The sequence below is a fragment of the Oncorhynchus kisutch genome, linkage group LG19 (assembly GCF_002021735.2).
Source record: "Oncorhynchus kisutch isolate 150728-3 linkage group LG19, Okis_V2, whole genome shotgun sequence".
In the NCBI taxonomy this organism is placed as follows: Eukaryota; Metazoa; Chordata; class Actinopteri; order Salmoniformes; family Salmonidae; genus Oncorhynchus; species Oncorhynchus kisutch.
The window spans coordinates 5,367,286-5,484,821 of record NC_034192.2 but is presented as its reverse complement, the minus strand read 5'-3'; the positions used below and the strand labels follow the sequence as shown (position 1 = coordinate 5,484,821).

General features: G+C 41.9%; 2 protein-coding genes across 3 annotated transcripts; both read left to right on the top strand.

Annotated features, from left to right (window-relative positions):
• Positions 1-10,290: 10,290 nt before the first annotated feature.
• Positions 10,291-26,426, top strand: LOC109864524 (putative ferric-chelate reductase 1). Its single transcript, XM_020452367.2, has 15 exons — positions 10,291-10,657; positions 10,859-10,992; positions 19,359-19,456; positions 20,148-20,277; positions 21,426-21,620; positions 21,925-22,026; positions 22,206-22,350; positions 22,686-22,793; positions 22,946-23,061; positions 23,483-23,569; positions 23,753-23,844; positions 23,961-24,019; positions 24,167-24,304; positions 24,601-24,626; positions 24,754-26,426. The coding sequence occupies exons 1-15, from the start codon at positions 10,465-10,467 to the stop codon at positions 24,841-24,843; spliced, it is 1,713 nt and encodes a 570-aa protein (XP_020307956.1). The 5' UTR covers positions 10,291-10,464; the 3' UTR covers positions 24,844-26,426.
• A 12,717-nt stretch (positions 26,427-39,143) lies between these two features.
• LOC109910296 (PRKC apoptosis WT1 regulator protein) lies at positions 39,144-113,849 on the top strand. 2 transcript variants are annotated; one of them, XM_020509442.2, is made up of 7 exons: positions 39,144-39,300; positions 39,621-40,346; positions 90,584-90,715; positions 101,257-101,291; positions 104,082-104,199; positions 106,432-106,536; positions 110,659-113,849. In XM_020509442.2, exons 2-7 carry the CDS (start codon positions 39,786-39,788, stop codon positions 110,743-110,745), a joined length of 1,038 nt encoding a protein of 345 aa, XP_020365031.1. In that variant the 5' UTR covers positions 39,144-39,300; positions 39,621-39,785; the 3' UTR covers positions 110,746-113,849. The 2 variants fall into 2 exon arrangements, with proteins under 2 accessions (XP_020365031.1, XP_020365032.1); XM_020509443.2 differs by having other exon boundaries at positions 39,147-39,300; positions 104,085-104,199.
• Positions 113,850-117,536: the final 3,687 nt, after the last annotated feature.

Below are 117,536 nucleotides of genomic sequence, written 5' to 3'. Positions count from 1 at the left end.
ACAGCTGCACCATCGAGAGCAACCTGACTGGTTGATCACTGCCTGGTATGGCAACTGCTCGGCCTCCAACTGCAAAACACTGCAGAGGGTAGTGTGTACGGCCCAGTACATCACTGTGGCCAAGCTTACTGCCATCCAGGACCTCTATATCAGGTGATGTCAGAAGAAGGCCCTAAAAATTGTCTAATTCTCCAGCCACCTAGTCATAGACTGTTCTCACTGCTATCGGGCGGCAAGTGGTACCGGAGCGCCAAGTCTAGGTCCAAGAGACTTCCCAAGCCTTAAGATTCATGAACATCTAATCAAAAGGCTACCCAGACAATTTGCATATTCGTTGTGCTTTCAGGCCTATGTAATGAATGGTGAGACTACTTTCTCATTAGATGACAAATTATACTGTTTTGAGAAATATATTCTCAGTTGCACACGATGCAACTGCCATACCTGGCCTGAAGCACCAACCTTAATGTCATGTTAGGCCTACAGCGTGTTCACGACCAAGATAAACCAATAACATCTGTACTTAGGGATGATAAATATACAGACTTCGCTGCGGATTCAGGTAGGCAACACGCTGTAGGCCTAACATCACTGTCATGTGAGGTCTACAGCGCGTTGTATGCAAAGCTATTGAAAATAACCGTTTTGAAGGTGTTAGTCAATTTGGCTAAATAAGTCTTCTCATTAATGACAAATGATACTGTTTTGATGGAGTGATTTTAATCTTGAGACTGGTATATGAAGCTTTCATGGTGTTAGTGCATTTTGCAAGATAATTGTTTTGGCAACCCCACTTCAGTTAAGGGGGCTGCGTTACAGTTTGTCTCGATTCATTGAATACTGAAGGAAACGTATAACCAGTTAGCCTAGCAATTTCTGATTGTTATCACACTAAATGCAAATGCTAAACAGTTTTTTTTAATAGTGGATGTACCTCTCTATCACAAGACAGTTCTTGCAAAACAGGCGAACAACTCTCTACATGAGACTCAAATAGCAATTGTCCAAAGCATGTACATTTTTCCCCTGGGAATGAAGACGTTGGATCCAGAGTGAGAGACTGTGTAAGAAATAGCATCCTATTACATACAGTTTAAGTCGGAAGTTAACATACACTTAGGATGGAGTCATTAAAACTCGTTTTTCAACCACTCCACAAATGTCTTGTTAACAAAGTATAGTTTTGGCAAGTCGGTTAGGACATCTACTTTGTGCATGACACAAGTCATTTTTCCAACAATTGTTTACAGATAGATTATTTCACTTATACTTCACTGTATCACAATTCCAGTGGGTCAAAAGTTCACATACACTAAGTTGACTGTGCCTTTAAACAGCTTGGGAAATTCCAGAAAATAATGTCATGGCTTTAGAAGGTTCTGATAGGCTAATTGATAGGCCATAAAAAGCCAGACTACGGTTTGCAACTGCACATGGGGACAAAGATCATACTTTTTGGAGAAATGTCCTCTAGTCTGATGAAACAAAAATAGAACTGCCTTAATGACGATCGTTATGTTTGGAGAAAAAAGGGGGATGCTTGCAAGCCAAAGAACAACATTCCAACCGTGAAGCACAGGGGTGGCAGCATCATGAGGAAAGAAAATTATGTGGATTTATTGAAGCAACAACTCAAGACATCAGTCAGGAAGTTAAAGCTTGGTCACAAATGTGTCTTCCAAATGGACAATGACCCCAAGCATATTTCCAAATGTGTGCAAAAAACAACAAAGGCAAGGTATTGGAGTGGCAATCACAAAGCCCTGACCTCAATCCCATAGAAACTTTGTGGGCAGAACTGAAAAAGTGTGTGCGAGCAAGGAGGCCTACCACCCTGACTCAGTTACACCAGCTCTGTCAGGAGGAATGGGCCACAATTCACCCAGCTTATTGTGGGAAGCTTGTGGAAGGCTACCCGAAATGTTTGACCTAAGTTAAACAATTTAAAGGCAATGCTACCGAAAACGAATTGGGTGTATGTAAACTTCTGACCCACTGGGAATGTGATGAAAGAAATAAAAGCTGAAATAAATAATTTTCTCTACTATTATTCTGACTTTTCACATTCTTAAAATAAAGTGGTGATCCAAACTGACTTAAATGTCAGGAATTCTGAAAAACTGAGTTTAAATGTATTTGGCTAAGGTGTATGTAAACTTCCGACTTCAACTGTATACAGGGCACTACTTTTTTACAAGGACCCATAAGGAATAGAGTATAATTTCAGACACAACCACTGACATGTTTCGTCCACACATTCACATACAGTACATCATTCTTCTTGTGTTGTTGCTTTATTTAGACACATCAGAACAGAAAGGTGAAAGATGGAGGGTAAATAGTTAAGAAATTGGCAGCGTACCATAGATTCGCTCCCCAGCAATACTCAGAAAACGTCTGTGTTACTCACTAGACTAGACCAATCTCTTGCACCACAGTTAACATGTCATCTATTTTCGTGGTGTCTATGATAATGCTCTGGATAGCGAGAATTTCAATGTCGCTAAGGGCTTCCAATACCCCAAGGATCCGTTAATACATTTACAGCCCACATAAACATTTCTGAGCAGATATGAACTGTACTTTGCCAAGAAGATGGGAGATCTACGAAAAGACTGTTAACCTAGTGAAGAATTTCCTCTCTAGGCATAACATTCACTTGGAGAGGTAAGACACAAGGCCAAGAACAGAAGTGACTGCAAAATACTACACAGTTCACAATTGTTTAAACAATAAGTGACCAAAATGGTTTTGAAAATGCTCTCAGGATAAAATAATGTTTTTTCGAGTCAGAAGTACATTCGATTTTTCCGTTGTTTCACTCAAATTATATTATTGATTATATTTGTCACATAATCAATATTTTCTCTTATCACCCACCAGATTGTCTTGGAAGGGTCTACATGAGCTGACGAATGAGAATGGCCAGTACTGTCCCTTCAGCTGTGAGACCCAGGCCTGGTCCATCACCACCATACTGGAGGTCCTGCAAGATCTGTAGGTTGAGAATATATTCTCCCCCTTTTCTTTTGTTCTTTTCTCTTGTCCAATCAAATCGTATTGGTCACATACACAGGTTTAGCATATGGGGGCTGCAGGTAGCCTAGTGGTTAGAGCGTTGGGCCAGTAACCGAATGGTCGAACTGACAATGTAAAAATCTGTCGTTCTGTCCCTGAACAAGCTAGTTAACCCACTGTTCCTCATAGTAAATAAGAATTTGTTTTAACTGACTTTCCTAGTTAAATAAAGGTTACATTTAAATATATATATATGTAATTAAGGAATATATAAACAATAGGATGAGCAATGTCGGAGTGGCATAGACCCATTACAGTTTCAGCCTCCTAGTCTATCAGTTTTCAAAAATATTTCAACTTTGACAGTATTTTCAGTGAAGCCATTTTAAACAGTATCTCATACTCCTTAGCTGGAACCCTGTGTCTACCTCTAAAAACGGCCTTTAACAACATAAGAAACCTCCCTCAACCTCTTTGTTACATCTGGATATTATGCCAATGTGTGTTTTCATAAATGTGGCTTGCATGGTCAATGTAGGCCTTGTCAATACATCTTGAATTGCTTTGAAATCTTGTAGACTTAAATCTTTTAGTACTTTTTTCTTAATTGTGCACTCTCATCCCTGCAAGGGTGAATTACCTGACTTCCAGTTCTAAATGCTGTCTCATACAATAGCCCATATATTTTTGCCCTTGTGACTCATGATGAGGCATCAGAAATGTCAAAAATAGTGTGAAAATCTTGTCTGTAAATCCACATGCTACATCACCGACCACCATAATAAAAAATACAAAAATACAATTTTTGTTTTAGTTTAAACTTGTATGAATTATACCAGTAGAAATAAATAATTTTAAGTAATCGTCTCTTGCTGTTTCCTGCATAGTCATGATGATTCAGCCCCTTTTCTGCAAAGTCATTGTTTATTCATCCTCTTTCTGGAAGCCATCATCTCCTACAGATTGTTATTACATGCTGGTAGTGTCATTGCCCAATGTGTTGATGTTTCTCATCGCCCATTTAGCTGTCTGGAAACAAAGGACACGCACATCGTCTTAGTCATACACATACAACATGTCTTAACCCCACACACACCACTGAGAAGAACATGGGAAAAACACCAAGTCTGACGTATAGGACGCCTCACAGGCCTCATAAACAGCTGCCCAAACATGCCTCCCCACACATAGAACCAGTCTTTAAAATAAATAAATAAAACACGCTCACAGACACCTGCATCTCTCGTTCAACATCAATCAACACACATTCCTGAGTGAACAAAATCCACCAAACCACGCCCCAGAAACACATCGGAAAACCTAACCTACTTGACATACATATACAATACCAGTCAATAGTTTGGACACACATACTCAAAGGGTTTTTCTTTGTTTGTACTATTTTCTACATTGTAGAATAATAGTGAAGTCATCAAAACTATGAAATAACACATATGGAATCATGTAGTAACAAAAAAAGTGTTAAACAAATCAAAATATTGTTTAGATGATAGATTCTTCAAAGTAGCCACCCTTTGCCTTGATGACAACTTGTACACTCTTGGCATTCTCTCAACCAGCTTCACCTGAAATGCTGAACTCCAACAGTCTTGAAGGAGTTCCCACAAGCTGAGCACTTCATGGCTGCTTTTCCTACACTCTGCGGTCCAACTCATCCCAAACCATTTCATTTGGGTTGAGGTCGGTTGATTGTGGAAGCCAGGTCTGGTTAAGCTGGTTAAGTGTGCCTTGAACTCTAAATAAATCACAAACAGTGTCACCAGCAAAGCACCATCACAGCTGGTCCTCCATGCTTTATGGTGGGAACTACACATGCGGAGATCATCCGTTCACCTACTGTACTCTGCGTCTCACAAAGGCGGTTGGAACCAAACACGGCAGTTCGAACCAAAAATCTCAAATTTGGACTCATCAGACCAAAGGACAGATTTCCACCTATCTAATGTCCATTGCGCGTGTTTCTTGGCCCAAGCAAGTCTCTTCTTCCTATTGGACACCAATTTGCAGCAATTCGACCATGAATGCCTGATTCACGCAGTCTCCTCTGAACAGTTGATGTTGAGATGTGTCTGTTACTTGAACTCAGTAAAACATTTACTTTGTCATTTCTTAGGTTGGTAACTGTAATGAACATATCTTCTGCAGCAGAGGTAACTCTGGGACACCCTTTCCTGTGACGGTCCTCGTGAGAGCCAGTTTCATCATAGCGCTTGATGGTTTTTGCAGCTGCACTTGAAGAAACGTTCAAAGTTCTAGAGATTTTCCAGATTGACTGACCTTCATGTCGTTTCTCTTTGCTTATTTGAGCTGTTTTTGCCATAATACGGACGTAGTCTTTTACCAAATAGGGCTATCTTCTTTATACCACCCCTACCTTGTCACAACACAATGATTGCCTAAAACACAATAAGAAGGAAAGAAATTCCACAAGTTAACTTTTAAAAAGGCACACCTGAAATGCATTACCGGTGACTACCTCATGAAGCTAGTGGAGAGAATGCCAAGAGTGTGCAAAGCTGTCATCAAGGCGCTGAAGGGGGGGTTCACCCAGGGCTAGAACCGACACTGACTGAGATGCAGTGCCTTAGACCGCTTGCGCCACTCGGGACCCCATTCATATCCGTCTCTGGTCGTATTCCCCTGCTCAGACATTGCATGCATCAATCTATGTTTGCGTGCTACGTCATCGACTGTGCCGCAGTCTATTTATAGATTGCTATAAATAATATGTGTAAAAGCTGATACATAAAATACCTGTCCATTGTAAGATCTGTGCAGAGGAATGCCCCTTTGTCTTCACCTAGGGCTAGATTCCATCCACATCGCCGAAGTTCATTATAGCTATATTTTTTTCAAATCCTTTGGTACATTTCACAACACTTAGTACAAAACTCTAAACAGATAATCAAGAAGGCAGTTGTTTCAAAACTCTAAGCACTCCAATTGACTAAGTACAACACACCAATTTATGTTATTTTATTTTAAATGTAAATGTAAATGTTCACAACTGTTTTCATGTAGAAGTACATGTTTCACATTGCAATAAATGTTCAGATAAAATAATTGCTTTTCACAATGCAATGTTCACATATTTTCTTATATGACTGTCTTCTCATTCGTTAAAATACATTTTACTATCCGTCTGCTTTTAATTGTTAACCACTTAACCTTTTGGTAAAACTATAGATTCTAAGCATTTTTTTCTACTCCAGATTTTGAGAACAACATAATGAAAATGTATGCTTGTAAACATATGAAGTATGATAAAATGTATACTGTAACGTACTATTATATTGATGACAATTGGAATTTTACTTCACAGTAAGTTTTAAGCTATCTGATATTGACAAGATCAGAGATAATTCTGCCGGACAATTAAGACCGAAATCAGGCTTTGTGATATCTGTTTTATCTTATGACAGAGTGTCCTGGTTGAATTATCTTCAGTTTTAGAGAAAATTGAGTGTAAAATTTGCAGTAACCACAAAATCCAAGGAACAACCAAGGAAAACAGCAGTAAATGAAGTTAATGCACTCTGGCTTTGTTCCATCGTGTTTTGACTACAGTTACTACGGTTTGCCTTGGTATTCTATCGGGCTCCGAGTTCAGGCCATCACGGTCATGACACACACACACCATGACAGCCAAGAAAGTTGGGATAAACACATTTATATTTGAGATAGTACACTTTGCTTTTGCATTACCCATATAGTTTTAAGGTCATACAAAGGTAGAGTGCACTGTCAACAGTCCGCCTCCTGTCCGTCCTATTGCCATAGGTACACCTTCCTGAAAATAATGGCACTATACTGTGCTTAAAGCTGATCTGCCTTGAAGATTAGATGCCTTTAAAGATAAAAATGTTCCATTGTGGTTAGCCACATTCATCTTCCAGGGTTACTGTCAGAGATACAGTTGAAGTCAGAAGTTTACATAAACCTTAGCCAAATACATTTAAACTCAGTTTTTCACAATTCCTGACATTTAATCCAAGTAAAAATTCCCTGTCTTAGGTCAGTTAGGATCACCACTTTATTTTAAGTGAAATGTCAGAATAATAGCAGAGAGAATAATTTATTTCAGCTTTTATTTCGTTCATCACATTCCCAGTGGGTCAGACGTTTACATACACTCAATTTGTATTTGGTAGCATAGCTTTTAAATTGTTTAACTTGGGTCAAACGTGTCAGGTAGCCTTCCACAAGCTTTAGCCCATTTTAGCCCATTCCTTCTGACAGAGCTGGTGTAACTGAGTCAGGTTTGTAGGCCTCCTTGCTCGCATACGCTTTTTCAGTGCTGCCCACAAATTGTCTATGGGATTGAGGTCTGGGCTCAATGTGCAGTTGCAAACCATAGTCTGGCTTTTTATGGCGGTTTTGGAGCAGTGGCTTCTTCCTTGCTGAGCGGCCTTTCAGGTTATGTCGATATAGGACTCGTTTTACTGTAGATATAGATACTTTTGTACCCGTTTCCTCCAGCATCTTCACAACGTCCTTTGCTGTTGTTCTGGGATTGGTTTGCACTTTTCGCACCAAAGTACGTTCATATCTAGGAGACAGAACGCATCTCCGTCCTGAGCGGTATGACGGCTGCATGGTCCCATGGTGTTTATACTTCCGTACTATTGTTTGTACAGATGAACGTGGTACCTTCAGGCGTTTGGAAATTACTCCCAAGGATGAGCCAGACTTGTGGAGGTCTGCAATTTTTTTCTGATGTCTTGGCTTATTTCTTTTGATTATCCCATGATGTCAAGCAAAGAGGCACTGGGTTTGAAAGTAGGCCTTGAAATACATCCATAGGTACACCTCCAACTGACTCAAATGATGTCAATTAGCCTATCAGAAGCTTCTAAGGCCATGACATAATTTTCTGGAATTGTCCAAGCTGTTTAAAGGCATAGTCAACTTAGTGTATGTAAACTTCTGACCCACTGGAATTGTGCTGCAGTGAATTATAAGTGAAATAGTCTGTCTGTAAACAATTGTTGGAAAAATGACTTGTGTCATTCACAAAGTAGATGTCCTAACCGACTTGCTAAAACTATAGTTTGTTAAGAAGAAATTTGTGGAGTGGTTGAAAAATGAGTTTTAATGACTCCAACCTAAGTGCATGTAAACTTAACTTTTTTCCTAATTGTAGCAGGTGATGTTTACACGGAATCTTTCTCTATTACTACATGATTTCACGAGAAAGGTTTTCTGCAGGGTGTGTAATTGATAAAGGAATGTATATGTTTAAAGTAATGACTAAAGGATTCCACCCTGAAATCATATAATTATATGAAATGTGTTAGAGTCATAATTCCATAATGTGTGTGACTAGACCATTGTGTTACTATTTCGAGATATGAGCTGGGTAGAGTTGAAACATTCAAGGCCAGCTGAACTGTCGACAACTTAGATAAGGGAGAGTAACTGTTAGGAATGGCTAGGCTTGTGTTCTCATTTTTTACTTCAGAGTACTCTCTGAATAAACAATTAACCTCTAGCAGAATCGGAGACTTTGCCTAATTATTATTAAACCCAGGGTCTTACAAACCTCTGGGAATTGGTCAAAGTTATAAAATAGTTGGGATTGAAAATTCATTGAAAATTCTCGTGACAGTAATGCAAGACAAGGTGACCTTGGATGAATGTCAACCAGCTGTATAAACAGCATTGTTAAAGGGCAACTGCGCCACTTTTCAAAGTATTCATTATCTCCAGCACCAAACCAGGGCCTACATTTAAGAAAAACAGTGATTTTCAAAACCAGCAGTGAGTTTCTAGCCAGATGGAGGGTATTTTTTAAAATATCAAATCAAATTGTATTGGTCACATACACATGGTTAGCAGATGTTAATGTGAGTGTAGCGAAATACTTGTGCTTCGAGTTCCGACCGTGCAGTAATATCTAACAAGTAATCTATCTAGCTCCTCATGTCACTCCGAATCTCATAGTGTTTGTAAATCACTGTTTTTAAATAGTTGTAACCTTTGATGTCATTGATTCAAATTTTTTAAGGTTATATTTTTTTAAACAAAATTAAGAAATCGGCCATTTCCACATACTGTATGTAGACACTGATTTGGTGCTGGAGATTATGAATGTGAGGTTGAAAAGTGGCAGATGTCCCTTAAAATAACTGCTTTAATCTAACTGCATTGGGTGCAATATCGTAGTATGTGCCATTTACGTTTTCATTCAATTCCTTTGTTTCATTTGATTACAGTTGTCAGTTTGGAATTTTGTACTAAAAGTTTAGAAAATTCACCACATACTTGTGAAAATAGCACCAAAGCTCATTATAAAAAAGGTAAGCCGGAAGGAACATTGTTAGGGTATTGTGGGAAGCAACCATAGACATGTATACAGCCCCACAGTGGAGGTGTCCTAATACCCATAAAACCTAACAGTCAAACAGGAAATATTGATAAATGTCACCTTGTCCAAGAGATTTACATGGTTATCAAAACGTCATGCCAGGGTAAGCCTACACCAAACAGCCCTTATTTTAAATGCTTCTAAAATCTCCTATGGAAAAAATGAATGGTGGAAAAACAATTGGAACATTTTTCCTGTTAGACCGCTAAGTTTTATCGGTGTTATGACTCATACTGTGGTACTCTATAGAGGCCTCTAGTGCCCAAAAGCCAGTTTTAGCATGGGCAGCACCATTGTGGACTTTCACCATTTTAAAGTAGTCTACTGGGCAGGAACTAGTTTCAGCCGTGGGCTGATTTATTTTCTTCTTGAGCAGATGGTCTGGGGGCCGGAACATAATTACAAATCATTTGTAGATGGCAAATTTACCACAAGAAGCCCAAAGTTTCGATCTCTATACATCTCTATGGAAGCAACCTGTCATACCCTGCATTCATAACCCAGTGGGAAGGTGGTATTTACCACATACGACTGAAAATCCACTTGAATGCCCCTCTAACTGGTAATTACTAGAGGGAAACTCATCTATCATACCTGAGCTCCGACTTCTCCTACATGCTGACCTCTGACGTCAAGGAAATTACCTCGATAACAGCATTTTCGGCAGTTAAATGCAACAACAAGACACTATTTCTTAAAAACAATCTATTAATATGGTTTTTGAACACTATCATTTGTTTTCAAGCATAATATGTGTAATTTTAGTTTATGGTTGATGGAGCTTGTTGGCCAACTTGGCCATTAGCCAATCAGCATTCTATCAAGGAGTAAACGCATTGAACTAGTTTTACGACGTCACACTTGGTCATTTCCACCATCCCACCTGGTTATGAACGCAGCATAACCTGTCGAGACTTGTCTACTCTCCACCCACAAGGCACATCAATACAAATTCTGCCCCTCACCTAAACTTCACTATTTGCCCGAATCGGTAGGCTACTATCTCCAACAGTAGTCTATTTTTACAGTTACTTTTCATTTTTAATCATTTAATCTCAATGGATCGATACATATTTATCATTGTGTTATTAGCGTGTGTTCTGCGGGCCGTGAGGTGCTACAGCTCCGGAAAGGTGACTGGGGCGTGTGACAATATGACACCGCAACACAAAAAAGGCGCACAGCAAAGCCCCGCTCCATTCTCTGTCACCACTGACCGGTTCAGCTTTAAGGAGGGCGATGAAATCATAGGTGAGACATCATGTAGTTTTCTCTATTACTGTAGATATATTGTAGATATATTGAACACTCGCCGCTAGGCCTATATGTTTTATTAATATATCTATGGTTTGGCTGTTATGGGTAGATATCTCTGGAAAGTAGATATTCAATTAATAACGGTCTCCATTTTCTGTGGTGGTGTTTAAATCAACTAAACACCTTTGTTTACAGTCAAGCTCCTGGCAGCTTCCACTCCATTCACTGGGTTTATGTTACAAGCCAGAGAGGTTGGAGGAAGCAGTCCTCTGGGATCCTTCACTGTAACAAGTGGAGAGGCCCAGCCACTCACCTGCAACGGACTACCTGTGAGTCTATAACCATAGACTGTATAAATCCATTTAATTCTGTTTATTCCCACCTATCTATTACTACCTGACCTATAGCCTGCTTTTCTGTTATGTTATGAGAGCTACAGTATTACATATAACCCGAGGTGCAAATTTGATTTTAGAAGTGGGGGGGGAACATCATTTAAAAAATATATATTATTATGTTTATCCAGTTGGATAAACACTCCAAACAAACCGCTCAGAGGCGTCCACATGGTCCTAAAGCACACCGTTGCCTCATTTTGTATCACATTTCAATGATAAAACTGTGTGTGTGTGTGGGGGGGGGCAAAAATGTGTGGGGGGGGGGAGAGACACATGTCCCCAGTGAAAGCTGCACCCCTGCATATAACATTGAAACAGTAATGGTTGTTTAGATCTTATACATGTGTTTATGAGACAGAAGAAAACACTCTACAAAAACAGATCAATTATTCCCTGTTCCTGCATGGGTCCTCCTGCTACCCTGTTGGGTAGAGTAGGTCATAAGGCTCTACTGAAAACTTTTAAAAGGTTCACAGATAATCATATAATTAATTATCATAAATGTACATTTCCAATCAGCTTCTCTAAGATCAACACAACAATTATTATATCATTTTTACCGAACACCATTACTCAAATTGTGTGTTCCAAAATGCGCCTTCACATGCTCGCACATTCCGAGACGCACTACAAGTCAACCCGATTGACGTGGTTCGGCCAAAAAGGGTGGCTAAATGAGGATAGTTCAGTCAAGCTGTTTACCATTGTAAAAAAACAAAATGTCCTGTCTGTGTAAGTGGGTGATCCCCATCTCCCGTGAGCATGCTATCCTGTGAGAGCTTAGGGTTCCTCGATAATATCTAGCGTGCTCACATAAGAGGGAACAGCTGGCTCTGGTCTACTTATTGTCCCTGCCTCACCTGACCAGAAATACATTGCCAATGAGATGTCTTGCACTTCGTAGGGCCGGGGCAATAAAGTCTTCTTCACATTGGCAGTTCGAAGTGACTCAAATAAAAAAAAGTGGCATATCCGATTTGAATCTGTTCGTTTCCTTCAGTCTGAACAGCCAAAAAGCACATGGAACAGGATGTTTCAAGCCACATTTCAAACCACTTTCGTAGGTCAGATACAAATCTGATTCTTGGCCATGCGATTTATGTTTGAATGGTCAAATCTGATTAATTTGCCCTCAGGTGGTTTTTAGACTTATTTAGCACACCTTGTGGCTTGCAAGCTACATATGTTGACTGTTATGCCAAGAATACGTGGTAGCTAACTAGCTTGTTAATTGTTTTCAAACAAATGAGTGAATGTGCTAGCTACCTGGCTAGCTACCTGGCTAGCTACCTGGCTAGCTACCTGGCTAGCTACCTGGCTAGCTACCAGGCTAGCTAGTTGACTACTTGTTTTGAAAGTTGGAGGATTTTATCATTTGAGGCTTTCAAAGTGTTCTTTACACTATGGTTTTGAATATTCAAAGCAACTGGGAAATGCCCATTGCAGGCATTGTTGTCACCTTAGCTTACTACACAACTTCTGAGTGATGAGCACCACCACCCTATCATCCTTCACCACTGCACACACACCTGTCATTACTATGACAAATAGCATAGCCATGTCAGCAAATGACTGCTGTCTGAACACACACAAATACGATTTCAATCAATCACATGTATTTATAAAGCCCTTTTTAAAGCCGATGTCACAACGTGCTATACAGAAATACAACCTAAAACCCCAAACTGCAAGCATTGCAGATGTAGATTTGGTCACTTGTAACTTGCTGTTTGGGACTCAGTATTTCTAAATGAAAAAAATGTATTGAAAAGATTTGAGGATTAAGACCTGCAGTGTGAACAAGGCTTTCGTAGGCCAGAGTGGCCCTGCTCCGATCAGAAAAAAATGAGGGAGTGGGATGTATCGCGTTTTCTACCGTGTCTGGTTTGGGTCCCTTTCTTAGCATACCTGGAAACTACAGAGAATGGAGACAAAATAGAAACAACAGACAGAGCGCTTATCCAAAACATAGATAAGTACAATAAAAGGCACTCGCTTGTCTGAGCCTTATTTAAACCATACAAACAGTGACTGAATGGACCCACATTGCTGCTAACGTAGCTGAAAACAGAGCAGGGTAGGTGGGATTAGTTTGTCTGTGTGGATTAGCAGGGCCATTCGTAGCATTTTGCAGCCAAAACATTTTAGTGCTTGTATAAGTAACACAAAAACATGAAATAAACCTCCATGGACTGTTCAAAACTATTTTTGTCCCGCAGATGATTTGGTAGCGGCCATCATTTCTGCTTTGAATGCGTTAGCCTAGGTCTACCTTCTGTATTAAAGCTGCTACACAGGATTTTTTGTTGAACTTTTGCATTGTCATTTCAGAAAATGTCCATAATATATCTGCAGTAATAGTGGAATGATAGTGTTTCACAGTATTACCCACCCACCAGTGTTATAATTGGCTGTGATATTCATCTATTGATACAGTGCCTTGCGAAAGTATTCGGCCCCCTTGAACTTTGCGACCTTTTGCCACATTTCAGGTTTCAAACATAAAGATATAAAACTGTATTTTTTTGTGAAGAATCAACAACAAGTGGGACACAATCATGAAGTGGAACGACATTTATTGGATATTTCAAACTTTTTTAACAAATCAAAAACTGAAAAATTGGGCGTGCAAAATTATTCAGCCCCCTTAAGTTAATACTTTGTAGCGCCACCTTTTGCTGCGATTACAGCTGTAAGTCGCTTGGGGTATGTCTCTATCAGTTTTGCACATCGAGAGACTGACATTTTTTCCCATTCCTCCTTGCAAAACAGTTCGAGCTCAGTGAGGTTGGATGGAGAGCATTTGTGAACAGCAGTTTTCAGTTCTTTCCACAGATTCTCGATTGGATTCAGGTCTGGACTTTGACTTGGCCATTCTAACACCTGGATATGTTTATTTTTGAACCATTCCATTGTAGATTTTGCTTTATGTTTTGGATCATTGTCTTGTTGGAAGACAAATCTCCGTCCCAGTCTCAGGTCTTTTGCAGACTCCATCAGGTTTTCTTCCAGAATGGTCCTGTATTTAGCTCCATCCATCTTCCCATCAATTTTAACCATCTTCCCTGTCTCTGCTGAAGAAAAGCAGGCCCAAACAATGATGCTGCCACCACCATGTTTGACAGTGGGGATGGTGTGTTCATGGTGATGAGCTGTGTTGCTTTTACGCCAAACATAACGTTTTGCATTGTTGCCAAAAAGTTCAATTTTGGTTTCATCTGACCAGAGCACCTTCTTCCACATGTTTGGTGTGTCTCCCAGGTGGCTTGTGGCAAACTTTAAACGACACTTTTTATGGATATCTTTAAGAAATGGCTTTCTTCTTGCCACTCTTCCATAAAGGCCAGATTTGTGCAATATACGACTGATTGTTGTCCTATGGACAAAGTCTCCCACCTCAGCTGTAGATCTCTGCAGTTCATCCAGAGTGATCATGGGCCTCTTGGCTGCATCTCTGATCAGTCTTCTCCTTGTATGAGCTGAAATTTTAGAGGGACGGCCAGGTCTTGGTAGATTTGCAGTGTTCTGATACTCCTTCCATTTCAATATTATCGCTTGCACAGTGCTCCTTGGGATGTTTAAAGCTTGGGAAATCTTTTTGTATCCAAATCCGGCTTTAAACTTCTTCACAACAGTATCTCGGACCTGCCTGGTGTGTTCCTGGTTCTTCATGATGCTCTCTGCGCTTTTAACGGACCTCTGAGACTATCACAGTGCAGGTGCATTTATACGGAGACTTGATTACACACAGGTGGATTGTATTTATCATCATTAGTCATTTAGGTCAACATTGGATCATTCAGAGATCCTCACTGAACTTCTGGAGAGAGTTTGCTGCACTGAAAGTAAAGGGGCTGAATAATTTTGCACGCCCAATTTTTCAGTTTTTGATTTGTTAAAAAAGTTTGAAATATCCAATAAATGTCGTTCCACTTCATGATTGTGTCCCACTTGTTGTTGATTCTTCACAAAAAATACAGTTTTATATCTTTATGTTTGAAGCCTGAAATGTGGCAAAAGGTCGCAAAGTTCAAGGGGGCCGAATACTTTCGCAAGGCACTGTATCTCCCTCCAGAGCGGCATCTGTTAAAATGGGAAAGCTGTTTTGACTTTGTGGCTGTGATATTCATCTATTGATATCTCCCTCCAGAGCGGCATCTGTTAAAATGGGAAAGCTGTTTGACTTTGTGGCTGTGATATTCATCTATTGATATCTCCCTCCAGAGCGGCATCTGTTAAAATGGGAAAGCTGTTTTGACTTTGTGGCTGTGATATTCATCTATTGATATCTCCCTCCAGAGCGGCATCTGTTAATATGGGAAAGCTGTTATCAAGAGGAAATCGGATCAAGCGGCGAATGTTAGAAATCCCTCTGTTGTTTCCTGGTCGCTAAAATTCTACACTGTTCACTCAATTTCAGTTTATGTGAATCGTTGTACCATCTATATATAGTTTTACAGCTGTTAGAAGCTGGTGGACCAAAACCGAAAATAAAGGCTCAAGAGCAAGGCTCCGCCATGTTATGGGGAAATGGGATGAGGGTGAGGGCGGAAATTTGTTTTGAATGCAGTTTATTGCTGTTGAAATTCACCTAGCTTCCACATAGGGGAGACATTCTGTGGAATTCTATGTGTAGCACCTTTAAAAGCAGCTCTGTCGCATTATTCACACACTCAGAATTCGCTGCTTCAAGTTTCAGTAGCCTACCTCTCCTCTCGTAATTGGACATTTGAGATCAAGTGTGCCTACAGTAGGCTATATGTGTGGTCTCAATTAAATAGAGTATGCTGTCTTTGCATTGGCTGAGAATCATGTGGCAAATATCTTTCCAAGGGAAATAACTTAAATTTGATTACGCTATAGTTTACTAGTGTCTGAAAAGGAATATTGATAATGGAAAGAAGTGGATAGCGCTCAACCAACGTGAGTAGAGGTGCAAAAAAATATATAGCTGCAAGCAGAATTGAATGGGGTTCACAGGATTACACAATGACAAGGGTAATATTTGAATGTGGTTACAATTTTTTCTCAAATCCTAGAAGGATTAGAAGGCCAGCATCCTGGAGTCGCCTCTTCACTGTTGATGTTGAGACTGGTGTTTTGCGGGTACTAGTTATTTATTTCATTTATTTCACCTTTATTTAACCAGGTAAGTTCTCATTTACAACTGCGACCTGGCCAAGATAAAGCAAAGCAGTGAGACACAAACAACAACACAGAGTTACACATGGAATAAACAAGCATACAGTCAATAACGCAATAATTAAAAAAAAGTCTATATACATTGGGTGCAAATGCTGTGGGGAGGTAAGGCAATAAATGGGCCAGAGTAGCAAGTAATTACAATTTAGCAAATTAACACTGGAGTGATAGATGTGCAGATGATGTGCAAGTAGAAATATTGGTGTGCAAAACAGCAGAAAGTAAATAAAAACAATATGGGGATGAGGTATGTAGATTGGATGGGCTATTTACAGATGGGCTATGTACAGCTGCAGCGAACGGTTAGCTGCTCGGATAGCTGATGTTTAACGTTCGTGAGGGAAATATAAGTCTGGAAGGAAACGCGGCCAAAGGAGGTGTTGGCTTTGGGGATGACCAGTGAAATATACCTACTGGAGCGCGTGCTATGGGTGGGTGTTGTTATCGTGACCAGTGAGCTGAGATGAGGCGGAGCTTTACCTAGCAAAGACTTACAGATGACCTGGAGCCAGTTGGTCTGGTGACGAATATGTAGCGAGGGCCAGACGATTAGAGCATATAGGTCGAAGTGGTGGGTAGTATATGGGGCTATGGTGACAAAACGGATGGCACTGTGGTAGACTGCATCCAGTTTGCTGAGTAGAGTGTTGGAGGCTATTTTGTAAATGACATCGCTGAAGTTGAGGATTGGAAGTCGAGGTCAGTTTTACTAGGGTATGTTTGGCGGCGTGAGTGAAGGAGGCTTTGTTGCGGAATAGAAAGCCGATTCTAGATTTAATTTTGGATTGGAGATGTTTAATATGAGTGTGGAAGGAGAGTTTACAGTCTAGCCAGACACCTAGGTATTTGTAGTTGTCCAGATATTCTAAGTCAGAACCGTCCAGAGTAGTGATGCTAATCGGGCGGGTGGGTGCGGGCAGCGAACAGTTGAAAAGCATGCATTTAGTTTTACTAGCGTTTAAGAGCAGTTAGAGACCACAGAAGGAGTGTTGTATGTCATTGAAGCTCGTTTGGAGGTTTGTTAACACAGTGTCCAAAGAAGGGCCAGATGTATACAGAATGGTGTCGTCTGCATAGAGGTGGATCAGGGAATCACCCACAGGAAGAGCAACATCGTTGATATATACAGAGAAAAGAGTCGGCCAGAAAATTGATCCCTGTGGTACCCCCATAGAGACTGCCAGAGGTCCGGACAACAGGCCCTCCGATTTGACACACTGAACTCTGTCTGAGAAGTAGTTGGTGAACCAGACGAGGCAGTCATTTGAGAAACCAAGGCTGTTGAGTCTGCCGATAAGAATACGGTGATTGACAGAGTCGAAAGCCTTGGCCAGATCGATGAAGACTGCTGCACAGTACAATCTTTTATCGATGGCGGTTATGATATCATTTAGTACCTTGAGCGTGGCTGAAGTGCACCCATGACCAGCTGGGAAACCGGATTGCACAGCGGAGAAGGTACGGTGGGATTCGAAATGGTCAGTGATCTGTTTATTAACTTGGCTTTCAAAGACTTTAGAAAGGCAGGGCAGGATGGAAATAGGTCTATAACAGTTTGGAGTGTCACCCCCTTTGAAGAGGGGGATGACCCCGTTAGCTTTCCAATCTTTAGGGATCATGGACGATACGAAAGAGAGGTTGAACAGACTGGTAATAGGGGTTGCAACAATGGCGGCGGATAATTTTAGAAAGAGAGGGTCCAGATTGTCTAGCCCAGCTGATTTGTACGGGTCCAGGTTTTGCAGCTCTTTCAGAACATCTGCTATATGGATTTGGGTGAAGGAGAACTGGGGAGGCTTGGGCAAGTAGCTGCGGAGGGTGTGGAGCTGTTGGCCGGGGTTGGTGTAGCCAGGAGAAAAGCATGGCCAGCCGTAGAGAAATGCTTATTGAAATTCTCGATTATCCTGGATTTTATCAGTTGTGACAGTGTTATCTAGCCTCAGTGCAGTGGGCAGCTGTGAGGAGATGCTATTGTTCTCCATGGACTTTAGAGCTACAGGATGCAAATTTCTGTTTGAAAAAGCTATTTAATGAAGCTGCCAGTTGAGGACTTGTGAGGCATCTGTTTCTCAAACTAGACATTCTAATGTACTTGTCCTCTTGCTCAGTTGTGCACTGGGGCCTCCTACTCCTCTTTCCATTCTGGTTAGAGCTAGTTTACGCTGTTCTGTGAAGGGAGCAGTACACATCGTTGTATGAGATCTTCAGTTTCTTGGCAATTTCTCGCATGGAATAGCCTTCATTTCTCAGAACAAGAATAGACTGACGAGTTTCAGAAGAAAGTTATTTGTTTCTGGCCATTTTGAGCCTGTAATCGAACCCACAAATGCTGATGCTCCAGATACTCAACTAGTCTAAAGAAGGCCAGTTTTATTGCTTCTTTAATCAGAACAACAGTTTTCAGCTGTGCTAACATTTTTTTTTTTTCTTCCTGATGGCAACCAGGTAAAACTCAGAAACCTGGTTTGTTGTAGTGACCTTAAGGGTTCCCCTATTTCCTGGGGCAAGTAAACTGAGAAGTCAGGCAAGCAGTTTTTTTTACTGAAAACAACAAAACTGTAAATAATTCCATATTTATGGATCATTCCCATGGTTTAACTTGCCAATTTATGGCATGTATGGCAACCAGGGAAGTTGAGCCTGCTATGTGATTGCCTCTTGGAAAGTGAGAGCGTGCTCTGCTGTCTTTGTAGACGTGTGTCTTTTGTGATATTCATATGAATATTTTTAATGTTGAATACATTTATGTTAATTTTTGTATTTCAGAATCTAGACATACTCCATATTTTACAGCACACTATAAGGAGTATCATGACATGGTTCACAGATCATAGGGTCTTACAGGAGGCATGTATACAGTGCATTCAGAAAGTATTCAGCCCCCTTGACTTTTTCCACATTTTGTTACGTTACATACTTATTCTAAAATAGATAAAATAGTTTTTTTCCACATCAATCTAAACAATCCAAACATCCCTCCTCCCAATGAAGTTTCTATGCGAGAATTGCCAGATCATTTTTGGGAATTCCTGGCATGGAATCACCCTGCTGCATCTGAATAAATCTTCATGGATCCTTTTTTTTTCTATTCTCAGAATTCTGCAATTTCTCACACATCAAATTCACCTAAATCCTCCATCCAGGGAATATGGAGGGCCCCCACATCAGGAAACCTCAACTCCATCCAATTCAGGTGATTCACCCATCCAGTATCTGACTAGCTCCTGAACCAGAATTTTCACTTCTGTTAGCAGTTGTTGTTATTCTTCGATAACACAGACCCCAAAGCAAATCAGGGGGAGAAAAATATATTTATTGAAAGAGAACAAATCCTAGTTGTTATGCTCGAAAGTAGATGGCAGATGTTTATTCTTCCCTGTCCTCAATGTTTCTCCGCTGAACAACGAGACAGGATGTAGTTTATACCCAAGCCTAGCCTGTGGTTGACCAATTAGAATTCCTTGCAGTAAAACTGGGCCAAAGGCCAAAATCCAAGTATCCTGTTTCAGGCTCAATGTATAGACAATTTGGACCAATGAGACCTTGCCACATGTAGCTATGAGTCCCAGACTGAAATTCCTCCTGTATCCCTGACCCATTTATCTTCAGTTCCCCTTTACAAAGAAACAACTATTTCCATTGATCATTAATTCCCTAATACAGAAAAACAACAATTTCCATTGATTGTTAATTCCCTCTTGACCTCTATTCCTCTGCATTGTATATTTATCTTAGAATATTCTTACACTTCTTATACCATGGGGCCCAGTTTCCTGGACACAGATTAAGCCTAGTTCTTGACTAAAACGCACTTTAAATGGAAATTCTGTCCCTTAATGTTATTACATTGTTTTATTATTTGTTCTGCCGTGCCATTTTTACAGTGCCTCCTTTGTAAAAGATTACTCCACCTTCTGGGTTGGAGTGAGAAGTTCTCCAGTCACATACAACATCACTGCTGCACCCCCAGCTAGCAGCACATCCGTTACCTCTACTGCCTCCTCATCCTCAGAAGTGAGTATGATTACATGCACACAATAATATGATTATTGTGAATATTCAGATTAATATAATAGTTTGATTAAAACAATAATAATAATAATAACAGTAATAATCTTGTTTACATGCACACGAAATCTAAGGCTACTGATGGGACTTTGATAAATGCAGAACATTGCCAATCAAAATAAACGTTCTACCACAGCTACCATGTTATTTTTGGGAAGTCTACTTGATTCTGAGTTCTGACATTTTTAACTCCCTTCACTCATGCAAAAGAGGGAGGCTTGCACTGCTGGTTTTAGTACATGCACAGATCAAATACACCGCTGGAACTACGATTAAGGTGTTTACATTTTCCACAGAGGGTTCTACATAGAACGCAAAAGAGTTCTACCTGGAACTAAAAAGGGTTCTACCTGGAACCTAAAAGGTTACTCCTACGGGGACAGCCGCAGAACCCTTTTGGAACCCTTTTTTCTAAGAGTGTACCAAATATTTAGAAAGGTTGCTCAGAAAACCAGATGTTTTACTCGGCATATGCTTACTTAGAATGAACGCCGATTTAAGATAAGCAGAATAATGTGGTTTCATGACTAATGCCATACTCGGCCTACTGATCAGTTTAATATCAAATTATTAGTGTGCATGTAGACGCACCTAGTATTTCCATTGAAATCCTTAGTACTTATGGTAATAGATAATAGTACAAATGTGTTTTATTTAAAACATAAACTTGTCTTAACAATGTATCACAAGTGTAAGTGATAGTCTCTCAAAAGGTCAAATAGGGGGTGCTTATATTTGTCCTGTTTCGCTGTATGTACAAGTACGAGTGGGTAACCTGTACGAGTGTGAGGTGTGAAATGGAAATGTGTTTTTTGCTTATCCCAACTCCCCCTGAGAGTGGGATCATTGATTGCGACCCTGGAGAAATTAGGGTTAAGTGCCTTGCTCAAAGGCAGATCAACAGATTTTTCACCTTGTCGGGGATTCGAACTGGCAACCTTTCAGTTACTGGCCCAACACTCTTAACCGCTAGGCTACCTGCCACTCACTCTCTGACAATATTATCATATTACATTTTCAATCAGACAATAACATTTATTTTCACACACAATTACATAAGTGCTTTACAATAACATTGAATATGTTTGTAATAGGTTTCCAACTCCAGCACTGGATGCGACAGCACTAAGGTCTGTTTCAGCCAACCTCTGAACTGTGACCCTGGGGTCAGCCCCGACTGTTACTTCCTGTCTGCTATGACCTCTCTCGGTGACACAGCCATCCAGTTGGAGATGACCGGCCCTTCAGATGGTTACATCGCCATTGGCTTCTCAGATGACCAGAGGATGGTAATGTAGCCTTTTCAGAAGTAGTGCATGCACATCCTGCATTTCAATATGCTTATTCAAATTTTGAGGCACTCGTCCAGATACTTTCACTTCAAATGAAGACGGTGAACAAGTTTATTTTTAAAGCGATGAAGAAGGTTTGCATGAGGGCAGGTGGAAGGCAGCCAATCAACTGCAGGAGCATTCAACAGTGTGCTATTTTTCTTTCATGCATTTTTGTTTATTGTACCCTGCACATTCAAGTGGCCTATGGCAGGGTTGATTGTGTTCCTCTCATAATCTGTTTTCCTCTGCATCACATCAGGGAAATGATGACATCTATATTTGTGGACGGGACAGTGGCGGACTCATCCAATTGCAACACGCCTTTTCAACAGGAAGGAAGACACCAGAGATACTTCCTCTGGTACTTGCTATTATTATGACGCATTAAAAGCTAAAAGGATGATCGCCATTGGAATATGGACTGGAATTAAAGTTTTGATATGACTGATTTGAAATGGAATGTACCCCCAACCCTGATGCTATAATGAATCACAAAACAATCGGTAATGACTCAAATGTCTCTTGTTTGTCCTTTTCTAGGGAAATGTTTCTGATGTTAAATCCTCAGTGAATAATAGTATCATTAGCTGTTCCTTCACGACTAGGAACCCCATTTCAACTCAGCGATCCGGAGGATCCAGTTCCCTCTACTATCTCATGATAGTTCACGGGCCCTCCAATAATGGTATAGTATGAGCCAAAAGTTTACAGCATAGTAGCACCAGTACTGGTACAGAGGAAGTGGTTGTATCCCTCTGTCATTTTATTTACATAGTGCTATGAGATCTTTAGATAATAATGAGTGACATTACATGGACATGGAAGACGGGATCTTAAATCAGCACTGCTACTCTGAGATATTGTATGAATACGGGCCCTGTTATCGAATAAGGATTCTAATGTTGTGGGCCTGGTACCGATGAAGAAAGCAGTCTGCTTTAGTCTAGCAGTAATATGTTTCATAATATCAGTTTATTCTATTTCTCTTATTGTATTTCACTTTTCGGTTAACTTTGACAGGGATAATCGGCACTCATACTGGCACCTTCATCAGTGACACTAAAGTGGACATTTCAAGTCCTCAAGTTGTTACAAGTGGAAAAGAGCCACCTATTATTAAAGCACATGGTAAGGTTGCCGTTTCCTTAGTGAGATGAGTTTGCATGCATTGCCTCAATCAAATTGTTATAGGGTAATACACTGATTGTAACTACATATACAAGCTTAAAGATGTGTGTATTGATTATGGATGATTGATTTATTATCCTGTTGTGCTTCAGGTTCCCTGATGTTGATAGCGTGGATGACCACGGGTAGTTTGGGAATGATCATAGCCAGGTATCTGAAAGGTGTGGCCAAGGGGAAACATTATTTTGGGAAAGATGTTTGGTTTCTGGTGAGTTTCTATAATACTGTCCCTAATATGTTAGTGTAGCAACATTTGATTGTACTTGAAATGTTTTCACTGCTATCGAATTGGTGCCTTTTCTACATATAGATAGACTGGGAGAGTGTGTCAAGCAGGCGGTCACTTGTGTTTGCGAGGAAGCTATGCTGTTAATTAAGCAAGCAGACTGATGTCCGTCACGTTTCTAGTTTCAAGTTTTATTAGTCGTATGTACGGGATACACATGGTATACACTGTCCAACAAAATGCTGACTTACAGGTTCCTTCTCGACAATGCAACCACAAAGAAACAAATATAAGAATATGAACATAAACATTAGCACGTCTAGATGACTTTATTAGGTGGAATGTTTTTAGTACTAAATAATAATGCCACATAATCTGTACTCTTGGCTTGCATGTTCCTCAGGTGCACGTGTTTCTTATGACACTCACTGTTGCCGCCACCATCATTGCCTTCATTTTGGCCTTCTCAGAAGTTGGAGGCTGGAGTGGGGTATGTATCATAAACCTTTACTGCGCGCCGATTGTTATTTGAAACAAACCTATCTGACAAATGCTGTGCCGTCTACAGTTTTATAAAACCTACTCCATTATGAAAGGCTCAGATAATTGAAATAGTTACGAGAGACAGTTTATGAGCCCAGTGTGTTTATAGGGAGCCCATCTGTGTTTATAGGGAGTCCATCCTGTGTTGGGCTGCATCGTTATGATCCTGGCCTTCTTCCAGCCAATCGGTGCCATGTTCCGATGTGGACCTCATCATCATTTGTAAGGGATCCAGACTCATACCTAGTGTATGTCAGTTTGCTCAAGTGTATGTAAATCCAAAAGTGGCTTGTTTTCTCAAGTTAATGTATTATATTTGTGTTGTTGTTTTTTCACAGGCGATTCTTATTCAATTGGTCGCATGCTTTGAATGCAGTGGCAATAAAAGGTTTAGCTGGTAAGGAACTGTGATTATGACATTGTTTTTTTGTTGGATTTTATTAGCATAGTACAAAGTACCGTAATCTTCTCAGCCAATATCTGTCAAACATGTTTGCTGTTGCACTACTACCATGTTAGTAATTGTGTTGACATTATCTTCCAGTGGCAGCCATCTTCACTGGGCTGTCGTATTTTAGCACCTCTGAGGATAGTTGGCTTCTGAAGGTGATGGGTGGGTTTGTTGGATGGGAGGCAACGATGTACATCCTGCTAGAATTCCACATGCGCTGGAAGCGCAATGGTGAGATCAAATACATAATGATATCGAATAAATGCAGGTTGATGATATATAGCCCCCCTATAATATTGTTAAATGCAGGTTGATGATATATAGCCCCCCTATATTATTGAATAACCTCATATTGTGGATCTGCCATATATAACTTTTGTCGGCCTCTTGGACTACGTCAAACGCTCTGACGAAGGACAAGAGGCCGACACGTAAGCTTGAATAAACAAAGTGATACAAGCAAGAGAAGTGTGCAGGTTTCTACTTTCTTTTCAAATACTTCAATATAACTTTGGTTGTTCTTCTAGATCATACAGAGAGTGCTTCTGAATCGGTACGCTGAATCCTACCATTTAATCCCACACATTTAAATGTACTTGTTGTCTCTGTGAATTAGTGACTCATTCTTAACAACTATTTTGTCTGCCATGGCTGTACTTGACTTTTCATTTCTCCCCCAGACAAGCTTGGAGTTGGTACTGCTGGTCTTGTTTTTCCTTGGAAATATAGCCTTTTTGGTGGCACTACTTGTTGGAATTGGCTCATCATGAAGATCTGCTGAGCAATGGACTGAGATTGGAATGTTGTGATACAGTAAATCTTTAATATAGCTCAATGTACAGTATATTTTAAATAATTGTATATTTGTTTGTTGTCAAATGTTTTAAAGTAACTGTCCATTGATTGAGGATCGAATGTGATCAGATTGTCAATTTATACAGTATCCCTCCATATAACTATGACAGACTTTCCACGAGGACGGGCATATTGGAAATGTAACCAGGGTTTATTGACTGACACTACTTTCTTAACAAAATGTAAGGAATTCTTAACAGACTTTCTTGCACAATACAGGTTCAGGGGACACAATTATTGTACTGGATGCTTTTAAATGTACCTTTAGGGGCCATTGAATTCAATTGTCATCCCAAAAATGGTATCGGTCAACAGAGAAGAGAATTCCAACAGAAATAGAACATTTAACATGACACAATGGTGTTGAATGTACTTCATAATCACTGAATAATCTAGACACTTAACAAAAGGAGGAATTTATTCATGAAAGACCGGGTTAAAAAATTAAATTACCAGAGCAAATTCAATATAGAAACCCGACCAAAAAGAACCTACAGAAAAAGTTACAAACGATGGAGAAATCCTTCACACCAAAGGAGATTCTGAATGAGGAAGGTTCTCCAACCTCATTTGATGAGTTTTGTGATATACAGTACCAGTCAAAAGTTTGGACACACCTACTCTTTATTTCTACTATTTTGTACCTTGTATAATAATAGTGAAGACATCAAAACTATGAAATAACACATGTTGAACTATGTAGTAACCAAAAAAGGGTTATTTTATATTTGAGATTATTCAAAGTAGCCACCCTTTGCCTTGATGACAAATGCTCAGCATATGCCTTCAAGACTGTTGGAAAAGCATTCCTCATGAAGTTGGTTGAGAGAAAGCCAAGAGTGTGCAAAGCTGTCATCAAGGCAAAGAATGGCTACTTTCAAGAATCTTAAATATAACATTTATTTTGATTGGTTTAGCAGTTTTTTGGTTACTACATGATTCCAGAATGTGTTATTTCATTGTTTTGATGTCTTCACTATTCTATAATGTAGAAAAAAGTAAAAATAAAGAAAAACCCTTGAATGAGTAGGTGTGTCCAAACTCTTGACTGGTACTGTACGTTTCCCCCAAAATCATGTTAAACTATCTGCTATACAAAATGATCATGTGAAGGCCTAATTACACAGGACTAACTATTGATTACTTTCAGATGCGGAAAACGCCTTGCCTCGACGGCATTCCAATTGAGATGGGCTTTTTATGAACTACTGACAGATCAATTACTGTCATGTTTTAATTACTCATATATAAATGGCAAACTATCAGACACACAAAATCTCTCCTACTGAAGCAGGAGCCATGGGGGCAATACAAAGAGCCAGTCTCTTTAAAAAAAAATGGGAGTCACCCCACTGTGCTAAAATATTGGCAAAATGTATTGCTCATAGAATTAAAAAGGTCCTACCGGGAAATTAAGTCAACATTATTTGGGTGTTAGCCAACAGACTATGAGCTTTAAAAATGTGATAATAAAAAATAAAACAAGATTTTCACTGGACAGTTACTTTAAAGAATTTTGCTGTGAGAATCATGACACAAAAACACTGGATGGCAAAGTTGTGTTTTTATACTCTGTCACACCATTATCATTATATTGCATGACATTTAAAATAAAGTGATTGCACAAAATATGTACAACAAAATCCGTACAAATTATGAATTTATTTACATTGCTATTATAATCTTACAGTGATTATTGGCACCCTTGCACTTTTCTTCAAATAAATTGAAATTAAATATATATATACATTTGTCTCGACAATTTATTGGATTGTCAACGTTGCATTTTTTAAAGCTTAAGTTTACCATTTAATTTAGTAAAATAAAATGGTACAACATTTTTGACACCCAAACTTGGTTGCACAGACAAGTGAACTGCAAAACAAGCAACTTATTTTAAAAGAAATAGAGAATTATTTAAGAAAAGTGCAAGGCTGTCAATCATAGAGATTGAAAGAGGCCTTATCTTTGGGTGGGCTGCTGTGCTTTTTGAGGCTATCTTCATTCATAAGTAGTACATTTTCTTCTTTTTTTATGTTTGAAAAAAGTGTCAAACTAATATCAAACACAGGTCAGTATGAAGATAGGCAGAAACTGCTTCTCCAATAGAAAGACTAGATCACACTTGTAGTCGATGTCATGGCGACGTTGGCTAGCTAAGCTCATGCGCAGAAACACGCCATCGGGTCTAACGGTCTTCTTGTGCGAACTGTGCATGTGCAGACTGACAAATCAAAGGCACTCCTTCGATATAAAGTTGTTTTTGATGAACATTTTTAAAATTAGTTTGTCACTTTCAGAGGTTGGAGTCATAACATGTCCATCTACTTAAGACATTGGCTCGACTCTAGGTTGTGCCTTTATATTTCGAGATAATTAACAACTAAGGAAGAATTTCTCACTTCTCTCATTGACTCATACCAAATGCCTTTTATAAAAAAATATTTAACACTCAAGAAGTGGGATACATCGCCGAAAATTAGAAAAGTCAATTGAACTAGCCTACTCCTTCAGCCTTGATAGCATTCCGGAGCGTGCCTGTTCGAACTGAGTACTTACAGTATGTTAAGAAGCCATTAGTTACAGGACGCTTTTGTTTACTGACTGTTGCCAGACAATACTTTTAGAAAATGCCCCCCCAAAAAGTGGGGAAAGTGAGATATACATCTGGTGAGAGTTATAGTTCTAATGAAACGGTGGTAACTTTTCAGCTTCGTGCTTCTTCTTGGCCGTCCACTTGATTGACATTTGTCATAAAGTAATGATGGACTGTCGTTTCTCTTTGCATATTTTAGCTGTTCTTGCCATAATATGGACTTGGTCTTTTACCAAATAGGCTATCTTCTGTATACCAACCCTACCTTGTTACAAGAGACTAGAGGTCGACTGATTACAGTTTTTCAACTCTGATACCGATTATTGGAGGACCAAAAAAGCCGATACCGATTATTTATTTATTTATTACAACAATACTGAATGAACACGTATTTTAACTTAATATAATACATCAATAAAATCAATTTAGCCTCAAGTAAATAATGAAACATTTAAATGATGCAAAAACAAAGTGCTGGGAGAAGAAAGTAAAAGTGCAATATGTGCCATGTAAGAAAGCTAACGTTTCAGTTCCTTGCTCAGAACATGAGAACATGTGAAAGCTGGTGGTTCCTTTTAACACGAGTCTTCAATATTCCCAGGTAAGAAGTTTTAGGTTGTAGTTATTATAGGAATTATAGGACTATTTCCCTCTATACCATTTGTATTTCATTAACCTTTGACTCTTGGATGTTTTATAGGCACTTTAGTATTGCCAGTGTAACAGTATAGTTTCCATCCCTCTCCTCGCTCCTCCCTGGGCTCGAACCAGGAACACATTGACAACAGCCACAATCGAAGCAGCGTTACCCATGCAGAGCAAGGGGAACAACTACTAGAAGGCTCAGAGCAAGTGATGTTTGAAACGCTATTAGTGCGCGCTAACTAGCTAGCCATTTCACTTCGGTTACACCAGCCTCATCTCGGGAGTTGATAGGCTTGAAGTCATAAACAGCTGAAGAGCTGCTGGAAAAACGCACGAAAGTGCTGTTTGAATGAATGTTTACGCGCCTGCTTCTGCCTACCACCGCTCAGTCAGATACTTAGATACTTGTATGCTTGTATGCTCAGTCAGATAATATGCAACGCAGGACACGCTAGATAATATCTAGTAATATCATCAACCATGTGTAGTTAACGAGTGATTATGATTGATTGTTTTTTATAAGATAAGTTTAATGCTAGCTAGCAACTTACCTTGGTTTACTGCATTCAAGTAACAGGCAGTCAGTCTCCTTGTGGAGTGCAACGAGAGAGAGGCAGGTCGTTATTGCGTTTGTACGGTTGCAGGATTGTATCCCCCGAGCTGACAAGGTGAAAATCTGTTGTTCTGCCCCTGAACAAGGCAGTTAACCCACCGTTCCTAGGCCGTCATTGAAAATAAGAATGTGTTCTTAACTGACTTGCCTAGTTAAATAAAGGTATAAAAAAAAAAACGCCTTTTTAAAATCTTTTTTTTTAAATCGGCAAATCGGTGCCCAAAAATACCGATTACCGATTGTTATGAAAACCTAATTAATCGGTAGACCTCTACAAGAGACTGTAGAGACAGCATCCAAGATGGACGTTCGTATACACTGTTTCGTGGGGCTTGCCATCTTTCTAGATCCAGTTTTACTGGGATTACTACGCATGCGCACTAGCACTCAATGCAAACAAGGAGCAGTGAAGATGTCATCACGTTTTCCAAAAACATAAGAGAGCAGTTGTTTAGGTACTGTATCTCTACCTGACAGATAATAACAAAACGATCAGTATAACTGACTGATAGTTGTTATTCAGCAGTCTTAAAAGTATGCCTTATCTATTTTTAAGAACTATTGAAATAGTGATTTTGGCAGACAGCAGGCAGTTTGTTGTTTACTTGTCTCATGATTATACTGTATGTTCCATGTATTGGGCCTGATTACTCTATTTAAACTGAGCTTTAGTATTTCATTTTCTTCTGTTTGTTTTTTTTTTTAAATGTTTTTTTTCTTTATTGTAATTGTTGTTTGATCATTTTGTTGTCCTTTAATGTGGAAGAAAACTGAAATTCCAATAAAAACATTATTACAAAATGTGGTTGATGGCACCCCCTGGTGGATACAGTGTGTTATTGCTGCTCGCGTAAAGTAAGTCATTGGTGATACCTTTAACTACCCTCTACAATTATGATATTGACAAACATAGAGGGCTATGTCAGCAATGTTAGTGTCTGTCAAAACTACTTCCTGAATTTGGTTTATAACCAACAAGAGTACATGTTTTAAGAAATGACAACGTCTAATCATTCCTATTCATGTGGTACCAAGTAAAAATTCTAGTTTATTGTCACCCACATAGAATGGAAACACCCAGCTCAGCTGGGGAGAGCCCAACAACCATGTTCCTTCAGGCCTACATCCACCACCTCAGGTCAGTTTGTTTCACCTGCAATAATAATGATGTGATTTAGATCCATGTCAACCATGGATTAGTTTCTCCTGGCCCATAGATTTTTTTAAATGGTTATTTAATCTTTATTTAACTAGGCAAATCAGTTAAGAACGGATTCTTATTTACAATGACAGCCTAGGAACAGTGGGCTAACTGCTCTTTCAGGGGCAGAACAACAGATCTTTACCTTGTCAGCTCAGGGATTCAATCTAGCAAACTTTCGGTTACTGACCCAATGCTCTAACCACTAGCCTACCTGCTGATAGATTACTTGCAGGTTAGTGTTTTTCGTCATGAATCTTGTTCTGGAGGCAGCTCTGCAGAGTTGTTACTAGCTGGAACAGCCACAAAGACATCAAATCTGATTTTAAACCTAACATTAACCACACTGCCATCCCTAATGGCTAACCTTAGATGAAGACCAAAAAAGTAATTTTTGTTTTCATAAGTGTTTTCAATATAGGCAATTTTGACTTTGAAACTGGCCTATCTAAGGGGAAATTGCTCAGTTCTGCCTCCAGGACAAGACTCATGGCAATAAATGTCAACCTACTTCAGGGTTCGGAACTGTCTAACATCAACTTAACTAGGCTGGTGGCGCTCCCTGGGGGATGCAGTGTGTTATGGACACTTACAAGAAGCAAGTCATTGGCTATACCTACCCCTCTACAATTCTGATATCTATGAACATAGAGGGCTATGGGTGTTTTTTTGGGTGGTCTGGTAGACACAATTAAATGTTCAAATATTACAGTAACATCTGTGTTTTTATGCGTGCCATCATGTGTTTAATTGTATAGTTGATGGAAACTGGGGCGAGTGAGAGATGGACCAGTCCTAGAGAAGTAAGCCAGCAGAGGGGCTGAGCATAGCCCTGAGTCCCTTCTTAAAATGAAGATGCTCTTCCTCAAGGTTGGATTGCTGTTAAACACTTTGTGACAAATACTGCTATCTCACTATGCTGTGGTTGAGGACGAATACACAGGACTAAAGCTTAAAGTTTAAAGAAGGGAAGGTCACGTCGATAATACAATGCTTTGTACTCAAATGCATGGAACGGTATAGAGGCCATTGCAACTCATACCATGCTAAACTATGGACTCTATGGAATATCCAGTGGTGTAAAGTACTTAAGTAAAAATAGTTTTAAGTACTACTTAAGTAGTTTTTTGGGGTATCTATACTTTATTTATATTTTAAATATTTTCTTTAGGAATGTAGTGAAGTAAAAGTAATGTACTTTTTACTCCCATACATTTCCCCTGATTTTTCCCTGTACTCGTTACATTTTGAATGCTCAGCAGGACAGGAAAATGGTCCAATTCACACACTTATCAAGAGAACATCCCTGTTCATCCCTACTAACTCTGATCTGGCGGACTCACTAAACACAAGTATTACAAGTAAAAGTATAAATAATTTCAAATGTCTTAAATGTATTAAGCATTTATTAAGTATTTTATTTTTTATTGACGGATAGCCAGGGGCACGCTCCAACACTCAGACATAACTCAGACATAACTCAGACATAATTTACAAAGGAATATTCTAAGTTTAAAACCAAATACTTTTAGACTTTTGCTCAAGTAGTATTTTACTTGGTGACGTTCACTTTTACTTGAGTCATTTTCTATTAAGTTATCTTTACTTTTACTCAAGTATGACAATTGGGTACTTTTGCCACCACTGGGAATATCCCATCAAATGTGACATCTATTGTTTTAAACTTTCTTATCTGCTCCTCTTCTTTTTCTCTCCCAAATCAAATCCGAGTTGATTTGTCACATGCACAGGATACAGCCAGTGCAAACAGTGTAGTGAAATGCTTGCTGCTTGCAAGCTCCTTCTCAACAATGCAGTGATAGTAACTTACATAAAATAAATACACACAATAATATACACTGCAAGGTCAATATCAGTGGCAAACAATGTCATGGATACTGGTGACAGTTATTTAATCAGGGTTAAAGTGACCCAGTGATCAGATGGGGAACAAAGGCGCTGACATCCACCTTAGAGGATCAGACCTCAAGCCAGAGTTTCAACAGTTCACTGCTGTGGTCAGTACATATCTCTAATAAAACCGATGGAGTTGCTTATTAATAAAGAGTATTTCATCATTTACATTGACTGCTCTTGGCAGAGAGAATGCCCTGCTCCAATGGTGCTCTTCAAAGAACCAACTCGATTTCCGATTGAGTTGGTTCGGCAGCGTAGCCTAGTGGTTAGAGCGTTGGACTAGTAACCGGAAGGTTGCGAGTTCAAACCCCCGAGCTGACAAGGTACAAATCTGTCGTTCTGCCCCTGAACAGGCAGTTAACCCACTGTTCCCAGGCCGTCATTGAAAATAAGAATGTGTTCTTAACTGACTTGCCTGGTTAAATAAAAGTAAAAAAAAAAATAACTCCAAGCTTAGATAATACTTTGGGGATAAGCATGCAAAATACTTGTATTTTTTTTGTGTTTTTTTTTTGCACAATGATAGTGGGACTGAGCCTGGTCTGTGTCTGGTGTCAATATGGACATTCCTCCATAGCTACCTCAAACACATTGTCTTCTTCAGGACCTTGAGCAAAGCTAATGGGAAAAGTATCAGTTGGACAGCTTCCCAGGTTTAGAAAATGACCAGAGATAGTTATAGAAACAAATGGATTTAATTAGTATAGTCGATTCATTGCTTTCCCAGCATCCCAAAGGGAGAGGGTACAATGGTACTGTAGACCAGAAATTGTCATAAGCTTGTATTTTGAGTGTTTGTGAAACATAGTCAGGACAATGCGTATGTGGACTTCTTATTAGTATCTGATATCATTATGATCAAACCAAAAACATCTAGAGGACGGTTGTGGTGGTCTCTGTGTGTTTAATGACACACACACACACACACACACACACACACACACACACACACACACACACACACACACACACACACACACACACACACACACACACACACACACACACACACACACACACACACACACACACACACACACACACACACACACACACACACACACACACACACAGAGAGGGGCTGGAATCACTCTTCTCACTGCAAAGGAAGAATGTGTTCTGTTTTGCCTGATCTCCACTGTGAACCTGTGGACCAGACAGAAAACATTTAGATGACAACCTATCTGTTTTTGTAAGACTTCAGTAGGTAAATAGAATGAATCATAAATATTTCATCAGAGGCAGACTTCATCTGTTATATTTGATAGGGTAGAATTTTCCCTCACTAAGGCTCAAAGCAAATCACTGGGGGCTTAGCCCCAAAAGCAGCTCATGATTGGTAGCGAGGCCTGATTCTTTGATTCCTGACAACTGTTCTGCCATAAGATTATGTGCTTTCCTGGGTTTGAAATCACCCAGAGAGTGGAATTAGATCTCCACAGCAGCTCCTGTCATACACCGCGTTCTGATCCCTTCCCTCTCTCCTCATTTTTTCCACTGCTGTCTGTGCCTCATTCATCTCCCTTTCCTCTGTCCTGCACTTTGCTGAAGTAGCAGAGTGTGAGCTAACTAACAGAGGCAGAACAGAACAGCTGACGAGCACAAAGCTCTCTGCCGCCCGTATCAGACACGCTGGGTGAACAAAGCCCCTCTGCTCCACAGACAGACAATAGTAACAATAGCTGACCGGGCTGTTACAACATGTGCCATACTCGCATTATGGATGCACAGATCTGGTAGAATGGACTATTCAAATGAGTTGGATGCATGATTAATGAAAACGCAGTGTTAATTGGAGCAATTAGAAGAACATTGTGCTTTGGAAGTGTTCAAATTGCCTCTGTGTCCGCTGTCATTCCCCACGTACAGTAGGGCGGTTGGGAACGGTGTTACATAACATTGGGAGTTGCCATTCCCAACCTCATACTCTCCGCTCCCTCTCACTGAGGTGTCAAACAGGGAGTCATAAACATAGCCTTACTGCAGCAGACAAACCACATATTATTCAGACCAAAGCAAGTTCAGACAAGACAACACTACTTTTATGCAGCTAACCATATGAGCCTATTCTAGCCCTGTTTATACCTGGTTCAAACATGCAGCCTTTGTCCTGATCTTGTCCACATTCTGATTGTGCCCACATTTTTAGTGTACAGTAGATGATTAAAAGACGCATTGTGATCTGACTGTGATCTAATCTTATACGTGTAAATAGACTAAATCAGGTCAAGATCAGGTGGACGAAGGATACATGTTAACGGCAGACATAAACAGGGCTATCGATTCATGCACACCGCCTACGATGGAATGATACATCTACTGATGCAACATCTGTAGCTGACATCCTGTTGGCTAAACCACAGTAGAAGCCAATCAGCAGAGGGATGTGCTGACTCAGTGGTACAGAACATGGAACATGTTGGCTAACTGTCCCACTTAGTCACCCACCACATCACACTCACCAGATGGCACCCCGCAGATGGCATGAGCAGCCGTTGGAGGGCACAGGAGGGGTAACGGACCTACACATACTGGACAGAGAGAGAGACGAATGGATCCATAGAGTCAGAGTCCACATCACCAGAGGAGTACAGGCAGGGAACAAACACTAAACCTGACTGGGGCCTTTGGTTCAGTAGAGAATGATCTGGTTCTGATGTGGCTAGTCGACTTCTTTACATGTAATTTGGGGTAGTCTCTCCTTTCTCTCTCTCTTTCTTCCTTCCCTCACTCCCTCTCTCTGTGAGTGAAGAAGTCTCACTCAGGGCTCTGTTGTCCGTCTATGCCTCACTTCCTTCCTGCCTCTGGCCAATCTTCTTCCAGAGGGCCAGTCAGCCATGCTGTACATGCTACTGAGAGGCATATGCCTTCTCCTCAGCTCTTTTGGTATGTCAAACACACTCACAAGACTTGTAAGGCATATGGTGCAGTCTGTGTTGTGCGTCTGATTGTCCAGTCACTAACAGAAAGGAGACAATGACTCAGACCATAACATTAAGCATTATGATCCAAAATGGGTAAATAAGGGAAGGTTATGTAGTGTGAGGGATGATGCCGTTTGGTGAGAGTATCCCTTCAGAATGTGAATGTTTTCATAGAGTTAGTACAATATACACAGAGTGTACAAAACAATAAGAACACCTTCCTAAGACTGAGTTGCACAACCCAATAAGGGATCATAGCTTTAACTGGGTCAGTCTATGTCATGTTTTGTCCACTCGGTCCAAGTTTATATCCACAAAAACGCTCCAGTTGAAACTGAACAAGGGGAAATCTTTTCATTTTATAGGCCACCTCGTGACTTTTAACGGAATACATAACTGTGGGATGGATAAAAAACTGGGAACATTATGTTATGTTTTGAGAATAAATTTGGGCTACTGGATATGAAGATTTTACTGTTTGTCTGCTATCTGTATTTTTCTACAACTCCACCACAAATGTGCAGTCTAGGCTATGTGTAACATGGAGGAAAAAGTTATCTTGGCATTTATTTAAAATGACTGCTTTTACAGAAGGTCTTTAACCCACCAGAGATAAGATGTAACACTGTGAGATGTTCAGAAAGGGAGTTCACACACTTATCTTTCCCAGTGGAAATTCATTATTGGAATGCTAAGTGGGGTTTAGTTGAAAGAGGAGCACAGTTTGTGTTGGCATGGAGCGAGCTGCTGTGAGCGACAACAACTGCCCTCTCGTATTTCAGCTTCCCAAAAAGCAGACAGAAAAATGCTAAATATGCAGGAGTGTGACCTCAACCCTTAGATCAGCCACTATTTTTCGACAAAGGTGTCTAATTCCTTTCACCTAGGTACTTTTCTCCTTTATCTCCAATCAATCATGTCGGCACACGTACAATACTGTCTAATATATGTAGTTTACAAACAGTAGATTATTATATAGGCTATGTACAGGTGAGTTAAATTGCTAATGGATGACCTAGTTGTTGAGGAGTGTGTTTTGCTTCTTAAATTGCTAGTAGTATGTTCTTATTAAGTTGTATGTTTGAATGTTGCACATTTTATCAATTGTGTTCATCCAGGGCTCCCTTGGAAAAGAGGCCTTGGTCTCCATGCTAAAGGTTTTTAAAAAAATCCTTCAGCAGTAACCAACCCAGCGCAGCAGCACAGCTAAGCTATGAATGGTAATGACCACAGACTGAATAGCTAGGAATGTCAACCAGAGTTATTGCACTGGAGCTCTTCGTCCATCGCTACACCGCAACAGATGCAGCAGTATATTTCCTTAAACAGAGATCCATAAACATGAGGACAGAATAAAATGTACATACAGTGGGGCAAAAAAGTATTTAGTCAGCCACCAATTGTGCAAGTTCTCCCACTTAAAAATTCAGAAAATCACATTGTAGGATTTTTAATGCATTTATTTGCAAATTATGGTGGAAAATAAGTATTTGGTCACCTACAAACAAGCAATATTTCTGGCTCTCGCAGACCTGTAACTTCTTCTTTAAGAGGCTCCTCTGTCCTCCACTCGTTACCTGTATTAATGGCACCTGTTTGAACTTGTTGTCAGTATAAAAGACACCTGTCCACAACCTCAAACAGTCACACTCCAAACTCCACTATGGCCAAGACCAAAGAGCTGTCAAAGGACACCAGAAACAAAATTGTAGACCTGCACCAGGCTGGGAAGACTGAATCTGCAATAGGTAAGCAGCTTGGTTTGAAGAAATCAACTGTGGGAGCAATTATTAGGAAATGGAAGACATACAAGACCACTGATAATCTCCCTCGATCTGGGGCTCCACGCAAGATCTCACCCCGTGGGGTCAAAATGATCACAAAAACGGTGAGCAAAAATCCCAGAACCACACAGGGGGACCTAGTGAATGACCTGCAGAGAGCTGGGACCAAAGTAACAAAGCCTACCATCAGTAACACACTACGCCGCCAGGGACTCAAATCCTGCAGGGCCAGACGTGTCCCCCTGCTTAAGCCAGTACATGTCCAGGCCCGTCTGAAGTTTGCTAGAGAGCATTTGGATGATCCAGAAGAAGATTGGGAGAATGTCATATGGTCAGATGAAACCAAAATATAACTTTTTGGTAAAAACTCAACTCGTCGTGTTTGGAGGACAAAGAATGCTGAGTTGCATCCAAACCTACTGTGAAGAATGGGGGTGGAAACATCATGCTTTGGGGCTGTTTTTCTGCAAAGGGACCAGGACGACTGATCCGTGTAAAGGAAAGAATGAATGGGGCCATGTATCGTGAGATTTTGAGTCAAAACCTCCTTCCATCAGCAAGGGCATTGAAGATGAAACGTGGCTGGGTCTTTCAGCATGACAATGATCCCAAACACACCACCCGGGCAACAAAGGAGTGGCTTCTTAAGAAGCATTTCAAGGTCCTGGAGTGGCCTAGCCAGTCTCCAGATCTCAACCCCATAGAAAATCTTTGGAGGGAGTTGAAAGTCCGTGTTGCCCAGCAACAGCCCCAAAACATCACTGCTCTAGAGGAGATCTGCATGGAGGAATGGGCCAAAATACCAGCAACAGTGTGTGAAAACCTTGTGAAGACTTACAGAAAACGTTTGACCTCTGTCTTTGCCAACAAAGGGTATATAACAAAGTATTGAGATAAACTTTTGTTATTGACCAAATACTTATTTTCCACAATAATCTGCAAATAAATTCATTAAAAATCCTACAATGTGATTTTCTGGATTTCTTTTTCTAATTTTGTCTGTCATAGTTGAAGTGTACTTATGATGAAAATTACAGGCCTCTCTCATCTTTTTAAGTGGGAGAACTTGCACAATTGGTGGCTGACTAAATACTTTTTTTGCCCCACTGTAACTCCAGGAGATATGGCAGCTTCCAAAGCATGTTGCAAGAGAGCTGAAAATAAGCACCGACCGTATTCACATAATCACAGCTTGTTATGCGAATACAGTGGGTTCTTAGGTTCTGTTTGGTAATGATTGTAAAATATCTCAAACCTAACAACCTAATCAACCCAAAGAGAACCTACACTGTAAGCATCCACTGCCTTCACATAATTCATCCGGTGTGGTATGAATGGTAAAGATGCTATTGGCTGCATACTGGCTGTTCGGTCAAGGTCACTGTCTTGTTTGAACCCGGCTAGGATATCAAATCAAATTTTATTTGTCACATACACATGGTTAGCAGATGTTAGTGCGAGTGTAGCGAAATGCTTGTGCTTCTAGTTCCGACAATGCAGTAATAACCAACAAGTAATCTAGCTAACAATTCCAAAACTACTACCTTATAGACACAAGTGTAAGGGGATAAAGAATATGTACATAAAGATATATGAATGAGTGATGGTACAGAGCGGCATAGGCAGGAAACAGTAGATGGTATTGAGTGCAGTATATACATATGAGATGAGTGTGTAAACAAAGTGGCATAGTTAAAGTGGCTAGTGATACATGTATTACATAAGGATGCAGTAGATGATATAGAGTACAGTATATACGTATACATATGAGATTAATAATGTAGGGTATGTAAACATTATATTAGGTAGCATTGATATCTCTGAGTGAGTCTTCTCCCATTCATCCATATGGTTGTATTACAATCACTATGAATCAGCTTGGCACCCTCACTCAACCTGTGTCCATTTGGGTTATTTTCAACCAGCTCTTATGGGAAGTGTGGAAACAACTATGCACTTACATCATGACCCTCACACATAGCCATATAGTGTTGTTGTGGGTTGGTATGCCTGTTTTGTTATTGAGAGATGAATAATGTTCACCTCTGAAGCGCTCTGGGGCTGGGTGACTCATCCAACGCCTTAGGGAGGTTTTCTGTGGGATCTGCGTGGTAGCATCAACAACAAACTGTCCATAGCAGAGGAAGCTGGTGGGAGGAGCTATAGGAGGATGGGCTCTTTGTAATGGCTGGAATGGAATTAATGGAAAGGTATCAAACCACATGTTTGACTCTTTTCCATTAATTCCATCCAACCATTACAGTGAACCCATCCTCCTATAGCTCCTCCCACCAGCCTCCACTAATACAGCCTATAGGTTAAGAAGAATATAAACTATATAGTCTATGATTAGGCTGAGACATTTTTATTTTTGTTTATTTCCACCCTGTAGCCTAGATGCTGTAAAACAAAAAATAAACATTCAGTTGGAAAATAGGGATCAAAGAAAGGTGTTTAGACACAGCAAGTACAACCCAAACATTTTTAATAACAGAACAGGCTACAACCGTTTTATTTCGTATGCATTCGTGAGTCTTCGTATGGGTTCGGAGAAGCCCAGGAGAGGGGGCTAAGTCCGAGCCGCACTGATAACTAGGTTGCATGTGACTAATCGAGTTTGCCAGGGAAGTAGGCTACAATTCATTCCTACAGAATGTTCACCTGAGAGAGCGAAAGCACTGCAAAATAACAGGTGAGTCTTCTTAGAAACGCATGTCACTGTTGCAATTGTTCACTAAATGAGTAATGTTATTTCCAATAAGTTACTTTAACATTTTTTGCGGATAAAATAACTTTTAAGAATTATCGTGTCTATCTACTGTAGCACAAACTTTGCTATGAGTTATTTATAGTTCAAACCCCTGTTTGTTTATGGGAAGGCTAGTTTGTGAAAACAACTTGATACACGTCCAATGTGATGAACTTTACACACGGATAGTAATTTTGAAGTGAGGTCGTTTCATTGAAGTTTGGACCAAGTAACACTAACCGTGATTCTCCATTACCTTTTAGACCGAATCGTTTTGAGAAATGTCGTGTCATTAGAAGCGAAGGACGATTGCACGGTAACCTGACTTAAAAACGGAAATTCCAAATTCCCTGCTGAAGGAGCGTAGTTTACAAACGTAGTAAAGCCACTGGTGAAAACCCCACACATACAAAACGAACAAAAGGAACATGGCAACGGGTGGATTTAAACCAAATGCACAGACAGACTTTCTGGAGGAATGGAAGGCTAAACGGGAGAAAATGAGGGCAAAAATGCTCGGGGACATCGCTGCGGCCACCGGCGCGTGCACTGGTGGTATTGCCCCTGCGTCCCTGGGGAGCCACAGCAACAAAAGTGAGATGCGCAATGCTACCTCGAGCACCGAACTTAACAACAACGGCAACCCGGACCGCGGGACATCATACCCCATGGCTCGCTCATCATCCTCCTCAGCCTTGAAGAGACCTGACGATGACCCACACCCGACACCAGCCGTCAGAGGAGCGGATACACCGGGGAGTAACCTGAAGAAGACACCGCAGCCGGAGAAAGTGCCCTGCACCCCACAAGAGTCCAGCCCGACTGCATGTAATGACCATGGCAGTGACAAGGAGAGCCCCTCACCCAGTAAAGGCAAAGAGAAGAAAAACAGTGGTCCAAGCGCCAGGAAGGGGAAAGGACAGATAGAGAAGAGAAAGCTGAGGGAGAAGCGCAGATCAACAGGTGTTGTCAGCATGCCATCCACCGAGGTGAGTCCAAGCTGTCCAACTTTCATTTGTTTACAAATCATCGCCTTGTTAATTAGCATGACGCATGGTGTTGGATGAGACTGTTTACACTCTGTACTGGCAACCTGTAGGCCTATGCAACAACAACAAAAAAGTTATGAAAAGACGGCATAAAAGTTGGACTTATCTGTCTCTTAGGTTGCGTCATTATCATTATGAAACGAACATTTCAATGTACCATATGGGTTGGATATTTGTGGGGAAATAGTTTGAAACAGAGTAGCTTTAATGACCAATGAGAAGTTATCAAATGGGGTTCAAAAACATGAATTCTTCTGACCTTCAAAAGCCCACATAAACATGTCTGTTCCGGTGGAGTGTTTATGAAGACCTTCTGTCTAGCACAGACATGAAAAAAGTCTCCATGAGTATGCTGAAAATGTGCAGAGGGAGCAGTATCGTTGTTATTGCACTTAAATCATGTCAGTCTGGCCGCGGGGGCGTTGATGAAAGCTTGACCACTAAGAACTTCCACCATCAGGGGAATGATGTTTATACAGAGCCTTCAGAAAGTATTCACACCCCTTGACTTTTCCCACATTTTGTTGTGTTAAAGCCTGAATTTAAAATGGATTCAATTGAGATTTTGTGTCACTGGCCTACAAACATTTTAATGTTTTTATTAATGTTCACAAATTCATAAAAAATGAAAAGCTGAATTGTCTTGAATGTAAGAATTCAACCCTGTTGTTATGGCAAGCCTAAATAAGGAAAATAAATTGCTTAACAAGTCCTATATTAAGTTGCATGGACTCACTCTGTGTGCAATAATAGTGGTTAACATGATTTTCGAATGAGTACCTCATCTCTGTTCCCCACACTTACAATTACCTGTAAGGTCCCTCAATTCAGCTGTCAATTTCAAACACAGATTCAATCCAATTTCTCGCAATGAAGGGCACCTATTGGTAGATAGATTAAAAAAGCAGCCATTGAATATCCCTTTGAGCATGGTGAAGTTATTAATTACAGTTTTGATAGTGTATCAATACTAGAGGTCGACTGATTATGATTTTTCAACGCCGATACAGATTATTGGAGGACCAAAAAAGCTGATGCCAATTTGTGTGTGTGTCTATATATATATATATATATATATATGTATATATATATATATATATGTATATATATGTATATATATATGTGTGTGTGTGTAATACACATTTTGTAACTATGACAATTACAACAATACTGAATGAACACTTACAGTGGGGCAAAAAAGTATTTAGTCAGCCACCAATTGTGCAAGTTCTCCCACTTAAAAAGATGAGGCCTGTAATTTTCATCATAGGTACACTTCAACTATGACAGAAAAAATGAGAAAAAAATCCAGAAAATCACATTGTAGGATTTTTAATGAATTTCTTTGCAAATTATGGCATTGATGAACCTGGCTAGGATATCTTTGAGTGAGTCTTCTCCCATTCATCCATATGGTTGTATTACAATCACTATGAATCAGCCTGGCACCCTCACTCAACCTGTGTCCATTTGGGTTATTTTCAACCAGCTCTTATGGGAAGTGTGGAAACAACTATGCACTTACATCATGACCCTCACACATAGCCATATAGTAGTGTTGTGGGTTGGTATGCCTGTTTTGTTATTGAGAGGTGAATAATGTTCACCTCTGAAGCGCTCTGGGGCTTTTTTTATTTTGTTATTGACGAAAAAGTTATTTTCCACCATAATTTGCAAATAAATTCATAAAAAATCCTACAATGTGATTTTCTGGATTTTTCTTCTCTCATTTTCTCTGTCATAGTTAAAGTGTACCTATGATGAAAATTACAGGCCTCATCTTTTTAAGTGGGAGAACTTGCACAATTGGTGGCTGACTAAATACTTTTTTGCCCCACTGTATTTGAACTTGCATCAATAAAATCAATTTAGTCTCAAATAAATAATGCAAAAATAGTGTTGAAAGTGCAATGTCAAAAAGCTAACGTTTAAGTTCCTTGCTCAGAACATATGAAAGCTGGTGGTTCCTTTTAACACGAGTCTTCAATTTTCCCAGGTAAGAAGTTTTAGGTTGTAGTTATTATAGGACTATTTCTCTCTCTACCATTTGTATTTCCTATACCTTTGACTATTGTATGTTCTAATAGGTACTTTAGTATTGCCAGCCTAATCTCAGGAGTGCAATGCTTGAAGCACAGCGAAGAGCTGCTGGCAAAAGTGCTGTTTGAGTGAATGCATATGAGCCTGCTGCTGCCTACCACCGCTCAGACTGCTCTATCAAATCGTAGACTTAATTTTAATATAATAACACACAGAAATACGAGCCCTAGGTCATTAACATGGTCAAATCCGGAAACTGTCATTTCGAAAACAAAATGTTTATTCTTTCAGTGAAATATGGAATTGTTACGTATTTTATCTAACGGGTGGCATCCCTAAATCTAAATACTGCTGTTACATTGCACAACCTTCAATGTTATGTCATAATTATGTACAATTCTGGCAAATTAATTACGGTCTTTGTTAGGAAGAAATGGTCTTAACACAGTTCGCAACGAGCCAGGCGGCCCAAACTGCTGCATATACCCTGGCTCTGCTTGCACAGAACGCAAAAGAAGTGACACAATTTCCCTAGTTAAAAGAAATTCATGTTGGCAGGCAATATTAACTAAATAAGAAAGGCGTTGATGTTTATGGTTAGGTGCAACGACAGTGCTTTTTTCGCAAATGCGTTTGTTTAATCACCCGTTTGGCGAAGTAGGCTGTGATTCAATGATAAATTAACAGGCACCGCATCGGTGATATGCAACGCAGGACAAGCTAGATAACTACACATGGTTGATGATATTACTAGTTTAACTAGTGATTTATGTTAAGATTGATAGTTTTTTATAAGATAATTTTCATGCTAGCTAGCACCTTACCTTGGCTCCTTGCTGCACTCTCATAACAGGTAGTCAGCCTGCCACGCAGTCTCCTCGTGGAGTGCAATGTAATAGGCCATAATCAGTGTCCAAAAATGCAGATTACCGATTGTTATGAAAACTTGAAATTGTCTCTAATTATTTGGCCATTCTGATTAATCGGTCCACCTCTAATCAATACACCTAGTCATTACAAAGATACAGGCATCCTTCCTAACTCAGTTGCTGGAGGGGAAGGAAACAACTCAGGGATTTCACCATGAAGCCAATGGTGACTTTAAAACCATTAGAGTTTAATGGCTGTGATAGGAGAAAACTGATGATTGCTCAACAACGTTGTAGTTACTCCACAATACTAACTTAAATGGCAGAGTGAAAAGAAGGATGCCTGTACAGAATACAAATGTTACAAAACATGAATCCTGTTTGCAGTAAGGCACTAAAGTACAACGGCAAAAAAGTGGCAAAGAAATTAACTTTAATTCCTCAATACAAAGTGTTATGTTTGGTCCAAATCCAACTCAACATATCACTGAGTACCACTCTTCATATTTTCAAGTATGGTGGTGGCTGCATCATGTTATGAGTATGCTTGTCATCGCCAAGGACTCCAGAGTTTTATAGGATAAAAATAAACAGAATAGTGCTAAGCACAGGCAAAATCCTAGAGGAAAACCTGGTTCCGTCTGCTTTCCAACAGACACTGGGAGACAAGTTTACCTTTCAGCAGGATAATAACCTAAAACACAAGGACAAATATTCACTGGGGTTGCTTACCAAGATGACATTGAAAGTACCTGAGTGGCCTAGTTGCAGTTTTGACTTAAATCGACTTGAAAATCTATAGCGAGACTTGACAGAGTTTGAAGAATTAAAAAATAATATGTGCAAATATTGTACAATCCAGGTGTGCAAAGCTCTTGGAGGCTTACCCGGAAAGACTCACAGCTGTAATCGAAGGTGAAGGTGATTTATAACAGGTTGATTCAGGGGTGTGAATACTTAAGTAAATTAGATATTTCATTGTCAATAAATTAGCACAAATTTGAAACATGTTTTCACTTTGTCATTAGGGGTTATTGTGTGTAGATGGGTGAGCAAAAAATGTGTAATTCATTTTGCATGTAGGCTAAAACAACAAAATGTGGAATAGGTCAAGGGGTATGAATACTTTCTGAAGGCACTGTATAATGGGCATGTTTTATGATGTTAACACTGGCTCTGTGCCTTGAAGCCACAGAGTGTAGTCTACATATTAAGGGTCTGGCTTTTCTGACAGCTGCCCAGACCCAGAGCGTTTCACCTGTAGGTTGACCAGTGTCTGTTGGCTGGTGACAACCTGTTATTAGACGGTCGGCAGTGCCAGTCAAGGAGTTTGAGAGGCAGGTCAGAAGCCAAGCCATAAAGCTAGGTTTCATCCCCAAAGATCATGCCAAACTATGTGCTACCATGCCCCATGCAACAACATTGCCTGTGTTTATTGTGTTGCATCTTTCCCATGGTAAATCTATACCCTGACATGGCGATCACTGTATGATTTGGACCCTCTTCACACAAGGCCTCTGGTGTTATGAATTGTATTGAATAGGTACGCTGGGGCATAATCAGCCTGCATGTTCTGTGGGGCACAATAGCTGTTGAGGGGGTTTCAGAGCAATAGGTAACCCAATCGTGCCACTCTCCCTATGAATAGCTGATAATGGCTTCACGGTTAACCGAAGCAAACATGGGCTCTTCTGTGGCGTGTCAATCAGGACCACCTCCTGCATTCCAGGAAGGTGTCTTGTTTCAGCCTCCTTGTCCATGTCACCCTCTTTGACGGAGAATGGTATGTGTCTACTGGCTGTTGGGGACCTCTGACCCGCTTAACAAATGCTTACTGAACAACGGAATACTGCTTAAGTGATGTGTGCATTTGAAGATAACGCTATCTGAGTGAGTACTCACCTTCCCCGAGATACTTGCTCGCTCTCCTTTTCTTTCTCTCTTTAGGCTGTGTGTGTGTTGTCAGTGATCCGTTTCCTGTTGGCCTCACCGTGGCTTAGGCCTAGTTGATGAGCCTCATTGTCTGGGGACATCCATGTTTTATGACCAGCAGTATGTTTATAAGGCTCTGCTTGGAGAGTTGCTTTCACTCAGGAGCGTGAACTTTGTTTCATGTGAATGGGCTGGATCTCTTTGATAAAGGCTGCTGCTGTTGTGTCTGGAACACCCAGGGCTGTTCGTCAGTATATGTGTGATAGGGCAGGCTACATATTGGTGCCAATTAGCACTGGCCAATTCCATGGTAATGGAAAATGCTGAGACTCACATTTTAAAGTGAAAAATGTATACCAAAAAAAAAGCATTGATTTCAAAGTTTAACAAATCATACAACTCTATGCACGAGGACTACTTTTAACATTTTCCACAGGAAATTTAGCAAAAACACTTTCACAGGAAGAACTGTGCAGATACAAAGTTTGGTAACGGAATAAAACTGAGGGAGATTGTACCGTAATTCTGTTGGTAAAATTTGCATCTGCACTGTTTCCAGTAAATGTTTATTTATTTTCTGTGTCAATTGTTCCAAGTAGTCATTGTGCATCGAGTTGTATGGTTTGTTAAACTTTGAAATCAGTAGTTTTTGTTTAGCATACATTTTAAAAATGAGTCTCAGCGTAATTCCGTTACTGTGGTGATGGGTAGCTTAGCGATTTAAGAGTGCTGGTCCAGGAACCAAAATGTGACTGGTTCAAATCTCAGAGCCGACTTGGTAAAAAAAATCTCTCATTGGGCCGTTGAACAAGGCACTCAACACAAATTCTGCAAAATGACTAAAATGTCAAACGTAAAAAGGATCGGGCCGCAGGTTATAGCCGAGGGGATTTCTCAGAGCTTCTTCCTGGTTGCTGTTGAATCACTTGTGTGTAGTTTATGCATATCTGTCATGAGCTAAGAGGGGTGTGTGTTTACCTGTACATAATCATGCTGATGTCTTTCACTCCACGGACAAAGCAATGTGATTATAACATTTATTTTCCTATGAGAATCTGCTTCAACAAAGTGCCCATTGACAGTTGGCTTTGCCTCAATGTTTATGGCCCATTGGTAGATAAAGTCACAGCTCCGGCCTGATTGGTTGGATTATCATTGTCATTTTGAGCTCAAACCGCAACAGTTTTGTTTAGGATCATATCTAGCTCTGGATATATGCACAACAGTCTCTCCAGGTGAGTGAATTGAGTTTTATCTGCAGACAGACCGAAAAGTTATTTCAAAGCCGTCATGCTACAATTACACCATCGAAACATCTGTAAACGCTCTTGAGTGACATACCATCATGTTGAAACAGTTTTTCTTCAGCATCTCTTGCTATTGTTGTGCTTAAAGTAGCAGTGCTGTCAGTGAGGGATAAAGCAGAAAATCTTGAGTATATGGTATGTTGTGAGTCAGAGTTTTGCCCTATAACTACATGAACTCCCCCCTTGACCTGTACTGAAGCTCTGGGGAATGTAACATGGATGTGATAAAGTGGCCTGATTCTAGTTCATATTTTTTGCTTACAAAACAGTTTCTGGTCAAGCCAGTCTGACTCTCACAACCAGAAGCTGTAGCATTCAGACGTCAGACGTTTGGACACACCTACTCATTCAAGGGTTTTTCTTTTTGTACTATTTTCTATGTTGCAGAATAATAGTGAAGACATCAAAACTATGAAATAACACATGGAATCATGTAGAAACCGAAAAAGTGTTAAACAAATCAAAATATCAGTGGGGGGGTACAGGTTAGTTGAGGTAATTGGTACATGTATGTGGGGGGTGAAGTGACTATGCATAGATAATAAACAGCGAGTAGCAGAAGTGACTATGCAACAGATAATAAACAGCGAGTAGCAGCAGTGTACAAAAGGGAGGGGGGGGGGTGGTGTCAATGTGAATTGTCTGGTGGCGATTGTATTAATTGTTCAGCAGTGTTATGGCTTGGGGGTAGAAGCTGTTGAGGAGCCTTTTGGTTAAATCAAATCACACATCCTAGTGCTGCTACACTCCTCTGCCCGTCCTCTGGGAGCTGTATAAGTTTTTGCTCCACTACTTCCGTACCTTATGCTGGGGCTGTGGTACTTTCTCTCATCCATCTGTGTTCAGTTTCCACCTAAAGATACCTCTCTTCCTGCTGTAGTACGATCATAAGTTATTCTGTTCTAAAGGCCTCCCATGGACTGCAGTTCTGAATGGAGTTGTCATTCACGTCTTTGAAAGCAATGGCCAGGGAACGTTTTGAGTATCAGTACAATAGGGTGTTATTTAATTGTACGGTAATTAGGTCAAATGTAAAGCTTTCTATATGTCTGTTCTCAAGGAATGTAAGTGTGCCATTGGGTGGAGCCTGTTGTACTCGCTCCTAAAACCTTTCCCAAACAAGGTCACATCATCACTGGAAATACCATAGGGATTGGATCATGGGCTTGGATAAGCAAGGAATTATTTTGGCAGGGTTTTGGGTTGTTGGTGTAACAAAAGGAATTTGTGAAGTTATGTTCAACTCTAATCCAAAGAGTGTTTCTTTTATACCCAGGCTCCTTTGCCAGCTATGTGAGTTTACAAGAACATTTGACAGGTTGACTAATTTGCAGGAGTTGTTGATTTGTTTACGGGGATATATTTCGCATTATAAGTTAAGGGTGGTGGGACTAATAGAAAAGTTTCAATAGAGCTGTGTGGTGAAAGTTAGGGGAATTCCACAGCAAGTTGTAGAGGAGGAAGAATGTGCAACTACTGTTCGCCTTGTTCCATGACATGGTTACCAGGTAGGCCCCTAATAAAGGGGGCACCCAATGGTCTCTCAGCACCTCATAAAACACCCTGTTCCCACTAATGGGCTGTGGCACAGGGTTTTGGGCATGTTTTTGGAACGTTGCGTAAGCGACAGCTCTCATTAACGTGCCCTCTGACTAGGTGAGGCCCAGTGAATAGCCGTCCATTACCCTGTCAGGTTTAATCATATCACTTAAACAGACCAAGGGTATGTGAAAACTGGAGCCTTCAATCAGAATACAGTAGTCCTGGCTGCTCCTCTAATGGCCCTCTGACTGACCTGGCCTCTGCTTACTCCCCACATCCTCTTTGCTTGTCACAGGTTAATGAGCTCACTTTCTGGCAACGAATCCAGTTTTAAACGTTTTGTGACAAAACATGATCACAGGAGTATTTTTACAATGTATGCATTTCAGCAGGCCTGACAAGAAAATAGCCTGCCAAATTTGGACTCCTGTTCCTGAATGTGTAGGTTTGTAGAGTGTTCTGTTCTAACCCAGGCCATAGATTTCTCTGCTGTAATTGGGTCAGTGCTGTTTAGTTAAGAGGCTATAGGAGCTCCATGTGGTAGATTATTATTGTCCAAAAAAGAATGCTCCCCTGCGCTGCCCCCCTCTCCAAGAATGCACACCTGATTGCCCAGGGTCAATGGGCACTGATGTCTTGAGCACGTCCCCCCCCCCCCCCCCCCCCCCCAGCCTTTAGCACAACAGAACCACACAGTCATGGTCCCAATGGACAGTAATATGCCAGACCCTATGAATCTACCTTTTACAGAGACCCCTGTTTGCACATTTTGTTTGCGTGAGAAATGACATGCTCCTCTGTCACTGCTTGGATGACGCAGTGGCTGTCTGAGGGGCCAATCATTAACTCACAATCAAAACCAGGACGTTTCAGCGATATGGGAGACTTGTTGGTTACTTAATAAGGTGTTGTTGAGGTTAATGTCCGACTGTGTTGTGAAATGTGACCTGAAGGATGGGTCAACTGTTCAAATAGTAAATCCTAGCGTGACTGAGCTTCCCTCTTGGTGTGTGGTTGACCAATACTTTGAACTATTTGTTAGTACCAAATTGTTTGTCCAATTCCCTGTGAGGCACTTCAGGATTTACTCTAAGACCTAGAGTCAAATGCCAATGCTTTGGAATTGTCACGGAACATGGAAGCCTTCTCCTTTGAACTAAATGGGTATTTCTAAGTCGTTGTCTCCCCTCATAGAGGTTAACACCTTCATAATCCAGTAGCAGATGTGGAGACAGTGATTTCCTTTCATCTGTCATATGTTTAGGCTTAAGTTTTCCTTTTTCCATACCTGTTCCCTCCAATACCAGCCATCACGCTAACAGTATTAACATGAACTGTTGCATGTTATTGTAAGTGAAATGTCCTGCCCCTGAAATCTGATAATAGCTTATGGTTTCACACGGATACATGGGGTAGTGGTTTTCATGCCTCCCCTTTGGAAACTGCCACTTAGCCCCCCACTGTGTTCTTGTGGAAGCTTGGGCTGCCACATTCAACTACTGCATGCAGATATCCCATAGAGAGATTCAGTGGATTGGGATTTGTCTGCTGATCACAGCTACTGTCAATCAGCAAGCTGGTGTGTGTGTGCGTGTTCCTGCATAAATGTAACTTGTTTGTTGGACATTCCTGTGTGCTTGGCAGCAGTGGGGGATTTGTGAGTCAGCTGTAATCAGGCCATTGCATGATTAGGCATTCAGGAGAACTGTATGTTTGGATTCATTACAGTAGAACAGAATAGTATGCAGCTGCTACCTCTGTTTCTTTCTCTCCTCTTTCTATGGGCATGGAAAGAGTTGTTTTGGAGTGTTATTCTTCGTAAAACCCTTCGCTTCATTTTTATGGATGAGCTCTTATCGATGATATGTCCACATACAGTGTCTCTAAAAGAGTTCCGGAACGTTATGTTGGTACTGCACACACAGCTAGAGAGATCCAGCACCACCACAGGCCAATGGGTTCTCTCTCCTCCCATTATGGCACCATGGTTCCCTGTCAGACTTTGTCCCCTGATAAGCGTCAGCAGAAGTAGGCTACGGTATCAGACACGGCAGCATAACAATCTAGCTAACCAAGGTGATGAATAATAAACATGCAAGTCATACGTCTGGGCTCTTTTCATTCTGCTTCACCGCGTGGATAAGGGGGAGAGAGTCTTCTGGGTGTCATAGCAGCACCTAGCTTAGTGTAGGAATACGGTTGGTTGGTGATCTACAGGTGGAGGCGGTCAGGAGTGTTTGACATTCCACTGTGTGCTGCTGGGAGGACTGTGGGGGATGGGGGACTTAAGCCTAGCTCTCCCTCTTTAAAAAAACATTCACTTTACATGCATACCTGAGGAGGCTTAATTTGATTTGTTGGAAGCTGGCGAAATGGGAGGGATTCATAATGCTTTGAAGAAATCGAATATTCTAACTGTTGACGTGTATGTTGTTAGTGTGGCTCATCTTGTTGATTTATGGAAAATACAGCCAGGCAGGCTCACATCAAAAGAGGAACCAAATGAAAAAGTGGTTCAGGAAAACAGCTTGAGAATGTAGCTGATAAACACTCTAAATCAAATTAAAATGTGGGTTCAAAGTGCCTGTGGATATAAAGCATTGATCTTTAAGTTGTTGAACCAAACAAATATGAATGAATGTGTTGTAGAGGATTAAAGTAACCACATGCCATCCTACCCCTGGCTTTAAAGCTAGAACCTCATTTGGTGTGAGTGTGTCCTTCCCCTACTGATCCTGTTGTGGGTAGAAGGAGGGTCAACTTGGCTGTGTTGAACTATGATGCATTACTGGAACACATCCCACAATGTCCACAACAGACCAGCGATTGGCTGCTACTGGCAGCATACCTACCTTCTGCCAACCCATGTGACCCACGTATGCGTTCCCAGGGGGCCTAGATGGGCTTCCAACCAACACCCCAACCTCACATCTTTCCTCGCTTCCAGCAGGCCTCTGGGGCACTGGAATGCTGTCCAAATCCCCGTTTTTATTTTTGTGCTGGAAACCTTAAAGACTCCGTTATGTGAATCATGCCAGCCATGTGCTAGGGTCCAGAGGAAAGCTTGGTTTCCTCCCTGAGGCTGCTAAGAGGCATGAGGTGCACAAGGCCCAAAGACAACAGAGACACGGAGCAGAACAACATGATTAGTAGTCACGCCATTGTTCCAGATCATTTGCTCCTGCTTACACCCCTCAGTGCCATCCCGTCTTAGAGAACGTTTGTGCGTTCTGTAACGCCCACGGTGACGATTAACCCAGCCAAAGGTTAAATTCTTCTGCTATCAGAAGAGATTGCTTGGTATTGTACCCGGTGGCCTTAGGTGACACGTGGCCTGGCATGAAAAGTAGATACGGTGCTCTTTAATCACATTGGCAGATGCATCAACAAACCCTGTGTCAGTGTCCCCAACCCAGAGCTGAGGAATCTTGACAATATGGATACGCCCTGTCAATAGGCATACTTCCCTCATCACACGTCCTATCAAAACAGAGCGTCCACGTAGCTACAGTATCTAGGGTCATTCTGTTTACTCAAGGCTGGTTTATTACACCCCATTGCATGTGTCTTGGCATTTTACAAGCTGTCAAGTGTATGGGTGGTGAGCCTCTCGTTATCATTGATAATCATAGCCGTTATGAAGAGGTGTTGGCATGCATGGTATCTTTCCTCAAAGTGAAAGCTCGGCGAGGAGCCGTTGTCCAAGACCATAGTGACCTGCCCACCATCGCAGTTTAAACTAAACAAAGTAGCACTTCTTTGGCCTCCCCAAACATATTTGAAATGTATTTTCACTGTAGGGGATTTCCATCAAAGGATGAATGAGCTCCAACATGTTAAGTTCATCGACACATATCAAATTGGGTGCCAAGGAAAATGGTTGTGCCTTTTATTCACATCTTAAAAATTAGACAGAAGTAAAGGCTTTAATTTCTGGGTAAACAGATGGAAAAGGGGTCTTAGAAACCAGAAAAAGTCTTAAACAGTATGAGAAATGCATCAAAACGCAATGTTGACGTAAAGACTCTTTTCAAATAATATCAACACTTTCTATTTAGTATTTGTTTTAAATTGTTAAGCTTCTGTAAATTAAGAAATATTGCCTTGTAATTCCATTGCCAAAAACATAAAAATTAAAAATAAAGATATTTTCTAATTTCTCTCCATGAGAAACGGAGTATAATGAAAGTTCATAGAAGTAACAAGTAATGGTAGACCTACCAATTAGTTAGAGTGATTTGACTTATCATTTTAAGTGATTAAAACTCCTAATTCCGTTAGCAAATTGTTAGTTTTCACTTGTTAGCATTACCAAACTAATTGCAAAGACTGGCAAATCCAGCTCAAACAGTTATACAAGCTTGGCTAGTAGCTACCGAATGTCATTTTTGGTGAATGTAGACCATTTACAAGCGAGAGTCATTTTTGGTGAATGTAGACCATTTACAAGCGAGAGTCATTTTTGGTGAATGTAGACCATTTACAAGCGAGAGAAATTCCGCACATGTACAATGTTGTGATGCATGTTTTTCTGAAGGAAGAGCAGCATGTGTACACAGAAGAACGGAGCATAAAAAAACCACTAGTGGGAAGCACAGTGGGGGAAAACTCATTCGGACCTCTTTGAATTCTGGCAGAAGTGAATTGCATACAAGTGTAACTTCTTCACCTCATGTGCACCGCACAACAGAGACTTGCCGATAGATATAAAACGCTATGGACTCACCAGATCACGCCTTCTCCCGTTGTGCAATTTACAAACATACACGTGACTGGCTCAACTGGTCTGGGGAACTACGGTAAGCTTCATAATATAAACTAATGTGACGGGTGAAATGAAGAAAGCAATCTGATTTCTCCTAACGTATTGCAGTTGACTGCAAGTATTAACTTAAAAAGTAGCTACCAATATTCACATTTATTGAAAAACGTCAAATACATTGACGGTATAGAGAACATCCTGTGTCTTTTTCCAAATTCCCCAGTATATGGTATTCCACCCAAGCCTAGTACAGATCAGGGACCCATTACCGGAGTTCCATTACCGGGTGTAAATCTACTTCACTTACAGTAGGTCAATAACCTAAACAATTGTTTTGAAACTGAAGGTGGGATGTCATAGCTGGTCACCGCATTGTTTCTGCAGACATCTTTGAATCTTAATTCAGGGCAGATATTTAAGTTTTTGGAAAACGTGCTTGCATAAAAACCTGAGGGAGATTTTACCCTAATTCCATTGCAAAAATGTGCATCTACACAGTTCTTCCATTACATTTTTTTTTTGTGTACAATTTTCAGAGGAAGTAGTCCTTGTGTATAGTTTTATGGTTTGTTAAACTTTGAAATCAATGTTTTTTTTGCATACATTTTAAAGTAAAAAAAACTGAGTCGGTGTGTAATTCTGTTACTGTTGAATTGCCCAGTAGCAAGCAATTCCACAGTGACAAAGGGTTATATTAAACAGCAATGTAATTCCAAACAGACACAGCATATACATGTCATTTCCTCCCTGTTTGTCTCTAGGAGTCTGTTACACCTCAAATGTAGATCTGCTCGCTTACATTGTAAAACTGTCCAGTGGTCAGATCAGTGCAATGAAGTCTGTTACTGCTCTGTCCCCGCCAGCACTTATCTCTTGTTAGACGTTCTCCTTCTGCATACTGATAAGTATCAGTTTGGAACAGTTTTTTTCCTCCTCTCTTTCAAAAGTACACTGTTGCATAATTAATGCAGGCTTAATTGGTTTTGCCAGTTTGCATCACCCCCTCATCTAAAACCCTGCACAAAAGTTTAAATTGAAGAGCAAGAGTCTCTGAGAGATGGCAAATGCCTCCCTTTAATCTCCTGGGTGATGACTGCACTTTCAGAGGAAATAAACCGAATGGTAATTTTCAGCAGGCTTGCCCTGTGCGATTTTGCCTCCGCTCCTCTGTGGGTATGAACCTTTTGTCTGTGGAGCCCAGCGGCCTCTTAAAAGATGCACGGCCAATGAAACGCTCCACTCTGGTGTGACCGATGGGATTCTCATCCCCAAAACGCCCTCATTGATTGTGGATGCCTGGTCTGGGATTCCGCCTGTCCCCTTTTATGCTCCCTTTTTCCATTTCTTATTCTTATTCTCTTTTATGCTCGGCTAGCTGCTTGAGTCCTCGCATGGTATTTATTTATGTTAGGCCGGTTCCACTTTTTTGCATTCTTTCTTTTCTTTCTCTGGACTGGGGACTAGAGGTCACTCCTCTCTGGCTTATCTTGTGAAACTGCTAATTTGCATGGCAGTCCTCTAGTCTGCCCAGACCGTGTTTGTTTGTGTCTGCTGTCCAGAGAGTTGGAGATGCACCACTCCTCCTTTTGTGTGTCCCGGGCTCATGAGTAAACATGAGGTGTGGTTCTCGTTCTTTCTTTCGCTCTCTCGCGCAGTCTTTCGCTCCGTCCCCCTCCCCCCTCTTTCCTTTTCCCCTGTGGGCCAGCGGTGAAAGCTAGATGGCTGGATCCTTCTCCAGCAAGATGAAGGGGCTGGTGTTGCCTGCTCCGTCAGTCCACAGCGCTGGATTTATCTTTCCCAGCCTCTAAGTTCACACAACAAATAGTCCATGGACCAGCATTATCTAGAGAGGGAAAATGGGACAGAGAGGACAGAGTGCCTCCAGTCAACACTCCTTTTGATGTGAATGATACAAATGCAAACAGCATGCTTCTGGGTATATGGAATTTAACTTTCAAAGGAATGCACAGGAAGAAAGTCAACCAAATTCATGCAGTGAAATGCTCAAAGGCATTTGCCAATTTAAAGTATTAATATCAGACAGATGTTTCATGACAACACTCCCCCGTTGGTTATAATAATGATATTTAAATTGAACACTTGTCTTTTAGTTATTTATCTACCTAACTTAGTTATATGCTTGTCGTTTAATGTAACGTCAGGGCATTGTGCCAAAGCAGTATAACGTAGTAGTGAATCATGGTTTCCTGTTTCTGATTCTCTCTTAAAATGTGTTAACAACTTGACAGTGGGTTATAGTGGTCAGGAGGATATTCTCTCACAGAATAACTCACTTAGCCTTCATTCTGTGAACGTTCTCCCAGTATTCCCAGTAAGTATAATTCAGATACCACCAGGAGAACGATGATCTTCACAAGGGGCTCTCCCGAAAGAGCTGATTCCAATATTTTACGAGGACATTTCCAGAAATTGACTTTAACTGCAGAAGCAGCTTTTTGATGTGGTTAGCACAGCACGTGAAATTGAATTTCCTGTTTCCTGAGCTTTGCCGTTCGCCCCCCACGCTAACACAGCAGCCTTGGTAGGAAAAGCTATTTGCACTGTTGACAACAGCCATTTAAAATCACTCTCTTTACAGTTCAGCTCTTGTACTGATGCCATGTCTCATGTTTTGTGTCATATCTGCACATCTATAGTTCTCAGGTGAAAAGGGGAATAGGGAAATGCTGTTTTTTTTTCCTGATCAAACATGGACTTAACCTTTCCCACAAATCCCAGTGATCCCAATGTCTCCTCCTTGGAACCCAGACAGTGCTCTCTATGACTCATGGTCTACTCTAGTCTGCCAATGACCTAACACAATGGCCACTGTACACAATGCCCCCTTTCTCATAGGAATGCAAAACATGCCTTAACCGTTTCCGACATAGAATATTGGGAGATTGTGTTTTTAGGCATGCCATGCAAGGTGCGCTTTATTTTGCCTGAATGTTATTCCCCAAACCACGTATTGTCCTGAGCACAATGGTAAAACCACAGTAGGGGTAGTTTCTTAATCATTAAAACATATTGACTTTGAGGTGTCTTTTATCAGAGTAACTTAGCACTTTCCCCCAAATTCTCAAAATGAAGTTGTCACCACCATCAATCCACAGTAGGTGTTCTCTAACATTACCTAATTATTAGTATTATTGTTGGGCAAGTTTTAGTTTCCTGGAACACGTAGTGTTGACAGGTGAGTGAGGGTTTTCTGAATTTTCTCTTCGCTGCAAAAAATCAGGGGGAGGAAGGTAAAGTATATGTCACATTAGACACTTCAGACAGATTGTGGGGGAGATAGCATGCACAAAGCCTTGCAGCAGTCACATGCAGACTGTCAGGTTTTTCCTCATATTCCCAACAGTCCCTCGCTCTCCTTCTTTGTTTCTCTCTCTCTTGCTCTCTCTCTCTCAATTCAATTCAAATAACATTCTAGTTCTCTTTTGTTAATTCTTTCCGATGTGTCAAGTAATTATCTTTTTGTTTTCTCACGATTTGGTTGGGTCTAATTGTGTCGCTGTTCTGGGGCTCTCTGTTTCTTTGTGAATAGAGCCTCAGGTCCAGCTTGCTTAGGGGACTCTTCTCCAGGTTTATCTCTCTGTAGGTGATGGCTTTGTTTTTGGAAGGTTTGGGAATCGCTTCCTTTTAGGTGGTTGTAGAATTTAACGGCTCTTTTCTGGACTCTGATCATTAGCGGGTATCGTCCTAATTCTGCTCTGCATTATTTGGTGTTTTACATTGTACATAGAGGATATTTTTGCATAATTCTGTATGCAGAGTCTCAGTTTGGTGTTTCTTATTTTGTGAATTCTTGGTTGGTGAGCAGACCTCAGACCTCACAACCATAAAGGTCAATGGGTTCGATAACTGATTCAAGTATTTTTAGCCATACCCTAATTGGTATGTCAAATGTTATGTTCCTTTCGGTGGGATAGTAGGCCCTTCTTGCCTTGTCTCTCAGCTCATTCACAGCTTTGTGGAAGTTCTTTGTGCTCTAGGGCTGCGGTGTCTAGAATTTGCATTTGCTGGCTTAAAGTTGCACCTCTGTCTCACCCAACAGCCCTGGGGAAAGAAGTGTTTTTTTTGCCCATTTTAACCGCACATTTGTTTGTGTACATGGATTTTCTAATGTCGTATGTTTTTCCCCTCAACACCATTTTCCATTAATTTGTACAGCAGACCCTCATGCCAAATTGAGTCAAAGGCTTCTTTTGAAATCAACAAACCATGAGAAGACTTTGCCTTTGTTTTGGTTTGTATGTTTGTCAATTAGGGTGTGCAGGGTGAACACTTGGTCTGTCGTGCGTAAAGAGACAAATTGACATTTGCTCACTACATTGTTTTCATTGAGGAAATGTACGAGACTACTGTTAATGATAATGCAGAGGATTTTCCCAAGGTTGCTGTTGATGCATATCCCACAGTAGTTATTGGTCAAATTTGTCTCCACTTTTATGAATTGGGGTGATCTCAGTCGCTCGCTCACTCTTAATCTACTTTGGAGAGGCGGAGGCAGTCATTTTACGGTAGATTAATAACTTGAGTTATAGGGACACTTAAATGCCTGGAGGTGATGACGCTTCTTTGTCACATGCCTGTAGTTTGGAGGCAGTTGGTTTCCTGTCACTCTCTCGCTCTCCCTCTCTGTGGAGGGTTAATATCTCTGGGAAAGTACAGACCTTATTATTCTGAACCTTTTATCTTTCACTTTGCTTCCTCCCTCCATTGGATTAATTATTGCAGTGAGATCCAGCATGCTGTCACATGCAGAGAGAGGGAGAGATGGAGGGCGAGGTTCCGCAATGGCGTGTAAGGATATAACTCCTCCTTTGCACAGTGTCTGCCACCACTTAAACAAAAACTGAGAGAGTTCCAGTATAAACATTAGTGCTTTAGTTTAAAATGATTATTGGTAGAAGATCAATTGGTCATGGAGGTTTGTTATTTAATGATTTTGTGAACAGTGTATTATATAACCCTATCATAGTGTAGATATCAGATATGGTATAGCCATTACAATAATATAACTATAGGGAGGCCCTTTGGATCAATCATCCAAATACGTTGTACTGCTACGCCGATCATTAACATTGTTTTATATCAGGGTGAATTCACACCATCATCGGCGTAGATATAAAAGGATACAATAGGAAAAGCAGGGGTAGTTGCCTAAATCGGTGCTTGCATGACCATCACTAACACTAAGGCACCTGCTTTAAACCTGTTGGCTTCTGCTCTCCTTATCAGGTAATTAGATCTATATTGTGGAGACACACGGTTGCCAGAGTCCCATTTAATCAGATGAACATGTTATCAGGGAAACCAACTGGAAACATGTGAAACACTGCCTCCTCCCTCTCCGGTCTTTTTCCCTCCCTCTCACCCCTGAGTGGCGCTTTGAAGCAGGCAAACGGATCGCTTTGGTTCTAAAATATTCAAACTGCTATCTGCTAGCTGTGATAAATGATGTGGTGCTGTGACTTGATATCTCCCCGTAATCTCGCTCTGGAGGCCTTCCCTTTCGTGTTTTGGCTATTTTTAGTCAAAATCGTGCACCACCTCCAAGTGGTGTTTGAGATTTAGCTCAACTTGAGGTTTTCCTCATTGTCTGGTTTATGCAGGCATGCATATGCATTCTGCCTTATGATTGTTTTGTGAACTCCTCATTGGTTGAACGTGGCTGCTTGCATGTCTGCAAGGCTCTGAAATCCTCACTATCCCTCTCTCTCTCGTTCTCTCGCTCACTCTATCTCACTGCCTCTCCTTCTCCACACATCTCCCCTGATTCATTCTTGGAGACTGTTACCCAATGCATGCTTGACCTATTGGTCTACTTCCAGGGAAATCCATTATCTGCACCCCGAACTCTCTGTCTTGCTCTCTCTCACTTCCTCTCTGTTTCCCCCCCCCCACATGCTGAACTCTCTTCTGCCGCCCCTCCCTCTGTGCCAGATAAGAAGTGATGGGGTTTGAGGTCATAGATACGGTAATGGCGGTGGCCATCTTGGTCTGTCTTCAGATCCAGAGAGCAAGGGATGGAGGAGGTTAATTTGCCCAGACAGTACCATTCCCAGATCTTTGTGGGGGGAGCAGGGAGCCATTTCTTTATCATGAATAACAAACGTCATGCTGGGCTGTGCTCTTGGCCATTTACACTGACTGTTTGTCTCTGTCTTTCCACGTTGGAACCTCCGGCTCCCTTGAAAACCACACCGGGTCCATTGCACATTTCTGGGGTGATCCTCTCTGAAAGGTGAGACTTAAGCAGAAGGAGGAGATGTATACTATGAATGTGACGGTAGACAAACTAACACAACAGAGATGGTACTTTACCCTCTGGGTGTTGTTTAGATAAACGAGGGAGGAAGTTGCCATGCGGCTGTCCTGTGCTGATGGTAACCAACGAAATGTGAAGAGCTTTAGACGCCTCTTATCTCACAGCCACCTGTCCCGGAACCACACCTGGTGTGTCAACTGTCAACCACCCAAACAGCCCACTAATTATGGAAACTGTTGGTGTGTGTATGTTCCTGGCATGATGTGATGCCTCTCGTCACTATCTCTGGGGGTGACCTCCATCTTTGTCATTTCTACTCTCTTTGTGTTCCCTCTTCCTGCGCCGCCAGGTGAAGGGGAGCAGTAGGAGGATTTCAGTAATGGTTCTCAGGTAACACAGTGGCCATTTTTAATCTACTGTCTCATGTCTCAGTGATGGAATGGACTGGTGGGTTTATGAGCAAATTACCACCAGGGAATCGTTCTGACAGAGGGTGTGTGTGTGTCAGGCCTGTCATTGTTGCTCTAAGCCCACCCGCTGTCTCTGTGCTAACTGTTTTGCCAATGGAGCAGCAGTGCAGGAATGCACTAATCACGCAACTCTGCTGCCCTGCCCATCCCTGCCTAGCAAAGTCTGCCAGACTGCTTTTCTTTGTCAGCACTTCAAAACAAAAGTCCTCAGACCAGACAATAAGATATTGTTAGTGATTTGGTAAAATGATTTTAACATATGCTTATAGTCTATTCATGGTCCATATTATCAGGTATGATACTAGCAGTAAGCATTATCACCTGTAGCCTATGTGATGCAGCATAGTGGCTAGAAATAAATATGCTGAAGCATGGGGTTGCCAATCTGCATTTACCCGATTGAGCTAAATCCCAAATGTGATCTTTTAACAAGTTATCATATTTGATTAACTTTATATCCCAAAAGACGTGCATATATACAGTGACTATAATGTAGGACTACCTGTAAGGGTAACTTGGGGTAAAACGCCCCTGCCTGTACTTCTCTCAGAACCCCCCCGGTCATCACAATTTGTCACTCCCAAAAAAGATTGAAGTAGGGTCTCGTTTTACTCCAAGTTACCCTGACCCATGTTATATTCAGCCCCACTCTCCCCTATATACTCATGGTGGATTGCAGAGTGGTAAGGTTCTTTACCATGCAGCTGCTAAAAAGTCTGGGATAAAATGGTGCCATTCGCAAAATATTTAGGAGTTGAAAAATAAAGTAACAACAACAAGCAGACTAGGTAAATGGACCAACTATTCTACCGTAGGTTTGTCTGATTTGTCTATTCATTACTCATTTTGTTGCAGAGCAAAAGTAAATGTGGACTGTTCTTGCATCTTCAAAGTGCGCCTCGGCAGAAATATTTTTTCCTGTCCCACATTTTGTTGCCGTGGCGGCAATCATTTTGCCATGCCGCAGCTCCACAGTGAATTAACTGCCGCGGAAACACTGGGCTGAATGGTATCCCCCCGCTCTGTACCACAGTGAAACAATGGGTCTCATTCACAATGAAAGGTGTCTCACCAGGATGGGAGTTTCTCTCCACTTTTTTACAGCAGCTATGGCAGCACCACACCTTTCTTGCGGTGTTTGACTAACATTTCCAGGCTTGTCTTTCAAATGCACATAGACAAAGGAAGGAGCGCCAACTTCATGGCATTGTGGTATTCTTGTTTGATATGGCAACAGCTGTTTTGGCCTCAGAATTCAGGCATTTACTAAGTTTCCTGTGTTTTCTCTACTCTCCCTTGGAATATTGTTATATTAGAAATGTTTTCTATTTTAAAATCAATGATGATAATCAAGATGGCGCCGATAGACATGGAAGCCCTGTTTCTGGTTCCTAAGCAACTTTGCACAAGCATTTCGCTACACTCGCAATAGTATCTGCAAAATATGTGTATGTGACCAATAAAATTTGCCATTCAGAATTCCTCAAACACAAGTTGGTTCAGAACCCAGTCTCTGTGCCTGCCTCACTGGTGAATAACTCTTCCTACAAAGTCCTTAAGACCCTTTATTCAGATTTGCTCTTCATGCAGATAGATGTAACTGACATTTGATACGTGTAGACCTAAAGTCTTTATGCAAATACGTGTCATTCATTCACTTCCTACTTCCTTATTGAAGCCAAATAAGTAGCATTACTCATGTATGTCATCATTGTCATGTTTGACAGGAAACTATGACGCACGCCCCAGAGTGTTTTTTTTTTTTAAGATGGCAAGTTTTCAAACTATTCAGTTACTGTGTGAGGATATGTATTGACTATTTTAGAGTGTTTCATGGTAAGACTGGTCCAGACTCTTACTTTTTTTTTATAGATATAGATATTTAAACATATATTTAGACAGAATGAGAATCTGATAAACATTTGCTGAAAACCAGCCTGTTTTTGTTTTCCACACTATCAGCTCTGCTCGACACTGTCTGGTTGTTAGTTTACTTTGGGAGGAAAACAACCTAGTCATTCGACAAGTATTTCCGGTTTATGGCGGTATTTGTTGTACTCCATTTTAGATAATGTTCGCTAAATATGGCTAAGTTAGATTTATGTTTTTGTTCTGTGTCTTCCATCAAAGCTGAGCAACACCGGCACATTTCTGAACCAGAAGAAAAGGGGTATGGAGACAACGGTGCCTGCAGAATTACGTTGGGGGAAATTACGGGCTTGAAAAATGTACTAATGCAATACATTCTCATTGAAGCCCTGGAGAAACATGAGGAAGGTTGCATGTTCTCCTTTTTCAAATAAAAATGTTTTAACATTCCTGCGTATCTGTAGCATTTGCTGTATGAAAAATAGTCTTCTCTTCCGACCTGTAGTGGGTATCGCCACACTGACCAAACCAGCAATGTCAACCCGATCATTGAAGGTCTTTTAACTTACAGTGAAGAAACCCTTATTTACCATCTTTCATTTATTGTAATGAACAGAAGAGCATTTTATGTATCTTCACTGGAGTCATAAACTCAGGAACTCTGCAACATCAGGTGTAGTTCACACGAGCCGGCGAGTTCCACTGCCTTGGCGTGACACCCTCTCACTTCAACGGAAATCCAGATCTCTCTGAAGTGTCTCCAGAAGAACAATGCCCTGGAAGCCATCAACCCATCCTGGATAATAGTCTTATGTGACACTGTTGTAAAAAATCAGCCATTGAACCAGTTTCTCCCCACGTTCTCTCTCCCACTTAGTCTCTCTTTCAAACTCCACCCCCCTCTCTCTTTCTTGCTCTCTCTCTATCCCCCTCTCAAACTCCCCCTCTCTTTCTCTCTCACTCGCTCTTTCCCTCTCGCTCTCTCTCCGTCATCGTCTCCTCAGTTCTCTCTTTCCCCCCTCTGTCTTCATCTCCTCAGTTCACCCTCTCATTGTTTTTACAGCCCCTTTCGCCCCCTCTAGGCATTGAAACATTGTCAGTGTGTTCTGTCTGTATGATAAGTAGATGTCACAAGTCGGGGTATGCCAGTCAAAACAGTGTCTAGGGATTTCCTTGACTTGCTCTGAGCCACTCACACACTGATCAAAGCACAATGTCTCAAACATTGTACCCAGTCACCCTCCTGGGCTCCTTCTTAGGTACTTTACAGTATCATAGTCCTGCCATGTTGGCCTTATACGTGTTAGGTAATGCTAGTCTCCTTTGTGTTGAGTAGTTTAGTGCATTCCCTTGTGACACTGCAGGTGTGAAAGGGTGTTGGCTTAACATGTTCTGACTGGATTGTGTATTGGAAGGTTAGGACTGGGAGAGACCGCTCTGGGGGACATGCGAGAGAGAATGAGTGTGGAAGAGAAGTGTTATTGAAGCCATGTGCTGTTAAAACCTAGTGCTTATGGGGATCTTCTACAAAGGGCAAATAGTTTAAAAGGCTCAAATAACTTCTGATATCAGAGAGGTGATGGAATTTAATTATGCTCTCTTCTACACTTCACAGAGGATTTGAGGTTCTTAGACTTGGGTTTCAATTTCAAATTGCTTATCGGCCCTGAAACAACAGCCACATTTTTTGCTCAACATCAAAGCACACATTTTAATTCCAGGTTAATTTAAGCTAAACAGTGGTGGTCGAAGTTGCTAAATGGTAAAATAGCCTTTTTGATATTGTGATTATCAGCTAATCGTCTGAGTGGGTGGTCTTGCCCTCTCAGGGCCTGGAGTTGATGACTAAAACAAGTTGATTTGAACCTGTAGTCTGTAATTCACACTGATTCTGACTCTCATTATCTCACTCAGTGTGGACACGGCTCTGTTCTCACTCAAAGGCGTAGAGGTGGCAGTGCGTCCCTTAGCCAGACTTGGTTTAACACTGTGGACTGCCAGAGCTGGTAGCGGGGGTGGTGGTGTTAGGCCAGCCAGCTTGTCCCGGAAAGCAGGGTAAACTGGCATTAGAGTGCTGGTTCATACTTTATAGCTCAGTAGTGCTGTGAAGTGCTTTATCAGCCTATGGCATTGTTTGTTTTTTATGCCCAGTGTAGCAAATCCCTGTCTGTCTCCATGTGCAGTGGACGTCATCATGTCTATGAACAGATGCCAATGAATCTCTACCCTTTTGCATGACTCTCCTCTCTTCCCGTAGTGCTTTTGGATTTGCAGTGCATGCTGGGACTTGTGGTAAACTTCATTGGCCAACTGGGGTATTTTGATATTACTCCAATCAAAGTGTACCTGTGGTCTGTGGATTGTATTTTAACACTGTTTTTATGGGCTGAACTGAAGATGAGGTTTAGTAGCTCTAGAGATGTATAGTAGGATTGAGGAAATCAGATGGCTGTTTATCTCTCCAGTGTACTTATACCCTTTAGGGGTCTGGCAGGAATGGGCTGGGTAGTTGCTCTGCAGGGAAAATAGTTCCTCTACAAAAGAAAGGGACCATTAGACACAATAATGCAGAGCATAATCAAAACTTAATCAGTATGGAGCACAAACTGGTATGAAACACGATGGTAAACCAACTGCGAGAGCCTACTTGCTTTGATTTATTACAGCATTCTGTTAGACCCAATTGAGATTACGTAAGAGAATCACACAGGCAAAGGCTTCTCCCTCCAGCTCCTATCCACCTACATGTGATTCCACCCACAGTAGGCTACGTGGAAGAGATGGCCTCTAGTGCTGCTATAGCACACTGTTCAGTCCAAAGTACTCAACCTAGAAACAAATAGTATGTTTATTAGAGAAAGAGTTCAGACAAAGCCTCATCTGCTGTGATCCAGCCTCAGGAGAGTTGCATTACCCAGCTTGTCCTGATTCAGGAAGCACACAAAGAGAGCGATATCAAGAAAATGTTTTTGTTTTTCCTTCATATCTGACGTTCTTGTGCTTGAATGCCACCCTTGGCAAAAAAAGACAGGGAATGCTGGTCCCCGGCTGGGAGGCACAGACAGTGAGAGAGGAGAGGAAGTACAGAATGCCTGAATGCTCACTCTTATTTTTTTTTCTTTCCTTTTCCTTGCAACCATAGGAAGATAGAATAAACCTGGCCCTGAAATAAGTGGGATGTCTGGGTGTTTTGTGTGGGGTCTCTCTCAAAGCACTCTGTGCAATTTCCTTGATTATAGAACACTTCTGTTCTGATCAGGTTTTGTCTGTCATTCTCACCAATCCCATACTTCCTAGTCCTCAAAATGAGAAGTAAAATACATAGTTGGTTTGGATCTCCTGTCCTGTGGTTCTAACCAATAACAGGCCTAGAACCCCAATGCGTCTTCAGCTCATGTCTCCCCGTTGTCCACCACAGCGTCAACCATAGCCCATAGAAGATATTTGGCCGGTGGCCCCACAAATTTAATCACTCAACCAGACTATTTTCATGTTTGGGAGCTGTTAGAAATCTGGTTTATTTTCTTAAAAGTCTGCTACTCATCCCTCGCTATGGCTGGGAGTGCAGACAGCTCAAAGTAAAACCCTCAGCAACCCGATGAGTTTCGCACTGGCCGCCACTACTGGGAGGATCCGCACTCAGTTCATTTACATTCCTCTGATATTGGGACTCACTTCAGAGACTCCATTACATTTTCCCCAGAACACCAGTCATCTACACACACACACACACACACACACACACACACACACACACACACACACTGGGCCCCAGTTTTGGGATTCATTAAAGTCCATATTTTACCTTCTGTGTCTTTATACAATGGGCTTAAAGTTAACGCCATTATTACAGTATATAAGTCACAAAGGAGTCTTTGTTATATATCTCTGATATACCCCAAAGCCATACTACTTTGATTATCCCATTAACATTTGTTATACCTTAGTTTTAATGCAGAGAGTGAATTTTAGACTTGTACATGGGCCCCGAGAGACTAGTCTCTGGGCCTTCTGCCCTCATTGGACCAACCCCAGCTTGAACCAATCAGAATGGCAATGTAGCGGCTGTCCTCCGTACGTCACTCTTCACCCACTGCGCTGCCTCGTGATTATGACCTGGCTTGGACGCTGTGATTCTTGGACTTTGAGATATGTGTGGGTTATTCGATCCACAAGAAACATATGTGCAAGTGTACACAGTGCATTCTCTCTGTTTTGCGTTGTTAAATGGTACCAAATGTGTGCGGAATGTGTTGACGTTGTTAGGTTGTGCAGTCACAAGGCCTGTGCGGAACCCGGGAGCCTGTGTTGCGGCATTGCACTGTGTGATTTTTATCCAGCCTTTACATGGGAGCACCGCTCGGCTCGTTAGTTCCTCATTAGTTAATGCCCAGGAATTCAGGGAGCTTCTGTCTTGCTGAAAAATAAACTCTTCAGCTGAGCTCTTTTTGTAGAAAACGTCTGTTTTTCCGAGCCTCCTGTTCCCAGCTTCCCTTTTGGTCCCCCTCTCAAGAACCCTTGGAGGAAATGAAAGTAGGAATGAGCTTTGTGCTTTGAATGGACTTGGCTGGGGGAATAAGAGGTGCGAGGTACGTCTTCAGTGTTCTCCTGTTTTTCTTTTTCTTCCAGAGGGCTGTCAATCAAAGATACAGTAGTCCCCCAGAGTTCCCACAGCCGTACGGTAGGTAGTTAGGTTAATGTAGGTGTTCAGTCAGCCCTGTGTGTTTTGGAGGGGCTGTTCTTATGCGCTTAACTTCTTGAAGCTACCCATCCCTTAAGCAGGATAATTGTCATCAGCAACCGCTGAATAGCAGAGCGCCTCAGTCAAATAATATTACTAAAAATATTCATATTCATGAAATCACAAGTGCAATATTGCAAAACACAGCTTAGCCTTTTGTTAATCCACCTGTCGTCTCAGATTTTGAAATCATGCTTTACAGCGAAAGCAATCCAAGCGTTTGTAAGTTTATCGATCGCATGACAACATTAAGTACACTTAGCATCAGGTAGCTTGGTCACGAAAATCAGAAAAGCAATGAAATGAATCATTTACCTTTGATCTTTGGATGTTTTCACTCACGAGACTCCCAGTTACACAACTTTTGTTCCATAAAGATTATTTTTATATCCAAAATACCTCCATTTGTTTGTCGCGTTATGTTCAGAAAACCACAGGAAGGAGCGGTCACGACAACGCAGACAAATTCCAAATAATATCCGTAAAGTCCACAGAAACATGTCAAACGTTTTTTATTAGAGGGAAAAGCAATACCTAACCAAACTCTGTTGCGCGAGCAAAACTCATGTGACCACTTGACGCGATGTTATCGTTCTGGCTCATTTTTCAAAATAAAAGCCTAAAACTGTCTGAAGACTGACACCTTGAGAAAGCGATAGGAAAATGAATCTGGTTGATATCCCTTTAAATGGAGCAATGAGAACATGGACTTTTCAAAATAGAAGCCACTTCCTGGTTTGAGTTTTCTCAGGGTTTCGCCTGCAATATTGTTCTGTTATACTCAGACAATATTTTGACAGTTTTGGAAACTTTAGTGTTTTCTATCCTAATCTGTCAATTATATGCATATTCTAGCATCTGGTCCTGAGAAATAGGCCGTTTATTTTGGGAACGTTATTTTGACCAATCATAAAAATAGTGCCCCCTAGCTTCAAGAGGTTAACACTGGACTTAACCTCAATCGGGAATTCTTCATGTGGGGCTACCTATGCAGGGACCAGGGTCATGCACATTTTTTTGTTTGGGCCATTGGGCTTTTATACACATTCCTTTTCAAATGCTTTGTTTGGGAGAAGTGCATTAACATAGTTCTCTAAATAGAAAATGACTAATACACACTATAATGTAAATTGTCAACTGCAAAATTGTTAGTCAACCCAGGAGGAGCATGTCCGTCAATTTGATGCCAAACCAACTTTGCACCAAGCTCCTCAAGCTCATAAATTGCCATTGTCGTTAAATCCCTTCAAACGTCCCCCCAAGGAAATGCCATATTTTGTGAGTGATTGCCTTTATGTAAACTGTGTACCGTGCATCTGCACAAATTAGGATTTCTGTAAATAAATGGTGGTGGTTGGTGCAGATGGATTGATATTTTGAGTAGAAACCCTTCATGGATCTGAGGGTGGCTGGCATTTTTCCTTCCATGCACTGAGCGGCTTAAAGCACTGCCTCCTCGTGTGTTTGACTAACAGATGATCCGGTGTACAAATGGGAGATGACGCGGTATACTCTGTGTGGCATTTCATTTTAGAACCTAGCCTAATTAAAAATTTGCTCCATCTTTTGAGTCCTTCAAATTAAAGTGGGATGATACAAAAGCTAAGAAGAACATGAGCATGAATGACAAAGCTAAGAAGAGAAGAGGAGGACAGTTTGTTTCCCAAGGCTCGGTAATCCCATTACTACATTTGATTCTTGGAGTCAGTCTTAGTGTGTGTTTTTTTTCTCTCATTTTGAGAACAAGGAGCTCCATGTGAAATAATTGAATTGTGACCTACTCTGGATCAGTGCCCTGCGCTGGTTGCCAGAGGTATGTTTTGTTGCTATAAGACATTATCTCCTTAATTAGTTTGTTGTTGTATTGCCGAAATTGCTTTTAAACAGGCCAGTCCCCTTAATGAGATGGAGGGAAAATATCCCGAGGAGGAAATCAAGTCTTCAGTGCCATACTTTACTAATGGCCCAAACTTTTTTTTTTTTTAAAGAGTCCAGCCTTGGAGCTGTTGGAACTAGGCTATACAGCAATACCCCACCACTCTAGTATTCCGGAGAGTGAAACCACATTGGAGGAAGTTTGTGTGTGGTATTTGATTGAATGATGAATACCCCTTCAAACTCAACCTCCAATGTGAAGTGAAGGATGACGTGGGAAATAGAAAGGGACAACATGTTCTCCCACTACTCAATGTCCTCAGTTTCCCCTCAATAAGTGTGGTTTGTGCTATCACACTACTTTGAAATTGCCCTGGGTGCCAGACCAGACTATTTCTGTGTTCAACAACACCATATCATTACAAGACCAAAAAAAGTTAGCTAAAGCAGAAGATGAAACGGGTGGGCCTGGCAAAGAGTATGAGAGAGGTAGAAACTATGCATTTAACATCAGATTGTTCTGATTGAAATATATACTTCTGCACTCTGTCCAGCTCCATGCTCCCTACATGTATTTGAGGTCATTGTTTTTCTAGGAGACCCGTTGGAGGTGTGTTTTTATTTATTTAATATCACCTTTATTTAACCAAGTAGGCTAGTTGAGAACAAGTTCTCATTTACAACTGCGACCTGGCCAAGAATAAAGCAAAGCAGTTTGACACGTACAACAAGACAGTTACACATGGAATAAACAAACATACAGTAGAAAAAAATCTATATACAGTGTGTGCAAATGAGGTAAGATAAGGGAGGTACGGCAATAAATAGGCCATGGTGGCGAAGTAAATACAATATACCTATTAAACACTGGAGCGTTTTGATGTGCAGAATATGAATGCGAAAGTAGAGATACTGGGGTGCAAAGGAGCAAGATGGGTAGATAAATAAATACGGTATGTGGATGAGGTAGTTGGATGGGCTATATTACAGATGGGCTATGTGCAGTGATCTGTGAGCTGCTCTGACAGTTGGTGAGGGAGATATGAGTCTCCAGCTTCAGTGATTTTTGCAGTTTGTTCCAGTCATTGGTAGCAGAGATCTGGAAGGGAAGGCTGCCAAAGGAGGAATTCGCTTTGGGAGTGACGAGTGAGATATACCTGCTGGAGCGTGTGCCACGGGTGGGTGCTGCTATGGTGACCAGTGAGCTGAGATAAGGCGGGGCTTTTCCTAGCAGAGATTTGCAGATGACCTGGAGCCAGTGGGTTTGGCGACTAGTATGAAGCGAGGGCCAGCCAACGAGAACATACAGGTTGCAATGGTGGGTAGTATATGGGGCTTTTTTGACAAAACAGATGCCATTGTGATAGACTGCATCCAATTTGTTGAGGATCGGTAGGGTGGTCAATTGTATGAGGGTATGTTTTAGAGGTTGACCGATTTAATTAGGGTCGATTTCATAACAATCGGAAATCGTTACTTTTTTATTTAACTAGGCAAGTAAGTATATGCAATATGCGGTATATGCAACAGTTTGGGCTGCCAGGCTCATTGCGAACTAATTTTCCCAAATTTTATGTAATCATGATATAACATTGAAGGTTGTGCAATGTAACAAGAATATTTAGATTTAGGGATGCCACCCGTTAGATAAAATACTGAACGGTTCCGTATTTCACTGAAAAAATAAGTTTTGTTTTCGAAATTATTATTTCCCGATTTGACCATTTTAATGACTAAAGGCTCGTATTTCTGTGTGTTATTGTGTTATAATTAAGTCTGATTTGAAAGAGCAGTCTGACTGCGCAGCAGCAGACTCGTAACCATTCATTCAAACCACACTTTTGTGCGTTTTGCCAGCAGCTCTTCACAAGCACAGTGCTGTTTATGACTTCAAGCCTATCAGCCTAATGGCTGGTGTAACCAATGTGAAATGGCTAGCTAGTTAGCTGGGTGTGCGCTAATAGCGTTTCAAACGTCACTCGCTCTGACACTTGGAGTAGTTATTCCCCTTGTGCTGCAAGGGCCGCGGCTTTTGTGGAGCTATGGGTAACGCTGATTCGAGTGTGGCTGTTGTCGATGTGTTCCTGGTTCGAGCCCAGGTAGGGGCGAGGAGAGGGACGGAAGCTATACTGTTACACTAGCAATACTATAGTGCCTATAAGAACATCCAATAGTCAAAGGTATATGAAATACAAATGGTATAGAGAGAAATAGTCCTATAATACTATATTAACTACAACCTAAAACCTCTTACCTTGGAATATTGAAGTTTCATGTTAAAAGGAACCACCAACACTCATGTTCTGAGCAAGGAACTTAAACGTTAGCTTTTTTACATGGCACATATTGCACTTTTACTTTCTTCTCCAACACTTTGTTTTTGCCTTATTTAAACCAAATTGAACATGTTTAATTATTTATTTGAGGCTAAATGGATTTTTACTGTATTATATTAAGTTAAAATAAGTGTTCATTCACTATTGTTGTAATTATTATTACAAATAAATAAAAATTGGCCGATGTTAATCGGTATCGGCTTTTTTGGTCATCCAATAATCGGTATCGGTGTTGAAAAATCATAATCGGTCGACCTCTTGTATGTTTTGCAGCATGAGTGAAGGATGCTTTGTTGTGAAATAGGAAGCCGATTCTAGATTTAATTATGGATTGGAGATGCTTGATGTGAGTCTGGAAGGAGAGTTTACAGTCTAACCAGACACCTAGGTATTTGTAGTTGTCCACATATTCTAAGTCAGAACCGTCCAGAGTAGTGATGCTGGACGGGTGGGCAGGTGCGGGCAGCAATCGGTTGAATAGTATGCATTTAGTTTGACTTGCATTTAAGAGCAGTTGGAGGCAACAGAATGAGTTTTATGGCATTGAAGCTCGTCTGGAGGTTAGTTAACACCATGTCAAAAGAAGGGCCAGAAGTATACAGAATGGTGTCGTCTGCGTAGAGGTGGATCAGAGACTCACCAGCAGCAAGAGCGACATCATTGATGTATACAGAGAAGAGTGTCGACCCAAGAATTGAACCCTGTGGCACCTCCATATAGACTGCCAGAGGTCCAGACAACAGGCCCTCCGATTTGACACACTGAACTCTATCAGAAAAGTAGTTGGTGAACCAGGCGAGGCAGTCATTTGAGAAACCAGGGCTGTTTAGTCTGCCGATAAGAATATGGTGATTGACAGTCGAAAGCCTTGGCCAGGTCGACGAATTCGGCTACACGGTAATGTCTCTTATCGATGGCGGTTATGATATCGTTTAGGACCTTGAGCGTGGCTGAGGTACACCCATGACCAGCTCTGAAACCAGATTGCATAGTGTAGAAGGTACGGTGGGATACGAAATGGTTGGTGATCTGTTTAACTTGGCTTTTGAAGACCTTAGAAAGGCAGGGTATGATAGATACACATCTGTAGCAGTTTGGGTCTAGAGTGTCTCCCCCTTTGAAGAGGGGGATGATTGCGGCAGCATTTCAATCTTTGGGAATCTCAGACGATACGAAAGGTTGAACAGGCTAGGAATAGGGGTTGCAACAATTTCTGCAGATAATTTTAGAAAGAGAGGGTCCATATTGTCTTGCCCGGCTGATTTGTAGGGGTCCAGATTTTGCGATTCTTTCAGAACATCAGTTATTTGGGTGAAGGAGAAATGGGGAAGCTTGGGCGAGTTGCTGTGGGGGGTGCCGGGCAGTTGACTGAGGTAGGGGTAGCCAGGTGGAAAGCATGGCCAGCCAAAGGAAAATGCTTATTGAAATTCTCAATTATAGTGAATTTATCAGTGGTGACGGTGTTTCCTAGCCTCAGTGCAGTGGGCAGATGGGAGGAGGTGCTCTTATTCTCCATGGACTTTAGTGTCTCAGAACTTTTTTGAGTTTGTACTACAGGATGCAATTTCTGTTTGAAAAAGCTAGCTTTATCTTTCCTAACGGACTGTGTATATTGGTTCCTAAATTCCCTGAAAAGTTTCATATCACAGGGGCTATTCGATGCTAATGCAGAATGCCATAGGATGTTTTTGTGCTGGTCAAGGGCAGTCCGGTCTGGAGTGAACCAAGGGGTATATCTGTTCCTGGTTCTAAATATTTTGAATGGAGCATGCTTATTTAAGATGGCAAGGAAGGCACTTTTAAAGAATAACTAGGCATCCTCTACTGACGGGATGATGTCAGTATCATTCCAGGATACCCCGTCCAGGTCGATTAGAAAAGCCTGCTCGTTGAAGCGTTTTAGGGAGTGTTCGACAGTGATGATGGGTGGTTGTTTGACTGCAGACCCATTACGGATGCAGGCAATGAGGCAGTGATTGCTGAGACCTTGGTTGAAAACAGCAGAGGTGTATTTGCAGGGCAGGTTAGTTAGGATGATATCTATGAGGGTCCCCGTGTTTATGGATTTGGGGTTGTACCTGGCAGGTTCATTAATAAATTGTGTGAGATTGAAGGCATCAAGCTTAGATTGTAGGATGGCCGGGGTGTTAAACATGGCCCAGTTTAGGTCACCTAGCAGCATGAGCTCTGAAGATAGATGGGGGACAATCAATTCACATATGGTGTCCAGGGCACAGCTGGGGGCATTGGGTGGTCTATAGCAAGCTGCAATGGTGAGTTACTTGTTTCTGGAAAAGTGGATTTTTTTAAAGTAGAAGCTCAAATTGTTTGGGTACAGACCTGGATAGTAAGACAGAACTCTGCAGGCTATCTCTACAGTAGATTGCAACTCCGCCCCCTTTGGCAGTTCTATCTTGGCGGAAAATGTTATAGTTAGGCATGGAAATGTCAGGGTTTTTGGTGGTCTTCCTAAGCCAGGATTCAGAAACGGCTAAGACATCCAGGTTGGTAGAGTGTGCAAATGCAGTGAATAAAACAAACTTAGGGAAGAGGCTTCTAATGTTAACATGCATGAAACCAAAGCTTTTACGGTTACAAAAGTCAACAAATGAGAGCACCTGGGGAATTGGAGTGGAGCTAGGCACTGCAGGTCCAGGATTAACCTCTACATCACCAGAGGAAAGTAGGATAAGGGTACGGCTAAAGGCTATAAAAACTGTACGTCTAGTACGTTCGGAACAGAGTAAAAGGAGCAGGTTTCAGGGCGTGATAGAACAGATTCAAGGCATAATGTACAGACAAAGGTGTGATAGGATGTGGGTGCATTGGAGGTAAACCTAGGCATTGAGTGATGATAAGAAAGACATCGTCTCTAGAAACATTTAAACCAGGTGGTGTCATCGCATAAGTGGGAGGTGGAACTAAATGGTTGGGTAAGGCATATTGAGAAGGGTGGTGGCTCTACAGTGAAATAAAACAATCACTAACCAGAACAGTAATGGACAAGGCATATTGACATTAGGGAGAGGCATAATGGTCCAGTGAGTGGTTGGGCTGGCTGGAGACATGGCAATTCACACGGCTAACAGGCCGGAGCTAGCAGAAGGGCCTTAGAGGGAAGTCGCGACGGAGGATAGTCTGTTTTAGCCTCCTCGTGCGTTTCTGTCGATAGACCAGTCGTGATGGATTAGTAGGGTTCCGTGTAGCAGAGGGGTGCAGTCCAATTGGCTCTATTCAGCTAACAGTCCAATATGCTCTAGACAGCTAGCGGGCTGCGGCTAGCAGATGGGCATTCAGGGGACGTCGCGATGAAGGAGCCTGTTGGAAAAATAATCCTCGGGCAGATTACGTTGGTAGTCCAGTCGTGATGGATAAGCAGGGCTTCATGTGGTAAAAGGGGCCCAGGCTGATTTGGCAAAATAAGAATAGTGGCACGAGAAATTAGCCGATGGACCTATTAGCGAACAGTCCGATATGCTATAGACAGCTACCAGGCCGCGGCTAGCAGATGGGCATTCAGGGGACATGGCGACGAAGGAGCCAGTTGCGTAACCCCCTCGAGCAGATTACGTCGGTAGTCCTGTTGTGAAGAATTGGCGGGGTTCCGTACCCGTACCTGCAATAAAGGTGCCCAGTAGTGGCTGATGGACCTCTTCAGCTAGCCGGGAGATGGGCCTAGCATGGGCTAGCTCCAGGCTAATTGGTGCTTGCTTCGGGACAGAGACGTTAGCCAGGAGTAGTCACTCGGATTGCAGCTAGCTAGCTGCGATGATCCAAGTGAGAAGGTTCAGAGCTTGCGGTAGGAATCTGTGGATATGGAGAGAAAAATAGGTCCGGTATGCTCTGGTTTGAATCACATTGTACAGACTAGCGAGAGCTCTCTGAGCTAAAGGTAGGTAGCTGATGACCGCTAGCAGTGGTTAGCTGACTACTAGCTAGTAGCTAGTTATCTGGCTAGCTTCAGTTGAGGGATTCAGAGGTAAAGAAAAATACTTTAGAAAAAAGCAGATCCACACCACATTGGGTGAGGCGGGTTGTAGTAGAGTATTTTGAAGTTTAGGTTTAGAAAAATATTTTAAAAAGATATGTGAGGAAAAAAAAACATATACATGGGACAAGACGAAGGACAAAGACATCTGACTGCTACGCCATCTTGGATAACATTGTTTTTCTGTGGTGTGTTGTTGGTCTGTGGTGTGTTGTTGCAGGTCTGTTTTTTTTCTTCTCACCTTTATTTAACCAGGTAGGCTAGTTGAGAACAAGTTCTCATTTGCAACTGCGACCTGGCCAATATAAAGCATAGCAGTGTGAACAGACAACACAGAGTTACACATGGAGTAAACAATTAACAAGTCAATAACACAGTAGGAAAAAAAGGGAGTCTATATACATTGTGTACAAAAGGCATGAGGAGGTAGGCGAATAATTACAATTTTGCAGATTAACACTGGAGTGATAAATGATCAGATGGTCATGTACAGGTAGAGATATTGGTGTGCAAAAGAGCAGAAAAGTAAATAAATAAAAACAGTATGGGGATGAGGTAGGTAAAAATGGGTGGGCTATTTACCGATGGACTATGTACAGCTGCAGCGATCGGTTAGCTGCTCAGATAGCAGATACACGTGTTCATGTATGTGATTTTTTTTTTTAAATCTCATCTCCTTCTGTCACTTGATGAGCAGGCACCATGATGTGTTACAGAAGAGCTGCACAGCCATCTTATTTGTATCTCCCTCTTGGATGACAGATTGTTTGGACTGGTATATGTTTAACCTGAATCTAAAGAACCTTGATTCCAAGCAATAGTTGAGACTGTTATTGAGACCTCTCTTGGACATTGACTCAACAACCCTGAGGTCACAGAGGATTTGATCCATTCTCATGCGTTGGGTTTGTCCTGGGCCCTGTGTTTTACAGGGTCATAGTTGTGATTGTATGCACTGGTTTTACACATCATTTCTCATGTTCTAGACAGAATATATTATTCTACCCCCGTGAAAGGACAAAGGAAGCTGCTATTGTACACAGCCCTTTAGGTTGTTTGGTTTCATCCTGGCCATGAGAAGTGATATTTTCCAGTCTGACAACGTGATAGACATTTGTTGCTGCTACTGCTCTAGCTGGCTGCTGTGCACCGGCTTTACTGCAGCCCAGTGTCTTTTTTGGTCTTTTGATAGCTCTATGAAACCCCAATAGTCCCAGAGTTGAGACTGTATGAAAGTGAAGAAGCTGCTGCCAAGATACCGAGCCATTGCGGCCAAAAACCGTGAGGGCTCACACAAAAGGAGCGAGGGACTGAATGGCGCTTGGCTCTGACTGTCGTTGGCTAGTTTGATTTTTATTTTATTTTTTAGATAAACCCAATCAAAGGGACGACGAACCGATGGCTTTCTCTTCTTTAAGCATCCCGAGGGGTCTTATTGGCTCATACTGGCCCAGCCAAGACATCTCTTCATCTCTCTATTGCCTCCTTTTGTTGGGGCGAACCACTACTGGCACAATAACCCAGTGTTAAGTGCTGCTGTTGCTGATTCCCCTGCCGCTTGGAAGAGCCCCCTGCTCTCCGCGCTAGGTAGCCTTAGATCAAAGCATTGACACAGAATATTATGGGTTGTCAGCTACTGTGTAATGCCCCGTTTTGTACTGTATTCTAAAAACAGGTCAGACAGAGGTTGATGGGTTGTTCATATGTACAGATACCAAGCATTCCAAAGATGAAGGGTGTGTGGAGAATGTGGGTCTGTCTGCCTCCTACAGGGCGTATGAGGCTAGAGGTCCGGTTGTAATGGGCTGACACACAGTAGGACTGGCTCAGGAGATGAGCAGCCCATTTAATACTGGGTTAGCCTTATATAGTGCATTCGGAAAGTAATGTGACTTTTTCCAGACCCCTTATTTTAAATTGGTTAAATAAATAATTGTCTTCATCAATCTATACACAATACCCTATAATGACGAAGTGAGAACAGGTTTTTAGAAATTGTAGCACATTTATTAAAAATACAAAACCTATACCTTATTTACTTCAGTATTCAGACCATTTGCTATGAGAAATTGAGCTCAGGTGCATCCTGTTTCCATTGATCATCCTTGATATTTCTACAACTTGATTGGAGTCCACCTGTGGTAAATTCAATTGATTGGACATGATTTGGAAAGGCACACACCTGTCTATATAAGATCCCACAGTTGATAGTGCATGTCAGAGCAAAAACTCATCCATGAGTTGGAAAGATTATGTCAAGGCATAGATCTGGGAAAGGGTACCAAACAAATTCTGCAGCATTGAAGGTCCGCAAGAACACAGTGGCCTCCATCATTCTTAAATGGAAGAAGTTTGGAACCACCAAGACTATTCCAAGAGCTGGCCGTCCTTTCAAACTGAGCAATCGGGGGAGAAGGGCCATGGACAGGGAGGTGACCAAGATCCTGATGGTCACTCTGACAGAGCTCCACAGTTCCTCTGTGGAGATGATTGTTCTTCTGGAAGGTTCTCCCATCTCTGCAGCACTCCACCAATGTGGGTTTTATGGTAAAGTAGCCAGACGGAAGCCACTCCTCAGTAAAAGGTACCTGACAGCCTGCTTGGAGTTTGCCAAAAGGCACCTAAAGACCCTCAGACCATGAGAAATAAGATTCTCTGGTCTGATGAAACCAAGGTTGAACTCCTTTGGCCTCAATGTCAAGCCTCATATCTGGAAGAAACCTATCACCATCCCTAAGGTGAAGCATGCTGGTGTCAGCAGCATCCTGTGGGGATGTTTTTCAGTGGCAGGGACTGGGAGATGAGTCATGATCGAGGGTAAGATGAATGGAGCAATGTACGGAGAGATCCTTGATGAAAATGAGCTCCAGAGCACTCAGGACAGACTGAGGCGAAGGTTCACCTTCCAACAGGACAACGACCCTAAGCACACAGCCAAGACATGCAGAAGTGCCTTCAGAACAAGTCTCAGAATGTCCTTGAGTGCCCAGACTTGAACCCAATCGAACATCTCATGAGAGACCTGAAAATAGCTGTGCGGCAACTGGCAGAGCTTGAGAGGATCTGCAGAGAAGAATGGGAGAAACTCCTGAAATACAGGTGTGCCAAGCTTGTAGCGTCATACCCCAAAAGACTCAGATGTATTCGCTGCCAAAGGAACTTTGGTGAGTGTAAAGGCTTTTAATACTGGACATTGTAGTTTTATATTTTTTATAAATGTGGAGAAAAAATGGACCTGTTTTTGCTTTGTCATTATAGGGTATTGTGTGTAGATCGATGAGGGAAAAAACGAACAAAAAGTCAAGGGGTCTGAATACTTAACGAATACACTGTTTCTGTCCCATCGGTCCCTCCCACCACCGTGGTGACTCTCGAACAGCACCGACCACCTCCCCTGACACCCATACCTCTCCCTAAGCGTGAGTCAGCAGCCAACGGAACAAACATGCATGGCTGTCCATTGAGGACGGAAGGAAGGAAGGAAGGAAGGGAGGGGGGCGCATTTGAGGCTGCCCTGCTTTCCCTTTTGTCTCCTGGCTACCTGCACTGCTTCCCCTTGCATGCTTCTGTAGGACTGTGTGGATGGTGCGGTGAATGACCGAACAATGGAGGGAGCTTGGCGGCCTGGCGCTGGATGAGAAACAGCCTCACACCATGGGGTTGTTCTACGTGTACCAGAGCGCCAAGTCTAGGTCCAAAAGGCTCCTTGACAGCTTCTACCCCCAAGCCGTAAGGCTGCTGAACAATTAACCCAATGGCCACCCTGACTATTTATATTGACCCCCCCCCCCCTTGTTTTTACACTGCTGCTACTCACTGTTTATTATCTGTGCATAGTCACTTTACCCCTACCTACCGCTAAAAGCGGGTGGAAGTAAGTATTCGTACCAGTGCTGAGGACGGAAACAACATTAGGAGGTTACGCCTCAAACAGACAGACGGCGTCATTGCATAATAAATTCTGTAGTAAAAAAAATTCATTATGTTATCTGTGAGCAAGACAAAGGTGCTGATCTTGGACTACAGAAAAAGGCAGCCCGAACAGGCCCCCATTAACAACGACAGCACTGTGGTAGAGTGGGTCGAGAGTTTCAAGTTCCTTGGTGTCCACATCACCAACAAACTAACATGGTCCAAACATACCAAGACGGTCTTGAAGAGGACACGACACAACCTTTTCCCCTCAGGAGACTGAAAAGATTTGGCATAGGTCCCCAGCTCCCCAAAATGTTCTGCAGCTGCACCATCGAGAGCATCCTGACCGGTTGCATCACCCCCTGTTATGGCAACTGCTCGGCATCTGACCGTAAGGTGCTACAAAGTGTTGTCTTTGTCATCATTCAATTGAAGACTTATTTTACCAAATCAATTCTCTGTAATTATTATTATATGGTTAAACTAATGTCAATGTAATTAACTAGGAAGTCTGGGCACCAAGGAAAATCTTCAGATTACAAAGTTAAAATTTTCCTAATATAACTTCAGATATTTTAATATCGGATCAATTACTTTTCTAATTAATGAATTGTTCTTTACCTCACGTTAGTCTCATTCCAAACGTTGTAGGATATCTGCATGAACCCAGCCTTTACTATGAATCATCCATACATCAATTGTCTTAATCATTTATTTACTAACTAAATAATCACAGAAATGCATAAACAAACAAACAGTAGATATGATTACAAGGAAATGATAGGGGAGGTTCCCTAGTGGGCTAAGCCGATATGACGGCTTGGCGGACAAAGGGAAGTGGGTGTGGACTGAGAAGGGCGCGAAAGACAGAGAGACTACACAGTTGATAATTAAATGAATTGAAATGCTAATCCTTTGCACATGAACACTCACTCATTTGGGAATAATTGCAATCAATATATATTTATGCTCAGTGTGTCATCGTGATCTCTGTTGGAATCGTCCATCTTTCTGATGGAAAGTTCCTCCAAGCTTCTCTCTGCTTCCCTTCATGGTTAGAATGGATACTTCAGAGTACCATTTAGAAATGTTCTTATAGAATAGATGTTTCGGCGGTTGTATGTCTTAGCCAATGCTCCACGTGGTATGGTTAGGAATTCAGCAAGCAGTACAACCTTAGCTTATACTGAGGTTTTTTTGGTCTCTACTCAAACCTTCGCCCCCTCTGTGATTGAGGTATGCATGGTGTGTTTTTTTAAATTCAGAACAGTAGAAAAGGGCTGTCCCATGAGCCAGATCATGTCTGTGTTCATGGGGGTGGGGCCAATGACTTAGTTAAACTTTAAAGGGAATATACTTCTCTCACATTAACGGTTTAAAATCACATTCCATCATTTCACATAGTTTCATCTTTATTCATTAATTTTATACAATAATTAGACGCAAACCTCATAACGGAGGCTCCTGTATAAACAGAGTTATGGTAATGTGGCTGTATTGTCTTTCATGAGGTCACAAACATGAAACAAAACGGACCGGGTCGTAGCTGGCTTCTCCACCGACCGTTTACACATTCTCCAAAACATGGATATTGTTCAGTTCTCAAGTTCTGTGATGTAGAGAAGTTCCTTTGTTCTCTCTATGCGTCTCTTTCTGCATGGCCAGGAGGAGAGTCTCCTCCAGGAATTTACAACCTGGGTGTAGGAGGGAGAGAGGGGGGATGCCGTGCTCTATACCCAGAAAGGGCCACGTCATGACAAGAGGGTACTGCGAACGGCCCAGTACATCACTGGGGCCAAGCTTCCTGCCGTCCTGGACCTATATAATAGGCGGTGTTAGAGGAAAGCCCAGAAAATTGTCAGAGGCTCCAGTCACCCATGTTTATAGACTGTTTTCTCCGCAAGCGGTACCAGAGCGCTAGGACCAAAAGGCTCCTCAAAAACTTCCACCCCCAAGCCATTAGACTGCTGAACAATTCATAAAAATCGCTGCTGGACAATTTACATTGAACTCCCCTTCTTTACACTGCTGCTACTCGCTGTTTGTTACCTATGCATAGTCACTTCACCCCCACCTACATGTACAGATTACATCAACTAACCTGTACCCCTGCACACTGACTCTGTACCGGTGCCCACTGAATATAGCCTCGTTATTCTTATTGTGTTACTTATTATTATTTTTTTGCCTACTTGGTAAATATTTTCTTCTTGAACTACACTGTTTGTTAAGGGCTTGGAAGTAAGCATTTCATGAGTAAAGTCTACACTTGTTGTATTTGGCGCATGTGGCAAATTCAACATTTTGTTCTGGATATGTGTACAACCAACAGTTCAACATTCACCCTTTTGCTACTATTTCTGTCAAGTCTACGGATACAATTTGATTAATAAGTTGGATTTATCCATTGGATATGAATCTACTTCTGGTGTGTCCAAACGCAATGATGCTGTCAGTCTGAGGCTTTAGACAAAACACAGGACCAGCTTCCCCCGCTGACTCCGTATACCACCACCACAAACCCTGTTATTACTGCTGGTTTACAGGGATTCATTATGATTGTCCTGGATCCAGAGCTGTGGGTCTAAGTACTCTAGCAGGTCCCAGCTACCATCAGCCTGGTCTCACTGTTATACACTGGTTTGAGTTACAGTACAGTACAGGCCCCTTAGCTTGTGGATAGAAGAGCCAGATGTTAAATATATCCCATCTACACTTGCCTTCAGACAGTTTCAAGACCCTCACGCCAACTCTGGGGATGAGATGGTATCGTTGTTGTCATGCCAACAAGAAGAGTCAACAGTGTTATACTAGAAGAGTTGGATGTAACTGTTGGTATTTGAAAACCACATTGCCATTGAATAGGGGCAGCAGGTAGCCTAGCGGTTAAGAGCGTTGGGCCAGTAACTGAAGGGCTTGGTTCAATTCCCAGAACTGGCAAGCTCTAAAAATCTGCCCTTCTGCCCTTGAGCAAGGCAGTTATCCCCCAACAACTGCTCCCCGGGCGTCGATTTAAGGTAGCCCACCGTACCTCTCTGATTCAGAGGCGTTTGGTTAAATGCAGAAGGCACATTTGGGTTGAATGCATTCAGTTGGCGTGAGGGCCTTGAAACTGTCTGCAGGCAATCTGAAGATGCATTTAACATCTGGCAAATGACTAGTTACCCCCTTTCCCTTCCCTTCTCTTTCCCTATACCTGTGGACAGGCATGTCTGAACCTCGAGTCATGCAGAGGTTTCCTGTCATCATGATAGCACAATGAGTCTACCTGCACCAACCAGCTGCTCTAGGGTAGCCAGAGCAGTGGACCGGACCGAGTGTGTTTGCAGTTGGATGTGCGTGAGGCACTCCTCCCTGGTCAAACACTAGAGAAAACAAACAGTAGACTTGCAAATGGGGCCTTAACTACAAGCTGCATACCCTTCTATCAGACCCAGGCAAGCAATGTTTATGCAGTGGGCTAGAGTCAACACAGAGATAAAGACCCCCTGGCCAACAGGTTAGTTTGGTCTGCAGAGTATACAGTCCTGCTGGGATGCTTCTATAAGAGGATCTGATAGGTTTAGAAGACTAGACCGATGTATTAAACACTGCTCTCATTGGACGCTGTTGAGCCCAAATGTGCTGAATGGACTCCAACAGAACTATTGTGCTGAAATCTATTGTCTTGAATATTCATGTTTTATTTCATGAATGGATGCCATGTCCTGGTATGAAAGATGTACGTTATGGTCCAAAATCATAACAGCTAGAACGGGCTGCCTTTTTACACAGTGTAAAATCACGTTGTTCTGGAGGGAAGACGACGGGGGGAGAGTGGATCTGTTGGCCATCGGTTACAAGGTGAATCTGTAATCTTTTAAAATGCTTGGCTGTCTTTATTTATTTTACCTTTATCAGTTAAGTTAAATTCTTATTTTCAATGACGGCCTACAAACAGTGGGTTAACTGCCTTGTTCAGGGGCAGAACGATATATTTTTTTACTTTGTCAGCTCGGGGATTCGATCTTGCAATCTTTCAGTTACTAGTCCAATGCTCTAACCACTAGGCTACCTGCCACCCAAGCTAAAGAGAAGACAGCACTGGCTGTCTTTTCTCGAAGATGGTCTGTGTACTGTAGCCTATTTCCTCTGTTGCATAAATTCAACCAAACTTCCAGCTGCTAATTATTCATTAGGAATGAAGAAGCAACCATGTAATTAAGCAATTCTCCATACGACTGGAAAATTGCTACATCGTAACATATGATCAGCGAATTATTATGATATTCATAATATTTCACACTATTTCCAGAGTTTGTTATGCAGCGTCATCTTCTTACCAAGGTTGTTTTCTCCGTTTGAGTCATTTTAGATTTTGCTCACTTGAACTCGTCTGTCTGTCACCGTCTCTGACTGAATGTCTGTCTGTCACCGTCTCTGACTGAATGTCTGTCTGTCACCGTCTCTGACTGAATGAATGAATGTCTGGCACCGTCTCTGACTGAATGAATGAATGTTTGTCTGGCACCGTCTCTGACTGAATGAATGAATGTTTGTCTGGCACCGTCTCTGACTGAATGAATGAATGTTTGTCTGGCACCGTCTCTGACTGAATGAATGTCTCTGTCACGGTCTCTGAATGAATATCTGTCTGTCTGACTGAATGTCTGTCTGTCACGGTCTCTGACTGACTGAATGTCTGTCCGTCACTGTCTCTGACTGAATGAATGAATGTCCGTCACTGTCTATGAATTAATGTCTGTCTGTCTGTCAATGTCTCTGACTGAATGAATGTCTCTGTCACGGTTTCTTGACTGAATGAATGTCCCTGTCACGGTCTCTGAATGAATGTCTGTTACTGTCTCTGACTGACTGAATGTCTGTCTGTCTGTCTCACGGTCTCTGACTGACTGAATGTCTGTCTGTCTGTCTGTCACGGTCTCTGACTGAATGTCTGTCGCGGTCTCTGACTGACTGAATGTCTCTGTCACGGTCTCTGACTGACTGAATGTCTCTGTCACGGTCTCTGACTGACTGAATGTCTCTGTCACGGTCTCTGACTGACTGAATGTCTCTGTCACGGTCTCTGACTGACTGAATGTCTCTGTCACGGTCTCTGACTGACTGAATGTCTCTGTCACGGTCTCTGACTGACTGAATGTCTCTGTCACGGTCTCTGACTGACTGAATGTCTCTGTCACGGTCTCTGACTGACTGAATGTCTCTGTCACGGTCTCTGACTGACTGAATGTCTCTGTCACGGTCTCTGACTGACTGAATGTCTCTGTCACGGTCTCTGACTGACTGAATGTCTCTGTCACGGTCTCTGACTGACTGAATGTCTCTGTCACGGTCTCTGACGACTGACTGAATGTCTCTGTCACGGTCTCTGACGACTGACTGAATGTCTCTGTCACGGTCTCTGACTGCTGACTGAATGTCTCTGTCACGGTCTCTGACTGACTGAATGTCTCTGTCACGGTCTCTGACTGACTGAATGTCTCTGTCACGGTCTCTGACTGACTGAATGTCTGTCTGTCTGTCACAGACATTCATTCAGAGACCGTGACAGAGACATTCAGTCAGTCAGAGACCGTGACAGAGACATTCAGTCAGTCAGAGACCGTGACAGAGACATTCAGTCAGTCAGAGACCGTGACAGAGACATTCAGTCAGTCAGAGACCGTGACAGAGACATTCAGTCAGTCAGAGACCGTGACAGAGACATTCAGTCAGTCAGAGACCGTGACAGAGACATTCAGTCAGACACCGTGACAGACAGACAGACATTCAGTCAGTCTGTCTGTCACGGTGTCTGACTGAATGTCTCTGTCACGGTCTCTGACTGACTGAATGTCTCTGAATGAATGAATGTCTGTCTGTCACGGTCTCTGACTGACTGAATGTCTCTGTCACGGTCTCTGACTGACTGAATGTCTCTGTCACGGTCTCTGACTGACTGAATGTCTCTGTCACGGTCTCTGACTGACTGAATGTCTCTGTCACGGTCTCTGACTGACTGAATGTCTCTGTCACGGTCTCTGACTGACTGAATGTCTCTGTCACGGTCTCTGACTGACTGAATGTCTCTGTCACGGTCTCTGAATGAATGTCTGTTACTGTCTCTGACTGAATGTCTCTGTCACGGTCTCTGACTGAATGTCTCTGTCACGGTCTCTGACTGAATGTCTCTGTCACGGTCTCTGACTGACTGAATGTCTCTGTCACGGTCTCTGACTGACTGAATGTCTCTGTCACGGTGTCTGACTGACTGAATGTCTCTGTCACGGTCTCTGACTGACTGAATGTCTCTGTCACGGTCTCTGACTGACTGAATGTCTCTGTCACGGTCTCTGAATGAATGTCTCTGTCACGGTCTCTGACTGACTGAATGTCTCTGTCACGGTCTCTGACTGACTGAATGTCTCTGTCACGGTCTCTGACTGACTGAATGTCTCTGTCACGGTCTCTGAATGAATGTCTCTGTCACGGTCTCTGACTGACTGAATGTCTCTGTCACGGTCTCTGACTGACTGAATGTCTCTGTCACGGTCTCTGACTGACTGAATGTCTCTGTCACGGTCTGACTGACTGAATGTCTCTGTCACGGTGTCTGACTGACTGAATGTCTGTCTGTCTGACTGCACGCCATATTTAAGGCTGGAAATAAAACATGAGGCAGAGAACTCTCCTAGTAGCAGGGTGCCATTGAAAAATCTATGATAATTTTGCACAAGAAATGCGTAATGCAATACATGTAATTAAATATGTTGTCACGTATTTGTATCCATTAAAAAGCCTTTGATATTTTCATGGCGGTTGAGCAACTCACTAAACTATCATTAGTTGTTCTTATGACCATTCTGTCGTCTTGCGAATGAAACCGGGGAGAGGTCACGACCACACATCCTCTGAGGTCTCGCTGAGGTCAGAGGCACTGCTTTAGGCAGGATGAGACCTGTCAGGAGACTGACTGGTGGTCCTTTGTATCTCAGTTGGTAGAGCATGGCACTTGTAACGCCAGGGTCGTGGGTTCAACACCCACATGTAAAATGTTATGCACGCATGACTAAGTTGCATTGGATAAAAGTGTCTGCCAAATGGCATATATATTTATTTATTCATTTATTCAACGTTTAATAAGGTCTGCCTCAGGCCTCTCCTGGGGGCTACATAGACTGATGGACAACCAAACAGCGTAGTACATTGTTATCCATTAGCTACACATGGCAATAATTGCTCAATTTCATTGATTCTCTGTCACAGAAAACAAGACGACCCCATTCTGTGATATAACATTAGAAATGGGGTTACTACAGAGCTGGGTGGTAATTTCAGTAAGCTACCATTTTAGGAGTTTAGGCCCGGAGTCTGTTTTAATACCTTCTCTGCCCTCTCTCAAACTCTTCCCCCAAAGCCTCGTAACATGCCCAGCAGTTCAATTCCTGGCTCTTTGTCCAAACCACAGAGGTTATAGAGCATAGAATGAGGCTGGCAAAGCAAGAGCAGTGAGACAGTGCGGTGTTGTTGCATGGTCTATTTCCACAGATGGATTAAAGCTGGGGCCAGAGGTCAGACAGTTGACCTCTGCTTGGCCTCCTGGCTGCCCAGGTCTATCTACAACAGAGAGGGAAGGTGATGCTAGCACTGTCTCATGATTGATGAACACGGATGATTTATAGTACGTTTCCTAGTAGTTGTATCCTATGTTTTGTAATGGCATACTTTTACTGTCACCCCACATGGAGATTCCGTCCCTGTGAGGTGTGGTGGAGTATTAACCATGCTTGTTAAAACATTATTGCTGAAAAGTTTGATAAAAAAAAAAGGGGGAAATGTGGACTTCTGCTTTAGACCCAGTTTACTCGTTCTTTCCTGTTCCAGGCTTGTGCTTGATAAACATTGATTAAAAAAATATATATATAAACTCGCAGTGGCAGACCACGTGCAACAACACCTGCACAGGATCGGTACACATGGACATCACACCTGCTGGACAGTTACAGGATGGCAACAACAACTGCCCGAGTTACACCAGGAAGGCACAATCCCTCCATCAGTGCTCAGACTATCCGCAATAGGGCTTGTAGGCCTGTTGTAAGGCAGGTCCTCGCCAGACATCACCGGCAACAACGTCACCTATGGGCACAAACCCACTGTCGCTGGACGAGGCAGGACTGGAAAAAAGTGCTCTTCACTGACGAGGCACGGTTTTCTCTCACCAGGGGTGATGGTCGGATTTGCGTTTATCGTCGAAGGAATGAGCGTTACACTGAGGCCTGTACTCTGGAGCAGGATCGATTTTGGAGGTGGAGGGTTTACTTAAAGAAGTTGTAATCACAGCCAAGACAAGCTGCATTTTATGAGAATGTCTTGTACACCGTTTGACTTCAAGGCCCAAACCAACCCCTGCAAGGAAAAACAAGTTTATTTGGAATTTTAACTCAGAAGTTAAATGGAAAAAAAACAACATATGTTGGGAACAAAACCAGTGTGGGATTAACAGGGCCGATACATCACGCTTTCTGGGTTTGGGGATAGAGAGAGAGAGTTGGCACTGATTTTAGAGGCTCAGAGATGGTTTAAGGTTGGCCCCATAGCTGACCAGCACCTCCATCTGTCTGACACAGCCCACTGAGCAGTTTGCAGCCTCTTCATCACTCTGTCTCTGTGTGTGTGTGCGAGCTTGCCTGAATCTGGGCACTGAACAACACTCCCTTGGACTCTTGCTACAGCCAAGAGGCATTGTGGGTAATGCACTTGTATCCTCACATTGTTCCCTTTTACTCAGCGATCAACCATAATTTAATTCAGAATTCACCTAATCTGCCTCCATGATATTATTATTTCACGTTGGACCATAACAGGTTGTTACGATAACCAGACAGTCATATTTTACACAAACTCTTATGACCTTGTCAGATTATATCGTTCAGGCCTCATAGCTGGCAAACCTCTACTTTAACCCACATAGGCAACAACGTCCTCAAGTGTCACATTTATCCCCTCGACTCTCACCGTGGATGTTTGTTCTCCCTTTGATCCCTGACAGACCTGAGTTCCTCCAGTCCCTCCAGAGAGCTCTGTGTTGTATTTGTGAGCCAGGTCCTAGCTGAGGCTGAATGAACAACGCTAATGATTAATGGACAGTGGGCAGTGTGTGAATCACCTCAGTGCTGTTGTTCCTCTCCTTTCCTCACTGCTCCTCTCCATCTCTAACACATCATCCAAATGAACTCAGTCAGTGCCAGGGCAGGCGGCAGGTAATTAATGAACACAAGTCATTAAACACAGTCGAGCAATAACGCCGTCGCAGCAGCCTACAATGGGAAGAGAAAGACTAGCGGACGGAGGTGCCCTTTGCTTGTTTATTAATACATTTGAGGAGTAAACGGACAGAGCCCTGGCACGTTAACATGTCGGCGCTGGCAGTCGGCTTAAATTTTTCAAACGGGTCCTCTGAGGAGAGAGACTTTATGTCGTTGTCTGTCTTGTTGTGATGTGTGTTTTGTCATTTATTTATTTTAATCCCAGGCCGTCGTCCCCGCAGGAGGCCTTTTGCCTTTTGGTAGGCCGTCATTGTAAATAAGAATTTGTTGTTAACTGACTTGCCTAGAGGCGGGGGGAGAAATATTATGAATGTCAGTGTTTAGGAAGGGGATATTAGGTATAGGACCACACTGAGGGGGGAGAGAGAGAAGATACTATGAGTGTTAGTGTTTAGGAAGGGATATTAGGTATAGGACCACACTGAGGAGAGAGAGAAGATACTTTGAGTGCTCTGCCTGTATGAGCTGTCTGTAGCTATAGTTCTGTCAAGGAGCAGCTGTTGGAAATTGTTCTTGATGATTTTTTCCCCATCTTAAAACAAGGTGAGGATGCTATAAACTGTTCAGATTCTTCACCTCCATTACATAAGCAGTGTTATTTGAGACACTGAAATGTCCATTCAGGGAGGTATAGACACAGTCCATTCAGGGAGGTATAGACACAGTCAGACATTTTCCAAGTTCCTCCTGCCATGGATTCAGCATTAGAATGATAGATTGCGGATCACTTTCCCACAAAAGGACCACATTTCCACCCAGCACACACATTCCTAATGGACCGCCACAGTCGGGACCAGATGTAGCTTCTTAACTGGACTTGTCTTCCCATGATGAACACTGGCGTTTGGAGACCTCAATAACATGTTGAGTAAACGCTCTTCAGAGGCCTCGTGCTTTACGCCTGCCAAGGTCCCACACATAAACAGGAAGAGGAAGGAATGTTGGGACTCTGCTGCTTCTTTTCAGAACTCACTTCCCCTCTCCCCTCTGGTGTGTGTCATCATCACCACTTTATCAGAGGCCCTCGACAGGAGGAAATGTACTCAGCGTTTCCCAGGGCAACCAGTAGTGCCCTCTTCCTGCTTTCAATAGGTGATACTTGTCCCTAGTTTAGCTGTGTGTCTAATGGATATGTGTCTGTGTTTGCTAAGTGTGTTTATCTGTATTTTAAATACAGCTGTCTGATGATAAGTTGTGTGGTTACACCATGATACTGTATACCCATTCTTAATAGTTACTGTACATTAGTCATACAGTATGCTATTATTTGTATGTCTCTGCCTCCAGTATGAAGGAAGTTAGGTAGTTTGCGAGCCAATGCTAGCTAGCATTAGCACAATGACTGGAAGTCTATGGTATCTACTAGCTTGCTGAGGACAGTATCCTATAATACTTCACTATCGGACTTGGTAATGTGAAAGTGAATGCTGGACTAAGGTTATATATCCATGGTTCTATTGACATAAACCTATTTGACCCTGTGGACTCAGACGTGGCCGCCATGACTGATCGAGTACAGAGACAAAATATGGCTTAGCATAGTCTCCTCACTGGCTGGGTCGGAAAAACACACATTCTTTCTGCTGAAATCAGAAACATCCCTTAAAAGGATAAGCCTAGATCTCCCATTGTTTTATCTGGAATAAGACAAATGCATGGAAATGATTTGAATTAATAATGGGTAAAACAGCCAGCACCGTGATCCAAAATAAATGTTCGTAACCCAGTTCCAGAAGTCCCTCTGTTTGGGCAACTGTGCATAGCAACATTTTAGTCTTAAAACACTGTGTTGATGTAGACTGACTTCTGTTAGACTGTAAAATCCCTCATTATTCCATATGTGACTGTTATTAGTTTTATGTTTCTGACCCCTGCTTCTCTGGAGTCTACAGCTGTGTAGTGCTGTAGGCAGTTGGGAGGGAGCAGGGGAACATTTGGGAAAATCAAACAGCACAGAGCATCCCTGTGCCCTTTGCAGGGGTCAGATGGCTAAAGGCAGGCAGTGTGTTTACTGGGCTTGTCTGCACAGACACAGGCACCATGCTCCTAAAAGTAATGTCTGTGTCAATATGTTATAGGCCAGACGAGAACAACTAGCGTTAACCTCTGCCTGAGTTAGAGCAGAGAAGAAAGGAGTTGGCATTTCCCCAGGCGCGCTGATAAACATTTTGGCAGGAAGGTCTTTGCAAATGACTACATTCCTTTATAGCCTTTTAAGGCTATTTTTACCATTCAAGGGCCTGTTCGTTTGGTAAGCACCGTTTTGTTTGTTGCACAGCGTGAAAACAGGAAAGACTGGTTTGTGTTCTGCACGAGTGGGAGGTTGGCTCCTGTTTCTGTCAATATAGAGGATATAACCGTCAAGTTCAAAGTCAAACTATTTTCTCAATGCATATTCATTTATTTTTGATGCACTATTTAACTAAATCGCATATATCATGAATTTCACAATTTCTCCCTGTGCCCTGACTGACCCCTACATCACAGGGCGTTTCGGGGACATTCCACGGGTCAAAAAGCGCTCTGACTACATGTCCACAGCAGCAGTGTAAGGACCCCTTGCCTGCATTCTTCCTGTTGTCTGCGTGTCCCAGTGAATGTGGCATAGGTTGCGTCAGAGCTGTCCAGGGGCTGGGAAAGAAATCATGTCTTAAGAGGATTAAGGGGACCGGGGCCACATCTCTCCGGAGGTCACCACGGTTACAGTGAGAATGGCTGTCACCGCGCGCCAACATCAGTGGTGGTGTCTCACTACCCATGCCTCTCTCTCTTTATTGCTCTGTACCTCTCTCTCTCTTTCAATAGATGTACATCATGTTGATATGTTACTTAGTGTATAGCATAATTTATTTGCACCTAAAGACCATTCAATAAGTTGACCTCTATTCACACCTTAATTATTCAATAAAGGTGTGTTCAACTCTCTCTCTCTCTGTATTGCAGAGCCTGGATGAGCTGGATGATGACGACGGAGGGGATAAGGCGAAGGAGGATGAGCAGCAGCTGACACAGCTCAACACGGAACAGAACGAAGCCATGACCTCTGACCCAGGGGCCGCCACCCACTTACTACAGGTGAGGACCATGTCACCCAACCTCACTGACCTTTTACCCCTTAGTGTAATATCTAGGGCCTGGAGTTTTGCCTGACCATGTAACTGGACCCGGAAACACTCTGGGCTCAAGTCATATCAATCAACAAGACATTTGGCTCCCCAAGTTATTGTACACATTTAGGGGAAAAAAAAGGTTCTATCACTTGCTTCATATATGAAACACCTAGAAGTTCTATATAGAACCCTGTTTATATGGTTCTTTGATCAGAACCCTAGAGGTTCTTCACTGAACCAAAATGTTTCCATATACTGTTGAACACTGCATGGTGCCATTTATGAATTATGGCTACTACTATTTTGAGCTAAGAATATACTTTAAGAAACAATTAAACAATGGATCGAAGAATACCAGCTAGAATTATTTGCCATTCTATTCGAATATGGTTTGGAAATATGCAGTGGTGGCCAGGAAGGCATCTCTTGTTTGATGGCCCACGTCAACTCTGGCTGACTTCTTTCAATACAACACTTTGTCCATTATTTAGTGATCAACAAAAAGGTGTCTTCTGTTCTGTTCTCAACCACCACCAAACAGCAGACCTCACACATACAGTTGAGACAACCACAGGTTCAAGCTGCATGCAGTGCCCCTGGATGGAGAGCATGTGGGGTTAAAGGCCTTGCTCAAGGGCCTAATGGTAGGGGAATGTTTTGAAGATGTGAACCCAGCAGCCCTCCAGTTGTCAGATCAATTCTGTCATTTTGTTTTTCTCCAGTGCCCAGCCCGGGATTAGAACCAGCCACCTTTCGGCCACACGCCGCTGGCTTACCTGCTTGACTGGAGACATGAGTTCATCTCCAGAAATAAGCATGAGTTAACCTGCCAAAATGCTATGCAGACATACAATTATTATGATGTAGAAGAACAACTTGCATGTAGTTGTCTGCAGCAGCCGAAAGAGAGAGCCTCTGATAGTTCTGCGTTACTGACAGAGAGAGCCTCTGGTAGTTCTGCGTTACTGCAAGAGAGAGCCTCTGGTAGTTCTGCGTTACTGCAAGAGAGAGCCTCTGGTAGTTCTGCGTTACTGCAAGAGAGAGCCTCTGGTAGTTCTGCGTTACTGCAAGAGAGCCTCTGGTAGTTCTGGAATACTGAAAGAGAGAGCCTCTGATAGTTCTGGAATACTGAAAGAGAGAGCCTCTGATAGTTCTGGAATACTGAAAGAGAGAGCCTCTGATAGTTCTGGAATACTGAAAGAGAGAGCCTCTGGTAGGTCTGCGTTACTGAAAGAGAGCCTCTGGTAGGTCTGCGTTACTGAAAGAGAGAGCCTCTGGTAGGTCTGCGTTACTGAAAGAGAGCCTCTGGTAGGTCTGCGTTACTGAAAGAGAGAGCCTCTGGTAGGTCTGCGTTACTGAAAGAGAGCCTCTGGTAGGTCTGCGTTACTGAAAGAGAGAGCCTCTGATAGTTCTGCGTTACTGCAAGACAGAGCAAAACACAGATTGTGTGTTAAAAGTCATGTAATAATTAACTAGGCTATTGAATCACCAATACTTATTATACATTTATTATATATAATGTATACATACCTCTTATTCAGAAACAGTCTTATATTGGTTTTAATGAAACAGTCTCCTCAATTGACTCTGAAATACTGACATAAAATAAAGAATTAGCTAATTGCCAATGTCAGACTGGGTCTGTAGCTCTATTTGGCATGTCCCATAATAAAAAATTGTTTATTTTAAAGCTAGCTTGTGAAGTGGTGAATTAAAGTAGCCTAGATTTTTCTGTTTAGCTAGCTAGCTTACAAACATGCTAATTCTAATAACGTTTCAACTTTATTTATCTAGTATATAGTTTATCATAAGACTTTTGCTTCATATATTTGAATTAAATCAACTTTGCTCACCTTTAATACATTGAAAAATAACGTGCTTATTGGTAGGCTAGTTGCAAGTTGCCTCAACCACCGTCCTCTTGCTTTGTCATGCTGGAATGGATTGGCAGCTGGCTTTTGAATCGGCATGGCAGTTACATTCTGACTTGTCCAAAAGTTTCTAGAACCCCTTTTTTATGTGTGTGCTTTTATTTAACACATTATTTCCTCTTGCACAAGTTTGTGCCTGGCTGTTTGCCACTCGGACCGGTGAAGTCATACAGCAGCATCATTAATATGGATATAAAGCCGCCAAGCTTACCCTAGTAAAACTGACTATCCTACCGATCCTCGACTTCGGCGATGTCATCTACAAAATGGCTTCCAACACTCTACTCAGCAAACTGGATGCAGTCTATCACAGTGCCATCCGTTTTGTCACTAAAGCACCTTATACCACCCACCACTGCGACCTGTATGCTCTAGTCGGCTGGCCCTCGCTACATATTCGTCGCCAGACCCACTGGCTCCAGGTCATCTACAAGTCCATGCTAGGTACTGATCATCCCTAAAGCCAACACCTCATTTGGCCGCCTTTCGTTCCAGTACTCTGCTGCCTGTGACTGGAACGAATTGCAAAAATCGCTGAAGCTGGAGACTTTTATCTCCCTCACCAACTTCAAACATCAGCTATCTGAGCAGCTAACCGATCGCTGCAGCTGTACATAGTCTATTGGTATATAAGCCCACCCATTTTCACCTACCTCATCCCCATACTGTTTTTATTTATTTACTTTTCTGCTCTTTTGCACACCAATATCTCTACCTGTACATGACCATCTGATTATTTATCACTCCAGTGTTAATCTGCAAAATTGTAATCATTCGCCTACCTCCTCATGCCTTTTGCACACAATGTATATAGACTCCCCCCCCCCCTTTTTTTTTCTACTGTGTTATTGACTTGTTAATTGTTTACTCCATGTGTAACTCTGTTGTCTGTTCACACTGCTATGCTTTATCTTGGCCAGGTCGCAGTTGCAAATGAGAACTTGTTCTCAACTAGCCTACCTGGTTAAATAAAGGTGAAATAAAATAAAATAAAATAAATGTCAATGGAAAACAGCTAAAACCAATTAAGGGAATGTTAGCTGTCATTTCAGAGTTTGATGTGACTGGGTTAGCTTTTTTTAGCTGTTTAATTTCTAAAATCCCTATTACACTCTGGGGTGGGATAGAACCCTCAATCTTCTTTGTCGGGTGTATATATATATATATAACTTTTTTTAGTAAAGGGTCCTTTTTTTCCTAAGTGTATAGTACAAAACAGGATAGATCTCTTGATTCCCGGTGATCTACAGCTGAGTCCAGCCCCAACTTACACACTCCCCTCCCCTGAGCAGAATGTGATGATGGATGGATAGATAGATACCACAGTGCCACCAAACAGAGGCACTGTTGGTCAGAGAGAAATCACTCTGCTTGAGAAGGAGAGCGCTGCAAACAATGCATTGCTCTATTTGCACTACAATACAAAGTATTCTCATTCCATTCCGAGTGTGGTGACATTAGCAGTACTAAAAACACAGCTTAGATACCTGTGTTTTTGAGATGGTCGCAACACAGCTCAGCGGTCCACAGGGATAAGTGCTTATAGCTTCATTGGGAGCCTGTGCTGCAGCAAGTCTCTCTAAAAACACACTTCAGAGCCATATCTGGAACTAATCTGCATGTATGACAGGCTATTGATATGGAGCATGCAGTTTGGGAACAGAGGAGTCCCTGCCTATTCAGTCCAATGCGTTAATAGATTTCATAGGAAGGCCAAACCGATTTTATATACACATTGTTTTGCAAACAATTATGTTTTGATTGTGGTACTAGGTGCGTAATTGATTTTGAAGCAAACCGTTCCAGAGCATAACATACCTGAATAAGACAAAGTCCCCTACTATCAGGTTTATTATTATTGATACGATTGTTTCTATAAGCAGTGATGTTGCAAATATCGTTTTCTGTTACTTTTCCCTTGAGGAGATCATTACTGTGCAGTCAACAAGTGTGCAATTGAAGTGCTGTCAAACTCTCTATGCAGAGACATGAAAGGACTTCAATGAGAATGTCGGTAACGTAGGCAACAGCGGACGCACTCATCTATGAGCTGGAATATGGTACGATTTAGATTTCCTCCCTGTGTTATATTTACAGATGTGTTTTCTGTCTGTACTATACAGTATATCAGATGATATATTCATATAAAGCTTTCCAAATGTAGTTAGTAATTTAATGTATAAAGTCAGTAGGCCCACAAACACTTAATTCACTAGAAATACGAGTCCCCCCACACACTCGTTTAACCTGTGTCATGTGTGTAGAAAGTGAAGAGGCTTCTACTCTATTGACATACCATATAGTGAATCCAGAAGATTCACTATATAACACATCCTTCCCACTGAGACACAACCAGATTACACTTCAGCCATTTCAAATGAGACCTAGAGGTGCTTGCTGAGCCCACCTTACCATTACCACATATTTCCCTTAAGTCAGAGCAGATGTGGGTGCTGCCACGGCTAACCACTGGGGAGCTCCCACACTGCATCTCACCCATTGCTCTACCACTCCCTGTCTTTGGGCGAGGGATTGTTGATGGTCATATTTGGTTGTGTGTCGTGCCTTTGTGACCGTAGTGACGAGCTAACGGAGGAGGAGGGGAGAGAGGATCTACAGGGAGCTGTCAAGTCGACATCTGTAAAGACAGAGCATTCCAAAAATGTGCTGTTTCATTCTGACCCCATTTAATCACACAGACAAGTGGTTGCCATGTTGTCTGTGTAATATACAGCTACCTCGAGCGCAAACTGTCAGGTTTTTTAGCTTCGGCACTGGTATCAAGATGTCTGGACTGAGACGGGACTGGCAACTTCAAATACTAAGAAAACGTAGACGTTTCTGCAAAACAAAAGGATCCCCTATCGTTTTGAGCCCAAACGGTGTTGTCAATAAGAAGTGAACTTGGTTAATGAGCTTTCTGACTTTCATTTGATAGTTGATTCGTATTTCTCTCTTTTCATCCTTTCTTGGGTCAGACTATTTGGTACCAAGTAAAACACACTATCCTCCCCTTCTTCCTCTGTGGAGAGCTGTGTGTTCCTGCCCTATAACGACCCGTTCATGGAGATGAGACTAGGTAATAGCATTGTAGCACTGTCCAGTAGGGATGTGACAATACCAGTATTGCAATATGCTTTCCTTGGCAAAAATGAAAACACGAAGCAGACCAAACTCTTTGGTCATTTAAAAACCTGCTGTATGTACAATATTGTATGCTACAGCTTGGAAAATAAATAAATGTGATTCTGGATGAAAACAATGATTTTTGTTTTCCTAAAGACGTTAAATCCACTTCGTGTTTTGTTTCCTTGCCACGATACTAACGAGCATCGCGATGCTGGTATCCTCCCGGCCCTCCTGACCAGCACGTTTCAGTGAGAGGGAGTAGAGAGGGATTCCTGTAATGGCTGCAGCACCATCTCCCCCACTGTCATCCTCTCTCTGTTCCTACTCATCTATTTCAACCCGTCCACACCCACACACTAGCACCTTGTGATACACACAGAATCACACACACACCCGTACGCACGCACATACACAAATACTCACACACACTGGTGTTTTTCTTTCCTATGGTTGCGTTCCTCTGTGAGGTAGTGTAATCGAGTGTAGTTTCAGTAATGTCCGTGTCACAGAGAGGCCCTCTCTCTGGGGACCCCATGTGGTCCTGGTTATCAGGCCTTACCCCTCTGTGGTATGTGAGCCGTACAAGGAAAACACTTTCCCTAAACCTGGAGCCTTGTCAGATAAACAAAACCATAGGTAACATTCAACTGGATCATCTGCTTCTACTGTTGCGCCTGATCCAAAGGGGAGAGTGGCTTAGGTTCTGAGTTCTGAAACGGTGTGCGCTGTATACGAAGCATTAGCAACACTAATATTATGCCCCCCCCTTTGCACTCAGAACAGCCTCAGTTCGTCAGGGCGTAGACTGTTCAAGGTGTCGAAAGCATTCCACAGGGATGCTGGCCCATGTTCACTCCAATGCTTTCCACAGATGTCAAGTTGGCTGGATGTCCTTGTTGTGGTGGATCATTCTTGATATACACGGGAAACGGTTGAGCGTGAAAAACCCTGCAGCGTTGCAGATCTTGACACAAACCGGTGTGCCTGGCACCTACTACAGTACCATACCCCGTTCAAAAGGCACTTAAATATTTTGCCTTGCCCATTCACCCTCTGAATGGCACACATACACAATCCATGTCTCAATTGTCTCCAGGTTTAAAAATCCATTTTTGGGGCCTCCCGAGTGGGGCAGCGGTCTAAGGCAGTGCTTGAGGCGTCACTACAGATCATAGCTTTCACCTGGTTCGTCTAAGTCATGGAAAGAGCAGGTGTTGTATACTAAGTTTAAATCTATACATCTGTAGCTACAGTATATGGTTTTGCAAAACAATGATGTTTTGATTGTGGTACTGTATGTGCAAATGATTTTCAAGCATAACATACGTGAATAAGACACACACCCCATTGTGGTATCCAACACCTTAACGCTCATTTGCATTTTTAATTTGCACCTGTCAGTCTTTCTCCTCCCTGCCTAGACAGTTTTCAAATGCATTAACTGAAGCTTCCCTGCTTAGATGTAATGTTCTTTAAGCTGTTCAGAAATGTGGTTGTTTAGCCCGAGACAATATTATCAGAGGGTATCACCATTGTTGACCAAAGATTACAAGTCTGTAAATCAGGTTAACCAGATTAATATTTATCCTTTACAAGATTGCTGCTGTAGTCCTCTCATTTTGCCAGTTTAATTCTTTGGCCTCACCTTTTTGAAATGTCAATCGTGGACTCATAAAATGACAGAGCCTCCAGAGTAACAGATGGGGATATTTATCAGCTTTGCAAGGAGACATAGATGGAGAATTCAGGGCATTGGCAGTATGCTGGAATGCAAAAGTAGGCCTATTGTTGAACTTTTATTAGGCATGCCTTCTGGGATTTCAGACATTTTAATGGGCTGTCAAGCGCACAAAGGCTGTCAGATTGCAAACTCATAAATTCCTTTATATTTTTTATTATAAATGTGCATGTGATTTATGAGCGGGAGAACATTGTCATGAATGATATATTTGGCCATGGATAGATGGGCAGACCGACACAGACTGACTGACACACAAATCTGCCAACTTTACCATGCAAGGTATTGCCAGTAACAAAGCTTGTGCTTTTATTTCCTCCAACCGAGGTAGTCTTTAATGCAGTAATATGTTTAAAAGTCCCACCAACGCCTCAGTATAAAACGTTGCCTTTTATCTTCCCGGCTTTGGCACACAAATCATGAACATTCTATTCTTGTCCGACATCAAACCTGTCAATTACAAAGCTTCACTGAATTCCCTTTAATGTGTTTATCTCCATTTACATGTATGTGGTTCTGTCCTTGAGCTGGACTTGTCTATTGTCACAGAAATGCTTTAGCATTTAGCCTGAGCGAACACACACAGGAATCTGCCATTTCATATTTTTCTATTGACTTTTAACAGGTACATTTTAAAGGTCCTTATATTTACCTAAGAAATGATGGGTAAATATACATGCGTGTCAAACTTAAACTACAACTCTGCTTTTAATGTCAACTTTTATTAAGCTGGGATTTCTGACATTTCTACTGGGCTTTCCAGCTCAGAAAGGCTTTCAGATCGCAAACACCCATAAATTCCTTTTTAAACAATGTGCATGTGATTTATGAGAGGGAGAACATTTGCCACTGCGCTTTTCCTCTTTTCCTGGAGTGGCACAAGTCTATAGGCTACAATATCATGTTGACATTTATGTTGAGCATGTTTTGCTGCTCTAGTGGAAGTAATATTTGACGTGTGTATTTAGTTATTTACAAATACCTCAAGTGCGACTCGTAATAAGACTAGGTATTTAGCCTATTTAAAATGTTTATCTGACTCCATAAAGATAAGTAGCAATATGCAAGAACACTATAATTGAGATGCAGTAATAGGCAATCAAGAAATGTCTGAGAATGGAATTCGAAATACAAGTGTATTTAACTACCTTGGAAAATGAATGGATTCACATACAAGGCATAAATCTGAAGTTACAAGGCAATACTGACATTAACAAAGCAGTATACTATGCATGATAAGAGAGAAATCATAGCCTGAAATGCCATGCCCCAGAAATCAATGGGGTAGAGAAGGAAAGAAGGTCAGAAAGAAAAAAGAGAACCTTGAGTCTTAGACTCTTTTATAAGCATCTGAGTTGTTTGGATTCAAAATCTTGTTGTTGGCCAATAGTTTTCCTGTCAAGTTAACCTCCAATCAGATATCAGATCTACATGATGTGACCTCTGCTTATCAGAGGTGAGAGAATGGGGGTTGGAGAAATAAAACGGAGGATGCTGAATTCCTAAGACAACACAGAGGAGTTTCTTGCATACGGTTGATAAGTCACTTCAGGGGCTTCCCTACCCTACAGTGCGATTAGTCCTATTTAGATACATGTCTGCTGCCTACAATTTTTAAAAAGGCAGTTTGGCGATTACATTTGTTAGCAAGATATCAATGTGCATGATGTCTAACAAAGCAGAGTGAGGGTAGGAAAATGTATGAAACGTGGATAAAACAGTGACTTTTTCAAATCATCCTTCGGACGTTCATCCAGGTCAGCTTTTACATTTCTTTACATTATCGGAAAGAGCAGATTCTAAGGTTTCTAACATACAATCACTTACAAACTCTGGAAAATGGGGGCACAGGGCTCTGTTTCAAAATATCACTTTTGTTACATGACAGCGTTTCCATGCTTTACCGTGACACTCAAGTTGTGTGGGAAAAGTAACGTAATTAATCCCAAAATACGCTATTTCATTCTTTTGAAAATGTATTTTATTAGTCTTATAATGGTTTTTAGGACCTGCATAAACAAATTAATAATGGATTTCTTTGATGGTATATCTTCAATGGATTTATAAAAATAGACGCTTACCCACATCTGCATACCCCGTTTTAAATGTTATATATATTTTTTAATTGAACCTTTATGTAACTTAGCAAGTCAGTTAAGAACAAAATCTTATTTACAATGACTGCCTACACCGGCCAAACCCGGACGATGCTGGGCCAATTGTGCGCCGCCCTATGGGACTCACAATCATGGCCGGTTATGATACAGCCTGAATTCGAACCAGGGTGTCTGTAGTGACACTTCTAGCACTGAGAAGCAGTGCTTTAGACCGCTACGCCACTCAGGAACCCCTACTCCCACTGTCACCGGTACAGGCATGTGCACAGGATATATACATGGTTTACCCCGGCACAAATGTGGTGAAAATAGGACTGTTTGAAAGGGGGTCGTCCCCCAAACGTTTTTTTTTACAGGTAACATACACAAATCACACAGGATTTAGAGTATCTTAGACAAACATATGCGCACACACACACACACACACACACACACACACACACACACACACACACTGCCTCCTGTCTCCTGTCGATGCAACATAGAGGTATTTTTCATGTATACCTATGAAAATAAAAGAATGCCAACTGTCCCTACCCCGGCTTCATGAAAGACACAACTCTCCTAAAATCTACATTCAGAGACTGGCTACCCCCTGACCGGAGGCAGGAACACCTGCAGCCAAAACAAACAGACTATACCAAAGTCTAGAACAGAAAGGTACATGACGTCACCAATCCCATGTTTCTGCTCATTGATTAATGAGTCACTTTAAGACCACAGGACATTATTGATTTTTTTTTTCTTTCTGGTGTTTGTTTATTGTGTTGCTGTTACCCATGAATATGTTGTATGCGCATGGATTTCTGTTTCTATTGACTTCAATATGAGTGAAACCAAAAAAAAATATCATAAGAGCTGGAAATGTAACATGCATACAGCTCATTCATAGTGTTGTTTCCAAGGCATTCATGAGGCCTGTCTGTTCTCTGTAATAGTGGCTCTTAGGGCTGCAGCAGAGGCTGTTAATTAAGGATCCGCCCCTTTAAATTTCTGTATGCATGGTACAACTGGAGGCTGTGTGGTGATAGCTCCCCTGAAGCTAATAGCTTAACTATCTGTCAGTTCAGCAGCAGAGGTACAAGAAGGTTTATACACAACCTACAGGCTCTCTGTAGTAGCTACTCCTGATGACTTTCTGCTGATGTTGACTCAATGCTATTTTGTTGTCGTATCTCTGTGTGGCACACAACTGCGTGTGTGTGTGTGCTCACCCTAGGCAGATTAATCAGGAAAGGTGGGCTTTGTGTCAGGCAGTGACAAGCTTTTCGAGATGTTTATTTTTGAGTCTCCTCGGTGCATTTCACAATCTGGACACAGATGTTGAATACAAAAATGCTGACTAAAACGTTTCATAACTCAAGATCATAATTTTCCTCAGGCACATTGAATATTCATCCTAACAAACATTTCCGCCTCTGATGTGTATGATAGACTTCCCTTGCCTTTGTTCATGTATTTATTAGCAATTAGAAATGGCCCTCCCCCTGTCATAGCCCACCAGTATGTAATATACTTGTACAAAAGAACCCTGGCCCTTTGTTGTCTGAGTATCCCCTTCCTCTGACATGGCTCTCCTTTGTTTTCCTAGGATACTCCAAGATCCGGGAGTGGCCACCACCAGAGGTAAGAAACCTTCCCTATTACTTCTGTTGAGAATGAGGGTGTGTATTATTGTTTCTGGTATGGTGGGAGTGAAGGTGGTGATAAGTGAAGAAACGGAGAACCTGGAAGACCAGGAAGAGATGGCAACAGTTTAGGTCATTAATTACCATAGCAGATGACCTTACATTTACTTAAATAGATTTTGAAGTTTCACCATTGAAAATGCCCTCTGTGTTTACGGTGCCTGTCGGAACATCTAGTTCCAGTTTGATTTCAATGCATCAGAAATGACAGAACAGCTTAACTCTCCGGGTGTCTTCTCGTACAGGGTTTCCCAACCTCAGTCCTGGGGCCCACCCTAATTCAAGTTAGCTTTGATTATTTGAGTCAGGTGTGTACCCAGGGGGGGCCCCAGGACCGAGTTTGGGAAAACCTGCTCTAGTAGTTTGACTGTATGGCAACAACAGGCGTGTACATTTTGTTCAGATTATCGTTCGACAAGTTTGCAGGCAATGCAACGTTGACGTGACACGAGGGCATATCAAGCCGATATGATGTCTCTATAAGGAGTTGAAGTTCAATCAAGGTCGGAAAGAGTTGTTGCTGATTACAGCCGACGTCCTCTTTATACCACACACTTACTATGATTGACTTATCGGAGCATACAAGAGCCAATTAATCCACACCAAGTCAGTGTTTTTCTTGCTTATGGTGTGGCCATTGACACCTCAATTTATCTTCTTTAACACTGTTAAATGTCCAAAGCCATTGACACCTCAGTTTTTCCAGACACCACACTGCTAAATTCCCAACCACCATTTGGACATTCTTTTCCACTATTTGCATAAGGACAATCACCATCAAATTGTTAAGTTCTGTGTGATCCCTGCCCAGTTCACCGGCTGATGGTCCCAATCTGGCCCAGTAATGATGTCCTACTGTGATTGGCTGGCCTCCACTGTCGGATGGTCCAGTGTTGTGGCGCAGAGAGGCTGCCAGGTGGGCGCCACAAGATGGTGGAAATATTGGACAACCCGGTCTCTGAACTCCACTGAAACTATACAACAGGCTGCTAATGCATTCACACCATCCTCTCTCACTACACTATCATTATGGTCGATATGGGCTATTATAGCGATCAGCCTGTTGCTGGTTGTCAGTCTGGAGATGGCTTATGACTTTAAGATGGATGACCTTCTCTGTTCCACTGAGCTCTGCTAGCAGACCACACCAGGCATCTCAGTGCTTGTTGTGTGTGGCCATTGGGTCTGCCTCTCCTCTCCAACCCCCAACTGCTGAGACCTCCAAGAGTGGATCATTGCCTCTGCCTGTCTCCCGTGCGGTCTCTGCGGGGCGCTAATGGACCAGAGTGGGGTGATTAGCACTGAGGGCATGGCCGTTTAGGCTGGGTGCCTGGCAGATGCTGCAAGCCCTAGAGACAGAGGGATGTAGAGCGTTTGTGTGTTTGCATTTACAAGGGTGGAGTGGCCTTGAAGACATTCAGCCAAAAACATGTCATTCACTTGGCATAGGAAAGTGCCATGGAGAGCATTTCAAGGACTTTCTCTCTATCATCGAAAGCAATGGGCACAACACTCTTTAGTTCTGAAAAGAGTGAGTGAAAATCATTTCTGTGGGCTCAGCCTCTGAGTTACTGAGGAAGTAAATGTCAAATAGCCCCAAAAAACTGCATTACTACCTGAGTGTTTGTATTATGAGTGGTGGAGCTTCCTGGCTAAATAAAAGAGATGGTCTGATTCTTTTTTTTCTTTTTCTGCTTCTTAGGGAGCTCGTGTAGTCTCGGAAAAGTATATTTATTTACTGCTCAGAATAAGTAGGTATTCAACCCCGTTTAAGAAATATTGAAGTTTCCTTTCCTGTAATGCAGACATACTGTACTCCTCCAGAGACTGGGATCACTCTTCGCTTAACTGGTCTATAGAATGCCCAGTAGGTAGCAGCCTGAACACACTTCTACAGGTGGAATACAATGGAATATTATGGTTTTCTATGGCAATTCCAGAAGTTTCCCTTTTTCTTTTTTTTTGTGGTCCTTTTTGAGAAATATGCAGACAACCCTCTTAAGCAATGAGGCGAAGCCCAGAGGCTGCCCAATAATTTGATTCCAGGAGAGAGTTATTGGAGCGGGCACAATCCTCATGGGTAAAAATATGAGGAGCGCAACTCATTCCAAGACTTCCACGTCAGTAATTATTGAAATAAAGCCGCTAGGAAATAAGTTCCAATATTCCCCTCGCTGCCCTCGAGTCTTCTCAGAGAAGAGCGAGAATGAGAGAGAGAAAGGGGGAGAGAGCTGTTTGTTCCTCACTAGCAGACCAAGGACCGCGGAGCACCTCTTTTCACTAGCCGATGAATAGGGACGCTTTGTTGCTAATGACATGAAGTGGATTTATGCAGGGCGCTCTTTACACATCTCAGCATTCAAGATAGTCATATTGAAATGGCCTCATATTCAGAATCCATTCTTCGCCCTTTGAGATAAAAGCTGTCAGGGTTCTATGTTCTAATGGGATAAAAGGTATAAGTACTTGTTCTCCTCACACTTAAGTCTGACCATTAGAGCTGTATTGTGCGTTCAACAGGCTCTGAGTCATACACTACAACAGCTTTTCAGTTTTTATGTGATTCTTTTGAATGTCAAGGAACGTTCAAAAGGTTTATACGTTCCTTATTGGATTTACTTCACAAACGACAGGTTTTTGGGAACGTGTACCGTACTCAACAGTGAGTCAGTGTTGAAAGCATGGACATTGGTGTTGGTCAGAAGTATTGATGTGTGTGTTGTGGCAGCAGCAGCTCTGGAGGTCCTGGTTCTGAGGAGGAGGCGGGGGGGAACAGTCGACACCGCCACGGCAACCGCCACGGCAACGCCGGAGGACTGGAGAGGAGGATGGAGGAACTGGAAAAGGTACTCAAAATTAGGCTTGCTCTACCATTCCACCAGAGGTGTGCACTAGGGTCACTCCCCCTCATGCATTGAACACATTGGATTAGTGCAAGCAAGCATAGCTGAGGGAAGGTTCTGCATTAGGCCTATCGTTCACTAGTTGACAACTATTTCAACACAGGCCTATCCATCATCACTATCCAATGTTTATAATGTCACTGTGATGTAAATATTAAAATGACATGTTTTAGTTGATTATTTCAGAATGACTGTTATGCTTCTTGGCACATTTTGACCATTTTTATTGTTGGTATTTGTTATCCTTCCCGTCTACTGCTATTTCTCTGTCTATATCCATCTCACGTTTCCTGAAAGCCCTGTGTTTGTCCTTCTGTCCATCCGTCACAGGGGCAAAGAGACTTTGATAGTTCTCCTCTCCAAAGGCCCTGCTGCTATAACTGTTTTTAAAGCATCTATCAGCATCCTGATAAATCTTGAGGATTTCTTTTTAAAAGATGAATTCCTCTCTGAGTCGTTTGAGCGGCTGCCCAGTCTGGCCTCGCTGTTCGTCTTCAGTCAGATGTCGCCCTTCCTATATTCCTGTCTGCAATAACTCCTCTGCGTTCAGTCAGAGAATGTCTTTTACTGGAGTTAGGGAGAGGGGGAGTTCTCTCTTCCCCATCACCCTGTTCTTATGAAGCACTCTGTACTCCCTCTCAATCACTTTTTAGATTCTCAAATGTCATCCCGGTCCAGTCCATTTCTAAAAGAAAAACTACTGCTTTCACTTGCCACGATGCCTGTAAATGAAGAGTTTGCACATCACTGGCGAGTTCGAGAGAGCAGTCGGTGCACTTTAGTTTTGTATTGATTTCAGCAAGTTCTGTCGTTGGTCTCTGGCTCGTTTAAATGCAGTAGATTTCATAGCTTTAAACAACATTGACAAATGTGCAGCGCCCTTGATTGCTGTGAGTATTGTAGTGTCATTCATCATGATAATGAAAGTATTACTTTGAAGCTTCAGTTACCCGTGTAACTCGGGTAACCCTCCATAAAATAACATTTATCTTCCGCGGCCTGAAGATTTATGGTTGCCACGGTATTATTATTATTATTATTATTTTTTTTTTTTTACTAGGCAAGTCAGTTAAGAACAAATTCTTATTTTCAATGACGGCCTGCGAACAGTGGGTTAACTGCCTGTTCAAGGGCAGAACGACAGATTTTGTACCTTGTCAGCTCGGGGATTTGAACTTGCAACCTTTCGGTTACTAGTCCAATGCTCTAACCACTAGGCTACACTGCCGCCCCGGTATGGACATCATGCTACATTGTTTTGATGTTTTCTCGTTGCTATATTTCTTTTATTTATTTATTTGACCTTTATTTAACCAGGTAGGCAAGTTGAGAACACCTTTATTTAACCAGGTAGGCAAGTTGAGAACACCTTTATTTAACCAGGTAGGCAAGTTGAGAACACCTTTATTTAACCAGGTAGGCAAGTTGAGAACACCTTTATTTAACCAGGTAGGCAAGTTGAGAACACCTTTATTTAACCAGGTAGGCAAGTTGAGAACAAGTTCTCATTTACAATTGCGACCTGGCCAAGATAAAGCAAAGCATTTCGACAGATAAAACGACACAGAGTTACACATGGAGTAAAAACAAACATACAGTCAATAATGCAGTATAAACAAGTCTATATACAATGTGAGAAGGGAGGTAAAGGCAAAAAGGCCATGATGGCAAAGTAAATACAATATAGCAAGTAAAATACTGGAATGGTAGTTTTGCAATGGAAGAATGTGCAAAGTAGAAATAAAAAATAATGGGGTGCAAAGGAGCAAAATAAATAAATAAATTAAAATTAAATACAGTTGGGAAAGAGGTAGTTGTTTGGGCTAAATTATAGGTGGGCTATGTACAGGTGCAGTAATCTGTGAGCTGCTCTGACAGTTGGTGCTTAAAGCTAGTGAGGGAGATAAGTGTTTCCAGTTTCATATGGATTTCCATGGAAACCAGTTCACGCTTATCTGTGGTAAAAAACAAAGTTAATTTGGAGAGGCGGATTCCTGGCGAGCCTTCATTTCGCAGCGTAAATATCATCTTGAAACGTGACCATATGTCCACATGGCTGAGGCTTCTATATTTGTTATCTCTCTCTCTGTCTCTCTGTCTGTGTATGTGGACCATACCAAAGTGCTGCAGGATGTGTTCTAACGTTAACAGAGCTCTTTGCCCCTTCTTCCTCAGGAGCTGGCCAGACAGAGGCAGGAGAACGGGCAGCTGGTGAAAGCCCACCAGGATAAAGACGACCTGATTGGAAAGCTGAAGGAGGAGATTGACTTGCTGAATAGAGTGAGTGTTGGAGAGGGTTCGGCCAGGGTTGAGCGGGTAGAGTTGGGCTAGGCTGGGGAGTGTTGGAGAGGGTCAACCAGGGTTCACAGGGTAGAGTTGGGCTAGAGTGGGGAGTGTTGGAGACTGTCATCCAGGATTGAGAGGGTAGAGGCGGGCTAGGCTGGGGAGTGTTGGAGAGAGTCAACCAGGGTTGACAGGGTAGATGTGGGCTAGGGTGGGCAGCCTCTAAGGCACTGAGAGTTTAAGGTATTTTGAAGAGGTTACTATACAGATGTTAGAGCAACAAGGCTAGATCTACTTTCACAATTATTCAAATCACATTTTATTGGTCACATACACATGGTTAGCAGATGTTATTGCGAGTGTAGCAATATACTTGTGCTTCTAGTTCCGACAGTGCAGCAATATCTAACATGTAGTTTAACAATTCCACAACAACGGTCTAATAGACACAAATCTAAGTAAGGAATGGAAGAAGAATATAAAGATATGGATGAGTGATAACCGAGCGACATAGGTAAGATGTAATAGATGGTACAAAATACAGTATATACATAAGAAATGACAAATGCAAGATATGTAAACATTATTAAAGTGGCATTATAAAAGTCACTAGTGATCCATTTATTAAAGTGGCCAATGATTTCAAGTCTATGTAGGCAGCAGCCTCCCTGTGTTAGTGATGGCTGTTTAACAATCTGATGGCCTTAAGATAGAAGCTGTTTTTCAGTCTCTCGGTCCCAGCTTTGATGCTCTTGTACTGACCTCGCCTTCTGGATGGTTGGGGGGTGAACAGGCAGTGGCTCGGGTGGTTGTTGTCCTTGATGATCTTTTTGGCCTTCCTGTGACATCGGGTGCTGTAGGTGTCCTGGAGGGCTAGTAGTTTGCCCCTGCAATGCGTTGTGCAGACTGCACCACCCTCTGGAGAGCCTTGCAGTTGTGGGCAGTGCAGTTGCTGTATCAGGCAGTGATACTTCCCGACAGGATGATCTCAATTGTATTATAAATGAATAGTATGCTACTGAAATGATAATGTATGGTGCCCTTCTAGTCTAGAACACAGGTATAGTAATGTATACCTATGTGTTTTTTTTTGCCCATAATCCTTTGATGGACAACTCTATCTTGCCACGTCTAACTGCCACAGTTAAAGATGCACTATGCAGAAATAGCTCCGCCATTTCCTGGTTGCAAAAAGTGTAGTGTAGAGAATCATTGTACCATTTAAACAGCTGGGAATTATATTTTTCATAACCCCAAATATTTTATTTTCAGTTTTAAAGCTGGTGTACAAAACCGAAAGAAAAAAAATTCAAAAATGTAACTTAAGGGAAGCATATAAATAGCACACGTAGAACAGAGCTACCACTTCGACTTGCTTTCAATGAGAATTACTGATCTATAACACACATTTCTACGTGAATTGGTCAGGTCACCCAAAAAGTTACATATTGCAACTTTAATCTTATTATAGTTTCTCTTAATTGTCAGTTGAAAGCTTGTCATTTTTAGTAACTGTGTACTGCAGAGGAAACTTGGCGCAATTCAGTCTCACAGCTGTGTTGAGTGAAGCCGAGGACTAAATAGAACCGATTGCCAAATTACCACGTCCATATCTGCAGGCAATCAGCTTGATATTGTAAAGCTGCTTCTCGGATAAGCAGAAGATTACAATTATCCAGCGCTTGCAAGGATTAACACTCGCACAGGCCCCCCTCCCCCCCCCCCCCCCCCAAAAAGTCATTTTTTCATGTTCTCGCTCGCTCTCTTTATCTCCCGTACCGCAACCTCTGAACGGGATCTGATTTTAGTGTTTTATCAACATTTTAAACTCATTGTCAACGACACGGGTCGTAACCCCATCCGATTTTGGTCTACAGAGCCTGAAGTAAACGATATGCAGACCCGTTCGAGGTGCAGAGCTCTTCAGTTTCACTCCCCTGCACCCCATGGCAGTTTGGAGAAACAAAATTTTAGTTTCGCTCTGTGCCTCCTGACTTAAAACAGCTTCCCTTTTCAAAACATGACATGTTCCCTTCCCTGACAGAGTTTATCGGATCTAGTCTGAAGAAAACACTAGGCCCCTGCTATAAGTCGAGTCCTTATGCCAATTAACATCCTACATGAAGTGGTTAAGAGAAACACTTGTAGTGTGGAGTACGAGTCTGATTTCAATCATCCCCTGATATGTAACGTGACTTATAACCACTAGGGTTATCAGCCTATAATTAGTTCATCATTAGTCAAGAGTTACTACATTTCCACTCCTATATGCTCCTGAATGTTATGTAACCATTTAGTCGTCCATGCATTAGGCTAAATCCACAGACTCTGAATGTAAAGAGACAGCTGTGTCATGTGCCTCTTTCTCTAGAGACCAATTACATTGCTTCTTCTCTTTGGCACCGGGGAGTCAGATCTGTGACAGCCTACAGGCAAATACCCCACCCCCTGTCTCCATACCTATTGTAGACCCACACTGTATACAGAGAGGCAAATACCCCACCCCCTGTCTCCATACCTACTGTAGGTCCATACTGTATACAGAGAGGCAAATACCCCACACCCTGTCTCCATACCTACTGTAGGTCCATACTGTATACAGAGAGGCAAATACCCCACACCCTGTCTCCATACCTACTGCAGATCCACACTGTATACAGTGAAACACATTCCTCAGCATTTCTCTCGATGTTTTGTATTTTTCTAAAATGGATGGCATTCACTCACTTTGAAGGTTTCATATATCATTGTCTAGCTCCTGGCATTGCATATTGAGAAGAAATCCGAGGTCAGAGTTTCTGTTTCCTGAGTCTACAGTCTTGGGCCAGTGGTCCAGTGTTCCCAGCACTCCGAGACCATCAACAAACTCTCCCCATTGCATGACCCCTGCTCACGTTATATGTGTCACATGTTTTGGCATTGGGAAACCCAGCAGGAGGCCTCTGAAATATTCCAAATACTCTGAAATATTCCAAAAGAGTTTGCAGCCTTCCTCGATGAGGTATTCCAATGCAAACAAGCCCCGAGTCTCCCCTGCCAACAAATACAGTTGCCGAACAGTGTTGATTTTGCACATTTCAGGAACTTGCAAGTGTCCTCAATGCCTGGCTGTCTTTATTATCTTCACATTTCTTCATTAAGATAGCCACTGCAGTCTACAGCCTATGAGCCATGTGGAGGAGGCCATATAACTGTTGGATCAGAGACCCCTGATAGTATCACATGAACAGGACCTCATAAGAGGCAGCATCCCTGTGGGAACACTCGCCGGGGCGATAGTGATCAGCAATGTCCCTCGGAGAGGTTAATGCAAGGCCTGATGGGATGGCAGGAGATAAGGAACAGATCCAGTGTGGTGTCTCTTTCTCGCGGCGCTTGAAGATTGAACTGTGACTCACTAGCAAAGTTTGTTTAGTAGGGAAGGCTTGGATAAGGCTGAGGTGCTGGCAGATGATATGACCCTGGAAAACATCTGACTCTGGGTGTTGGCTACATAGAATGCAGGTCCATGCAAATTGAAGTACATGTGGATATAATCTATTTTGGGAGATTAAATGAAATGTGAATAAAGTTATTAGTCGGTTGTAACTTAAGGTTCAAATGGTATGCCGGAGGCAGCCGTCAGATGTGAAATGAGACTGCTTTTCTCCCCTTGTGTCAGAGCTCAGACAGTGAGCTGTTCTGTAGCCACAGCATGTCTTTGGCTCTGTGACCTCCAGTGTTTGACTCGCAGACTACCTCGCTTTTTAAGTTTCCGACAAGTACGGCTTAGCTAATCTTGACGGTCTCCTGTCGCTTCCGCCAGTGATGGAGGAAGCCGAAAATGAGAAGTGTCACTTTTAGATCAGCGCTTTGATGGGAGTGCATCATGGCAATGGGGCTCCTCATTTGTGTCTAATTGGAGCTGTTCAAGTTTAATTTGTTATTATCAAGGCAATTCTGCTGAAGAGAGACCCGGGAGGTGAAACTCTTCGTTCCACCTCTCACTCTCTCATCTTTCTCTAAACTGACAAGCTAACTCTCTGAGGTAAAAATAAGGCAGATCTTGCATAATGAAAGTAAATGACTTCCTTTAGATCAAGCTGAAGTGAAGCTGTTGCCTTTGTTTTTGTTTTGCAGGACCTTGATGACATTGAGGATGAGAATGAGCAGCTGAAGCAGGAGAACAAAACTCTCCTGAAGGTGGTGGGCCAGCTGACGAGGTAGAACCCAACGGGCCACGGATCCCCACTTCCAAAAAGAACAAACCACCCCTCCCTCCAACGGAGTGCCCCTGCCAAGCTCTTACACCCCCTGCTCTCACCCTTCCCTTTCTACCCTCGGCCCAAGTCCAGCATGTCCTTTCTCTGTGTCAGTGGTGTCTCTGTTATTGTCGCTGGGTGGAAGGGGACATTTGAAAGTAGCTTTTAGAGCCTTTGTGTCATATACACCTTTTTATTCTGTTCTGAGGGGAACCTGAAGCCACTGAGAGCTCTAGTCCTATTTAGATCCAATGGGGTGTCTAAAGGAGGTTCTGTGATGGTATATTTAATGTAAATCTCTTGTACATAGGCCATTTAGATTTGTTGTTCTTTTTTGATGAATCTTAAAAAGGAAAAGGAAATTGAATGTACGTGGTGCATCACCGAGCACATGAGGGATGTTTTGTTTGTTTTAGGAACTAAAAGAGGTCTTGGACATTTTGACTCTAATGATCTGTTGACCAAGGTATATAATGCTTGCCTAGGTTATGTGCAACCGGCTCTCTGCTTCTGTTCATCTGCATCATTACAGTGTAAATACGTTGTCAGCCCAGTGACCATATTATCCATCTCAGCACTAAAACCTGGTCTCCATCTGCACGTGAAACAACCTGCTCTGTGATGGATCCTATGTCATTTAGACCAAATTCAAGACAAAATCCCTGCTACCATCAGCCAAAGTGGGCATAATGCCTTGCATGTTTACGGAGGTCTTTTTTGGAAATCCATTAGTTCCATTTCCCCCCAAGGGGATAAAAAAAAGCCTGGTGCTTTTTCTGTTCATGTTGATGCCGCATTTACTCTCGTTCCGATTTATACTTGGTACATTTTAATCACTGGGGTCGTTTCAGCTAAACTTAGGGTATGCCCGTGACATGGGTGGGGAGATAAAGCTGAAGCTTTATTTACTGCATTTCTACACAATTTAAAAACTCTAATGGTATTCGGAGAACAAAAACAAGCTAAATTGACTTGTGCCATAATACGCTAAACTGCTATTGCCTTTTAATGGGGATTTGAATGATTTTAGTAGCCTATTTTAAATTGTTGGTGTTGAGCTAGGATATGATGACTGCCATACTCTGCCATACTCAATTCACGCCCTAATTTTTAACCCAGGTAGTATATTTTCAACCTGAAGTCATTCAAATATATATATAGCCCCATTATAAATCATAAAAAGCAAGCAATTTGTTTTCATTAATTCTATGCTTTATAGCCATTTCAATGTTGAAAATGAAATATTATAGTATTGTTGATGGGGAGAGGTCTTGAGGTTACACCCCAGTAGAAATACATGTGGAATCTTTTGAAATGCGTTTTGCATCTGTAACTCAAGCGTTTACAGCTTGTTCTGTTTGCAATATTGATCGGTGTAGCTGCTCTTGGTATATAGTGAGCAAGAGTTATAGAGTAAGCTACTGCAGTGCATTTTGTTGTAACCAAATCAACTGAAGGAACATACTTTTTGAAATGCATATTTTTTTAGATTTCTCAAGACAGTGATGTGGCTGTGAGACGTTCTATTACTTTACCCAGCTGTATTTAGAGCATTGCATTACATACAGGGGCCCATTTTGTGCTGAAACAAATGTGTGGCTCTTGCATCATGTACTCTGTAAAGCCCACTGGGTGGTAAAGAGTTTAGGTTTTAGACATTACTGGGGTACATCTCGATATAGAAACCCCTCTTACCGGTAGGTAGACACACACACACACACCTTACAGAAAAAACATGTGAAACCATGTGTTTTTGGAACATTTCACATGTTAGTTTCACATTAACCTTTCACATTTTGATTCAAATGTGAATATTTTTGGGGGGATATTTTTCACTTGATTTCACAGGTGATGCCCTGCAAATAAAACAGATTTGTTAGAATGCACACACAGTGCTTTTAACAATGTTTTCAACTCTCATATTTGGCACACTTTGACATACGTGATTACATTGTGTATGTTTGTTTATACAGTAATTGTTATTCCACATGTCCTCGCCGAGGATTTAAACTCCCAACCTCTTCGTTCATGGCATTCCGATATATTCCTACACTTTGGACTTCAAAGTAAATCTGTTTTGTTAAAAGTACATATTAATCGGTGTGATTCAGGAGTAATGTTAAAACAGAATAATATGCCCCTCCAACATTAGACAACTGTACAGAAAACCCTCAAATTGCTGCAATAAGTAAATGAGTTAAATGATGAGAGAATAGTCAGATAACTGATAAGTAAAATGGCAGTGTAGATGGCACTCTTTTGGTAAGTGCAGAGATGTAGGGGAATGCTTCAGAGTTTGTGCCACAACAGAAAGATCAGTTTACCACAAATCCAGACGATGTTAAGAGTTTAAATCCCAGGTGGCCTCATATTGAAAAGCCAGTACTTAACTACTAAGTGATCATGTCAAATGTAATCATTGACATTGAGTAAAGATTTTACTATTTTAGCTAAACAGCGTACCACTTACTTTAAAACCTCCATACCATATATTTGCTTATCATGTTACGTCTTGATGAATTGTAAAACAAAGGTCTTGAGAACATCTTACAAACATGTTCCTCAATGACTTTATTGGGATGTTGTGTTGTGGTCCCCTGGAGTTTTGTTGTCTAGTTCCAGTTTTGTTCCAGGGACGTCCCCAAGGACGTTGTTAGGATGTTCTTGGAATGTTGTCATGGTCCCCTGGAGGTTTTATCTAGTTCCCGGTTTGTTTCAAAGATGTCCCCCAGGATGTTTTTAGCACATTCTTGGGATGATGTCATGGTCCCCTGAAGGTTTTTGTCTCAAATGTTGTCACATGTAGTTTCATGCGATCACATGTTAGTCCTGCCTCCCCATTATTGTCACATTTACTCAAATGTTGTCAAGTGTAGTTTAATGGTGTCACGTTGACATTTTGCTTCCCAAGTTGTCACGTTTATTTCACATATGTTCTCACATGTTGTTTTACATGTCACATGAACTTCATGTGATGTGTTTTTCTGTAAGGGACACACACACCTCATTCTCTCTACATTATGCATGTACAGAAGATGAAGTCATTTAATAAAAGTTTGATTATCTCTCTGTCGACTCGTTAGTGTTTATTAAGGCTAATTTGATGTGGTGATACGATACCACTGAGCTGGTATGTAACGTGACAGCGGGGGTTCAGTTGTGTGCTCCCCGACCATGGTTATTCATCATCGCCAATCACCTCGTCTGACTGGAGCGGGACCACCCATCCCTGGCGACGCCGCGTCTCCAAGACACAGACGCTGGACTAATTTAGCAATGCCATCCAAGTTAATTAGTCTCCCTCACCTTGAGACATTCATTCCTCCTTCCTGTAGTTTGAAATAATCTCCTTTTTAAGCCCCCTGTTTAGTCTTTTTTCCTGTCTTGTTGTTCAAACTTGACAGTCTTGAATGCTTCTCCTCTGCGTAGTAAAACTAGCATTAACTGAGTTTCAACCCACTACCTGTAGCTTCATTTAAACCCCCTCTCATCTGTTCCTTAACTAGCCCTCTGAAAGGCACTCACCACAGCCTCATGGGGACATGTTTGGAAAATGGAGGGATGTAGTTTTTGTTCATGCTAAATCCATGTAATTATTCTTACTGATACAAGTCACAGTTGGGCTCTCATCAAAGCTCTAATGGCACTAACGAAAGTACGGGACTGCAGCATTGTCAGATATCATTTTACCTTTTAAACAAACTTTTTTTTTTTTGATCTGAAATGTAACAGAGGTGGCGTTTTGTCTTCAGTGAAGACCTTAAAGATCTTCACTGAGCTGAGGCCTGGAGGCTAGTTGATATGGATGGAATGGCCACGTCCGTGTACACCGAAATGCATTTGATCCTGTGGAACTGATAGTCATTGGAGAAAAAATAAAACCAACCCTTATCTTGTTTATTGAAGGAGGCCATATTTCATTATCAGCAGTTTCTTGCTCTTGGTCCTCAGAGCCAATCTCCTCCATCTCTGGGATCTCTGGTGCAAGGAACCACTCACCCAGCTGAGGATGGCAGGGGTCGGGGGGGAGAGAATATATGGGTTATTTCATCTCCCCTGAATTGGCTGGCTGGTTTGGAACCATCTGCTCAGAAAAATACCTCTTAATAGAATAAAAAACAATTGCCCATATGGCATTTTGTTTAGACTAAGGTAATAATTCTCTAAAACCATTCGTAACCAGTAGATCCTGTTTACTGATATGGAACCTACGAGATCGCCCACACGTTGCACTCGCATCAAAATTAGGATACATTCTGCAGCGAGTCTTTTGAAACACAGATTAATAGCTTTGGCATTTGTGGAAGCCTGATGGACCCTGTGGCTTGCTACTAGACTAGTGAGGGATTTTTCGACTCGCGCTCTCCCACCAATGTTCTGAAACGCAAACAACACCATGTCAGAGAGAGGGGGAGGTGGAAAAACACAAGACACACACATTTCCCTCAACACACTAGGGCCACGTGCTGTGCTGCCCTTTCAGAAATACCCTGTAAAAGTCAATAAGGAGGAAAGGTGCCATTTTCAGACCAATAAGCAACATAAACCATTGACAGACCAAAGGCATTTCATTCACCACAGAACTCCTACGAATGTATGATTCATAGTGCGATAGATTCTCATACTTTCATTTTGGTGTATGTGTACTTTGATTAGGCTTATAGTAAGTTATGTTATTGCTGTAGTATTACAGGTTTTAATCATTCCTTAGCAAGGCACAGTACATACCTCAGGGGATCCATTATAAGACTATGCAATTAGCCTGTTTATCTGACTCCATAAAGATCAAATATGCAAGAGAGTATAGTTGAGTTAGTAATAGGCAGTCAAGAAAGGAATGTGTATTTAATTACTTTGTAAGATGAATGCTACATTATACAAGGCATAAACTTAAGTTACAAAGCATTACAAGGCATTATTCTAAGCATGATCATGGAGAGAGTGAGAGGTCATAGCCTGAAAGGCCATGCAACCAAGAGTCCCTGGGGTGGGGAACGAAAGAAAGTGTATCTCACTGGCACAGGCCAGGAACAAAAGAGAGAAAAAATTTGGCTAAGACCCCTTTATAACATCTGAGTTGATTGTATTCAAAATCTGAGATGTTGACCAATAGTATTACTGTAAAATTAACCTCCAATCAGATATCCGACATATAGGATCTAAAGAACCTCAGAACCTCTGCATCTCAGAGGTGTGATAGGGGGTTGGCAAGACAACACCGGGAATGCTGAATTCCTAAGACAATAAAACCCCTTTGTTGATAAGGGTTCCTTCAGGGGCTACAAAGGTATCATAAGAACATAATATTTATGTTATACTTTTTTGGGGGGGGCGGCATCTGATTAAAAAGAAAAACAGAAGCACACCATGTCCTCTGTGCTTTGCTGGGTGCTCCACTGCATTCTTAAATGACAATAACCTTTTCTTCCTCTTAGTTGAATGCGAGGCTTCTAAGCCACATGGACATTGGTCTGTGATGGCCAGTGGGACAAGAGACATTGTTGGAACCTAATTTCTATGTGGTCCTTTTGTCAAACTTGATGTCAAGTTCAAGGCAGGACAGTTGGATAGCCAGGCACTGTAGTAATGGTAGTTATAACGTGTCATTGTTTTTCTGTCTTAATCCACTGGTGCCTCGTTGTCCTGATGACTGTCATGTTGGGGGCATCAATGTCACCTTGAAGCTGCATCCTCAAAATGAACTACATCAGTCTCAACATGGATTGTGTAAACCAGAATTTATTCAATAGTATTCGTGTACAGTTGTCGATAATCTAGTCAAGAAGTCCTCATACAACATATGGAACTGTCGAGTCCCATGATTAGAACCGGAGCACGACAGGCTTCAGTAGTGCTCTTCTCAGGAAATAAAGTTGGCTGTTCCAAAGATCCAGTATTGGTCGCCATGGCAACGAGTTATGATGCAGATCCCGATCCATCTTTCTAAACTGGTCTGCGCACACCCATGCAGACACACACACACACATAACCTGCCTGCTAATTCCACCAACATCTTTGGAAATTGTTGGGTGAGAACACTAACGACAGAATACCTCATATAAAGAATATGTGAATTTTGTTGCCCCTTTTTTTATTTGCTGGAGAAAACTACCTTGAGCGCCACCTATTTTAATTATGTGGAAGAAACGAGTTGAAATAACATATCCAATGTCTTCAACTTTCAAAGGAATTTCAATTTGAAGAATGACTCACACAACCTACACTGTGTAGATAGCAATCATGTTCAGTACCAGTTGTGTTTTTCTACCCTGCTTCAGTTGCTCTGCTCTACCAGTGGATGGCCGTGTTCTCACCACATCCATGCAACCTATTCAATCCACTACACTGGGGGTGTCAAACTCATTCCACGGAGGGCCGAGTGCCTGGTTTTTCCTTTCAATTAAGACCTAGACAACCAGATGAAGGGAGTTCCTTACTAATCAGTGACCTTAATTCATCAATCAAGTGCAAGGGTGGAGCAAAAACCTGCAAGCACTCGGCCCTCCGTGGAATGAGTTTGACACGTGCACTACACTGATTCATATCTCTCTTTGCTACACACACGGTGTCCTGTTAATGCTTTACCTTTGTTCTGTTTGGGTATAACAGTCCTGCCTGCCGTATCTCAGTTGTATGCTTGAGAGGAAATGAAAATTAATGAATTCAATAGCTGCAAATGAAGTCAAATACTGTCGTTTGTATTACATAGAAATGCCCTTTGCACTGTACAGTCACAAATGAACAGCATGTTCTAAA

Excerpts from the sequence above, each read along its gene's own strand:
- LOC109864524 (XM_020452367.2), top strand. The coding sequence starts at position 10,465 with ATGGATCGATACATATTTATCATTGTGTTATTAGCGTGTGTTCTGCGG. Across the intron at positions 22,794-22,945 it reads ACCTATTATTAAAGCACATG|GTTCCCTGATGTTGATAGCG; the intron begins GTAAGGTTGCCG and ends GTTGTGCTTCAG. Across the intron at positions 24,305-24,600 it reads CATGCGCTGGAAGCGCAATG|ATCATACAGAGAGTGCTTCT; the intron begins GTGAGATCAAAT and ends TTGTTCTTCTAG.
- LOC109910296 (XM_020509442.2), top strand. The coding sequence starts at position 39,786 with ATGGCAACGGGTGGATTTAAACCAAATGCACAGACAGACTTTCTGGAG. Across the intron at positions 90,716-101,256 it reads CCGCCACCCACTTACTACAG|GATACTCCAAGATCCGGGAG; the intron begins GTGAGGACCATG and ends TTGTTTTCCTAG. Across the intron at positions 104,200-106,431 it reads GGATGGAGGAACTGGAAAAG|GAGCTGGCCAGACAGAGGCA; the intron begins GTACTCAAAATT and ends CTTCTTCCTCAG.